The 113,728-nt window shown below is 39.0% G+C and overlaps 6 protein-coding genes across 11 annotated transcripts; 2 read left to right on the top strand and 4 right to left on the bottom strand.

Annotated features, from left to right (window-relative positions):
• The first annotated feature begins 11,456 nt into the window (after window positions 1-11,456).
• Window positions 11,457-19,038, top strand: LOC108680729 (probable ubiquitin-conjugating enzyme E2 C). 2 transcript variants are annotated; one of them, XM_018169616.2, is made up of 4 exons: window positions 11,457-11,723; window positions 12,311-12,425; window positions 17,792-17,996; window positions 18,320-19,033. In XM_018169616.2, the coding sequence occupies exons 1-4, from the start codon at window positions 11,632-11,634 to the stop codon at window positions 18,445-18,447; spliced, it is 540 nt and encodes a 179-aa protein (XP_018025105.1). In that variant the 5' UTR covers window positions 11,457-11,631; the 3' UTR covers window positions 18,448-19,033. The 2 variants fall into 2 exon arrangements, with proteins under 2 accessions (XP_018025105.1, XP_018025106.1); XM_018169617.2 differs by lacking the exon at window positions 11,457-11,723 and adding an exon at window positions 11,750-11,904 and having other exon boundaries at window positions 18,320-19,038.
• A 3,585-nt stretch (window positions 19,039-22,623) lies between these two features.
• Window positions 22,624-40,373, bottom strand: LOC108680734 (large proline-rich protein BAG6). Of its 2 annotated transcripts, none has more exons than XM_047881326.1 (26): window positions 40,279-40,373; window positions 40,006-40,123; window positions 39,150-39,338; window positions 38,625-38,759; window positions 37,694-37,988; window positions 37,036-37,400; window positions 36,781-36,876; window positions 36,343-36,529; window positions 35,976-36,075; window positions 35,437-35,649; window positions 34,992-35,204; window positions 33,793-33,964; window positions 33,164-33,359; window positions 32,671-32,866; window positions 31,778-31,876; window positions 31,227-31,538; window positions 30,339-30,488; window positions 29,850-30,026; window positions 29,616-29,715; window positions 28,583-28,713; window positions 27,687-27,802; window positions 26,227-26,332; window positions 25,386-25,457; window positions 24,785-24,856; window positions 24,187-24,352; window positions 22,624-23,789 (listed from the first exon to the last, which is right to left on the bottom strand). In XM_047881326.1, the coding sequence occupies exons 1-26, from the start codon at window positions 40,339-40,341 to the stop codon at window positions 23,596-23,598; spliced, it is 4,233 nt and encodes a 1,410-aa protein (XP_047737282.1). In that variant the 5' UTR covers window positions 40,342-40,373; the 3' UTR covers window positions 22,624-23,595. The 2 variants fall into 2 exon arrangements, with proteins under 2 accessions (XP_047737282.1, XP_018025114.1); XM_018169625.2 differs by having other exon boundaries at window positions 36,343-36,535.
• A 5,731-nt stretch (window positions 40,374-46,104) lies between these two features.
• LOC108680728 lies at window positions 46,105-57,524 on the bottom strand. The gene is made up of 13 exons (XM_018169615.2): window positions 57,150-57,524; window positions 56,713-56,811; window positions 55,423-55,533; window positions 54,402-54,590; window positions 53,915-54,229; window positions 53,132-53,234; window positions 51,526-51,611; window positions 50,214-50,302; window positions 48,966-49,066; window positions 47,821-48,351; window positions 47,534-47,717; window positions 46,985-47,102; window positions 46,105-46,206 (listed from the first exon to the last, which is right to left on the bottom strand). Exons 1-13 carry the CDS (start codon window positions 57,315-57,317, stop codon window positions 46,201-46,203), a joined length of 2,100 nt encoding a protein of 699 aa, XP_018025104.1. The 5' UTR covers window positions 57,318-57,524; the 3' UTR covers window positions 46,105-46,200.
• Window positions 57,525-64,189: 6,665 nt separating this feature from the next.
• LOC108680731 (enhancer of mRNA-decapping protein 4) lies at window positions 64,190-87,477 on the top strand. 3 transcript variants are annotated; one of them, XM_018169620.2, is made up of 26 exons: window positions 64,190-64,266; window positions 68,309-68,465; window positions 68,764-68,972; window positions 69,207-69,420; window positions 69,615-69,801; window positions 70,070-70,267; window positions 70,667-70,824; window positions 71,821-71,917; window positions 72,573-72,785; window positions 73,178-73,244; window positions 73,524-73,727; window positions 73,990-74,265; window positions 74,520-74,635; window positions 75,034-75,159; window positions 75,643-75,783; window positions 77,263-77,352; window positions 77,719-78,127; window positions 78,669-79,368; window positions 79,735-79,965; window positions 81,305-81,382; window positions 83,214-83,285; window positions 83,739-83,851; window positions 84,264-84,382; window positions 84,595-85,125; window positions 85,600-85,763; window positions 86,159-87,477. In XM_018169620.2, exons 2-26 carry the CDS (start codon window positions 68,389-68,391, stop codon window positions 86,346-86,348), a joined length of 4,980 nt encoding a protein of 1,659 aa, XP_018025109.1. In that variant the 5' UTR covers window positions 64,190-64,266; window positions 68,309-68,388; the 3' UTR covers window positions 86,349-87,477. The 3 variants fall into 3 exon arrangements, with proteins under 3 accessions (XP_018025109.1, XP_018025110.1, XP_018025111.1); XM_018169621.2 differs by lacking the exon at window positions 64,190-64,266 and adding an exon at window positions 64,367-64,387; XM_018169622.2 differs by lacking the exons at window positions 64,190-64,266; window positions 81,305-81,382 and having other exon boundaries at window positions 68,297-68,465.
• A 100-nt stretch (window positions 87,478-87,577) lies between these two features.
• On the bottom strand, window positions 87,578-101,174 carry LOC108680732 (GTPase HRas). Of its 2 annotated transcripts, none has more exons than XM_018169624.2 (6): window positions 100,988-101,174; window positions 94,925-94,973; window positions 94,351-94,464; window positions 92,140-92,282; window positions 91,613-91,773; window positions 87,578-90,728 (listed from the first exon to the last, which is right to left on the bottom strand). In XM_018169624.2, exons 1-6 carry the CDS (start codon window positions 101,016-101,018, stop codon window positions 90,654-90,656), a joined length of 573 nt encoding a protein of 190 aa, XP_018025113.1. In that variant the 5' UTR covers window positions 101,019-101,174; the 3' UTR covers window positions 87,578-90,653. The 2 variants fall into 2 exon arrangements, with proteins under 2 accessions (XP_018025113.1, XP_018025112.1); XM_018169623.2 differs by having other exon boundaries at window positions 91,598-91,773.
• A 3,263-nt stretch (window positions 101,175-104,437) lies between these two features.
• On the bottom strand, window positions 104,438-112,666 carry LOC108680735. The gene is made up of 4 exons (XM_018169626.2): window positions 111,876-112,666; window positions 107,898-108,058; window positions 106,438-107,606; window positions 104,438-106,241 (listed from the first exon to the last, which is right to left on the bottom strand). The coding sequence occupies exons 1-4, from the start codon at window positions 112,212-112,214 to the stop codon at window positions 104,704-104,706; spliced, it is 3,207 nt and encodes a 1,068-aa protein (XP_018025115.1). The 5' UTR covers window positions 112,215-112,666; the 3' UTR covers window positions 104,438-104,703.
• Between the last annotated feature and the right edge of the window lie 1,062 nt (window positions 112,667-113,728).

A 113,728-nucleotide genomic window follows, 5' to 3' on the forward strand; every position in this document is an offset into this window, starting at 1 on the left:
AAAAACCTGTAAGTGGTAACTGGTAACAACTTAACAAGTAACAACTAACATGTTGACACTAGTAACAGGCTGAGGTTGACAACATTACACCGAAATCTTTCGTACAGTTTTATTCAGTAATTTATATTATGTATGTATCATGCTGGTTTTTAAATTATATTTAATACTATTAAGGGGACCGGCTACCCTAAAAATCGGAAATTTTGGCTTTACCGTTTTCTTGACTCATTTTGTAGCTGCTGAAAAGGCGCGTCTAACGCAGTTTACCGCATGTCTGTGCGTGCTACCGTATAATTTTTGCGTAAGACAATTTTAAAAATATATAAATGAACATTTTTTAACAATATGTACAAAGATTTATTTGAATTAAATCTGTATATATAGATCATTACTCTCGTTAATTCGTTAATTACTAAGTGTTTGCACTCGTTTGAAAGCTACAAACGAGACGCGTTCAACAAAGCTACTACCATTGTGCTGGAATAAATCCCAGCATTAACTTAACTATTAGTTTTAGTTTTAATATTTTTTTAGTATCCGCGTACACGGACAGGCTCGTTCCGGGGTAGTTAGAAATTTTGGCGGTTAGAGAAGCGTCGATTCCTGTTCCTGGGATAAACAACGGTGTGACGCGTAGACGAAGCAACATTTGTGAGTTATTTTATCGTGAATAATTTGTTCATGTTGTAGAAGTGTACTCTTAGCTACTGTCTGCAATGCGACTCTATGAAATCTTTTCTACCAAACATATATTTTCCCTGGCCAGTAGCTCAACTTGTCCTATGCAGCTTTACTTAGCTTATGCGACCTGTATTTTGTAAGAATTCTGGTGTTCAAGACTCTCGTTTACATGAATATGAGTTATGATACTTTCTGATGAGTTCTGTCACTTTCTGACAACTGTGCATCATTTTCATGTGTACCTAATTTTGCCTGATTTATCAGTGATATGAGCAAGGATGTTTAAGCATAGTTTACTGTTTCATGATGTTCTATCTCATGATGCACAACCTGAAAACTATGTTCTGTTTCATTGAATCCGGTTAAACTCATAAATGATCTTGATACTGTCAATTATTAGCAGTTTTGCCCCATTTATAACGTGTGTTTATTTTTTTTTTTGAGACTGATTTTCTAGCTTACTGCAATGTCAAAGTGATTGTGCGAATTAATCCAATTGTCCATGATTATTGAATCAATTACTAATTAAAATTCACTTGTGTAACGTAACCAGGCAGTTTGTACTGTATAACCCTGAGCGGATTTTTCCTTGACAAAATTTTCCTGTTGCCGCCTAGATGGGAATTCTGAACATTCCTAAGTATCTTGAATTGCTCAATCGTTACCGATTAACGTTTCTAGGAGTTACTATTAAGACTAATTTTAAGTTCTGCCTTCTTATGGTACTCTGTTTTGCAGAGCACGTCATGTGAAGATGGACTGACAAGAAGTACAGTAAGATTCCAAAAAATCTGTATTTCATTCCCTGCAAACCATCTGTGTCCTCTGGCATGAGGACACGACAACCATAGATGTACATGCAATACTTTTTTGTGTAATGCAGTCTTGAACTTTTATAAAATGATCATTTTATATCATTATTTACAAATAAATGGTATTTATATGTCATTATTTAGGTTAATTGCAAAGTGTTTGCACCCATTTGAAAGCTACAAACAAGACGCGTTTAACAAAGCTACTACCATGGATGTTCATGCAATAGTTTTTGCGTATTGCAGTTGTAAAGTTATGTAGAATGAATAATTTATATGTATATATTTATATATAAAAAGTCCCATTTATGGCCTATTATTCAAGTTAAATTGAACATAAATAGGTCTAAAGACGCGTGCTGGTACCTTGAATGCAAATAATTGGCAATAGGAAAGCTTGGGCTACAATAGCAAGCCTTTTTGGGCATATTCTTCTGTTTTCAATGAATTTTAATTTATTTGGCTCCCCTGAACAATTTAAAAATCCAAAAAACGCCATCTTAAAAAATTATAACTCCAAAAGTTTTCAAGCTACGGCAATGAGAGACATACCATTCGATTTGTAAAAACAATACCTAGCGACTCTAGAAGCACGGGACTCTACAGTCGCTAGATATTGTTGTTACAAATCGAATGATATGTGTCTCGACATTGTAGCATGTGATTTGCAAAAGTTATAAACTTTTTTAGAGTACCCCTTATATGCCGTTTTCTATTAATTCCACGTTTTCTTTCATTTTTTTTACTTTACATGAACAAAAAGGTCTTAGATTTCTGTTTTACATATGTGTACCAAGTTTCAAAACGATCCGTCTGTAAACAAAAAAGTTTTGTTGGATGGTAGCCGGTCCCATTAAGTAGAATCTAAAGGCTTTATCTATAAATGTAGCGGTAGCGCTGTAGCGGCAAAACCTCGTATCGCTACTTAAATATGTAGCGGGCGCTACCGCTACCGCTACATTGCCTTAAATGTAGAGCCGCTACCGCTACCGCTACTGAAAATGTAGCGGCCGCTACATGTAGCGCGCTACTGCCCACCTCTGTCTGTACTGTTATGTATAGTCCTCCAGGTCAAGCTCCAGCTCATTCCGATGAAATTCGCCTTTGGTGAATAATCACCAAAAAAATTAACCAAGTGTAATATCTAATAAAGTTCAAGTCAATTTTTAAGCCTATTCCATAGGAACATTTATTGGATTCTTTATTTGTATCAAATTTTGAAAGAGAATGCGATAAATAGAAAGAAATTAGAAGAGACAGAAAAATGTGACACTTCTCTTTTGTTATAATTGTACACGGTTGATTTATCTGTAATCATAATGGGTATTTCGCATATATCGTGCACACTCTCGAGAGTTGAGTCGACAATATGAATCTGTTAACCTTAAGTGATCACTTATTCTAAAATAATTTTCACGGGAGGAATTAATTGTAAATTTTTACATCTACTTGAAATGAAACGCTTAAGAATCGCTCTCGGCAGGCGTCTTTTTGGCCACTCCGTCCTTGAATGCACTCCTTTTTTTAAATATTCCATTCCATTCAAGTCAGAATTAGAGAACTTGGTGTTGTTAACAAATACGAATTGGCTTTCACCACAAAATAAATGTGATAAAGAAACTGAAATTTTATGTTAGAAATTTATATATTTGAGATTAATTTCCATAGAAAAAAAATAAATTGTATATCAACAGCATAATGTTCGCTTGAATGGTTCATAATTGATTCCGGATAATAATTAATTATTGATTTCAATTTATCCAATTTATTTGAACATAACTGCAGCTCAAGCGAAAAAATCAGTTTCATGTTTTAACCACGGAGAGATAAAAATTACCTCGTGCATGATCCAGCTGAAAGTAGTGAAAATTTTTTAATTTGTTTTCTCCTTCTACACATGTGTTTCTCTGCATGCTCTTTTTTGCGGGCACGTTGTATGTTCATCTTTATATTTCATGTACTGTTGTGTGATCGTTGTGAACCAGGAAATTTTTTTAAATAACCTGATGAGACCTCAAAAGAAATGATATCTCACCTTTGTCCATTCACGTCTGGTAAGGCAGAAAGATTTATTTTTTGGTCAGAGCTCTGATTAATTCATCCATGCATGGATTCGAGTATAGAAGGAGGTTAATGGGAGTCTCATGGAAAGATAACCTCCAAGAAACACATCCACACTTAACGTCGGTAAATATTTTTCATTTACATACCTTCATCATAGATCGCTGGTCGATTAATTTTCTGTAATAAAATACCACAACTTGCAGGGAGCGCGAGGATGATGAGAATCCTAATCAAATTAATGTTTATGTCATACGGAGCAACATATTGCGTTTGTGAAAGATAACTGAAAAAAAGATACACTTATGACCAGAGCGAAGCAAAGCTGAGTTCTACTTCTTTATTGGCAGGCATGCAATTTATACCTGAACGAGCGACACTAGACGAGCAAAAAGTTGATTTTCTGCTTTCGTGGTGCTTGCAAACAAACCCGGAAGACGGCCTTATGACTGAAGAATTCTGATAAACATTATTGTGTTACTGTGTATAATAGAGACTGATTTAGCCATAGCAGTAATTCATTCTGTATTGAATTTGCCGATTAAGCCTGCAAGAAACTTGATATTACATTCAGAACATTCAATAGTGTTTGTGCTCTCTTTCAAGTATCTTGCGTTCGAAATATGAACTGAAATGACTATCAATAGCTTTAGGTGACGTTTTCACTTTCAACAACTCACGAATCTTATCGAAGCATGCATGAGGTAGTGATTCTGATAATAAACAGTGAATCACATCGATAATGACACAAAACGTTCATCTTCGCAGAGTTTTCTCAAACATAATGTTCAGTTAAATTTGATAGATCAAATTTTAAGGCTTGGCAGTAGAATAATCCTACAGGGACAATCATACATAACAGCTATTACAAAATGTCAACGTGTTATAACAGAAAGAGGTAGAAGACTGAGATATAAAGTTTCATCGTCAACAACAAATACTTCGTCTTAGTATCATAAGTACACTGCTAAATTTAATGTAAGAGAGGAATGCATATCTAAAGTTGAAAATAGTCAACTATCATCAAAGTTGAAATTTGAGTTGAAATTTTCTAAGCATATTGAAGGTCAAGTTAATAAAGCCAATCAACGAACTGGACTAATTAGACGCTCTTTCGAGTTCTGTAGTGACTCGAATTCACATCTCGCACTAGCATTTCTCTCGAATGCCACAATTAATTTTATTAAACCTTTAAACTCGTGATTATCGACCTCTGTAACAATATCTTACTTAATGATCATGATTTCGATTACGTATTTCGGATTTCATCAATAACAACATTTCTTCTCGCTTCGAGTCACCGACATGTGGAACAGCCTCCCTGATAGCATCGTTGAAGCTCCGAGTATGAACATCTTCAAAAACAGACTAGACGAAGCTATGCAGGAGCATATGTTCAGTCTTAAAATGCCTAACAAATTACGGATCAGGCAATAAGTCCAGCAGCTATCTCAATCAATCGTTAGTTATGGAGAGATCGGGTTCCAAAGGCCGGATCCCTTGGGAATAAAGTCACGAAAAGTTCAAGAATCGGCAACAGGCCATGGGCCTATTTCTTCAACGCCGACACTTCTATTCTATTCTATTCTATAGACGCCACTCAGCAGAAACTGCACTTTCCTCGCCACTCAACAGAAAAAACGTATAATACTGGACAGAACTACGATCGCGTTAGATCACTACATAGTAACTAAAAACAGTTTCTATCGTGCTAGATATATATGGCACAGAATTGTTTATGGATGGCCTTCAACGTCTCTGTTGAAGGCCGGCAACTCTAGTGCTGCTGGCAGTTATCAGGAAAACTTCGCACAGTTGGGTAAACCGCGCAGCTTCAAAACTAGAAATGTTTTTAGTTGGGCGAAATGCCGCTGCTAGCTATGAAATTTAACGGTGTGCTGCTGCGAGCTATGGAATTTGAAGTGTTTGAATCGCCAAAATTGAGTCGGACAAAATTAAGCTGCACCTATCAAAATACAAACTTGCTAACATAACTAACATGGACAAGACATTGAGTGAACATCGCGGCTATGTAACACACGCGGTAGTAACGATTGTATATCGACCTCTGTTAAGGCCTGTCCACACGCTCAGTTTTACACAACGATTTGTCTGCGCAGTTCTAATCGTTGCAGTTAAAACGTTGCGTGTGGACGGGAAAACTGTGCAGTTTTGAAGCCGCCGGGAAAACTGCGCAGTTCCATCGAAATCTGAGCTACAAAGCATAGATTTCTATGAAGTGCGCAGATAAGTCGGAACGTGTGGACGGTAGCACAGTTTTCCGACTCAATTTGTGCTCAGTTTCAATGATTCTGGCGACAATGGTGGACCTTCGGTAATGTTCTCGGGTATTTATTGCTCTTCTATACGAAAGTTTTTCTTGCATTTGGCGAGTAAAATTCAAAGACTATAGTAACAGGGACAAAAAAGGTGGAAACATACAAGGGCTTAGTAGAAAAATTCAAAGAAATCGATGAAAGCGCAAACAGAGAAACAGCTGTAAAACAAGTTAAGGAGCATTTACCGTAAATAATTGGGAATAAATAAATAAATCGATTCCATCTGGACCTGGAGAAGAAGACATCTACAAGCCATCTCTCTTGTATTTTGATTCCTCGCATTCCCTAAATGATCCAATCTCTTTTTTAACAAGGCACAATGCCAAAATTTATCAAAATACCTACTGCCTTCTCCATGGCACGTCTCGAACAAATTTACGGCCGGACTCGCGGCCGGTCTCCCCAAATTCGATGAGCAGGGAATATTTCCCAAAGTAATGAACGTAGCTGGATAAAACTTGGTACACGTATTCATTAGGAATTAACGGTGATGTTTAGCTCGTGAACATTTTTAGAATTTCACCTTCATTCGTGAGTTATATGACGGTACCTTCTGAACTACTACTGTGCAGATTTGAACGAAACTTTGGATATATAAACCTAACCTCTAAACGGCGATGTTTAGCACGTGACATTTTTTTTCGATTTTGCCTTGTATGCGAGTTATACGGCTTTATCTATTCTAAAAAATTGTCACGAGCTAAACATCGCCGTTTAGAGGTTAGGTTTATATATTCAAAGTTTCGTTCAAATCTGTACAGTAGTTAAGAAATGTCTTGCTCACTGCAAATTTCGGCAGGTATCCTCATATAACTCACGAATGAAGGTGAAATTCTAAAAATGTTCACGAGCTAAACATGACCGCTAAGTCCTAATGAATACGTGTACCAATTTTTATCCAGCTACGTTCATTACTTAGGGAGATATTCCATGCTCACAGAATTCGGGGAGACCGGCCGCAAGTCCGGCCGTAAATTTGTCCGAGACGTCTCCATGGCGAGATCGCGCAAAACTGAGCAAACTACTCAGATAAGTCGGCACCGTGTGGACGCTCTAAAAATTGCAATGATTTCATTCCGACGTAAAACTGCGCAGACAAATCGTTGTGAAAACTGAGCATGTGGACCGGCCTTTATGTTATCATCTTTCTCAGTTGTGTTGTCAATACGGACAACACCTTAAGTTAAGTTATCATCATCTTCATGTGTGTTGTCATCACCTTCAATTGTGTTGTCATCGCGATATTATCACCTTTGCTCGAGAGCAGCATCGCAGGTGCAGATTGCGTTCAGCGTTCCTCCAGACAAGCATTGTATACTCTCTTATCAAGTATACTCTATTAATTACTACCCAGCAGCGGCAGCTCGTCCATTACCGAAAATTTGATATCGAAAGATCGACATCGCGGCGAATAAAATTTTAGGATCATAAATATCTATGAACTTAAACAAATCGTGTATCAAGCGAAAGGTTTTAAAATCTATTATGCTCGTTTTATCATCATATTTCCCCTATAGGATGCAATATTGAATTACGATACGTGAAAGACTGCTTCACGCCTAGACCACCGCCAGCTCAGAGACAGGCCTGATGAAACGAGCTTTATCTGAATCTGAGAAGCACCAGGTTCCGATGAAATGAGCAGGCTGCTATCCCTGATATAATTAGAGTTGAGGATCAGCAGGCCTTCGGATGTTAAGATACTAACCTTGGTGAAGGAAGCAGGTAGGTAAAGATTTTAATAAATGTTTATGACTATTTGAAGAACCACAAAATTTACCCAAATGCATATACGTATTTGCTTTGCATACCGAGGTCTGCACCTTTGGCCAAATGAACCTGTGTTTCCAGATATTGAGGAAAAGCATTAAAAGACTATAAAGTGTAAACCACGACGTAAAAGGCTCAAAAGATTGAAACCTTAGTGTAGAATCTGGGTCTTCTGACACTTATCCTGACAATACAGGAATCTGAAATTATTATACTGGTAGTAAAAGAAGTCAAATGACTTACATATTGACTGTTGCCTTTAGAACTTGTTTTCTCACGCAACAAGCCAATGTTTTTTTCTATTATTCTCCTCGTTCCAGGCTGTTAGCTCATCACTTGGTTGCATGTATGGTTGATGGCACAGCCAAGATGATAAAAAGGCTATAAATTCGTTAGCTATGTGGCATTCGGGATCGAAGCGGCCCGTCCCGCCCGCCTAGAATTTGTCAAGTCTGTTTTTGAAGGCATTTAAGGAGGGAGGCAGCTACGATTATCTGGAAGACAATTCAATGTATACGCAGCCCTCTGTAAAAACAAGCTTGCTCTCACGTTTCTTCTGCTGCGTTCTCGGCAAGCTAGAAGATGCCACTTAGCTTGTTCCTGCTGCTGTGAAAGCGAATTTGACGCCAATCCACATCTTGCGCCCCGTGAAAATACTTGAAGACATCCATCATATTTCCTATCAGACTGTGGTGTTCCAAGCTTGGCAGACCCAAGACTTCCAGACGCTCTGTGTAAGGCTTGGTTTGATGTTTTTTTTTTGCTTTTCTCTGGACATCTTCAAGGTCGGTGCAGAAGGTGTTGTGTCGCGGCTGCAACACCGCGTGCCCACACTAAAAAACTGGCCGAACAAGGGAATTGAATAGCAGGACGAACGTCGCATGAGTAAGGAAGTCGGATGAGCGTATGATGTTCAACACGATCCTGTTTGCCTTTCCAGCTGCTTGAGCTACAGGACACTTGAAATTTAGGTTTTTATCAACTATAGTACTCGCAAGGTTCTCTGATTCGCTCTAGTACAGCGGCGTGACATACTCATTGCCCAGAGCGCCCCAACCTACTGGGTGCTTCTTTTTAAATTTACTTCGGCATTTTGTATTTCATATGTGTTCTAGACTGTAGTAGGTTACATTTTTTATATTGAGCATTTGAACTACTTAGGATGTTATCATGATATTAATACTACAAATGTTATGAGAAGAGAACAATAGCCTATGACTACAACTCATATATAATTGTAGTCATATTTGTGTTGCCCTTTGTACTCATAGTTGTGCAATCAGCAACAATATCATTTTAGAACAACTTCAATTAAATATGTATCACGTTGTAGCTATCTAGTCGTTTTGAATGATTGCCACTGAATCCGTGAACATTCTTTCCAGTCATCATGCTCCAAATCCTAGAATTAGACTATAAAATCAATAGAATAGAATAGATTGGAATGGAATTGGATAGAATAGATTGGAATGGAATAGAATAGATTGGAATGGAATAGAATAGAATGGAATAGATTAGAATGGAATGGAATACAATGAAATGGAATAGAATGGAGTAGAATAGAATGAAATGGAATAGAATAGAATGAAATGGGATAGAATAGATTGGAATGGAATAGAATAGATTGGAATGGAATATATTAAAATGGAATGGAATAGAATAGATTGGGATAGAGTGAAGGGAATAAAATACAATGGAATAAAATGAAATAGAATGGAATAGAATACATTGGAATGGAATAACATAATATAACATAGTGATCTCGGCGCTGAAGCATAGGCCTGATGTGGTCTGTCGCCGATTCTTTTCCTTTTCGTGCCTTGTTCACAGAAGATCTAAAATCGTGTCATTTGACCGGATTTTTTCATGACTGACGATAGTTTGAAGTAGCTACTAGATTGGTGTGAAATAGAATAGATTGGAATGGAATAGAGTAGATTGGAATGGAATAGAATAGACTGGAATATAATAGAATAGATTGGAGTGAAATAGAATAGATTGGAATGGAATAGAATAGATTGGAATGGAAAAGAATAGACTGGAATGGAATAGATTGGAATAGAATAGATTGGAATGTAATAGAACAGATTGGAATGGATTAGAATAGATTGAAATGGATTAGAATAGATTGGAATGGAATAAAATAGTTTGGAATGGAATAGAATAGATTGTAATGGAATAGAATAGATCGGAATGGAGTAGAGTAGAATAGAGTGGAATAGAATAGAATAGATAGAATAGAAAAGAATAGTGGAGTGGAGTGGAGTGGAGTGGAGTGGAGTGGAGTGGAGTGGAGTGGAGTGGAGTGGAGTGGAGTGGAGTGGAGTGGAGTGGAGTGGAGTGGAGTGGAGCGGAGTGGAGTGGAGTGGAGTGGAGTGGAGTGGAGTGGAGTGGAGACCCAGACCCAGAGCCAGAGCAGAGGAGAAGAGAACAAAATGGAATATAATGGAATAGAATGGAAGTGTGGGCACTGAAAAAATAGGCCCGTGGCCTGTTGGCTGTTGCCGATTCTTGTACTTTTCGTGACTTGATTCCACAAGGGAAACGGCCTTTGAACCCGATCTCTCCATAACTGACGATTGTTTGAGATAGCTGCTGGGCTTATTGCTGGTCCGTAAGGTGCTAGGAATTCTAAGACTGAACATATGTCAGCTGCATAGCTTTGCCTAGTCGGTTCCCGAAGGCGTTCATACTCGGAGCGTCAACGATGCCATCGGGGATGTTTTCCACATGTCGGTGACACGAAGCAAGAAGAAATGCAGTCGCATGTATGTGTTACAACGCAGTTTTTCGAGTTTATAGCCGTGGCTTCTGATGTTGGTTCGTGTTTCAAATTCTAGCACTCCTTCGGAAATCTTGTACAAACCGTGGGTACACTTGTATACTTTGATGAGGTCACCACTCAGACGTCAATAACAGGGGCTTGGAAGCTTCGTAATATTTAATCGTTATTCATAAGGCTTGCCTTTTAATCCCGTAAAATCCTTTGTTGTACGTATTTGAACACTCGACTAAATTTGTGTCCTTCTCTATTTTTGCTGACAACACGGCGTTTTCAAACTCCAGATTTGGACGCACGACAGCGACAAACAACAATTTCATGAGTTTCATCGCATCTGCATCTAGGTATCTATGTATGAGCGTCAAATCAGTCTAAGTATTTTACTGGCTTTATTACCTTGAGCTTCAATATGCTTAGAAAATTTCAATACATTGTCGACAAAACTCATGAATTTTTAGCGCATTTTCTCATTTATGGAAAAAATGCACTAATGTGCTCGCCATGTCCGTCCGTCCGTCTGTCGGTCCGTCTGTCCGTCCGTCTGTCCGTGACCTCAAGTTTTCGTCGACGAGAAAATGCGCTCTCTGTCACTGAATCGACACTTTCGCGGACCCGCCTGCGGACTCAGCTCAACCGAAGGACTCATAACTCCTACAATACTGAGTCACTCACTGCAGTGAGTACTGAGTTATATTTTTTCCATTGTCGACTTCCATATCATAGCTCTCTCGTTGCACCAATGTCTTCTCATATTGCATGCTGTTCAGCCATGGTTCAGTGTTTATGCCAAGTTGATTACTTTAAACTTGTTTTTCGTTACGGAAAATTTTTGTTTTTTGTTATGGAACACATGACGCAAAATTTGTAATAGACTTGTTTTTTTTACATATTTTAAAAATAACTTGCAACATGTTTTTCCGGTAAGTCTTATCACTAATTGTAAAAATGAAAACTTTGTTATTCTGATACGTACGTCATAACTACTCTGGGGCTCTGGCCCGTGATTGGTTGATTCTTCTTCCATCTCTTATTCAAACCGATTCTGCCGTGCTACGGGTGTTCCTGCAAGTCTGAAACCTTACGGCTTACAACGCATCACATTTGACCAGGATTTCCGACGAGCTCAAAACACTGCAGGATTTTATTTTAATTCAAATATTCTGTGATAATTAAAGAAAAAATAATAATGTCTCAGAATGTGGCTCCACAAAGTACTGTCTCTAAAAATTCAACAAATCAGGGTCCTCCATTTGTTGACAGTAACACTGTCTCAAAAAGGTACTGATTCTTGAAGTTCTTGGACACTGATTCAGGCTATATAATTCAAATCATTGTTTTATAATAGTTCATAAATTGAGGCTTTTGGATTTGGTTTTAATTATTTAAAAATAATTTGATTTCATTTCTGCATGCTCTGCAATCTGCATCCATCTGGATCTGATTTTCTGACAAGTGTGAAGTGAGTGCAAACTGCAAGTGACAAATGCCAAGGCTATTAATATTATAAATCATATTTAGTCCTGCATGGAAAAGCAGAAGCAGAAACTTTTTCAGACACTTCCTTGATTTTTTTTTGGGGGGGGGGCAGGGTTCCTATAAGTAGCTAGATAGTTAAAGTATCATGAATACTGGTGTCACTGCATCTGCATCATTATACCTACCTACAATATTATCAATATTATTGTATAATCATAAATTCATAATGTATAATAAATATACATGGAATAGAATAATATACATGTCAAATGTTGTTGGTTGAATGATTGTACCTACATTTGTACTGATGCCATTTACCATTCCATTTTATTTTCAACTTTATAATTCCTATTTCCTATTTACTATTAAAATATTGGTCTTACTTTCAGATTACAAGGAGAGCTTATGCGCCTCATGATGAATCCAAACAAGGAAGTTTCAGCTTTCCCTGAAGGAGATAATCTTTTTAAATGGATAGCTACCATCCAAGGTCCTAAAGAGACAGTGAGTCAAGTACCTACTTACTAGTCCACAATTATTGTATTTTTTCAAGAAATTCTATTCATTTAGCCTATATTTTTTAATTTCTTCTTATTAAACCTGGTTTTTTAACCTAATAGTGTTTTATTATGTATTTATATATGTAGATTCTATATTCTTAGCTTACAGTTGACAAAATTATCTGTACACCTTTTATTTTTAATGTTTTCTTGAATAACTCAAAAATTAATAATAATTTGTCCCTAAGATTTGACTGAACTAAACAGTATGTAATAGGGATTATAGCTACATTTTTAGAAAAAGATGAAATTTCATGACATTTTAACAAGTGAAAATTCACCAACACCTTCATACTCAATTATTTGTACAGTTGGAAAAACTAACCTTTGTTATTTTGTACAGTTGGAAGTTGGAACAAATAACATTTACATAGTTGCAATTAATAATCAACAATTGCATGTCCTTTCATCTTGATTACCTCAGACAGTCTCTTTGTATAGTTTTTGATGAGATTTGCTGTGGTATCTGGATTGATATTATTCCATTCTTCAATTGCAAGTTGTTTCAATTTCTGGACATTCTTGGATGCCTGATTAATTATTGATTCTAAATTTTAATTCTTGCCAAAAATTAACAAGTGGGTTTAAATCAGGGCTATTTGATAGCCATGGATGATGGAAGAACGTTTGCCTTTATTTCATTAGGCCATGTGGTTGTGTAACTTTGAACATATGCTTCAAATCATTTTCTTGCTGAAATGTACAATTGTACATTGTAGCCTTAGGACCATAGTCTGAGCAGATTTTTGCAGGTTTTCATTAAAAATCAATATATAATCACCTTAGTTCATTATTCCATCAATTAGAACTATTTTCCTGGTATCACTCTAGAAAAACCAAAAATATCATTGACCCAACCCCCATGGACATGGTTGACTGCTGGTATTCTGCTCATTGTAAGGAAAGCCTTGCAAATGTTACGCCAAATATTGTTTGGATATAAGTAATAAAATTACTAGATTGCTTTTAAATTCCAAATATTGTTTGTATTATTAAGTCAAAATAGCTCAATTTGTTTATCCATTCCATATTGGTTCCAAAAGCCTTCTTCTTTGTCCACATAAGAGCTTATAAATGTTGAAAAAGCAGCAACATGATGTCGTTTATGAGTGGGACTCATTGAGGCCCGCATCCATGCTGGCCATTCCTGTTGAGACAACGCTGTATTGTAAGCTGACTCACACTTGTTCCCTAACTGGCTAATCTATTGGCAGTGTCCTTCAATACCACACCTAGATTCTTATTTACCTAACAACACAGTTTTCAAACATCATTCCAAAAAGTTTTAGCTTCTGTCCTCATCCAGGCAGCGTTTATGCAGTACCTACTAAACTCTACAAAGGTCTATCACTGACTGAAGGGTGGATCTTGGAATATCCAGGTGTTTTGAGACACACCCATAGCCATTGCCAGATTTGTCTAGGTCAGTAATTTGCTTCTCAAATCCACACTCAATTCCTTTATCTTGCCCATCTTGAAGTTTGCAGTCAAATCGCAACCTCATGAATGATGTCACCAATCATGTTCAACAGGATAATATCAAAATTGATACCACTTTGAATCTTGTCAAAAACTGCAAAAAGAGACAGCTGTGGTTATCAATATGAAAGGACATTCAATGGATTATTATTATTGCAACTAGTATGTTAGTATTTTCCAACTATACAAATAATTGTTTCTGAAGGTGTCAAGGGAATTTCTGCACGTTGAAATGTTTTGAAATTACATTTTGTTTTGAAAACGTAATGCTATTTTCTCTAGCTTGGACATTCTTTGAAGAATACATTGAAAATAAAAGGGTGACCGAATAAATGTTTTGCTAACCATACTACAAAATTTCAATTGCATGCACTTTTCTTGAACTAGTTCACATGCTTTCAAGTTCAGAGTTTATCAAGTTGAAAGGTTTTTTGGTTCCAATCTAAGGTCTAAGGGTATGAGTTTTATTCTTTCCCAATTTTTCCATTTCCTGCAAGAAAATGAAATGATTGTTAAATCTATGTATATAATTTATTTGTCTCTATATAAACTTTGTCTACTTGAGGCTCCTCAGCCACCATTGTACAGCACATGTAGGTATATAAGATACATTAAATAATCAAAATTTCTGTTTGCTAAACAGGAATGAACCATGCTGTGATCTTCATTAATTTATGTGCTTCCAAAATTTAATGTTAAGAATGACAGCACCAGGGTTGGCAATGATCAAATCAAAATAATTAAATCATGTGATTAAATCATTTGACTTTTTTATAAAAAATCATGATTTTCTATTTTTTTGATTTTTTGGATTCTTTTATATATTCAAATATATTGAATGGCAGTGTTTAATTTATTTGGAGGTATTGTTATTCATGGTTTAGTATAAATGTACTATGAACATTTGACAAATTGGTATATAAACTTGTTGCCTTTAGTGTGTATTAGGTTTCAATAAATTGAATGTTTTTTGGTACAGAGGCATCAACTGTTCAAATACATTGTACACAGCTAGCAGCTTAGCTAATTCTTATAAGGCTTTAAGTAGTCTTTAACTATTTGACTATTTGTTATATAGGTATTGATTACAATATACAATTTAAATGTGTTAGCTAGCTTATACAGGGTGGGGCAGAACTGATTGAGCAGTTTTGAGGTAAAATAAATGAGTAATGGAGGTACATAAAGAAGAAACCGGTCAATGTTACCCCGTCACGGCTGCCATTAGGTGGTCAAAGTTACCCCATTGGGGGGCGGCACCCCCCATTTGCAAACTATGACACCTTCCTAAAATTTGTCTTTTGCATATGTAACTAGAAGAGTTCTACTACAATGTATCAAAACCTGGAGTTATTTTACCAAAAAATAAAAAAATTGGAGGGGGTACTCCAACAGGCTTTAAATAATAGCTCTTTTTTGTGGGTCACGTTATTAATTTTTTAACCTATTAGATATGCAAACTTTTTAAATCTTTCTCTTGTGTTATGTAGCCTCAGTATTAGGCCTTTGATGGCCATTGACAAAAATTTTCTATGTCAAATCGTTTTTGAGTTTTGGGGGTTTTTGTTAAAAAAACGAAAAGTGGTCAAAGTTACCCCGCCGGTCAAAGTAACCCCAGTTTACGGTATTCTAATTAAAATATTTAATTTCAGTCTTTAAATATAGGTAGGAATTTATAATTAGAAACAAAACAATTACTATTATAAAACTATGTATAAAATAATTAAATGCAGTGAATGGAAATAAAATGTTTGAATTGTGCACATGTTTATTTCAAACAGTGTCAGCTTTTCTCATAACATTACTCTCATTTCAAGTTGTTTGAGGTTTGTTTGGTTATCGTTCAGTTTATGTTTAGTATTGGTTTATTGGTCTGAATTAAATGGGAACAGTGCATTCAGTCACTCAGTCACTACTAGTCAGTGTGTATAGAAGGTAGAGTCAGGTAGATTTATAGGACATAAAACTAGTAGATCTATTGATGGTGTTGTGCACTGTGCACAGCACTATCAATAGCTATACACATATCAGCTACCTATCTGTTGTGTGACTCTTCAATGTTTAGAAGATCTGCATTCCTGAAGTGTTTTTGTATATTGTAGCCAGTTAGATGGTCAATATTTAGCTTGTTACCTTGCTCCATACAAACTTTACAAAGCTAATGAAATAGACTTATCAATAATTGTTTACCCAAAAATCCCAAAGTGGTAAGCACCACCTTGGCCTGTTGACCATTATTGAAGGCAATAAGTGCCCTTTTTAGCCATCCATTATGATCCGTATACTGTTATTGTTAGTAGGCTAATTGCAACATAAAAAATAACCTTTCAAAAATACAAAAAAACTTGAAAAAATAAAAAAATCAAGTAAATAAAAAAAAATATTGTGAATAAATATAAAAATTATTTATTTTTTATTTGAAAAAATAAAATTGAAAAAATTGCCAACCCTGGAGAGCACTCAAATGAAAATGATCTAGGTAGGTACATATATAAAAATTATTTAGAAAATGATCAGGGTTTGTACCAGTCATGGAAAACCTGGAATGTCATGGAATTTGATTTTTCATTTTCCAGGCCTTGAAAGTAATTGAATTTCATTTCAGGTTATGGAAAGTCATGGAATTTGCAGATAAAAAAGAAAAAATAAGTTTTTTCTATGCCGCATGTGTTAAACTGTTTGTGCAGTTTCTTGTTTCCTGCGTTCTGATTGGTTTTCCAATCATGTGAGCTTGGTCACTGAGCCCAGATGCATTGGACAACTTTTTGATCTGCAGTGGCAGTGTTCCATCAGTGTTCCATCTTTAGCATGCAATTTCTACATCACTATGTCTGGAAAGTGTAAATTTCATGACTTGTGGTTAAGAATAGAAGCTTATTGTGACTGGCTTGCTCGCCATCCAAAGTATGAAGGTATGGCAATATCATGTACATTGTGCTCGAAAGACTTTGATGTGTCAAATATAGGGGAAGCAGCTTTGAAGGGCCATGCCACCTTTGAAGAGCCACGTTTGCTATTTATCAACTGTAGGAGAAGATAGAATATGCACGATTAGTCTTTCAGTTATGCTAAACCTGTCGTATACAAGTCTTGGAAAATGATATTGATGGTCATGGATAGTCATGGAAAAGTCATGGAATTTTTTTTTTCTAAATACCAGTACAAACCCTGATGGTGCATTGTACATTTAACTGAATGGATGAAAATATATAGAGAAACCCTTGTATGCTTAATTAATTTCTCCCAAAATAATATAATAATGTAGTGTGGTTTCAAAAATCTTTGAAATTTGCACCTACACACCATATATTGAACAAAGTCTTTTTATTGAAGCATAAAGTGTTGCTTGGAAAGTAGGACAGTTGATGTTGCAATATGTGTATGACAATTGCTAAATATAATGATAAAATCTGTTGGTATTTTTTTCAGGCCTTTTACTCAAAATTTTTATACGTGTATTTGTTTTCCTCCATTATTTAAAGTAGTATTGAATTGAAAAGTTGTACCGTAGTACCCACTTGATATGTTTCTTTATTTTATTTTCAATGATGTAGTTTTAACCAATGTAAATTTGTTGCTTTATTTGCAAAAGCCTCTGAAATTATTGCATAATGCTCCTCCGGACAGTCAATTCTCTGAAAACCTGCTGGAAGACAAACAGCAAGAGTCTAAATGCTTTTTGAATCAATAATGACATTGTTCCTGGAACATATCATAACTTCTCTTTATTTATTTTTTTGTAAAATGCATGACTGAATTGTGTGCTCCCACTCTTATAAGAATTGTACACATATGTCTTGGATCCAGAGTTTAATATATATTTGTTTGCAGGTCTATGAATCTTTGACATACAAATTGTCATTGACGTTTCCCAGTGGTTACCCATACTCTCCTCCAACGGTGAAGTTCATCACTGAATGTTTCCATCCCAACGTGGATTTGAGAGGCAACATCTGCCTTGACATCCTTGCTGGCCGCTGGTCCCCCTTGATGGACGTACACGCTCTCCTCATCTCACTGCAGTCACTCCTTGCTGGTGAGTTGCTTCTATAGTTCAGTACTTGCCCTAAACTGGAGGTCTCTTACCTTCTTTTAGGTGATTTTTTAATTTTTCTGTATTATCTGAGGTGAGATTATCTGTACTATAAGTGGTATCTAGTATTCTAAGGATCAATGATGAGAATATATGTGAAAGGAACATGACCAATTGCTTGCAATCTGACAGGATGTTTTCCTTGGTTGTGGTAAGGAGATCACACACGTATTTTAATTCAATTATTATTGAATGCTTGCTTTAATTATTAGATAGGTACATATTCTTTCAAATCCGTGCATCTAATTTTCCTAAACTTTTCTCAGAGCCCAATGTTTCATCACCTCTGAATTCTGAGGCTGCGCAGCTTTGGCCCAACCAAGTTGCATACAAGAAGCAACTTCTTGCGTTGTACGACAAAGCAAACCGCGAAGACAAGCCCGACACGAAATAACGTCAGCTCATATTTTAGAAGATACTGGCGCGTGGAGGCTGCTCGGGTTCGAGTTGCAGCCCTGTGTTTCTCCTGTGCATGGCCGGGCATTCCATTCCTCCTCACTCACACTGAAATTTCACCTTTGTGTCCATAATTTATTCATCTTCCAGCTTACATTCAATAATATTCTTTTAACCAGCCATCTTAGCGTTTTCCGGTGTGAAATTTCTCTCTGATCTTGCTCCTCCGATTCTTGAAATAATTTGTAGACTGAATCGTTCTTGGTTGCGTTCCGTTTCTAATTCGACGTCCCTCCTTTTTTCAATGATTTTAAACTGCTAGCAATCTTACTTATAGTTTTTTTACTTTTAGTTGTAGGCTGTAATTTTAATCTCCGTGTTCATTATTTATTGCTGTTCGTATTACAGACTACACAGTAAACATTATTTTACGTGACTTTTAACTACTTGCCTTCTGTGGAGGTGGAAGTTTGTTACATGCGGATGACTTGCTATTATTTTCAAATTTCTAAATTTCAATTGTTTGTAAAAGAAACGTATTCTCATATTAGCGTTGTAGCCACAAGTGTGGGGAAGTTCGTGTTGCTGTTACAGCCGTTTGCATGCAGAAGTCATTGTGAATGTGAATAAAACTATGAGTCTCCCCATTACTTGATTCAACTCTGAACTATTCATATCTGAAATATGCGCTGCCCGTTTTAAGTACAATTTACTTTACTGACATACTAAGCACCATCATAAAATACTCGTAATTTTCTACCGTCGATTTACATTGGAAAATTCGGCCTTGGACACTTTTTTACATTGATCAGGGATTACGCTTGATGGGGATTGGGGACCAGCATGGCCAAACCCACGGTTAATTTATACAGATATCTGTGAGTTAAGAAGTTGAGGAAGACTACGCGCATGGGGGTTATTGATGGGAAAAATATATATGACTAGAAAATTACGATTAGATCTAAGGGAAAAATATAGGCAAGTCTGTTTGAGAACCAGTCTGGCACACACTCTCACGCACAGCTCTACACTTCGGTAGAAGCCGAAGCTGACGTGTGTGGCTGGAGGTGGCGGGCGAGCAGACCGAATAGCTCAGGAGTTCACTCCCGGATGACTCCAGTGCACAGAGGAAACGTTAATAACGGAAGTGCCACGGAGGATAATAAAAGTGGCCTGATGCACCGAGTTGTCTACTGGAGGTGAACTGGAAGCTCCCTCTAGAAGAATTTTAAAGACTCCTGAGGAACCTCGAAAACCCTTCATTTTTCGCGAAACCCTCAACTTCTCATTGGTCCTTATTGGTATATGAAACCCTCATTAGTTCGGCCATTACATGCTGGGACGAATTATATTGTAACCGAGACGATTAGAATCGTATTTTGACTAGGATCTCGTTCAGGTTAACAGTGCGAATGATGTTCCAGACATAGGCTAGTGATTTAATCGAGATTGCGGCACGGTGTGATGATTCATCCGCGACTCCAGCTAGTATGTCCTATTTGTAGATCCCGTGATCTTATTGAATTTCTGTCAAGTCGGGATGTCCGACAGTCTGCAGAGAAGTCAAGGAAAATTCAATCAGCTACATTTAAGAAGTACATGTAATGGACTAATGCATTCAATTGTTGAGTAAATGCCGTCGCAACAGTATCGTGTAAAGATAACGCTATGAGAGAGGTCCATTTTGGTGCCCAAGCCTCCAATCCTCGAGCTATCAGGCTCACGCAGTACCGACGAGTTCGCTCGTACGCAAATACATATACGTTTTTTTTCCGGGCAGCATATTGAGCGTTTGAATAACTTAAACAAAAAAAAAATTTAATAGAAAAAAATTCAAAAATAATTTTGTCTGCTACAAATATCATAATCCACATTTGACACACTTCTACCTGTCCAATCAATCTGAAATTTTGCACACTTGCATAAAGTCAGAGACAAGGCATGAATCATTCAACAGTCTAGGCACTGCGAGGGCTGGGTGGCTCAGTGGTTACGGTTCAGAGTAAAAAGATTGAACCAGAGAGGTGCGGGTTCGATTCCAGCTCTGTACGAGTTTCTGGGCAGAATCGGCGAGGGGCCGGGCGGTTAAGCAAAGCAAAATTGGAGCAGTGAGTTGCGTGTTCGAGGCCGCAACAAGCTGTGAACGTTACACGATGTTACTAGTTAAGAATCGTCGACAATTCTGAAATTCTGCTGGCTTAATAAATTATTTTTACTCCATCGGCGCGGTATTTAGAGTCCTCCACTGATCCAGGCGTCATCCGGCTTAAACAATTTCAATTTTTGCCTATTAAAACGGTTGGATCGAAACTTGGTCCCTGCTTGAGTATGGCAGCCAAAAGAAATGTATGCACAAGAGTCTACTAGTCAACGGAAGCGCAGTTTTGTCACTTATTATCTAAACACCTTGACGTAATTTATCAGAGACCAACCTGGCAAGGGTCACAATTCGTGTTTTGCAGGGCAAGTGTCCGCTTGAATAAATTGAAAGCCATTTTCCGTCTGTAACAGACTGATCTACTCAAGCATTTTCCCTCGACTTGTCGACCAAACTCTTAGGCTCGCCTACGAAAAGGGTTAACGATACAGAAAAGCGATGCAAGATAAACGCTAATTAAATTAAGGTGATTGAAATAGACTTGTTATATTAACACGTGCGAAATTAAACAGGTCTTATGTGCCAAGGTTTTATTGATTGTGCTAGGCACCAAACGTAATTTTGTAGCAATTTATTAAAGGCTTTATATGATGAACCCTATTGAATATGGTTTGATCAAAATATGCATCTAAACAATCAATCGGAAGATTTACAATGTACCTAACAAGGAAAATGCTGTTCCTGGTGGTTTTCCACTCCAGGTGAAGACTGAACGTTCGTTGTTGTTGTTATTGACCTTCCCCGTCTCGCTTCATAGCGCGAGGAGGGGCTTAGGCCCAGTTAAAAAACATAGGCTTAGGGTCCCCCTTTCGGAGGACGGGGATAAGTTGGCTGTCGATTTGGACCCATGTCCGGGTCGCGCTCCAACCTCAGGCAGGCCAACAGCATTTGGAGACAGACAAGAAGGGAAATGTAAGGAATCCTACCTACATAATAACTTAACCCAACTGAGGCACGCAGTCAGACACCGCGAGCTCAGCGGTGGGACGCTCAGGAACAATCCCCTTGGGAACGTGAAATCCCATAGGACTTCTGACGAGCACAGACACACGTCAGATGTCCCCTGTGAGGGGACTGAACGTTCGTGAGGTCGATCATTAACGTACACAAACGACAAGTTATACAAGTTTTCAATTGATCCTAAAGCACTGAATTCAGAAACCATTAATTCATATTGTGAGCGCTAACCATAATTTCCCGGTAAGCATAGAATTCTAGATAACATTTCAAATTTTTGAGCCACGTTCAGTCGCATAACTGCAGTTTTCTCGACAGTCGAGAGATATTGTTCAATTGCTCCAGGATGTTGATCTCAGAAAATAACACTGCAAGCATCCACACAGCATTCCTTTAGAAATTTTAAAGTTGTTAATCCTGAAATCGAACCAACGAAAATAAATTTAACGTGGCCAATCGGCCCAAGGAATTCGTCATTTTACATGGCAAACAATTTCCCTCTCAAAAGATGTCACTTTGAGAGAAGCCTGCTGGTACACTAAACCATTCTAATATCCATTGAATATTTAGGCAAAATTGATTCCTATTCTATGTGATCTCAAACAAACTGTTTAAAAATCAATACACGTAAAGATTGTGGCTTGTAAAGGCTAAATTTGTCATCGCGCATGCACATGGTTATCTGAAATCAAACGAATGGTGCTCAAACATGATATTGTTTCAATACATAATTTCCTTTACAATGCAGACGTGTTCCACAGACATTTCTATTTTCTAAATCTTACTAGTACAGTTGAGTAATACATGTTCGAGAAGCAGAAAGAGCATACTCATTTATTAAATAATTTTGCTACTACCTTGTGGATCGTTAGAGCGCTCAAGCCTGGAAATACGATGCGCGAATTTTGTTGTCGCACACAGTCAAGTTGACGCTCCCGGGTCCAGGAGTTATTTATTCGTTACGAACAAAGCAGTTATATAGATAGACAATAGACAACACTTTTAAGTAACTCCGAGCTCTAATTAGATTGTTTTCGTTCCTCAAACGAAAATAAGTAACTTTCAAGCTGCTATTAAAGTTCTAAGAGGTCCATTGATGCAGAGGTAATTAGGTAAGGACCTGGGATTAGGTTGATTTCTTCCCTACCAAGACCTGCCGTGCACCATGCGAGTCAATTATTTCCTTACGATTATAATAATGTACAATATTAAAATCCGAAAAAGATCCATAATATTGACGTCGAGAGAAATCACAAAACTAATATGATTTGGGAGAAGTACTCCGAATTTTATAAACAATTTCACTGAGTTTTCAAACACAGAAATCAGACATTAGGAAGAAAAGATCAAATATTTAGCAATAGTTCATGGTAATATTTCTAATAGCTTCCACTGTTAATGAAATTAAAACCGTAAAAAACACAATTTCCAAACCGCTGCATGAAACTTTCCAACAGTACAGATAAATGATAGCCTCTAGCTTATGACTGTGTCTATTCTGAGCAAAATAACGCGGTGCAATCAGGTTAACACGATGGCCAGATTGCTTCCTAGCCGCATTCTTCTGTATTAACTTAAGACTCACAATAATGCAATACCTTATCTACGACAAGCTTTTCACTCTTCTATGTGTCAAACAACCTCACTATTCGGGATGAACTATTTGAAGTGAATACTAACAACGTAAGAATTCTAAAATTTATTATAAATGAAATTAGAGCACAGAGGTCATTAGCAGACTAACCAGCAACATTGACCGTACCTCGACAGCATCATCACCTGGCACAGTAATGATGGCAAAACAAACCGTGTATCGTAACCAAAAAATCCACGGTATTATCGAGAGGATAAACATTAAAGAGCGATAATGCTTTAGATCATTGCATAATCTAAAAAAATCAACATATATCCAATCAAATCCGCAAAATCGGGAATATTAGAAGTGGAAAATAATGCGAGAGGAATAATCCGATCACTACAGATACTGCCAAACAATGCAGGCGTTTTGCAAGCGCCGTTAGCACCGCGGCGCTAAAGCTTCTCCTTGAGGTCGGCGAAGTTGTCGGTGTGCGCGTCAGGGTTGGCGAGGGAGGCCGTGCGCAGGGCGTCACGGATGTGAGAGGCGAATGCGCGCGTCACAATCGGCGCTTGCGACGCCTCGGCGCTCACGGCGTCCACAAGAGGCGCGCTCACTCCGGCGCTGCGCATACTGGATCTCAACGTGTCTGTAACATCAGACATTTAGTTCAGAGCGACACTAGAGTGAATACAAACTCCAATACAAACATAAATGTGCAAAGTGAACTAGGCATATTGATCGTTAAGTAATATTATAGCTTAGCTGAAAATCCCAGAAGTGTTAACATTATGACGAGTGACGCAAGTAGATATTAAGAAATTGCTTAATTTTAAGCACATTAGCTCTGACCTTAACCTTTAAGAGTTGATAAAATCACACACTAATCATCTTCAAAACTCAGCGTTCCAATGCCGTGATAAATAACTTACTATTTTAGTTTTCCAAAAATTCCTAGTAGCTTTTTAGCACGAGACAATGATCTGCGGGTAATATTCATGTTCAGAGACCTTTCTACATTGGTTGGTAAGGCAAGACTGGCGCACCTCTCAAGACCGCGGCGACAGGTCCTCTGGGCTTGTGTTGGGTGGCCAGACGGCGCCGCTTGTACGGCACCCCGCACATGTACGCGTCGCTCAGAGGCCGCACCGACGAGCTGTTGTTGCTCTCCGCCTGCCGCGCGATGTCATCGCTCACGATCGGGATCCAGTCCTATGGAACACAAGGATGAACACGGTTACCAGGCAACAGCGCTAACGATCTGGATCCAGTCCTATGGAACACAAGGATTAACACGGCAACAAGAAAACAACGACGGTAGTATAACACAAATTGGCAATGAATTCACAGCGAGATAAGCGCGAACTTTGCAATAAATTCAAGCGAGGAGAGAAGCGGCACAGTTTTATCACAACACTCATTCATCTCAAAACTTTTGATTTTATACAAATATTTTGGTATTTATTTAAAGGGGAAATTACATTTTTCCTTCTCCATAAAAATTCAACTCAAAACCTTTCCTTCACTAAAATCAAGCTCATCTGCGAGCTTCACTATGTGAAAAACTAAAGACAAATTGGCAATTAATTTGAGAGTTCCATGAGAGCACTAAGTGGACACTCAAGTATTGATGGACGAACATACCTGAGGTACGGCGGCATGCCAAGCAGGCGGGCTCGGAGGAGCGGCTGGTGCCTCATCGGTGATCTCCATCGCCTGCACCACACGCAACATCGCGGGGGAAAACATTAAAGGGAAAACATTAATAGTGGACAATAAAATGAGCAGCATACCATGTTTGATTAGAGTCAAAAATGAAGGGCGATCAGAAGGTCTGGTTAAACAAAGAACGGGAATAAGTTATTGATGTGAACTCAGTCTGAACGTCCGCCAGTTGTATATCAAAATCAAAGCTTGGCAATATACCCCTTTTAAATTATTTGTATGGATGAAAATGTCAGTGAACACCTTCTCAAACTTACATCAACTTGATGCCTGATGAAGAAAAAGTAAATAAGAAGTAATTAATAGCCGCTGCATTCGAAACTAGGGATAGTTGAATTCTCAGTTGAATGAGTACATAGTATCAGCTTCTGACCATTTACAAATAGCGGAAATATTTAGATCAAGTAGAGCCGAGTCTCTTCACGAGTTATCAGAATTCCCCATAATATCAGAAGACTATCCTTCAGCTAGTTATGCGTTGTAGTTTTGTACAACTTTAACAACAAGTAAGGAAGCTCACCTCGGCCTGAGGGTTGGCAGGAGACAGCGTGACGACAGAAGGCAGCGACTCATGCTCGGCCATCTCTACGCTCTGCTGAGAAAATAGGAACTGAAAAACACTACTAGAATAGCTTTCCAAATTGGTTATCTTCCCTATTACTTACTGTTTCAGACTCATGAACTTGCAGTTCAACAGAATTCCTTTTTCTCACATCGCAAAACGCATAATAAAAGGTGCTATCATGATGATATCGTACAGGAACAATTGATGTGCTTAGTCTCCTTATGTCGAGTTCACACTTTGACTCAATCTAATTCGTGCAAACAGATGATAAGTTAGAGGCCAAAACATAGCTGGTAACAGAAACAATCTTTTTAAACATGGATCACTCGGAGTCTGGTTATCACGAGATGATTTCAGAACAAAAATATCCGACTGTCAGTTGCTCTATTAGTGGTTAAAATAAGACCTTTCGGAGCTGCTTCCTACCATGGGGCTTGGGGCTCCATTCAGAAGACACTTATACACAGAACAAAAATTAAACTTCCTGAGCGAGGAACACACAATTCACACAGTTGTACGTTATCAAGTTTTTGAAGATTGAGTACAGGAATAAGTGTGTCATGTATCAGGAAAAATTACGCAGCTCTTCTGAACAGACCGTTAAAAAGTGTCTCTGGAATGGATTTTTGTGGATAATTTGCATTCAATTCAACGATTCAACACACTTTTGCAAAGATCCATGGTCGTTAAGAGCTAAACGCTACGTGGTTCTTGTTTCGCGGTTTGCCAAACCTGCACGAGGCTATTAGACTCGGAGGCAATAACTAGTGTTCACTAAATGGTGAAGAAGCCGTACCTCCTCGGCCTGTGTGACGTGGGGAGGAGTGGTGAGCCTCATGTTCTCATAGCCCCGGTAGAGCTCTTCCTCCATGCGTGTAGCTCGATCCTCAGTCACCAGGTATCTATGCGGCACAAAAACAAACAAAATAATTAATAGTCAAATGCGTACAACAAATCTGCAAAATGACGTCATGAAGCTCCAACCGCTTTATAAAAACAAACACACTTAACTTTTACATCCTTTTTCGAACGAGCATGGAGTCTGTTAAATCGATATTCGACATTGAAATTTGAAATAATTTTACTTTAGAATCTGATCGCAACTCTTGTCAAAGTTCCATTTGGAAGACCCATTCTAACCTGCTCATTCGGCCGCGCACGCATTTCTTACGTCAATAGGAAACAATCACAGTTGACGTTTACTTTCTAACAGCAATAGAAACGTCAACTTTTTTAACAGTAAACAGCAATAGGGTTAGCAGTGATCAAAGAAAAACTATAAGAAGAAGTATTCAACTCAAAAATAAATAAGTGCACAATACGATAAAGGCACACGCGTCTCCAAATCCTTAATCTCCTATTATGTACATGGATAGTAACTAAGTTAACAACCCTGAATTTTCCAGGAACAAAGCTGCCGCCAAAGATGTGTGAAAATAGTTTATATTGATAAGTAAGCAGCGGCCACAGATACCACAACGGGAGAGCGGCACTTTTCATGCATCACGAAAAAGTTTTAGCAACCGATGGTATCAATGATGGATTTGTTAATGAGGAAGCGATACATATATAAGGTCTAGGAGCTTATGAATAAATAATTCTATCTCTTCTTCCGTCATTCGTTCGGCTATGAACCAGACTTCCGGCGCGGATTATGGTCAAGAAACGAGAGAGTTGCTAATTATGGTACTAAGATGTCTAAATATTTCATGTTGACATGTCAGCAATTGCGAGACCAAATACAGACCCACGTGAAGAATTGATAAGTAAAAGAAACACAAACAATGGCATTGCAGAGTCACCAAGACAACAGTTGAGTTGCCATAGTTTCTAATCAGATTAATTAATTTAATGAGGTAATTTAGAAGGTAAAATATTAGCGTCTTAGCCATAGTCTCGATGAGGGAGCAGGAGGCGGATGATAAGTAAAGATGTGACAACCTGTTGGATGCCTGCAAGAGATACGAGATAACGAACAACTAGAGGAGCGGAAAATAGGAGAAGTTAACGTAAGCACCTCAGGGGCATGGAAAAAACGAGAGACACCATGACGTTGGATAATTAGAGCTATTGCAACGGATCAAAACAAGCCATAGATACAGATTAATTCCACATGATTATATAACATACCGTACTTTACCAATGAAATTGAGCAAAAACATCTACCTACGAAGTAACAAGATACGTTCCATAACGGAACGTGCAAATTGTAAATACTATAAAAAGCCAAAGTAAGCACACAGGAAGCACACAGACCTGGAGATGTGCTGCTCAGCGGGCTGCTGTCGTGCAAGCATCTGAGTCAGCAGCCGCCCTCCAGCCTGCACGCGAGCGTCTGCCGTCCCGCCCGTGATCGCGCCCATCACGTGCGACTGCAGTTCAAAAACATCATTAATCATTTGTTCTGAGTCCGACCGTTATTATGGTAGATTCAAAAGAAGTATATAAACATTTTTATTCGTGAATGTTTTTATATGAAATATGCAGATCAAGTAATGCAACAGTGTTCTCAACTTCCAGTCCGCATAACAAGCACCTACAGAGGGTCGACATAGATCAACGTAAGCTAAAGTGAAAAAATTGATACAGATCAAATATTGTGTTCATCGACCATAAGATTAGGACCGTCATGAGCATCTTGATATCAATGCATTTGAATTGCTTGCTTAAATAACTTAAATAAGACGACAGAGATGAGTTACCAAAGTGTGGGTGACAGCCTGGTCGAGCGCCTGTATGCGTTACCAGAGCTAAGCGTTACCAGGTACCGGTATTAGTTACCAGAGTGTGGGAGACGGCCTGGTCGAGCGCCTGTATGCGTTACCAGAGCTAAGCGTTACCAGGTATTAGTTACCAGAGTGTGGGTGACGGCCTGGTCGTGCATCTGTATGCGTTACCAGAACTAAACGTTACCAGGTATTAGTTACCAGCGTGTGGGAGACGGCCTGGTCTAGCGCCTTTATGCGTTACCAGAACTAAACGTTACCAGGTATTAGTTACCAGAGTGTGGGAGACGGCCTGGTCGAGCGCCTGTATGCGTTACCAGAACTAAACGTTACCAGGTATTAGTTACCAGAGTGTGGGAGACGGCCTGGTCGAGGTCGAACGCCTGTATGCGTTACCAGAACTAAACGTTACCAGGTACTAGTTACCAGAGTGTGGGAGACGGCCTGGTCGAGCGCCTGTTGCCCACCAGGCAGGAAATGTCGGCACAGCGACGTGAATTCCATCACCGAGGCCACCACCGTCGGGATCAGCACTTGCAACACCTCATTCGAGTTCTCTGCACATATCCACAGAAAATATCAAATTCAAGTGTTGCAAAACTCTTCCCCTACTTGATAATGAATGAAGTTACATTCGAAACGTCAATTTTAATAAAATGTCTCTTGGGAAAACTAATATTCGAGTTTTCAATTTATCACAAGCTTAATTCGCCGAATACAGAAAAACAATAAGAAAATAATTAATAAGAAATACTCTCTGATCTGCAATGAAACCTGCATTAGAGAACAACTTCAGCCGAACTACACCAATATGCAGTGATGCAGACTCAAGGATGTCTCAGCATTTTCACCGCCTGAATATATAAACAACCACGAAATGTCAATAATCAACTTCCATGTTAAGGAGAAACGTAGACAATTATGCAGAATTGAGATGCGTGCAATGTTCGGGTTTTGCAATAAATCGCATTCATAATTTCACAGGAGTCCATCGTAACTAAGAATTTTAAAATAAGCAAGCAACAAAAAGTTATAGATGGGCTCTTTGATAATGAAGTGATTTATAGGTGTACTCTTCGTGGCTAAGGACAATTGAGGACCTGATAGAACAAATATAAAACTTAAATTCAAACTATTTTCTTACACAACATTTCTATTTTGTACCTGTGCATAAAATTAAGGGCAAGAGAAAATAATCTTCGACTGAAGACTTGATTTCAATGCTTAAACTTTACACCGTTCTAATTTAGTATATTGTGAGAATCAATACCTAACAGCCTTCCTTCTCTTTGGACAACCATTTAGCTACGACGTCACGGTGCTTGCTACACAAGATTAACTTTCAAACAATAACAACTAAAGTATACATTAAGAATAATTCATATATTAATAATGAATGAATTCGATTAAAAGAAATATTTAGAGCAGAAGAGATAAGCTCACTGGTAGCCATATATACCTGAGCTGAAAATGGCGGTGAGGACGTCGCTGAGACGGCGCCTGAGGAAGCTGTTGATGGTGTGCACGCAGTCGAGCGCTTGTCGAGACAAGGCTTGGCTCTGCACGCAAAGTTTCAGTGAGTGTAAATAACTTGCTTCTAGTGCAGGTATTTTAAAATCAAGGCAAATAACTGCATCTATTTACATACAGTGAATGGAAGTGCACAAACAAAGCAATGTTCTAATGGACTCACCACAACATCGCGTATGGGGCCCTGCATGGTTCTAATAGCTTGCTCGACTGTGGCAGTGACGTTGTCAGGTGTCGCTTCTCGGCCCTGCAACACCTCATCCAGAATGTACTGTCGCAGAAGCCTCATTACCCCAGGTAAGAACGAGCTCACCACAGGAGTAGATATCAAAGCTGCTACCTGCAAACATAAGAAACGCGCTCATCACAGGCAGAGCAAATATTTGAGCCAATTTAATCAAATTAAAACATAGCTTATGTTTCAAAAGAGAATAATTAAAATTCATAACATCTGCTGTGTAGGTATAGAGAGCTCCTTAGACGGAGCTTGCAACAGCGAGCACAAATCATCCTCAACCGTCACCTAGTTCAAGATAATTCGATAAAAGAGTTAAACACAAAGTGTAGCTAAAATTCACGATAATTTAAGCAAAAAGTTATTGAGACAGCAACTGGCACCCAGTTAAGATAACTCAAGGCAAGAGCTACTGACCACATTCTGGATCTGTTGAGGGGAGGCAGCTCCGAGCTCGTCCAGAGACTCGAGGAAGGCGGCACTGAGCTGCGGCTGGCCCCCCGTCGCGAGCCCCATCAACAGGTCCCAGAGGCCAGGCAGGGCGCCCTGCGTCGCTTCACTTAGTTCCTGACACACATCACATATTATATTTACATGTCTACCTCTGGCCGCAGCAGGCATGATCACGAATAACGATTGGTGAGCTCCATGTTGTACTTCATAGAAAATAAAATAAACGAACTGTCAGCATAGGTATATTTTATCATATCATTTTGTAAAATTAAAAACTTAACGCGCATGAAAAAGATAAAGCGTCCAGACGCGTGGACGTGCTGCTAATACGTCGCTGAAGACTAACATTATGAAGTCACTTTCATGCGATGAAAATCTTTATGATTAAGCGAGTATATGTATATCACAGACACAGTAATTTCATGATTTGTTGAAAGTCTCCCAGCCCTGAGTTCGAAATTGGCCTCTAAACATCAAAATTAGTCAGAGCAGCATGTACTTGTGTAACAAACAAGCTCAATTTCTTCGTTTTGCGAGTAGATAGTGTGCTCCAGGATACCTAAAGCTTCTATAAAAAATATATATATATATAGCCTTAATGTAGCAATTCCCTAGTCACCGGAAACAGGGTGTAATCATATAAAAAATTGTATGATAAACAGCCACAATTGATAGATCGTAGAGCCAAATTTTTCGACTACGGTATCTTTTACATCAAAAAGATTCAGTGCAATGAACTTGCTGTTTAAATGCAAGTAAAGGAGCTATTGCCTATGACTTCATCAGTCTTTGGTTCAACATTTGAATATGATCATGTTCAACTACAAGCTGAGTGCATAACTTCGGCCTCACCTCAGGCTGAGCATAGCGCGGGTCGCGCTCAGAGCCGTCGTGCGGTCTCTGTTCTGCCGCGGGTGCCGGAGCAGATGTCGGTGCAGGTGCCGGCACAGATGTTGGTGCTGACGCAGAAACAGGTATCGGTGTAGATGTCGGAGCAGGTGTCGTTGCAGATGCCGCAACAGATGTGGGAGCGGATGTCGCAACATTTGTTGTAGTAGACGTCGCAGCTGAAGATTGGCTAGTCGATGTAGGAACAGCCCCAGGGGGAGTGGCGTGATGCAACACGGTGTTGAAAATCTCCGTGAACAACTGAATCTCAGGAGCCTGCAAAGGAAGTTTAATGTGTGAAAAAATTGATAAATGTTCAGTTCAACACAAGTTCAAGCGTTTACTGCAATCAAACTAATCTTCTATGGTTTGAGAACAGCTCATCCGAGTTAGAGGTACCAAGGAAATTAAAAACAAATATTAATACTCAATGATGCGGAAAGCACAATGGGAAAACTTGTACATACAAAATGCGAGTAATTTGCAAGCTAATAAATGTAAGGACGACTCGTTACCTGTGCGGCGGAGGCGTTAAATGTGGCGGCGCGAGGTGCGCCAGGAGCAGCAGGAGCTGCGTTGCGGTGGATGATGTTGATAGTCTGCTGACGGCCACTCTACAGGGGGCAGCATGCAACACTCCACATAAACGCACGTACTTAATTTCTTCAAACACATCACATGAACGAAGCTTCTCAATACAAACAAACTCGGCTTGCTGTGAAATGAACTTGAATGCTATGAAAGTACACTTCACAGAGGTCAGTAAGGAGCAAGAATATAGGATTCAGTTCCATCTTTGCTATTAAATAAGTGAACTAAGAATAAATGAGTAGCTGGAACTAACAACAACATTATTTATTAGTTAATATAACGCGAAATGACATATCTTGCTCCTAACGGAAATTACCAGTCGCGGGATCATATCCAAACGGGATCGGTGGGAAGATTAACTTAAACATAGAATAGCAGGGAGCAATACGGGAGGTAACAATTTTAGTAATGTAATTAACGAACAATCGGCAGCGTCAAACCTGTGTTCATTTTGAACTTTCACAACTCACGAAACAATTACTTAGTATAAATCAGTATTGGACTGCAATATTAGAAAAAATGCCGTCGCCATTTAATGACATTGCGCCTCGGAATATTATTTACAAGATTGACTAGCCTTCCTCGAAGTTGACCGGGAAGCAATTTTTGATCCTTGCAAGTGTGTCGTGGAAATTAGAGAGCTTCTTCCCCTGAACCAGCAGTGAGCGCGAGGCTTTCAGGCACAACAAATACATGACTCACTCATTCATATTTCCATCAACAGAAACGTATTAAAGCTTAGCCTCAATCCCACTCTAAGGTTTGAATCACATACCAAGACGACCCACGCTCTGCAAGTCTCTAGCACGAAACATACCGGCCTAAAGTTCGGTTGCCGGCGCCGAAGTGGTGATGCTGTATTGACGCTAGGGCCGCTGCGGTGATGCGAGTTACAAGGCAAGAAAGGATCAAACTGATTCAAGCTCAGTCCTGGCACGTTGATGGGCGTCACGTGCACGTGTGGTCGAGGTGTTACGCGCGTCTGTGTTGCGTTGGTGGTGTTTGTGCCGCCACTGCAACAACACAATCAACTCCTTAGAGTGAGCAACTCCAACTCATTTTCAGGGGTAAAATAACATTTGTTGCTGTAAATATAAGCATGAAATCAATCCAGGGTGATGGACGGAATGTAAAATTGCAACGCTTTATTAAGGTGTTTTGAGCATTACAGCTGATAGACGAAAATAAATACCTACTCAATAAAATTTAATGCCGGAAAAGGAATAAAACTGTTAAACTAAATTCCAAATGAATCATGAAATTCTGCAGGGAAATATCAGCACGGAACTTCACAGAGCGACGACACGCACCTGTTGCGGCCCGCCTGGCTGTTGTGGGTCGCGGGGCCAGCTGCTGCCGTCGCGGCAGAGCTCCCACCAGAGGAAGACGCAGCTGATGACGAGGCAGATGAGGACGTAGCAGCTGAGGAGGTGACAGGCGTGGCCCCAAATTGTCCAGCCAGATGATTCGTGAGTCCAGTCATGATCTGGAATATCTGCGCCGCCTCTGCAGGGACCAATGTTTATGTTACTTATAATCCGAGTTTACCCCAATAACTAAATCAAGCTGATGGAATTATATTAGACAATAGGTATAGAGCACTGTAATGGAATTCTATAATAACAATATGGACGACCTCAGCTTCATAAATTTGAGTGATGCAACTACGAGAGCAATATCTTGTAACCTTCTCGAGATAAGAAACAACTGATCAACGACACAACTCAATCTAAAAAATTCCCAGTTTATCTGAAGTAATTGTGTCGACAAGTCCAATTCCTGCTTTCAGAGAACAAGTATTATGAAATTCTTGAATGAATATAACCATAGTGTACAAATACACAACAGCCCTTCCAAGAAGAAAACTTTGAAATTGGTATTGCATTTACTAAATACGAAATTAAAATCAACAAAGTGTCACGAGAAGTAAATGAAGTACCTGGAGAACCAGCAGAGTGAGCAGAAGAGGAATCGATGGTGACGCCAGAGGGGCCAACCTGCATGAGTACCACACCGTCCGCCTCGCCCAGACTGTGCGCCAGACCTGCTGGCCCTCCCGCCGCCGCCACTCCTAAGCCGCCCAACAGCTGCTGCAGCTGCTCCTCTCCCACCTGTGGCATACCACGCCATGAGAACACGTCAATACCGCTACTTTATGTACCGTAATATTGCCAAGAGCTGCTGCCTGAACCGACGCGTGGGTTGACTTCCAGCAACACCCACGCGGAATCTTAGCGTGATGAGAACCGAGTTACAACAACAGTCATGCACATAAAATAATTTTCTTAGTAGTATTAGTAGGGGGGAGATTTCTAGCGCTTCAGATCATTTTCGTCTATTTCGCGCCGAAGGTGCAGTATTCAGTTTTGCAGGGTCAGGTTTCATCGTTGGTTTTAGGCTCGCAGCCTGATCCATCTGGTCTTGGGTGTATGCTTCTCTATTTCAAAGGCGGAGGTTCAATCCGTCTTCTATCGCTTCATCTCAACCAGTAATGTGATGACACGAATGTGGTGTTTTGTCGGACGTGTGGGTCTTTTCTGACCTATGTCATGGTGCCGTGCTAGATATCCGGCAGCAGGTTACACTCGATTAGGTATTGTCTAAGGTTGTCAGTTCTAAAGATGCTTCGGGGAACTTCCCTCAGCATCCTAGACAGCATTTCATTTGGGCTGAGAGCAGCAGTGTTGGGGTAGTAGTGTTGCCGAGTGTCACTGTGGCTTATGCATTCTACCACAATATGCAAGACCGTCAGTGATACCAAACAATCACTGCAATACGGTATTGGACGATAATTTTTTTTAATGGAGTACGTTCATGCCAGCTGCTTTTATGCTTCCGACCACTCAGGGACGCGTCATGACTAACAAGAAGCTGGCTGGGGTTGGGGGAGAAGAGAGGATGCGCTACCCTCTCTATGAAACACAAAGGCAGATTGTCTTCTGAGCAGCGAGGCAGAAAGATTGATATGCAATTTAGTCACTATATTTAATATCAACACCAACGTAGATCTTATTTCTAAAATTTTACCACGGTAAAATTCTATGCAAATCTCACTTCCGCGATTAAAAAATCAAGAATGATTTAGTAGAAAAACTGTCAACAGGGAATCGGCAAAATTCATTTTAAAATCAGTTTCACCTCAAGTTGTCGTTCCAAGGAAAGGTAATCTTCCTCCAGGGCAGCTAAAGCTGCAGCTGCAGGCGAGGTGGCAGCGTCAGGAGCTGGATTGTTAGGTGTTGAAACAGGCGCGCTGGGAGGGGAGCTGACGCTGGCCGGGGTAGCCGGGGCAGCGGCTGCTTCATTAGCAGGGCTAGCGGTGCCATTCATCTCAGAATGCACGTTGAATTCAGCCTGATAATTCAAGAAAAACACATTACACATCAATAATCAGGTATTAAGAATAGTAATATATACTTTAAATGCTAAATAAATATCAAGTTCACTAAAGGACCAATTGAATGATGAATGTTAGGCAAATTAATATAAAATATATATTTTCCAACAAAGAGACAATCTGTAATCTAATGAGTCAGATCACAAGCATGCCGAGTAATAAGCTATGGAGTTTATGATGAGTTTAGACCTGAAGCAGCGCTGGCTGGTGGATGATGATGGGTCGAGCCCTCATGTGGCGCGGAGGAGGCTGCCTCAGGTCCACGAGGATGTCGCTGATGCCGTGCATCGCGTGCGACATAAGGTGCATCACTTCACTCACGCGCCAAATGAACCACTGGTCCTCCATGCTGCTTGCCGGGGCACGGCCGCTGGCTGAACCAGACGTGCCAGATGTGGTAGCCTGAGCAACATGGATACGGTCAGCGCCCAGCTGTGGCATTGTAGGAGCAACATGGATACGGTCAGCGCCCAGCTAAGGAGCAACATGGATACGGTCATTGTCCAACTACGACATTGTAGGAGCAACATGGATACGGTCATTGTCCAACTACGACATTGTAGGAGCAACATGGATACGGTCAGCGCCAAGCTGTGGCATTGTAGGAGCAGCATTGAATTTTGGTGCTGTAGTACCGGTATTTGGGGTGATGTTATTCTCAATATTATACTCTATATATCTACTGTATAGACGGCATTGTGCTGTTAAGATGACGACAGGAGCCTTACCTCGTCTGCGCTGCCAGGCGCCCGAGTCGTGCCGCTGTCAGCAGGCGCAGTGCTGGCAGCGTCTGGGTAGGCCGCGTCCGCCTCCATTATGGCGATGTATCTGCATGACAGGTAAATTTATTGCAAGTTGGTGGTGGTGAAACATCACTGCCTTAATGATTTCACTAACATATATAAACAGAATCTAGGTCCCATCAAAGAAATAGTTAAAAACCTTTATAATTAGACTAAACCGTCAGAATTATCTCACAAATAGTACCTAACACAAATAAATTCAGAGCAAAAAAAAAAAAAAAAAAGTGTACAAAGGTGCAATTTCTAAAAAATGGCCTCTTTAGCAATTATGATAGGCAGGATGAAATGCTACCTGTTCAAGTAGGGCTCAAACGTTCTCTGCGTGTTACGATACAACGTGAGCAGATTTGCCATCTCAGCGCAGCTCGGGTGGTCGCTGGAGACGTTAGCAGCAGCATCAGCCTCATTGCTGTTGCTGCTGCCGCGGTTTCGGCTATCAGCGCTGCGACTGCGGGTGCTTCCCGACACAGAGGCAGCTGCTGCACCTCACAAATAAATCTACACTTGAGACCAAATCTTACAAATAGTGATGTACCTATACATTACCTATATACGATCTGCATTCCTGAACAAAAGCAGGAAATTTAGTCATTTCTCCTTACCTAAATGCTTTCGCAACATTGAGGCCACATTAATAGCAACCACTAACAATAGAAAAACAATAATATTAATTAAGTGGAAAATTCTGATTTTTTCCACAGCCAGAGTTAAGAAACAAAACAAGACTCACGAGAGGTCGTGGCTGGTCTTGAAGAGCGGGCATCAGCTGATCGGTCTCGAGGGTTCACACGTACAGTGGGCTGAAAAGCAGGACCTCCGCTGCTGTCTGCATGAAGCAAAACAGTTTACTTGAAGCTTGTGCACTTGGAAACTGAGTGTAGATGCCTCGAAATCTTTATATTCTTTCAATGACATACTCATCATTCAAGAAAATGAAGTGAAATTTGCCATATTTATGCAGATGTAGAGAGACTACGCTACTCACTTCTGTTTATGCGCATGGTGAAGCCCACGGGTCCAGACTGCCCCACCATCACCGGCATCCTGGGCCGGTCCACGTTGATAGTGCTGAACTGAACCTGAGGCCTGCGTGCAGCAGTAACTGCAGAAGCTGGAGATGTTAAATTGGGCGACTGTCCGGCGGTGCCGGTCGACGACGACGATGACGTAGCAGAAGTAAATGACGCGGTCGTGGGAGCCGCAGATGAAGCAGTTGAGGCGGCAGGCTGCGGACGCATGGCAGAGGCCATTGCAGAAGCTATAGCAGCACTGGCAGCCTGAGCAAGCCCGCCTGCTGTGTTGTTAACGAAGCTCGCCCCAGGAGCCCCCACCATCATCATGGGCTGTATGCTGTAAACCAGACAGCACGTTAAATCAACCAACTCAAATTTGCATGTCACATATGATCAATCTAAAAAGCCCCCTCAAAACTCAAAAGCAAAATTTCCTTTTCAAGCAAACGAAAGCGAAATAATCAATAATTGGTTAAGCAGACAAAGGTAACATAAATATTAGCCTATAATTCATACAATTTTTGTGGAAATACCCAAAACTGTCGCATAAATCGAGCTTTTGAAAGCAGACAGTCTTTTATATTTGACATTCCTTGAGTGGCTCAAATCAAATATTTGAGTTTTTCTTACTTGTTGAGGGAATCCATCTCTCGGTAGAAGCCTTCGAGGTCCCGGACCAGGTCTGGAGCCGCGGTGGATGAGGTGGCACTTGTGGCTGAAGTGGATGAGGTGGCAGTTGTGGTTGAAGTGGATGAGGTGGCAGTTGTGGTTGAAGTGGATGAGGTGGTAGTGGTGGTGGAAGTAAAGGTGGTGTCAGTGGGAGGCGTAGAAGCGTTGGTGGAAGTCTCACCAGCGCCTCCCACTTGCATGGCCTCATCAGCTTCATCACGACTTCGTTTACGCCTCACTCCTTCTCCTTCCGAGCCTATAAATGAGTTAATTTGTAGCTCTTTGATTCAACGCTATACACTCTGTTCAACTCTCAGGAGCTTATCAGCATGAAATTAAATTCTACCAAAGCAGAAAAAATTTGAAAGGATGGCAAGTCAACGATTCTTTGTTCCAGCAGATACGATTTGTGGCTCAAAGTACTAGGTAATTAAGGTTCAGGAATGCCATGAGGACTGACCTGAGTTATTTATTACAATAAAAGAAAAAATAAATAAAAATACAGCAACAACCACCGACATCAAACCTCCTTAGATTGATGATAGTCATGGTTTCCCAGTATGAAGGTTAAGATGGGACAGGCCACACAAAATAAGAAACAGAGTCAGATTTCTTTACTGGTTGATCCGAATATTCCTCAGAGTTGCATTTGACAGGTTCCTCATATACTATTAAACAGGTTCCTGATATACTACCTATACTGAACAGGTTATTCATATATTATTGAGCAGGTTCCTCATAAACTATTAAAAAAATTCCTGATATACTACTGAACAGGTTATTCATATACTATTGAGCATGTTCCTCATATACTATCTCAACACTGAGAGTTAACTACAACTTGGCCGAAGTGCAAAACAAGAGCCAGGGTTTGGCCGTGCACGTAACGCACGTGTAGCAGAGTCGACGTGGCGACCCAGCTGCGCGATGAGGCCGACGGCGCGCATGATGAGCGACCTGGCGTGTCGCATGCGCGCCGCAGACGCGCTCGGGGGTATCGCGCCGCTGTTGTTGCTTCCGCCCAACTCTGTAACGACGTATTTGACAGTTGAGTTATATTTTTATATAGTTATATTTAGTGATATTTTTATATTATACAAACAGTTGAGTGACATTTTCATTTGGTTACCTGATAATAATTTGCACTCAATCTTAGCAAATACTACGTTGATTGTCATCGTATCAATCTAACTAAGAAAGAATATCTTCAATTCTCAACAAAGGAAGTTTTAATATCATCAGCAAACTTACCTCTCATGACTTATAATGCTGAACTGAAAAAAACAGCATAATTAAATTCACATAAGAGAGTAGAAAATTGCAAATATATGTATATATAGTACGGTAACACAGAGAAAAAATATCACAAGACATACCTAACAAATTCTTTCAAGTTATATGAAACTATTAATCTTACCAAAAACAATTCCATCATCAGCAATGGGCCTGAAGAGAAAGTGAGAACCAGGTGCTTGGTGATGGATGTGGTGGTGGTGGTGATGGTGGCGGTGAGGGGAGCCTTGTCCAGAGCCTGCAGAGGGCGCTGCTGAGGTGGCAGGAGGAGGAGGTGACCGAGCCACGAGGTGTACCACACGCTCATGTACACCTGCATAACATCATCTGCATTATACATCACTTATTATGAACATCATCTGCATTATACATCACTTATTATGAACATCATCTGCATTATACATCACTTATTATGAACATCATCTGCATTATACATCACTTATAATGAACATCATCTGCATTATACATCACTTATAATGAACATCATCTGCATTATTGCTTATAACAAACAGTAAGAGAATTGCAACTGATACACGCTAAATTCATATAATCTTGATTCTCATTTAGTATAAATGTGCAGCATATTACGAGAATTTTGAATGATTACAATGGATGAACTAAAATCAGGTTTTAACATCAATATCTTTTTTTTTATAAATGTAGCAATAACCCACATGAAAAATCTGATATACAGTATACCCCAAACTAAGTTGATAAACGAACAGGCAAGCATGGCACACAACAACAAGAAGTGGTTATCTAAAGCAATGTGTTCTCTTCCATCCTCACCATTACCAAGTTTGGTGCAGAGCTGGAATTCTCAAGACACACAGCAACTTATTTACAGTTAGCATCAAAGGGAAGCTCTGAAGCTGTGATATAAACAAGTTTAGGAGGCTGCCTGATACTTAACATAAATAATGTGCAACTCTCACCATACTCGGCTGGTCTCTCCTCATGAGATGATATGCAGCACTCACCATACTCGGCTAGCCTCTTCTCATCTTGCAATACCCGACCACAAAAAATGAGCCTTTGTTTGTCTGCAGTGATGTTCACAGATGAGCTGATCCGAGTCTTGAACTGCTGAACTGTGATCTGTAAACAAGACGTAACACAGAATTAATAATTATGCTTGTGAGAAGAGAAAATTAATGTATGAAGCAAATGCAATGTACATACTATCCAATTGAACATAATTGGGCATTTTGTCATGAAAATTTTGTCACTGTTCAAAGTAATTGTATACTTACATCATCAGGAACTGAGAATCTATGATTCTGGGAGTCGAGAGTTTTTACTGTGACATCAATCATTGTAATAATCAATCTATGACAAAGAAAGATTCTGAAACAGATCCAGAATAAAACATTTTTAGGCATAATATTATTATTTGTTAAAGGCCTTCTCTATTTTTAACAATGCTCATCTCTAAACTTGATAATTAGTCATATAGTTCACCAACATCAATTTTTAAAAATATAAAGATCTACGGTATATGATCATTTAAAACTCAGATTCTACATCATAATATGTACAGTAAACTGGTAATAGTTAGCCCATGAAAAGTCAATAAAGCTACAACAAATGAAATTTGTTATTTGTACACTAATGTTTTATCAACATCTGGGGAGATTAGGAAAAATTACCAACACACCTATTTTCATCAATAGAGCACATAAAACATTATACTCATAAAACCCTAAGCGCATTTTGGAGCTGGACAAAAAAATCATGCCTTTTTCAGCAAATTTTTAAGGCAGTAGAGGCAACTATCAATGCGATACTCAGCACAGCAGTTTTCTTCATATATAGGTAACAAATACTTTACAAATTGATGGGCAAAAAGTGTATTCATAATATTACAAAATGTAAAAAATATTCTTCATTTCACAAAAAAGTATCCTTGAAAAAAAAAATCACATCCAATTGCTTTCCATCTCTTGCGTGGGCAGTCATGAAAAAATATACAGTGGGGGGAAATAAATATTTGTACACTTGAAAAATTGTATTTTAATGTATGTAAGTACACAAACTGAACAGGAGAAGTGATTTATATTATGTATAGAGGCACATTGTATTCAAAAATAGCATCAATAGAAATTAAATCTCAATGCAACAAAAATTAATGCAACACGTTAACTTCTTCGGGTCAAAAAAGTATTCGTACAAAACAACTTTTGACTAATATTTCACACCAGAACATTCCAGAATGTACTAGAAACATGTAGCAACTGTTAAGTTTGTGTACATACATACATTAAAATACGATTTTTCAAGTGTACGAATATTTATTTCCCCCCACTGTACGTTTTTACAAATTTCAATGATGTACAGCTAAGTCTAAACTACACCTACACTGAAACATCATTTGAACTTTATATATTTAATGCACAAATCACTGTAATTGATAAATGTATTGTATTCAAGTAAAAATGAAAGTAACTAGTCAAAATACCTGGAATTGATTAAAAATTACCTATTAGCATTCAGATCATTAATATTGATTTAACAACCTATTAACACATAAGTAGTCTAAACAGAATTTGGTAAGGTCCTCTTTTCATACAAAATGTTAAATCTGCGCGTCAGGTGCAGAAATCTTTTATTTTGCTTTCAAGACTTGACTAGACCAGTTTTGGTATGCAACAGCTTATTCCAATGCCATCCATGGACCTTTGAACTGCATTCATGTTGACTTTAGGTGGGTATGTAGCTTACCAACTGTAGCCTTCCCCTTTGTCCTACATTTGCTAATATTCATAAATGTTTTCACAAGGTTCATGGTTGGTGTTGGTCAATTGTCCTACCAATTTCAAGAGATCCCTGAATAAAAATATGAAAATCTTGCAGAAGCCACCAGTAAATTGGTCAAAACCTCATATGCTTCCATTAAATTTTACCCATTCTGGAAAACTGGGCAAAAGCCATTCATGAGTGAAACAATAATAACTATGCTTGTGGTCAATTTTACCATTTTCAAGGCCCTTGCAAAAGTTTGTTTTAAATAAGAAATAAATACATTTCTGTCTGTGATTTTCAAAAATCACTTGTAACACAATCATTTTTCCTTGCTATTTTTTAAAGAAAATTATACCCAATATTCAAGATTGGGTTCCTCTTGCCAAAAATTCATCTAGTATAAATAACCAAAAGGTATTTGTACCCTAGTGTAGAAAGTCCTACTTTTTACTGAAATATTGCAGCTCTCATAACTCATAAGTAATATCATATATTGCAGAGGCAAATGAGATAGGCAAATTTTGTCAATTACGTTTTCAAGCCAATACCTGGGTGCAACTTTTATGTAAGTAAAATGTAAGTAAAATTTTTTAATACGGCGAATATTTTTTTTGCTCCAGAGTGGCGGCCCATAGTGGCAAAGTAGAGTGTTTTTTACACTCTCCCTCAAGTTCATTTATGAGTCCTATAAGTAGACCAGTAAAGTATCCTGGATACCAGCAGTATCATACATAAGGAATTGATTTAAATCTGGGGTAAATAAGGACATAAAAAATGAACTGATTCTAAAAAAGCTGTGGTTTGCCAGTAATTGCCACAATGCTCCAGACCTTAGCAGAGGTACTTTTCCAAAATCACACTTTTCACACTTTTTCAACAATTTTTTACAGATAGGGTAAACGGGGTATATTCCGACACATTAAGGATGCATTGAGAAATGAAAAACTATAAAAAATAACTGTATGCGTTACTTGAGTTCTGTTTGCTTAACATGACTCTCAAAACACCGCACTACGCGCCAGCAACAATGAAACATCACAAAGTGTTGCCATATTTATTTAAAAGCCTTTAGAATGAAAACCTACCAAATCCCTATATTCCGACGCTATGTGTGACTAAATTTGGCACGTTATGAGACAAATTCCAGCCGCGCTTCATATTCTATTAATACGTAATTCCAATATCCTTGTGTTCGAATTCTGATTGCTGTGTGAGCTGTATTGGAATACGACACAGCATGAATTAGAACACTATTGAATATTGAACACTACTTAATTAGGCTTTTAATTAACAGCTATTAAGCTTTTAATTAAGAAAATTTTAATTTTTGCACACAGCTTGGAACGAGCTGTGTGTGTCCAATTCAAGTTGTGTCGGAATTAGTTTTTATGTGTCTAAATCCATTTCTTAACTTAATCATCTATTAATTTATTTACGACTTGAAATCAGCAAATACAAGTATACTTAAAGGATTCCTAATATATTCACAGACGTATTTAAAAGTCTCAAACGAGTCAAACCATAATATTCTTCCTATAAAAACAGTTATTCACTATTTGGTAGAGCCATGTCCACTGTGCAGAGAGTGAACGAAGATTTAAAGACCTACGGCGACGCATTATCGGCAAAATTTTTGCCTTCAGAAGATCTTGCCGACACATTTAGATTGAAATTCTTGCATTTAATATATTTCTCAGTCTTCAAGCCAACTATTTAGAAAAAAGTAAGATTTCCGGTACGTTGGATGGATTACGATGCAGCGAAGCTTGTCCGGAAATCAGTTGCGATGAGTTCCCGCAAAAAATGTAAACAACATTTTTTCGATTGCGTAGTTTCGGTCGCATTAGAGCGGTCAGACTGCTTTATTACTTGTTCAGTTGACACTTGCTGTACAACCGGACTGTTTTTAGGGTAAAATTAGTTATTTGGGGTAACACATGCATGCAACCTTGTAATAAGTTCGTGGCTTGTAAATAGTTCGTCATTACTCAGCGTAAATGGCTTTTCATTAAAAATTACCCGGCGACGCATCTTTAAAATGGCCGGCGACGCTTTGGGCTTAAAAATCCATATATTGCCGACGCTGCATCCTGCATCCACCCTCTGCATAGTGGAGCCATGTCAACTGTCAAATTTGACACATTTTTCGATGATCTCACCACGTGGCATGCATTGTCTCTCTTTGGCATAGTGGCAAACCAGAGTTTTTTTAGAATCACTTCATTTTTAATTTCCTCATTTACTCAAGATTTTAACCAATTTCTTAAGTATGATAATGCTGGCATCCAGGATACTTTACTGGTCTACTTATAGGACTCAAAAATGAACTTGAGGGAGAGTCTAAATTCTTTGGATCTTAATATTTTCCCACTAGATGGCCACAACCTAGTGTTTTTGCAGTATTTTGACACGCAAATGTATGACGTCACCATTTCAACCATCAATGAACGCATAGTGGCAAAGCAGCAATTTTTTTAGACTTTTCATCAAGTTCATTTCTGAGTCCTATAAGTAGACCAGGAAAGTATCTTGGATACCAGCATTTTCATACATAAGAAATTGATTAAAATATTGAGTAGATGAGAAAATTAAAAATGAACTGATTCTAAAAAATCTCTGGTTTGCCACTATGAATGAACGCATGGAACTAAAACAAAGCTTAATATAAAGGAAAAGCTGGAGAGGTGACACCGTGACAGAATTACCTACAATGTCGGAACGGAATATACCGCGTTTACCCTAGTAACAAATTTGGTAAAATTTGTTACAAAGATAAGAAACAACAATTATCATTCATACCATTACCATTCATACGCCAACGCCACTACTAGCCAGTCACATGAAACCTCATACGCCACTACTAGCCAGTCACATGAAACTATTAAGTGAAAAGGCATTTAACTGCTAGTGCTAGGCTGCTAGCTAAATCTTTTAAAGTCTTTTCCCTACAACTTTCAGCAGAAATTCAGCTTGCTCATCATAATCTGACAGAAACTAAATAAGCTACGTCCTAGGTTTAGTAGGCTAGAACCTATTAGACGGTTTGTGGGTTAGACTTGGAAACGTGATGGCGAGTTTTCATAAACCAAACACAACTTGAACTGTGAACATAGTTTAGTTAGGATGATGAAATGAATGAGACGTCACTCACGTCAGTGCTCAGTGACTCAGTCTTAGTGATCCCAAAGCACAAAAATACGGATCCGTAATTATTTCTAATCAGTACTCAGTATACATTTTATTTCAAAACATCATGATTGAACTAGTAATTTGTAGTAATTCAACCATGCATAATATCATCTAGTAAATACATCAAGTTATTATAAAACCATACTATTAACTAATAAATATCATTAGTCAAAAAACACTTATTCGTGCATGAACCAAAAAATGACTATGGGAATAATTATAATTGTATTGAATTTTGTTTTAGAAACCTATCCACTGGTCGATTATTTGTATAACATTAAAACCATACCATAAATTTGTCCGCCGACATTAGGTCATTTAATTCATATTAATGTCTAATTATATTACCAATATACTCGTCTTATGTTTTACGAAATATTGCCAAGGCTAACGGCTCAAGTAATCTAAAATCAATTATTCTACTATTAAATTCTTGCTAAATAGACCAACTCGCTATGTTCTTCAATGCCTGCAATATTACGTTCATCTATAATTCTATATGAAATTCAAATGGTCTTACGCAAGCCAAATTTTTAATCTGAACATAGACGAGCGAACGACTGTCCTCATTTTAGTATATTCATTAATAACTTAACAGATGCAGTCACTATATTATTTGAAATAGATTAGATGTCATCATGCCTCGCAGCCTCATAATATCTTTACGTTCACGACGAACTGGATTTCCATCATTCCAACAAAATAACATCAAATGCTATTGTTGAACAGGAGAGCTCTAACTTCGGGATAAGATTTTTGTTATCATGCGCCTTTGGTAAAATAGCCGATTTGTTAGTTCACTGATTCGTATTTCCAGAATAAAATTGAAGTTGAAGGTATTCGTTTAAGCAGGATGGAAAGTTGAGTCCTATAATGAAAGAAATCTCCCATCAACATGAATTTATGGCGCATAAACCCGACAGTGGCTCTACCGCAGAGACGTCAGAGAAAAAATTTAAGAAAATCCAGCTGGAGTGTGGCAGCTTTTGACTGTTGTTGTAACTGTAGTTTCGCCAACTGTAAAAATGGTATTCCTTTGCAGCCTTGATCTTCCCACATTGTCTCTATTTCTCAATAATTACAGCTAACTAACACGATCCAGGTAAAGCTTTCCCAGCAAATTTGGAAGAATTAATGAAACAAGAAAAAAACACGACGGCCGCTCATCCATATTTAATGCTGCGCAAATCGGAGGTGACGTCCATCCGTCGTCAATGGCCACTAGATGTCATCTCCTTGATAATTCATACCTGGAATTGAAATGATCAATTAGCGATATAATTCTTTTCAAGGCAGTTCTTCACCATCTGCCAATCTTCGACTTTCCCATCGGTGACAGATGGTGAGACGTACATATGAGGACGTTACCTACAAATGTTACTCATGCAAGAGATTACGTTGCAGCGTGGGTCGATCGTAATCATCTATCGTAGTATCATGGAATTCAATATAGCAAACTCTAATGCTAATGATTTATTTCATTCCAAGCCTGCCATAAAAATACCTATTTTATTTTAAAATTGGAACGACGTGACATTTAGCTTATATTAAAGCATGATTTATTTTAGGGAAAGTAAGTCACGAGCATTTTTTTACTACCTTCAATGAATGATCTGTAATTCGAAATAAAAACGGTATTAATCTTTCAGCGAGTTTCCAATGTTTGCAACTCTTCGCCGACGGATACATTAACCGTGATGAGTCCTATACATATCAAAAAGATCTAGAATTACCATCTGTATTAATAAAACAATTTTCGATACTGCGAAAATGTCAATGAAAACTGCACGAGATCATTGACGTTCGATAAAATCTTTCAAGGGTAAAGAAATTATGATTTAGGTGTTTAAGCAGCAGCATTAAAAAACAAACACAAACACCCATAGGGAGACAAAGCGAAGCGTTTGGATGGCCGAGACATCTACTTGGTATTGACGTTACAAGAATAACCTTGATCCACAATCACACATGTACATAACATATATTGGAGATCTGCGAAAAGATACTGACGGAAGCAGAGGTACTTACTAAAGCTAAGGACTGTGAGCAGCGCTCCAGCGCCGCGATAACGTCAGCACTGAGTCCCGACGAGCTCATCTCAGCCTCACGCAGTACTGAATAGACCCAGTGAACGCTCGGCCTGACGCTATCACGGGGAGAGGCTTTAGCTTTTCAATATAGATATACAGTACGATACCCACTTGATTACAAAAAAATGAGTTGAATATCAGATAAAAAAAACCCGCTCTATATAAATGTACGATTAATATAATTTGGTGAGTGAATTTAAATTGAACCATAACACCAACGATCCATGAGAAAGCAAGTCAGGATAAATTTCATGGAAATGCACTCGCCTTTTTTAAACGAATATAGCAAAACGTGTTTCGACAGCAGAAGAAATTATCAAGATAAGCAAGGCAACTATTTTCTGAAGAAAAGTGGCAAACTAGCGACAGCGACACAGCAACAGTCAAAACAGATCAAGAAATTCTAGAAAAATGAAATGAAACATAATTGGTCGAGTTATGAAAAGAAAGTCACCCACTGAGGACAGAGAAAGCTCGTAGAACTCACAGTTCATTCGGCGATAAGGAGACCAGCCAAGCGAACGTTGACGAGAAGAAGCGCGTGCAGGCGCACGCAGACACGAGGGCCTTGGAGCGCCCCAGCGCCTCCAGCAGATCTCGCGCGAGCTCCTGTCGTCTCGCCTGCCAGTCCTCGACGTCCTGCGCTTGCCTCTGCTTCGTCTCACCAAGTCCTTTATATTTGAATTCGATTAAAATTGCATTATAATCACAAAAACTTACAGGCATTTCTTCCCAACATATCATCAATAGCGTGTTCTTGAAGGTTTCATTCACCTGTCATGACGTTGCTGAGGACGGGCTCGATGAGCGCCAGCTTGTCGGTACACAGGAACCTCTGCACGTCGTGCCGCAGGAGCTTTTCTAGCAGCTGAGCCTCCGTTAGAGTCTTATTCTTATTATTCCAGGGGGAGTTGCTCTTGCGTAGGAGCGGCTCCTCCATTGCGTCAGCTAACAACTTGTCTGCTCGAGCAGCGGCTCCTCGGGGCAGAGCCTCCCACTGCCGGGTTCCAAGGAGAGATGTAGACGATCCTGGCAAATGTGCTGCTGAGGTGTGGCTTACCGGGAGAACTGATGAACCGGATTTTCCATCACATGTGCCAGCTGTTTGTGTTGTTTCAGAGTGTGGATGTATTATTGTGTGATTGTGGAGCTGCTCGCACCATCTACACTCGTGGTCAAGCAAGTGACACGAGCGTTGAAACTCGTCGTCTCGCAGCCACGTGTACGCGCTGGCAAAAAGCTCGAAGTAAAGAGAGACCAATTCCTGAGAGGCATTCGGTAAGTCTTCTAGCCGAGGTAACTCATCTGTTGAACATAACAGGTATTGAGGGACAGTACAGAAATGTATTGCTTCCCAACCAATTCTCAAACTGTTACAGAAAAAAAAACAGATGGCAGAGTGGTAACTTGATGGAATAAAAGCTAAATCAACCATCAAATACTTTCTTTACTAAAGGATTAGGATTTATTAAACTTTTGATGATACCCTTGAAGAATTTAAACAAAAATTGGGACATCTCACAATACAACGAAATAAATGACTGGGATGTTGAGCATTAACGCATGAATAGGAAATGCCAAGGAGGCCAAACAAACATAGAAAGAAAATTTATCTAGTAGGCTAGGAAAGAGAATTTAAATTAATACAAATGTATTAAGCAAAGCAATATATGGCTGAAATGAGAATTCAAGTCAAGTTGCCGGATGAAATAAATATTGAGACTAAATCAATAAGAAAGTCGCTGGGATGAAAGAAATGCAAGAAAAGATTCTAGAGGACAGTGAGGAATCTTCATTTCTTACATAAAAGTGATAAAGTTATCGACAAAAATGAAGTTTAGTTTAAAACTAAAGAGAGTAAAAAGTGCGAGGCGAAACTATTAATGCATTTAAAGCTTTTTTGTTTGGGTTTTGCTGACCTGCAAGGGCGCGTGTCAGGAGGTGCAGCGACCTGGAGTCGTAGAAACCATAATGAACGCACACCGCCAGCAGCGTCAGACGCAGCTCCTCTGCCTCTAGCCTACCAAAGAGAGGGACATTAGTATGGTAGCGTCAGTAGCAGCTCCTCTGCCTGTAGCCTGCCAAAGAGAGGGACATTAGTATGGTAGCTTCAGTAGCAGCTCCTCTGCCTCTAGCCTACCAAAGGGAGGGACATTAGTATGGTAGCGTCAGTAGCAGCTCTTCTGCCTCTAGCCTACCAAAGAGAGGGACATTAGTATGGTAGCTTCAGTAGCAGCTCCTCTGCCTGTAGCCTATCAAAGAGAGGGACATTAGTATGGTAGCGTCAGTAGCAGCTCCTCTGCCTACAGAGAGAAGGGGGCGCCAGCACTGAACACCAAACGCGCTCTAGACTCGAGTTCAATTTCCGTTCGTATTTCAATTTTTAACTGATGCTCATAACAGTGATCGAAAGTTTCTTCATAAAATCAGATTTGAGGTTGACAGAATATCTTGTATTGATTTCACTCACACCTTTAATGCATAATTATTTAAGTAAATAACTTCAAAGTGTGCTAATTAAATTGTTGGTATATGAAGGGAAAAATTAGGTTTTCAAATGTTATTATTTTCAGGAGAGAGAGAGGCCTATGAACAACTATATACCTACACTTATAAGTTTTCGGATAACTTCAACACTCAGCACTCATTAATACCAGCAGTTTAAAAACTATGTAGTCAGAAAAACACATTGAGCTCAAAACGAACGATTCATTTTTGGCGCGTGGAACAGCATCCCCGATGACATCGTTGGCGCTCCAAGTATGAACGCGTTCAAGAACAGACTAGATAAAGCTATGGAAAAATATATGTTCAGATTTGAAATGCCTAGCACCTTATCGAACCCGGTGGAAGTCTAGTAGCTACTTCAAACTATCGTCAGTCATGAAAAGATCCGGTCAAATGAAACGATATTAGATTTTCTGTGAACAAGTCACGAAAAGGAAAAGAATCGGCGACAGGCCACATCAGGCCTACACTTCAGCGCCGAGATCAATATGTTATGTTATAGCTAGGAGAAAATGAGAGACAGACAGTTTGGAGACAGGTAGAGACGAAAAATAGATAAAACAGTATTACAAATTTAATTTTATTACCATATCCTCACGCAAGTATTTTAGCCATACATAGAGTGCAATAAAATGTCTCCGCTGCAGGAGTAAACTCACCCTGAGAACGGAGCAGCGCCGTCGGGCGGCAGCAGCGCGCCGTGCATCCGCCTCAGCCGCGGTGCAATCGTCTGCTGCAGCCACGCCTTCTGCAGCAATTAGAGAAACTTTCAGCCGCTCGTCAGGAAACTTGTGCTCCAAAGAGTATAGCATTTGATAATGATACGAATTGACAATGGTTGTTATATCAGTAGAATAGCGGTTAAATCAGCGAAAAATAACATGATGTTTACTAAGAGAAGGTTTCATAGAATGAGACGCATATGAAAAGCGTCAGGAAACTGTGGCTTTGAAATGAGCATGAAATTGCATAACAAGACTTAGGAGCCATTCGAGTGAGATTTGTTTGGCGAGTGTAACAATTAAATCACAATTTAAATGATCCATAAACAATGCAACATTTCAATGCCACAAATGTAAACAATAAGCGAGGGATCTGTACTTTATGGCACTATTTTCCACCAGCAGACATCCTGCCGTAGCGTTCGGCTCCTACACAGAGTATCCTGCACCTATGCCAGCAGCTACGACCACACACATGGCACTGCTCCTACACAGAGTATCCTGCAGCTACGACCACACACAGCACTGCTCCTACACAGAGTATCCTGCAGCTATGACCACACATGGCACTGCTCCTACACAGAGTATCCTGCAGCTACGACTACACACAGCACTGCTCCTACACAGAGTATCCTGCAGCTACGACTACACACAGCACTGCTGCTACACAGAGTATCCTGCAGCTACGACCACACACAGCACTGCTCCTACACAGAGTCAGCAGCTACGACCACACATGGCACTGCTCCTACACAGAGTATCCAGCAGCTATGACCACACATGGCACTGCTCCTACACAGAGTATCCATACGACCACACATGGCACTGCTCCTACACAGAGTATCCTGCAGCTACGACCACACATGGCACTGCTGCTACACAGAGTATCCTGCAGCTACGACCACTCACAGCACTGCTGCTACACAGAGTATCCTGCAGCTACGGTACGACCACACATGGCACTGCTGCTACTGAGTGATAAGATAAACAGCTTTTGCACGGACGCAATACGCGTAAAACTCGTCGATGTGAATGACTGAGTCAGGAGCCACCTCTTGAATCACACGCGAAATAAATGTAGTGTCATGGCTATTGCAATCTCAGCAAACCTAACTTCATGATGTAATTTGGTCGGAACACGTAATTGCTAAACTGATTTAAATGCCAGTAACATATAATGCATTTTTCAGCATTTATTAGTAAATAAACTCAAGAACAAACTTTGTTATAACTTCAAGTTTAAGCTCACCTGAGCAGAGTGTGTGCAAAGGGTAATACGCAGCAGCTCCAGCAGCCGCAGCTCACATAAAAGCCTTTTTAGGTTTGGCTTGACCCCTGCACACGTACAACAGATTTCACATCAATTCAAGGGATCATCTCGATTGAACAATCGACTGCACCGTTTGCACGATATTCTCATGCCTGAACGGATGTGGCACATTGCTCTCATGCTAACAACTTTGAACAGAGGGGAGGTGACTGACTTCATATTCGAAATAAGAATGAGCAAGATACAAGAAGGACTTTCAGATAAATCATTACCGTTAAATGGGGTAACTTAGACCACTTTTTTTTTTATAAATGATGCCATTTTTTTACTAGCTAAATTAAACTTGAATTGAAACATGCAAAATACAGGTCTATACTCTAGCTTCACTCACCATAAATTGCTGGCTCCTGCCTCTCTTAGTCTTTATGTAATTTCAAAAAAAATAATGGTCTTTGTTACCCCAGCTCTTGGGGTAACTTAGACCGGGTAGTAAAATCAATTATATTTTTTGGTAAAATAACTCCAAATAACTCCAGGTTTTGGTGCATTGTAAGTTATGTAGCCTCAGTATTAGGCCTTTAATGCCCATTGACAAAATTTTTCTATGTCAAATAGTTTTTGAGTTGTGGGAGTTTTTGTTAAAAAAACCAAAAGTGGTCTAAGTTACCCCGCCGGTCTAAGTTACCCCGCCGGTCTAAGTTACCCCATTTTACGGTACACAGCAAATCATTAGTAAGTAGGCATACTCTGAATGTTCTATCACACCATGACGCGTGACGAACAACGTTCAAACTGCGAAATTTAGCTCTACTACATTCTATTTGTTGCTTTAATTGAATCCGAATGAACAGCCAGTAATTCCAAAGCACCTCCAATTATCTACAAAAGTCACCACTAGCCGCACTCTGAGGCAGATCAATACTCAAGATCTATTGCCTCTTTGTTTGCGAGACAGAACATAGGGAGGGCAATTCTCAGATCTTCAAGTGGCAGTCGTGGAACGTTACTGAGCCGACACTAAGTTCAAACCTTGCCTGATGCGTTGAATTCAGAACGAATAATATACATTTAAAAATTACTTTTTAAAGACAACACTTCTAAAAAATCCAGTGTCTCCAATGTAAACATTTACAATGAATTTCTAATTTTAATTTTGAATACCTACTATTAAAAAATTAATTGTTTTATTGTAATACATAAAAGAAATTAAATTTTCAAAATTATTTATTCTGTCAATTGATTCATGCATTGTCTCCAATTTTACGCAAGCGTACAAAATTCCAGATTAGATTGGACAAGTAGAAGTGTGTTAAATATCGATTATAAGATTCGTAGCAAAAAAAAATTATTTTTTCAATTTTTTTCAAATTGAATTTTTTTATATTTATTCTGGCAATTGGTTCATGCATTGTCTCCAACTTTACGTAAGTGTGCAAAATTTCAGATCGATTGGAGAGGTAGAAGTGTGTAAAAATCAATTATAAGATTTGTAGCTGACAGACAGACAGACAGACAAACAAGAAGTGAAGTTAAAGAGAAGTGTTGTAAAAATGCTGAAAGAAATTGAACGGGTTCAGCAACGTACGGTCCAAGCGCGATCTGGAGACCAGCGAAGGCTGAGGAACATCAGAGGACAAAATAACAGCAGTGACACGAGCCCACGCAGCTGTGCTGTCATCATCCTCGCTCTGGCAACAAAAAAAATATAACTCAGTATTCACTGCAGTGAGTGACGGAGAGCGCATTTTCTCGTCGACAAAAACTTGAGGTCATGGACGGACAGACAGACAGACAGACAGACGGACATGGCAAGCACAATAGTACATTTTTTCCATAAATGAGAAAATGCGCTAAAAAAAGACAGAACTTTCCACAACAATCATTACCACTTCTTGTGAAGCTCTTGCCAAAATCACCTAAAATTGTACCCACAAAATCAAGTGGAAAAATCTCCTTCAGGCAAAAGATGAAGATCGCGATGAAGCCTTATGCTGCAGAAGCCTACAAGTACTGTTTTCATTCTACCAAGTTACATTGTAGTAATGCTAATTACTTATCTGATGCTAATGAATGAGTTATAGCAGTTTCTGTAATTGTAAAGCAGTTTTAATATGGTCCATTCTGTTAACACGTGATGTTAGCAAAATGTACTCATGCTATTACAAAATAATCCATGAACTAATTGATCATGGCTTATGTATTTGGATTGGATGGAGACTTGAGAACGTTAAATAAAACAACCACGGAGATTAGGCAAGCAAAAGTGGCGTAAGAAGGCTGATCATAAAAAGTGGCATCAGAAGGAAGCTAGGAATTGATTTATGGAAAGATATATTCAGCTCTGCAGAGGAGCAGCAGAGCCACTCACCTCTGAGGCTGTTTTAGCCAACACTCGCAACTGCAGCAGCTCAGCAATGACGGTCATGAGCAGAGAAAGATTTACAGCCTCCGAGCCTTCAGATGCACTTATGCTATTGTTACTTCTACTGTCAGAACTATTGTCATTCGTAGTGTGTTGTTCATTTCTTTTTTTCTTAGAGCTGTGCTTCAAGTTTTTAACGTTTTCAGTATTACGACGTTCGAGGTCCTCAAGCCAGGTTCTCCAGCGGCCAGCTGCGACGGTATCGCTCATCTCGTCAAAAACACATCCAAGGCTCTTCCACAGTGTGTTTCGACTATGACACTGAAAAAGCAAACAAGATTGCATAAATGTGAGGTATTTTTACAACATTTAATTCAATTATCAAAATTTTTCAACATAAATTAACACAATAATCTTGTTTCTGAAATGTTTTCAGATGTTGAATGCAGATCAAACAACTGTTAGATAAACATAAGAAGTTGTAAATAATGACCCGCAGAGCCAGAAGGGATAAGAGCGGAGGTGCCAGCATGTGTGAGCAGGCGCGCAGCAGCTGAGGAGCAGCACACAGTAGCTGCTGCAGCAGACGCACGGTGTCAGGGGCAGATGTAGGGTTGGCAAGAGCTGAGCTCAGATGATCACACAGTTGCAGGGTTGGCAGGAGCAATACTTCTCGGCGAACCTAGAGATGAATAATTCCTATCACTAAACCGTTATATAAAGTAAATAACCTAATTATAAACATATAGAAAATTGTGAAGTATTATATTGTTGAAAGAAAAAATAGAATTTTTACACCTAACGCCATGAATAGTAAAATTCAGGAATAATTTATTAAAAATTAAAGAATGATTGCATATCAATCAAAATTCTACCACTGAATAACCCTTATTAGTGTTGACCTCCCAGCATGATCTAATGCAAATACCGGTGTAGGTTGTTGACCGAGAAGAGTGCAGTGATTTTTTGTAAAATATACAGAAGTACAAAAACTTGACCTTGTTAAAGAATGAGTGAACATAATACATTATTCAAAACAATAAAATTGTATGTGACTCAGAAACTTAAATTTGAATGCATCCAATAATGAAAAAAAATTGGGTGGCCTTACTAGAAAAGTTGGATTATTATAATTTCAAAGAACAAGAACTATTAGATAACTGCAATACAGTAGAAAAAAAAGATCATTTCTCAGTACCTATCACAATCTGTCATGAAATAAAATTATTTGCTACAAAGAACATAACTTTGTACTAAACAAAGCAACAGCTACTCTGCAAGATTTCCTTACAATTGCAAAGCATTTAAATTCGATTTTTTTTATACAATTACATTAGTGCGCTCAATCATAAGAACTAATTTGGCCTTAACCATGCAAATAAACTTCAACACATGATGGAATGAGATTAACATGATAACATTAACATTGATTAACATTCTGTGAACAAAATCACAGACAGCAACGCATTTATAGTGACATTAAATAAATATTGGTAGCAATAATGAAAGAATACCTTGGAAGCAATAATGAATAAGATGACTGCAGCAGCCTGACGCAGGGCTGCAGCAGGAGACACCAGCAGAGGACACACAGCAGGCATCAACACTGGCAGGGCCAATACAATCTGAACAACATTCAAATTATACACAATAATGCAACTTTAGCTCTCATATAGACACTTGAATTTATGCAGCAAATTAAAGGCCCCAAAAATATTTTCATAGAAATTATCAATAAAAGCTTTTACTTTATTGTAGCATAGAAAAGTTGTTCATTGTTTAACCATGTGCAGATTCTGATTCTGCTGATGACAATCAATTTTAAACAAATTAACAAACAACAAGAAAAAAATCCTGGAATTACATACTTTACACATACAAATCTTCAATATAAAAATTTAAGACCTGTTCACACATGCCTGAATTGGTTTTAGATGACAGAAAAGCTTGTTTAAACATGGGTGGTTAATGGCCAGGGAATTCATTGATTCAAACTTTCCTTGTCAAACAATATTTTTATGTGACGTTGGTTGATCAAAATGAAGGTTTAAGAAAGTAATTGTAATCTGTTAATGACGTTTCAAATGTAACATTCACTTTCAATTTACCTTATAGGAAGCATTGAATACATAAATTTTTGTGGAAATAAGTACATGATACACATGAAAATGACATAACAAAAAAATTTGGAACAGTGAAAATAATTCCAAAATGATCTTAAAGTTAAAAAAATCTGGCAGTTTTGAGATAGATAGCTGGAATCCAAGCAAAGGAGATAGCATTGCAATTGTGCAACTTCATCTCAAAATCTGCAGTGAGTTCAATGGGCTCCATGACACTCTTAACAATGTCAAACTCCACAATGAGTATAAAAAAACTATATACCCTTGTCATTAACTTTTTCTTAAAATATTTATTGAAATCTGTACTTTGGTATTAACTACGGGTATCAAGTATATATATATATATATGGCAAGTTCTAAACAAACCATCAGCTGCAAGCAGGTTTCCTAACTGTACCAACATTCATCAATCATCAATGTAGTCATTTTACACTTTTTATAGTTTGTTTTGCTCCTCTTGTTTCTGATCAATAATAATTGCAATTTCAGTACAGTCTATGTGCAATTCAACATCTTCCCTTGGCATCCTTATTTCACTGAAAAGTTCCTACATTTTCTGCATTGTTCTAAGTAGGTAGAGATCAAAACAAACATTAGCATTATTTTGATATAAAATACAACATCTATATAATGATATTCAAGATATTCAGGTATAATTGCAATATTACCATGTAAACTTACCTTGCATTCAAGGCTAGGAGTAAGGAGAGTGCGGATGCTGGAACAAATTGGCAGTGCATCTTCAGTCACACGAGCTTCTTGAAGAAGCTGACATAATTCCTGCTCAGATATGGCAGTGACATAGTTAAACGTATCACCCTTATTAATACAAATGCATCTTAGTGCATTACTTATGTTCACGCTTGAAATGCACATACACAGAGGTGTCAGCATGTAAATAGCCTGCTTACAATTAGTTATAGCTAATTTTCACCTCGTGACCTCAGCAAGTACTAATGAAAACATAAAACTTCAACATAAAATTATATTGATTCAGCAGATGGCAATGATTACAACATCATGCAATAAGTACAAAGGAAAGCAAGAATGGTCCAGCTCCTCAAGATATCTATGATGGTAAATGGTAATAACAAACATGCAAAAAATATACTTCTCACCTCAAGTAAATTTGATATTTTTGTAGAAGACCCAGAAGCATAGTTAGCTCTTTTTGCACTTTCCAGCTGGAATTCATCAGTAAAATCATCTATTAATTTAATTTTAGGCCCAAGAATATGGGCTTTCTTCTGACGGCCTAGCACGGTCCTAGTTCTGACCTTTCCCATATCCTAAGAAGCTTGTGTCTGACTCTGAATAGATGGCATACATGAGAGTAGTAAATAAATAAAATTTATAAACCTTCTAAACCTCAACTAAGAAAATAATTTTGGGTTAAATGGTCTTGCAGCCATGATTTTGGGTGTCCCCAGAGTAGACCAATGTTCATGTGCATCATATAGCTTGAGAAACAAACATTATTATTATTCTGCAAAGCAATTATCATGTCGCCTGGTTCAAACAAACTTTGAGGGCACATTAAACAGTGATAGAAATAGTAGGTTGGCTTTGATTCATTGTAGAGCACTGACAAATGCTACATGTATATTCCATTAGTGTCATTGTCTGAAAATTTATCAAATTGGTAATATAACCAATGGATAATAACTTAAAGAGTCGGACGTCATGTGTTTTCTTGCTAACTGCATATGTGGTGCACTTCTTCAAACATAGCCCATGCCCTCTCACAAAATTGTGATAATTATTTTTTATGTTTCACACAATGATTTTCCCCCAATCACTCTTGCACATTGTTCTGCAGCTCACTAATGGGAAGAGACATCCCTATTTTCTCCATCCCCATGATGCAATTCACAATAGTATGCTAAATTTATCTACCGTCAACCGGGGCTACTCGGGACAGGCGGGGCTACTCGGGACAGGCCTATGACACGGCGTAAAACTGTTGTAGTAGCAAAACTAATTGGAATATCGCAAAACTAAAAATAATGGCATAAACGTAACTATTTTTCCTATCTATCTAGTATAAAGAAAGTCGAAAAATACTACATTTACTTGCTTTGAAAAATTCCTGAAAAAAATGGTGAAAAACTATGTTTTGTAAAGTTACAACTGCTAAGGTATGTAGCAAAAAAAAATATTCGCCGTATTAAAAAGTTTTACTTACATAAAAGTTGCACCCAGGTATTGGCTTGAAAACGTAATTGACAGAATTTGCCTATCTAATTCCAAAAAGAAATGGCAGCCATTTCCGCACGGCGGGGCTACTCGGGACACCCCCCCGGGGCTATTCGGGACACCCCCAAAAACGCATTAAGGGTAGAACCTCAGTTAGCAAAGGCTTCAATTAAGAAAAAAATTGATTAAAAACAAAGAATATTGATCACATTTTCCTTGCTCAGCGAAAAAAATTTCACTTATCAAAAAATTAGTGCATCATCAGTCATCTTAAAATTGTGCATAGCATGTCATGTATAGAATTGTGCACCAGACATTATAGAATGAGAAGTAATTGACTTAAACTATGATTTATTTATCCAAAAGATAGGCTGGTTGTCACTAAAACATTCCTTTCAGGAAGTTAATGATCACGCAAAGTTAATGATCACGTGAAGTTAATGATCAGGGGAAGTTAATGATCATGCAAAGTTAATGATCATGGGAAGTTAATGATCATGGGAAGTTAATGATCACGTGAAGGTAATGATCACGCTAAGTTAATGGTCACGTGAAGTTAATGATCACGCGAAATTAATGATCACGATTCACTTCAGTCAGCTCATTGCATAGCGAGCTCAGTTTGTCACTCAGCGAGCGCACCATCTCACTCAAGGGGTTTACTACATCATTCAACAATTTCGACTCATTGCCGTGCTCTTCCACCAACTCCTCTCTTTTTTGAGCACCAAGAGTTGGTTTTTCGCAATCACGGCAAAACCAATGAAGCAATTTAGATTTCTGGAGAAATGAGTACTCCTTAGAGCTCAACTTTGAACAGCTGATACAAATAAGATCTTCACATCATTCACAGGTGACTGTCTGGACTTCGCTCAGTCTCAGAGAGCTCTCTTTGCAGTACTTGCCCGCAAACACTACGTGCGTCCTCGATCACTGCCAGAACTCAACAACAAAACGATGAAACAAATAACAAAACTCCAGACCAGAGCCGAGCAACGCGTCCAGCCGCAGAAACGACAGACGTTCTACAAAATGCAAAACACATAGTGGGGAACGCAGCCGTGCACCACAAATTTTGTACACCAATAAGCCCTGAATCGAACACCTTGGATCTTTCCGGACATCCACCAATCAGCCGTGAATGGAATCTGCTATCCGTAACAGATCATTGACATCCTTCTGCTTTGAATATTTTGAGCTCCACACCCCCCAGACACGAGGTCGAATAGCCTAGGGTCGAATGGCCGTCCACCACTGAACGTTGCGTCGAAGCATCACTTGATTCACTTCATACCCTGGCCACTGCTCGAATTGCAACTTGCGCGCAACAGCCTGCGACCACTTGGATTTGCCCACCTCCGGCCTCGCATAAAACCTGCCGTGCACCACCAGGCCGTCGGTCGAAAGAGCCGTGCGACTGGCTGAGTCAGGTTAGGTTAAGTTAGGTTGGGTTAGCACTCGGCTGAAGCGTTCGACCCGCGGGCGTTCGACCAAGGGCTGGTTCGACGCACTGCCTAGATACGGACGGCTTGGTGGCGGATATCACATTCGCTGCAAGGGTCCGGACTCCGGCGCGCTACGTCCGAGTGGTGTACAATTTTTTCGCGGTACGGTGGACGACGCTAGGCCATTCTATCGCCGGCTGTTTCTCCTGAGGGCTGATTGTTCTGATTCAATTGATTCGTTCTGTCTGGTGGCTTTCGGCTGCCTATATGATTTTCCAGAAGTGTTGAAGGCTACGTTCCGGAGGGCAGGAGTCATGATAGTCCATTACATCCAGGGCAGTGGTGGTCTTCAGCAGGCTTCCCCACGTAGTGGACATAAGATCCATCGAGTGCGACGGACAGTAGTATGATTTCGTATTTTTTTAGAATCTGAAGGAGCAATAGAATGTCTCTATATAATATAGCATATATCACTGGCGAAATATGAAACACAACCAGTAATATTACATCTCTAAGTACCTAAGTGTGCTTGAATAACAAACGATTGCCATTGCATTAGGTGTAACATGTTGATTGCAGCATGGTGATTTGAATTAATAATATAGCGGTTTCAGCGTTTATTATGCCGGAAGCCTGTCGCCGATTCTTAACGTTGCAGAGCACCCATGGTTTTATTATATATAGCACCCACAGCATGTTGCGGGATTGAACTCGCAACTCACTGCTTCAAATTTTCTTTGCTCAACCGCCAGGCCTCCTTTCCGCATGGTTGAACTAATACAAGGTTGGCCCACGCGCAGAGTCGGCTTATATGTTGCTAGCTAGCTGCGTACTGAGCGCAGAGATTTGCAAAGCGCATATGGAGAGCAATATGGAGAGTTGAGTACTGTCAGCTTCAGGCATATAAGGAGGTTCGCGCGTAATACAGCAGCTCGAGACGCTGGATGTGTAGCCAGAAGTCTGTGATATTGGAGGTGTAAATATGCCATGAACATATACTACGTTAAAGAGTTTGACAGCGTTTCACATAGGCGCTTGGTGGCAAAGATTGATGGCCATGTAATCAAGGGGATAGTGCTGAGATAGGTTCAGCTTCAGGGTTTCCTGGCAGGCTGGCAAACCCAAATAAACGTGTGTTGGTTAAGGGGCTAGAGTCAAATTCATCTGATGTGGTGAGCGTTCTGCCCCAGGATAGCGTTCTTGATCCTGTATGCTTCGTTCTGAATCAACGCCCCAACGCACTAACCATGTATGTGGAGCTATTTGCGTACGATATTGACGGGCTCAAGATCGAGGCCCTTTAAGGTGACCTGCAGGGCAGGCTATACGAGTGGTTGACGAATTTCTTACTCCGCAAACTCGCTCAGCAGTTCAAGGCATTTAGTACTGCCAGTTCTGTAGTAGAGGCACTCGGTAAGGCAGCCGCGACACTAGACCCTAGGCTTCGACCTGAAGGACGTCGCAAGAAGAGCGACAAAACTGCTTTCTCTGATGACTGCAGAATACCTTCGATATCAGACTTGGCCGATTCGGAGTGTACCGCCCAGCAGGCCTCTAAGTGCTATCACTAGCCAACTTTAACTTATTAAGTCATCCTAGTTCAATCATGAGTCATGACGTCATCTACCTTGGATGCAAGTTCGTGCAACTAAAAGTTAACATGATAGGTGACCTCCTGGACATAAACGCGCTGGCTGGACAATAGTCGACATCACCTTTAGGTGGTCAGGAATCTATATACCAAGTTTCATTGAAATCGGTCTAGTACAGTGGTTCCCAAAGTGGGCGATATCGCCCCCCTAGGGGCGGTGGAAAGATTTTTGGGGGCGATAAGGAAGAAGAGTGGTGGTGGCCCAGTGATTACAGTTCAGAGTACACAGATTGGCGCAGAGAGGCGCGGGTTCGATCCCAGCTCTGCGCGCCAGTTTCTGGTCAGAATCGGCAAGGAGTCCGGGTGGTTAAGCAATAAGCACAGCAGAATTGTAGCAGTGAGTTGCGAGATCGAGACCGCAAAATGCTGTGAATGTTCTGCTATGTTAAGAATCGGCGACAGGCCTATACGGCCTTATAAACGCTGAAACCGCTATAAGAGGACGGTAGGGTGGCGATAGGGGGGGCGGTAGTCCGAAGTCAATGTCAGAAGTTTCAACGTTTATTAGACGATTTGTACACAACGCGTGCAGGACATGACTCCCAGCGATGGTTTTTTTCTGTTTTTTTTTTTAACCTAGCTCTCCTGGGTTTACGACTCGGACAAATTAACGGCCGGACTCGAGGCCGGTCTCACGGCCAATTTTCAAATTCAATTATCGAGGAACAAATGAACTTAACTCGATGAAACTTAGTATACGTATTCATTAGGACCTAACGGTAATGTTTTGCTCGTGAAAATTGTTTGGATTTAATTTTGCCATCGTTTGTTTTTGCCACAGTTTTATGGCAATACGGGCCGAAATTCACAGTGATCCAGTAATTTCTTCCAAACTACTGAACAGATTCGAACGAAATTTTGAATTTACAGTCCTAACTAAAAATTTTTTCGATTATGCCTTCGTTCGCGAGTTTTTTTTATTTCACCTTCATTCGTGATTTAAATAACAATTCGTGCTTAAATTCGCAGTAATCAAGAAATTTTTTCCAAACTACTGAAAAGATTTGAACGAAACTTAATATTTAAATACCTAACCTCAGCAACGGTGATGCTTACATTTTTAGCGCATTTTCTCATTTATGGAAAAAATGCACTATTGTGCTCGCCATGTCCGTCTGTCTGTCCGTCCGTCTGTCCGTCCGTTTGTGACCTCAAGTTTTCGTTGACGAGGAAATGCGCTCTCTGTCACTCACTTCAGTGAGTACTGAGTTATATTTTTTCTTTTTGCCTTCGTTTGCGAGTTATACGGCTATACGTATACTGATTCTGATTTATAGAAGCCATCGATCGACCGGTTGAAAAGCCGGTCGTTCCTACTTTATCTGTATAACTCGCAAACGAAAGCAAAACGAAAAATTGTCACGAGCTAAACATCACCGTTGAGAGGTTATGTATCTTTATACAAAGTTTCGTTGAAATCTGTTCTGTAGTTTAAAAGAAATTTCTTGATCGCCGCGAAAATTACCCGGTGTTATGGGCCGTATATAAGGAAGTGTGAAATCAAGAATGACGGGGAAATGAAAAAACTCGCAAACGGAGGTAAAATCGAAAAAAATGTATGAGCTATAAAATCACCGCTTGGTAGTTAGGAATGTATATTCTAAATTTCGTTCAGGTCTGTTCAATAGTTTGGAAGAAATTGTTTGATCAATGCGAATTTCGCCTGTTTCGCAATACACGCGCAACTCACGAATGAAGGTGAAATTAAAAAAAATTGCGAGCTAAACATCACCGTTAGGTTCTGATGGATACGTGTTCTTAGTTTCATTGAGCTGCGTTCATTTGTTTGGGAGATATTTTCTTGATAATTGAATTTGGAGATTGGTCGTGAGACCGGCCACGAGTCCGGCCGCAAATTCGCCCGCGACGTCCTTGGTTTCTAGTGCTGAAACAGTTGAACCAGCTAAAAAATATATTTGTTCACTAAATGGGGTTCTATATGTAAAATACACATATGTGTTTAGCCTTTATCTTTTAAAATTGCAGCGTCCTAAATTTCAAGAAAGTGGCGTATGTCTGTGGGGGTGCTAGAAATTCACTAGGGAGCGAAGGGGGTGCCAGCCTGAAAATTTTTGGGAACCACTGGTCTAGGTAGTAGTTTGGAAGATATTCAATGTACGATGAATTTCTTGTGCTACGGTCGTGAGACAGGCCGCGTTTTTGTCCAGGAGGTATATAGGTGAAGATCCAGAGTGTCTATTCCACCAAAATCATCAGTATCAGGATATAAAGACCATTAAATACCTATAAATCAATGAATATTGCGCAGAAAATTAAGAAAATTGAATATTGAAGAATACATGAAATATATATGTTAAGTAATGGAAAATTCCTGATATCAAATGTTTATGTGCTGACAATGTGTGAAAATTTTACGGAAATTAACGCTCAATTGATATAAATAGTCATATCGTTAACGAGAAATAACGTTTGTAAATAGAAATGAGAATTGATCCAATAAAAAATTATAACTATGAAAGTAAAGTAGGCTTTTTCATTTAAATTTCACCACATGAACTATATCACTCATAGTGCGTTTGTGTCGGGTACTCCAACTTCTTACGCATTACGCCGCATTTCATTCTCTGTCAGACTGCAAACTGATCAGGGTCTATAATCTTGCAGGCTGGTGTGTTTGGCATACCTAAGCAAATAAAACTGTTTAAAAAATGACGCTTTCTGGTTTTATCTTCGACTTCAAAATTTGTTTTGTACCTGACTAGCTACCTGACCGTCCGATGGAACTTGGAAAGTTGGAAGAGTCATTCAGTCGTAATCTAATTTCTATCATCTGATATAAATTTTCTATAATTAGGATATTTAGGATTTTTTTAGGCATACCTAATAAGAAGCAAAATATAATTCGAGTCAAATATGTAACTCACGTTTATAAAAAAGCTTGTTATTTATACTCAAATTTTACATAGGCCCTACATGACTTAGGTAAGTTAAGCAAACAATTTTTCTATAAATCTCTTTTCTAAATTCTAATCATTTTGTTAGCTATTTATTATTTTTTGTTACCTTCTGGCTTCTTCTCTTGTCTCATGAGAATGCAACTTAGGTAAGTCATTTTATTCATAACTCATTTATACATATTATATTAGTAATCTAAATCTATGAGTTCAGGAGTCACAACTCACAAATGTGTTAGCCTATTTTGAAAATTGATCTTAGCTATCATCTCTGGAGACTGGTTCTCTGCCTAGGTAGTAGACTAGTAGCTACTAGCCTACTACTGCTGGCTTGACAACCAGGATTGGAATGTTCCTACTTGATGCCAGTGACGCCTGTGACGGTAAAGTGTAAACCCTATGCGTACCAGCGTACGCTCTTGAAATTTCATTAGGATTTAGGACTAGGGCTAGTTGGAATAAACAATCAAATACAAATGAAAATTGGACATCAAGTTTGTTCCTGAAAAGTTTAAACAGACATTGTTCACTCTTTACTGCTTATGCTTAAAAATCAATTTTAAAAGAACTGAACTTGAACTCGAACTTGTCAGATGGAGATGGTTGAGGCCCAATGGCCCATAGTGGCAAAGCTGAGAGTTTTTTGGATTCATCCTCAAGAGGCTCAAGTTCATTTTTGAGTCCTATAAGTAGACCTGTAAAGTATCTTGGATACCAGAATTATCATACATAAGAAATCTGTTGAAATCATGAGTAAATGAGGAAATCAAAAATGAACTGATTCTAAAAAATCACTGGTTTGCCACTATGTTGAGGCCTCTATCTGCATAGTGTTATGATAGTGACAAACCAGAGATTTTTTAGAATTGGTTCATTTTCAATTTCCTCATTTACCCAAGATTTAAACCAATTTCTTATGTATGATAATGCTGGATTGCTGGTATCCTGGATACTTTACTGGTCTACTCATAAGACTCAAAAATGAATTTGATGGAGAGTCTAAAAAACTCTCTGCTTTGCCACTATGTCTATCTGTCTATCAAGGCCTGTTCATCTCTCCAAAGTTGAAGCCAACCCAATTCAATGCAGGCAGCAGAACCCTAATTCTGGCATTCTGGCTTATATAGTGATGGTGGGTCCAGGTCCCTCTGGGCCTCCAGTGATGGTCAAGTAAGTTTTTAAGAGTTCACAGATGCAGCTGTGAGCTGAGACCACACTATCAGGCAGGTCATTCCACGAGTCAACAATCCTGCGGAAATGAAGTTTCCTCTCACGTTAAGTTGGTATTTGCTCTTACACAGCTTCATGGAGTGACCTTATGCACTACAACGTTATGACCTTATGCGAAAATATGCGTTGTAGTGGCCTTAATGAACGTTGGGTGCTGAACTCTGTAGTACCCGACACCTGTGCAGGTATTTGTAATCCTTGATCATGTTTGATATTGTTGAGGATTACAAATACATGCAAATACCTTTAACCCCTTAGCGGGCAAGCATTGAAATATCCAGAAATTAAAATTTCAGAAACCATTTCAAGAAAGTAAGAAGTATTATACAATATATTTATTTCTATGAATTTTTGCAAATTTTGCCTATTGAAGGTTTAAATTGCACTTGAAGAATTCAATAAATGCGATCAGTACACAAAATTTTTCTTTATAATTTAAATTCAGTTTATGCAAATGAAAAATTAGAAACATAAAAATTGAATTTAATTAAATTTAATCAAGTTGCCAGAATAAATAAATATATATATTGATACTTCCACCTTTTGAAGAAAATGCGGAAAGAGCGTCAGTTCCATTGTCCAAGTCAAAACCTTCATTTAAATGCTCATATTTAAATTTGTAGACTTTGCAGTTGGTGATGCTATAGATAGAATGATAGTCAGATCATTAGTGATTGACTGAGGCATTATAAGGATGCCTCAAAAACAAACAGGAAGCCGTGGTGAGGCTTTTTGTTATGCAATTTCAAGTGATCATATATGGTCACCTACCCATGAAAGGGTTAATGTTTTCACATTTTAGATGAAATTCCACCCTGGCCAAAAAATTGGTTATTCATTTTCTTGACAGCTCAGAAAATTCACTAAAATCAAACAGACAGACTAATGATTGATTTTTCAATACCTGTGTAAATAACAATAGTTTATCATGCATTCTAAAATTGGCAAACAAATCAATCTTGTGAAACAACCCTTATCCACCAGTATTTGTCTGTTCTACAGCACTTTGAATCTTTGATGATTGATTCAGTTCACTTAATTTTAATTCATTCATATCAACTGGTCACTCTCAATCATAGTGGCAGACCAGAGATTTTTTAAATTGGTTCAGTTACAATTTCCTTAACTACTCAAGATTTTAATCAATTTATTATATATGATAATGCTGGTATCTAACCTATGATACTTACTTGTTGGTCTAGTACTAATAGGACTCATGAATTCAAGGAAAGACAAGAAAAAATGATCTTCATTGTCACTATGCTCTCAGTCATTCTGATAATTAGGAATTTATTGATAAAAGCTACTGGTCAGTGTAGCTTCATGAACACAACTGAATGATTGGGCTGATTTGCACTTGATCAATTGGAATATCTCAGGCAGATATATTAACACATTCCTTGTGTATTGGGCCATATGTGTACCAACTATGATATCCCACTTCTCTGTATTGGGACACCAGTGTATGTACCAAACTCAATATTTTATGCAGTTTCCATAAATCATGTGTAACTTGAAATTTTGTTAAGAAACTTTCTCTTTTTGGAATATTCATTTTGACTGCCAGCTCTTACAACCTGAAAAAACACCATTAGTCAACAGAAAGTAAATTATAGTTTATAAACTCTGTTTGTTGATCTGAAAGTGAATTTGAAATAATTTATTATTTAGTTGCATCCAATCAAGTAAAATTTCTAGATGTGCAGATTGCTGGCTCACAGTGAATGTCCCAGTTTAGGTTGTTTGTTTAGCTGAGATGAGTATACTAAGTTGTACTATGAGTGAAACATTCATTTGTTTGGGAGTAAAATAAGATTACAGTTGTTATTATGAGTGAATTATTATTTTTAGAGCTTGAGTGGTGTTAAACTAGGTTTGTGCAAGAATAAAGGTGATGTTATCAGACTAAATATTACAGTATTAGTGTTTGAAACAGTTCTTTGAGGAAATGTAGTGTGATGTGCATGATGTGTGTTGTTTTCTGGGCAAGATTTGGAGGTTCTTGATGGCAAATGTTTGGTTCATAATTACATGTGAAATGTTATGTTGGAAGGTTATTAAGCATGAATTGAGTCATTTTTTTAGTTAAAGCAATTGTATTGGGTTAGTTTGTAATTGTAGTTAAAGCAATTGGAGAAACCTAACAGCTGAAATGAAAAAATTGTGCAAAAGGGTGAGAGATTCTGAAAACAATTAAAAAAAGCAAGTCCCTTCTCCAGTTGTAATTTTTTTGTTGTTGTTTGCAGAGAGTGGATGTAGATGTGAAGAACTATGGCAGATTGGTAAGATCTAGAGGTATCTCCAATCCTAGAATTCCACCATAAATAGAGTAAATATGAAGGGTATAAATATGCCTGGTGGTTGCTTTTTCCTTTTGAACCATTGTGACATGTGTTGAATGACTATTGAGCAAGTTTTAAGACCTAGTAAGAATTTACAACAAAATCTGTCCTAATTGTAAGCCTGTTACAATTAGAATCTAATAAACTATGTAAATACATCTACTTTCCTAATTTTTCTTTTTAAATTGTCAAAATATATTTATCTTTTTGTTTCTTTTAATATAGGTATTAAATATACAAGCAGTGACTCCATTTTTCACTCCATATTGGAATCTAATAATTAAAAGATTTGACACTGCAAGATTTCATTAACCTAGGAAAATTTCAATCCTGATATAAAATGTCTTAGATAATTAAAGAACCTAAAGTTACCTATTTTCTTTACTGCTGGCAAATGGTATCTATCTACTTTAGAATTTATTATAGGAGGCTATAATTTTTATTGTATTTAGTTGATTATGACAGATTAAATTGTTGATTTGATAAAAATATTTCCAGAGAAATTATAGTACAAGAAAGTCATTAAAGAGATAAGAAATTCTGCCAAGCAATTTATTCATCTGATTCAAATTCATACAATGAATCCTGAAATGACTTGCATCGAAAAATCCTTCTCTAACATGACAATGGAGAGCAAGACTGAAGTTCAAAAAATGTAAGTGCCTTTTAAATTGCTTTCTAATAAGCTTATGGCCAATTATAATTAATGTCTATGTGCACATTTTCTGAAAATGAATTATTTTTTGTGTGAAGAAATATTTATTTCTGGATTTGCTAACTCTGGAAAGCATTTACTTTACCATCAGTCACCAAAATTTTGTAAGGATACCTAGTAAAAGCTAGATGAAATAACCAATACTGATCCCTTTTCATAATTTTATCCTGAAATTAATACCAACATCACAATTCTTTACTATTCTTTAAACATTGTATCATTTTATATTTTTTGACAGAGAATGGAAAGAAAATGGTGATTTTCTGACAAATGCCATCAACAAGTCCGTGGTAGAACTAAAGGTTGGCAGCCCTGACCACAGCGCTCTTGGTTCATCTGCTGTTGTCACCAAAAGCATCACTGACTACCCGTTCATGATGCCCAGCCATAGCTGCTCTGGAGTAGCCATCCACTGCTCTCGGCAGTACATTGCTTATGCCATCAACAGTGAGTTTTTTTGGTTTTACTTTTGAATTTGCACCATAACTGTTTTGTATTATTGTTAATGATGATGAATTGACCATGTTTTCTGTAAAATAAGTACAGTATATATAATAGAGAAATCATTCTATTTAGTTCTTTCACCTCAAGAATTTAGATATGGTATTTTACATTCAAAATATTATTTTGTAAAGAAATTGAGTTTCATGTTAGGTCTAATATGTTCTATCTATTTCATAGAAGCCAACTCCAGTGAAGAAATAGGAGGTGTTGGCATGGTGCGGGTTATGCATTCTGCCAATGGTAAGCGTGGACTCATTCGAGAGATAAAAGGTCTTGTGATGGACATGTCATTTGCTTGGATGCAAGGCTTGATGCTGTTAGCCTTCACTGACACCAGTGGGTCTTTCAGTGTGTATCAGATCACATCTTCTGATCAGGATCAACAGTTGAGGTTTGTGAAAGTTCTTTTGTAGAATCTCTATCCAAATAACTCTGGGTGTGCTCAGCTCAGTTATCTATAAGCCTTGAATTCCTCTACATGCACGAAGAAATTATTTTATATAATTTTCCTGTTTATTTTTCCAAGTTTCTTATTGTAGTCTATTCAGTTTATTGAATTTTTAATTGCTTCAATCTCCTGTCCAGCTTGAGGAAGGTCTTAGAAGTGTCGGATCCCCCAGCAAAGAGCCAGTTCATTTACAACTTGTCTAGTGGAAATGAAGAAGCTCTGAACCAAGTGTCCTGGTGTCGCTACATCCCTGAGAATCCTGCTGAGCGACTGTCTACCAATAACATCCCATCTCATTTACTTGCAGTGGCTACAGGAAGAGTGGTAAGGAATGAATTTATAATCTTCTTTATCCGGTCTTCAGCAATTTTATTAATTGTATCTAACTCTTGTTTCAAGGAAGAGTAGGTAGGTATTAATGCAGTTGGCCTTTATTTGGGCTATTTGACTTGAGTGAGGCTGAAGAAGCGCATCATACAATGATTTATGCATTCTTTAACTGATTAAAATTGAACATTTATTATTACATTTGATATTTTTCCAGGGTTACATTATTAGTGTGTTTTAAATCAGTTCTGTTACCACTTACCAGGTTGAACTATGGCTTCTGCACCACTTGTGTGGAGGCCCTGGAATAAGCGTCCGGCGTAGTATAGCATCAGAAATTGCTGCTACCAAGGCTCTCAAGTTGCGGATTGTGTGCAATGCTAACGTGACGGCCGTGTCTCTGAGCCCTGACAGTACCTGTGTGGCTGTCGCTACTTGCCAAGGCAATATATTATTCTTTCAAGTATGTAACTTGCTTTTTCTCATGTTTCATGATTATTAATTGTACCATAAAACATGGAGAGCTATGATTGAAATTTGAAATACTTGGCTTGTTTTTAGTCATTGATGAAAGAAAATTATAAAAGCCTTAGACGTGCCTTTGAATAATATTATGTTCATGTTATATCCTAAATGATTTTTTAGTGAATGATTTGTGCAGCAATAAAAAAAGAGCGTTCATGTATTTTGCAGTTTGAAAGTTTCAGATCGTGCATCAGGGTCCCCAGTGAAGCCTTATTTTTTACTTCCTGCTGATTGTTTTCCATTCCTACAATTTTTTCACTCGTACAGATCTTTCAATATTACTGAGAATGTTTCAACTTCTTATAATTGTTTGTTGCATATAAAAATTTTTCCCCAGGCTGATGTTTTATTAGACATTGATGGAGCTGAGGAGAGTTCTTCACTGACGGTGCCAGAGCAGAGCGAAGGCGACTGTGTGCATGACTGGCAGCCTCATGACGGAGCTGCCGTGTCCTGCCTCCTCTTCCTGGATGATCACACTCCTGCTGTTCATGAGTTCGTTAAACTCATACTTGAATTTATATCCTCAAGCTTGATACTCTAACTGTTGCTCAGGAATTTAAAAGCAAAGAAAACAGCCAAAATATTAACCATTTCTCAAGAATGAAAAACTTGCGCATCCTCCTCATTCAGCTGTGTGTGTCCATGCCGAGCAGTGCAATGTTCCGGTGTCCGATAGTGATTTTAGAGTTCTAGCTTACATGACCGGTGTTACTGACCTACAGATTTTAGAATCCCTGTATATTTTTAAACAGAAACCTCTGTTAAATGCAGCCTTCAGCTCCTATCACCTTGAAATTGTAAATAGATAGGCCTGTCTCCTTATGTGTATTTGCTTCTATTTGTCAATTTATGTTTTTATCTTCGATGTGAATTTAGTTTTCTAATTGATTCTGATTTTCTTATAGGTTTTGAACTTTTGAACTGACGATGGAGTTGGACTTTTCATTCTTAAGAAATGTTTAATATTCTGGCTGTTTTCTTTGCTTTTGAATTCCTAATAAACTTGCGATTTAAGCAATCTAGTAATTTTAATACTTATATCTACTGATGCTGTATGATCTTTAGCTAGTATGGCACTTGTATTACATAAAATTTGTTCATTGACAATCGAATCTTTTTGTCATAGACTGATATGCTTCACATTAATCCACATATGTAACACAGATTTCACATAGCCTGCTACATCTGCCCTCTGAAGTTGACTTTGTGAAGTTTGCTACCCAAACATCTGAACCCTAAACTTAGTCTCTACTCCATTAAAAGCAGCACCAAGGAGAAGAAATTTGATTGGCACAGTGGTATTTTCTGCACATAAATTTTGAGACCCTAATAAGCAGATCACTCTCGTCTAGAATATTTGAAAAATATTAAAGAAATGTAGTATAATCATTTATTTCTTCTTTCATTTAGTTTTGTCCTAACAATGCTAACATTGTTTATTGAAATCGGTTTTATTTATCATCTAATTTGCTCTTACATCTGTCGCAGTGATCCTGCTGGCTCCTTCTGGGCGTTTGCCCTCACCGGCGCCCACAACAACACGGAACTTAAGATTTGGAGCTGCAAAACGTGGGATTGTTTACAGGTTCAGAGACATGCTCTTTCAAATTATGATTTGCTTCTAATTATTTTGCTTATTTGTGCTAATTCGCATTTATTCATGGATTATGGTACCAAGCTTTCATTTAGTAATACACAAAATATACAATCTTTCATTGTCATATATACCTGTGATATACATCTAGTGAAATGAAATGTCATTGGTTTCCCCACATGTTTTCATTGCTCAACAGTTCAGTTGGTATTGTGTCGCCATAATGTCTCTCTTCCATTCAATGTTTATCAATTTGCTTCTCATCTGTACAGTATTGAGTCGACAACTAATTCAATGCTTGTTTTATTCTGGGCCCCCATCAATTTGAGTCTTGCCTCCAATTCGAGTGTCGGGGAAACTCAAAGTTTGTAGATCTCTTCATTGACGAAGTTACAGGTTAACAAATGCACAGAAAGGCACAATTTTAACTGACAATGTGGATTGAGCCTGCCATGGACAGGTTACCACTCTTTTGGATCACGTTTTTCCATGAAAGAAATTGTGTTCATAAAGTGTTGCAAAATTTTAGAAATGAATTTATACATTAAACGAGTAGTGCAGGAAGAATCAAGTATTTGGTTTGCATGATTTCAAACTATATTCATTTCGGGAACAGAATGCTCTTTTGATGCAAGATGAATTTCAGGTGTTACGGCTGCTGGTTCCTTCACCGGCGTGTGATAAGATGCTTCACTCTGCTTCGGCACCCCCCTTCCCCCGCCCTCCTTCAGTAACTAGTCGCAGTGCCTCGCTATCTCCCTCCCTCACCACGCCCTCCGCTGCCTTCAGGAGCCCTCACCTGCTGCTCGCTGCTGACGACTCCACCAACTGCATCATGCTTGCTGACCAGAACAGAAAGGCATGCCATCTAACATTATTTATCTCATTTATATAGCAATTATAAAGCATATTTTTTGAATGACAGAGTTAATAAATTTAGCTCGTCTGTGCCACTAGTGATTTTAGTGATGCAACCGCAACTGGGCTCTAATTATTAAAATGTTTATCAAATTAGTTTGCTGTAATTTGGACCCAAAATGTAAAAATCATTACATTTATAGGTTTGAGTTTCCAGCAAAAGCAATGGCTGTCAAGCATTTCCAACTCAACTCTTACTTTGCCGAATCGTTTTTGCCTCTCAGTAGGTATATTGTGTGAGTAGTATATGTGTCAATAATGGAAAACATAAAACTCTCAATAGTGAGCAAAAGTGTGCATAATCTTGATCAGTTAATTTTTTATTTGTTTCAGGTGTTGTATGCCCTGCTGCTGGACCACACCAAAGCCTTGACCAGCGACGCTCCCTGCAACCTGAACGGTGATGTGGCGGGGCGCTTGCTTGGAGCGCAATTCTTACTCTTTTGTGCATCAAATCTTATTGTGTTGTTTCTGATCTAGGAACTTGTATTCATTTCGTACCTTTATTCCCCATTCTACTGCTCCTCCAGTGCATCAAATGAACCCTTTACAGTCCATTACATTTGTGTATAGTGGTAAATTTTGGCCTCTCCATCGAACATGAGATAGTAGTCATAGTGAAATATAATCTATAACTGGGCATTGGAATGAAATATTGAAGAATTGTGTTCAATTTCAGGTGAAACCTCACGCGATTCCAGAAGTGGTTGCAATGAAAGAGAAACTGGAAATTCTACATCAGGCGACCAGGTCATAAAACGCATTGTTTCCATATCTGAAATCCCTGTGCAATTCGTGCCATTTTGCATGACAGTGATTTCGGCCAAGATGAAGACCTACCAGCGCTGGAAGCATCACTCGCAGCTGGATGCAGCTAACAATGGTGAGACATTGCACTCTTTGTTGCCATCAATCACAGCTGGATGCAGCTAACAATGGTGAGACATTGCACTCTTTGTTGCCATCAATCACAGCTGGATGCAGCTAACAATGGTGAGACATGCACTCTTTGTTGCCATCACTCACAGCAGGATGGAGGTAACAATGGTGAGACATGCACTCTTTGTTGCCATCGCTCGCAGCAGGATGGAGGTAACAAAGATAGGCCCATGTAATGATTTTCTATTGTTTATCGACGCCGTCAGATGGTGATGTGGGCACTAACGGTGACGAAGCCATGGTGCGTGGGCTGGTGGTGCACTCCAACGTTCTTACCAACAAAAGTCTAATGCAGTGCTCCATACGCCTTCAACCCGCCCTTCCTCCCTCTCATCACTTCGCTGATGCGGCCGTCTTCAAGAAATACGCTCCTATCTTCTCGGAGTCTGAACTGTGCTGTCCGCCTCTCCCGTCCAGTCGTGACGTTTCCATGGATTGCTCTGACACGTCCTCGTTCAATGCTTCGTCTGTCTGTTTAAAAGGTTGGTTTGTTGTCATTGCTTCTCACTCAGCCGTAGTGCGTACAGCTCTTTTTATTCTGTAAATTGCTGTGTCTACAAAATTACCTGGTGCTCTTGTACAAATGTGTCGTGTGTCTCATGATGATTGACAATCAGCAATTGTGAATCGTTTAGTTGTTTTATTATAACTATTACCAGATTTAAATGTTAAATTGAGCGTTATTTGAGTGGCAGAGCAGCCAGACCATATCATAGAAATATAATTTTTTCCCCAGACGGCCTGTCAGATTTGAACATATTGCTCCCTGGTGCTGCATCGAGTGATGCAGAAGCTTCTGCCAACGGTGTTAGTGACGCAGCCGTCAGCCACCCATCCGTGGTCAAACATGAGGTAACTTCACCCCTGATGGATATCCATTTCTGAAAAAGCGATAAGTAGATTTAGCCTTTTTTCAATCAACCATAGGATTATGTCTTGGCGCAGAAGTTGATATTTGTGAGTAAAACTGTTATTCTGTTCATTCACCATACGAGTATTCAGTCTTTATATAAAAATTAACCATTGAATTATGGTGAGCTGATGAAGTTTTATGCTTGTGATTCCACTTCTGTCAAAGCAGAATCTGCAATGAACTTTTGAAATATCGGTAAAAATGCCTCATCTGAGGGTATTAGTGGAGTTGCATTCTTTACGTTTTCATAGTATCCTTAGTTCACCTTATAATCGCAAAAATAAATATGATGTCTGAGCCATAATATTATGATAACAAGTCCACGTATCCCTCATAGATCCCTCTAGGTGCGCTGCTGCCACCTCACCACTTCATGACACCTTCTGCAGCGCCTGCTGCGAGTGCTGCCGACCCTCAAACTCTGCTCGCCTCCGCCACAGCCAAACTGCCTGCTCCTCTCGCTGTGGGTGCACCTCTTTGTGCAGCTGTTGTCGCTTTATGCTGTTCCTTAGCTCTTGATAAACGAAGTAATCATTCTCAGCACAGGATCGATCACAGTGAAAACATTACTATTGGCTTCTTTGGTGATCTATGCTTACTGGAAAGCTTCTATGAAAATAGTTTTTCTACTACTATTACGCTCAATTTCCACTAGCACAGCCAGTAATCGCTTGCAATGTACATTTTATCATTTTATGACGTGAAACAGGAGAGTATCATAAAATTTCAATTTATACACATCTCAACGAATGATACTAGCGTGTGAACATCGTGTGATAACTCGATCATGAAGTATTTCCAGTGGGAGACAGGAAAAACTAAATTAGATGTTAATTTACTCTGCTGATGCTATGCAAGTTACTAGTTTCGTAGTTGCTGTTGCCAAGAGTGTTGAGTATTTAGGGCAATGCTGACGTGTGACTACGAAGATGCTATAAATTTTCAGGTGTCACCGCCGCTCGACGAATCCATGGACAACAAACCGAACGCAGCGCTGGCGGCTCTGCTCATGTGCCCAGATACGCGACAAGTGAGCGCCCTCATCACGGGCGCCTTACCTTCAGCCGTCACGCCCCCCAGACACATCGTGCGTTTAAACTTTGAAGTTGATATTGCCTTTTTTTATTTACTTAGAGGTGAATACGTAACCCTAATGTACATCTCTCTCCCATTATCAATAATTACGCGAGATACTTCGCTTTCAATACCAATTTATTAGAATTTAACTCTGATCATTTTCTGTGGCAGATTTAATATACTATGCATATAGATTTTTGTCGCCTTAGACCCGAGTTGTAATTTTGTTAACAATTCCATGTTTCGCACGGTCATTATTTCTTGACCCAACGGCCGGGGCCGTCACCTATGTCCGTAGATCTAGCTAAAGACCATACTTGCGTGACGGTTACAACGGAATAACATCCCTTTGGCGTGAATTTTAGTGTCCTTGTTTAGGCAGTCGCTCCGCGCACTTCAGCCTTCTTAAAAGACGCCGCGCTCTTAACGGCAGTTTCAAGTTCCCCTTGGTTAGCCTCTGCGATGCCCACAGCCGATATATAACTTGTATTTTCTAGTTCACACGTTATGTTACACCAATTCTTGTGGTTAAATCATATGCTGCATTTATTTGCTCAATGACTTTTTGACCACTCAACTTCTTTGCATAATACACATTCATTATTTTAATATTAAGTCAAGTCGAGATTAACTATACGCTTTATTCAGAGAGATCGATATTCGGGCAGCCAGTCATTTTCACATTAGTGGGAGAGCATATATATAATATTTGAGAATTTTTGATGAATGCTAGAATTGTATTTATGAATCAAAAAACAAATTAATTCCGTGAACCGTCAAGGCTTGAATAGCTTGGTGAGTTCGAAATGATCTAAATTATGAAATGAATATTTGTAGCTAGGAGAGCAAGCGTTAAGAGCCTAATGTTGTTGATAGAAAAACTGGCCAGTGGGAATATATGACGGTTTAGATGACTATCATTTAACAAGATAATTTATAGAGAAGGAGCGAGCATAGTGGATGATTTATGTGTTTAAAGTGTTAATATCTGATTGGTCTGCGCTGGTGTTGCCGAATGGTTGTGACGTCACGCTTGTTTGGTCGTGAGATGGCTTTGTACGTGCTGCGCTCTGATTGGTTCGGGGAACGCCGGTAGCCTACGTGGCGTGGGCTGGCTGTAACGTGATGCAAGTTGGCGGCACTGCAGTTGGGGAAAGCAGTCTAGCGTTAACCATGATATGGTGAGCATCTTGCGAGCGTGTGCTATTAACATAAAGGTTCTATAAAATGCATCGCACAAAACAGAGGGACTTTCCAATGTTGGGCTGAAAAATTGTGTGCCAAAATCCAGAGTCAACTTTTTTCTGATAATTCAAAATTAGTGTTGATGTTTGTAGACATGATTCTTGAAGTGGACATGTTTCACCGCCAGCTACCGGACGAGTCGTAATATGTCAATGCTCAGCGTCAAACTACTTTATTTCCATCACTTTAGTATTTCTCTACCAAACTCAGCTTGAAATTTAGTTGGAATTTTTTTCCCCTTCAGATTGATCCGCCCAGTGAACTATCGCCCTCGTCTATAATGGCTTCGCTCCTCGGAATTGAACAATCACCTCGAGACGCCAGCACTCCTAAGGCAATGACTGCCAGCAGTTTATTTATTTGAAACATTTTTAGGAATATACTCGTCTTGATTTTAAGAAAATTGATAGTTCCAAAAAAATAGTTGTGGAGTTAAATTATGCCAATTAAAAAATTCATTACTGAAAGCATCAAACTAATTTTGAAAGTTGAATAATTTGATCAGGAGTTAATTTGCATTTGGTTTTTTAGATCACATTTCTTGTATTTGTTTCCGAAGGAAATATTTTTTATTTCCCCAGCGTTCCTTCAGTCAAAGAGGAAGGAACGCTGGGGAACTTTTTTTCCTTTTTTCCTTGCAACTTTCATGTCTTGGCCGTAAAGTATCTAACTTTTTGAAAATGCACTCGTATTTTTGCAGGTTCCTCCTGGTATTATCAACCCGACGAAGTTGACCGCCTCTGACCCCGCCGTGGGTTCCATGGGCCCTGTTGCTAGTAATGGACTTCCTCTCGCCTCAGCTTTAGGTGCGTCAGGACTCCAGAGTCAAGCCGTTGCTAATGCCGGTGCCAATGCCCGGCTCACTGATGCAGTGGTCAGTAGTGCCTATCCAGCTACTCAGTTCATCGATCCTGCAGTGAGTGCTGCGAGTTTACTGGCTGGACTTTCCATTTCGAATCCTGCAGTTCGCCTTGCCATAAGCGAAGCTTCCTTCATTCCTGGCTCGTCAGTGCGCAGTTCATCGGTGCCGTTGAACTATGCTGCTGCTGGCTGCAGCTCAACGTCATCTCCTTCACTTGAGATACAACAAATACTCCAACAAAACGATGGTGACTATTTATTTATCTTAACAGTTCTATATTGCTAGATTTAGCGATGTAGGTATTTTAATACGCATTTACAAGTACCTACATATTCTAAGTACATGTAACGCTTGTAGCTATCTATGTAATTTGTTGATGATCAAAAGAATCAATTCAAATGTATATTAGTATCGATTAATTTATTGATTGGAATACTAAAGGCTCGGTAATAATTGAATACTTACTTTGATGACAATGGTGCCTATCTTTTGGATTCCATATTGTAGGCATTTGTATCATTTAGTAAATATTGCCTGTCCAATAATGTTGCCATTTGGCTATTTCATGAATGACATTATTCTGACAAATAATCGTTAACAGACTGGATCTTTTTGACTTTCTCGTTAACTCCAATATCCATATTTTATGTTTTTTTTTTTTTTTGCACTGAGATGAGAGCCGTGTACGCGACCGTTAAAATGCTAAATAACTTGAAAGGACCTATTTTTATATTAGTTTAAAGAATGCCTGATTGTTTTCTTCCTATATTGCACCTGATACGTTTCAGGGAAGAGCTCGTGCTCGAGCAGTGAGAGCAATAGCCGCGGCCCGACGCAGCTGGAGGTGGCAGAGGAAGACTCGCACCTGCCGAGCGCCTGTGAAGAAGATCAGCCCGAGGCTCTGCGTGAGGTTGCATCCACCAGCACTGGATGCGTTGTTCCATCTTCTGTTGCTGAAGTAATCTCTGCTACCTTCCTCGCTGCTACTGGTGGCTCTCCTGTCATTACATCTAATGCTGACTGCACAGAACAGCAAACAACTGCTCCAGCCTCTATTGCGCCTGTCTCCCTCTCCAGCTACGTGAACATTAATGCCTCTGCCGACAGTGCAAGTTGTGAATCAGCTGCCGTTCCTGCTGGCTTAACATCACCGAATAGATCTAGGGCTGGCGAACAAATAATCAAAATTTCACGAAGTTTACCTGCCATGTGCCCATCCGAAGAAGAACTACAGCGTCAGGCCGTTCGTAGCGTTCACCATAAGCTTCTGGAAGAAGAGTACAAAAAGGAACGACAGCTCGAATCCAATAAAAGCGCAGAACAACATCAATATCCTATCGTGCATGACAGGAATCTTTGTAAGGATGATACTTTGCCACCTTCTTCTAGTGATCCTTATAGCGCGGTTTTGCGAGCATTTGTTGGTGGAAACTACGACAGCAGCGACCAGCTTGCTAATGTTGGGTCTCCCGCAGCTCTCCGTGACATGTGAGATGTCTTGTTCTTAGTGGCAGACTAAACGCTGTTCTTGTGAAGCTGTGTAGGCTAAAACAGGGTGTGGAGAAGTGCACTTTTTCTAGTTGGTTGCAGAAACTTTTATATTCGGTCTAGTCATTGTGCTGGAATTCCCTTGCTTTGTATGTCGTCTTGACACTCATTTTCCATCATTTAGCGGTCTTGCGACTATGTTTCCTTCTAGTGCGCTTTCAGTTCACTCTATGTGGATATCTGAGCATAATTAGTATTACAAATTTAATTTGAAGCATTTTCCATGATTTCTATAAATTTATACTTTATATTCCGAATTGAGCCAATACAAGTAATTGCTTTATTGAGTTAATTATGTTGGCGCAGGCCGGTGGGTGTAGAGCGCGGCGTGCACCTCACGTGCGAGCAGATCGAGGCGCGCATCAAAGGGAGCCCCGAGCCCTGCATGAACGGCGCGCCGCCCCCAGCACCAGAGCCCCCCTCAGATCACTCCAGGACCACGCCTTCAGCTGAGCACACGTTACCTCAGGCCCTCAATTGCGACCTTCATATCGGCAAACGCGACGCGTCTGACAGGAATAAGTCTTCAGATACCAGGTAAAGTTGGCAAATTTCTTTTAGCCCCGAATTTTTTTAGTTGTTAGATAGACCTGTTGGTGGCAAGATCTTCTATATAGAGGATGTATTTTTCCCCGTTGCTCTTGTGATAAGAACAGTTGTAACGTGGTTACAAATAAGCTGTTCAATACAATCTGCTTCTGATGCCCCAAATACATTTTCACTAAATATTATAAAGCTTTATTTTAAAACGCTTGAGGATTATACTATTCGTATTCAAAGGTAAAGAAAGGCTTCGAATTTTACGAGCCAAAGTTTGGTAATAAACCATAAAAATTACTTTGCTTTAAACTAGATAAAGTTCTTCATTTAATTTAGTGATTAAATCTTGCTGATGTAAGAGGCTTGATCGTGTGTACTTGGTACCTACTAACTATACTGTTGGTTTTACGCTCGGTTGTTACCAGAGTGGTCATGAGGAGATATACATAGCGTCACTCAATGAACATGTACCTTCTTAATTAAATATACGTAGCTAAGAGTGATCACTAACTAAAGCTGGGCATGATCACTTACTAAAGCCGGGCATGAAACCTAACAAAATCTGAGTATTTTATGCACGTGAAGGAAGCGAGTGCTTCTCTCAACCCCTCATGTTTCTGCAGTTTCCACCGGGATAAAAATTACGCGTCCTTTACCGCGGTTTAATGCGCGTGGTAGCTCTACAATTGATTTGTACTGGGTACACTATCTGTATATTAATGTGCCGGTAATCAATCGAAATTTCTGAATTAATCATATTTAGTAATGCAAGGGGTCAGCAGGTAATTTCGAACGGACATTTCTATGGTTTTCTTTCTTTGTCAAATTTGACTTGTTATAATACTATGCTTTGTTTGACAGTGTGTCAATATTTGGAGTGATAGTTTGATTTTCAGGTTCTTACAGCTAATAACACTTTATTTTTCTTAAATCTTTCTTTTATCTTAAAATCACTATCTTTTATTCACAAATAGAACGATTTGTTGAATTTTCCATCAAAACAGTTCGTGTCACACAGTAATCATTAGACTAGAAATATATAATGTAGCCAATTCTAGATTAATAGAAGCCTGATGGCCTTTATAAATCATTAACGTTACAAATTCATTAAACTGTTTGAACCTAAAGTTCTGTTTCACTGATGTAGCAATAAAATGTACGACTGTATTGAGCATTAAAAGAGCATACGGTACCGTAAAATAGGGGATGTAACCTAGCGCAAGATGCGATACCTCAGCGTAAGATGATAGTAACTAACAGCACTAGGTTGCCACTACCCCAGCTTATGATAGTAACAGCACTAGGTTGCCACTAACCACTTCGTAACTAACACCAGCACGCTGAGTGTGGGGGTACAGGCTGTGCCGCTGCTCTCCCCTCCTCCCACGGTCGTCTGTAAACATCCCGCCAACAGGTGTGCTATGGCCCGCCTAGTGCTCACTAGACCTGTTCTGCAATTTCTTCCTGACTTTCCTTTCATTACCTTCTCAATTTTCATGTATTAAAATAACCTAGATAATTATTTTGTGTTTTTTACTCATTTTGTGCTTGCTGATTACAGAAATTATATTCATTATAACGTAGATTTATTATTCGTCTGTTTTGTGTGAGCAAAATAGATCGAAACTAAATGTTTATGAATAAAATTAGTGTTAAACAGCAATAGTGTAGGTTTAAGTATCTGTCCTAGACTTGTATTTAATTGGAATAAAGTGCATGAAGTGATCACCCTTCTGAGGAGGGCGGCTAACCTTGTTCTAGGCATCGAAAATTGCAACTACATACAAGAACTTAGTGGTCTTTGGATGATGTCAGTTCTCTAATCACTTGATTAGTATCATTGACTACATCGCGTTATAATTTGAAGTCTGTTCACATCTAAGAATCAAATAATAGAGACAAGATGGCTGGCTTCGTTAAGTCAGAAGGTGGAGAATAATAACGCTTCATTAAAATTTTCCCACTCGAACTGCTCCTGGAGTGTTGCAACGTGTTCTTGTGACAACTCTCTTGCGAAATATTTCTTCGTTTAAATTAACTAATATTTTTCTTTTCAAATCGTCTCATTCTTGGGTATAACGGCTGAAAAATTGTGAAAAGTCAACCCTTGTCATTATAAATGCTTTGAGCACGAAGTCATCTGTCCATCAAAAACATTAATTCTGATGCTGAAAGCAATGAATTCCGGAACCATGTTGCGCGCTTTATTCATGCCACTGCCTTAACCAAAACCAATTCTTATGATACGTCCACTGATGTTTTTGGTCTCATTTCCCTACATTAATGACTTTTCAGCATTTTCTTTCAGCACTTTTTATGTCTTTCAATTTCCTTTGTTGTTACTTTCGTTTATTTCGGGGTAATAAATTTGTAAAAGTAATATTGTTATTTTTGCATGCATATCCTCCTACTTCTATGTTTGTGTCGTTCTTCTATACTGGAGCCACGGGGGGTTTCCTCCAGCTCTGTATGTGTGTTTGAACTCCAGGCATGAAGTAAAACCTCAGTGTATTAAACATCAAGTTTATTGTAGGAAAAATCTTATTAATATTGAATATTAATAATGTTCAATTCTCAATAACGAACTACCGCAGCTTAACTCGAAGAGTTAATCGTATGTGCAGTTTATGATAATGTTGCTAGATGTAGTATGTCGACCGTTATAACTGTCACTAAATTCAATTCAAAATGTTGATCTGGCAACAAATTCTTCCTGGAGACTTGATATGTATGTGATTTTATTATCTTGTTAGGCTTACTAAAGCAAATTGTTGTAATGTGAATAAACCACCATTTCAGATTTATTCCTGCAAGAAAGTAAAAACTATGTAACATTTTCACACACTACGTAGTCAACCAAAGTGATTTGTTCAATCATTCATAACTAATCTCTAGCATATTCATGGCTTATGCTGATGATATTTCAACATAACTGAGCTGGTTATCCACTGTATAATAATTGGATCTGTGTTGGTCAACTTATGAAGACGCTACTCTCTTTAGTGTCTACTAATACCGTAACCCTCGTAGGAATGTGAATCACTATTTTTGTTGCCAAATACTATAACAAGATTTTTAGGTAAGTGAATTTACCAGCTTTTTCAATTTTTCAAGATTTTACCAATTTTAGGCAAGTGAATTTACCAATTTTACCTATTTTTGTTGCCTAGGGCTTTGACAAGATTTTTAGGTAAGTGCATTTACCAATGTTTTTATCATAATGCCCATCCATCATGTGTTGGCAGTGCGACGGAGCTGCGCGAGTTGCGGTCTCTGCTTCACTCGATGCAGCAACAGATCAACAAACTCAACAAAAAGTGCGTTGAACTTGAGCTCAATTTTTCTGCGAGTTGCTCTCGTGAATATGGCGTTAAAGTTAACAATCTAGTGGAAAAGAGGGCATTACAATTTTCTACACGCTGTCACCACAGCTTTTCTTGTGATAATATGATTAGGTATTAGGTAATTACGTTTATACAAAGTAATTGCACATTTGCTATTTTTCATTTTGCAAACCTTGGTTTAGATTATATGAAAGTATTGGTCTAGCGAGTTTATAGTTCTTTCCTCTTTTAATACCTTCACAATAGATTAGTGTTAGTGAACAAGCTTGTAACGCAATATCTTCGCAATAGATTAGTGTTAGTGAACAAGCTTGTAACGCGTTCATCTTGTAACGCAATATTTTCACAATATATAAGTGTTAGTGAACGAGCTTGTAACGCGTTTTCACTGCCTAAAAGTGTGAAAGTTGATGTTGACGATGGCAGGGTTGACGAGCTGAGCAGCAACAAGAGCCTCAGCCCCCAGGCGGTGAGCGGCGCCCTCAGGCCTGCCATCGAGACCGCCCTGCGCTCTGAGATCAAACAGACTGTGCCTGCGTGTGAGTCCTGAATAAGTGTCGGCTGTAAGAACAGGACGTTGCTGTAATCAAATTGCCTATGAATATTACTTGTAAATATTTACCTATCTTACTAAGGCTATTCAAGGTAAGTCGAAAGTTTGCATTGGTTGAAATGAATTATTGACCAGCTAGACACGCGATTAACGAACTAGATGCATCAGCCCTGTACAGGCGGCTTAACCAATGCTGAGAAAGCTAGCAATGTCTTCTGGGAGCGTAGCTAATTTTTCTTTTCAATACAGTAGTCTTGGCTTTTCTCACTATTTCTCTATTGATTTCTGATTTTCACTGCGCGAAACATTAGGAATTTTTTCGAGTTGTATTAAACTTTTCTGTCATTCCGAAGTAAATAATCTTACGCCGCTATTACCATAACAAATGACGTGCGCAGGCGTGTCGAAGGCCGTAGAGAACGCAGTCAACCAGAAGTTGTCCCAGGAGCTGCAGCGCTTGGTGGGTGCCACCGAAGTGCGTCTTTCCGACAACATCTCTAAGATGGTCCATTCCAGGGTGAGGCAAAAACTGCACCTGGTCAAGTGATTCGACTAAATAAGTAAAACTAGTTTAAATTCCCTTTGTGTATTTCTCTTTGGGACTCTGATTTGAACTATGTACACTTGCTTCATCATGAAAAGAATGTAATGCTGAAAAAAGATGTTCTTACTTCAATTTTGTTTTGCTTCTTGATCACCTGGCAATGTGATGCACTTTCTCACCCACAGAACTTTAGCCAAGCAATCGGTGAGAGCGTGGCTGGCGCTGTGTCATCCTGCGTCACGGCGTCGTGTAAAGATGCTTACGCGAAGCTCGTCTTGCCGGGCCTCAACTCAGTCACGGCCAGAACCCTGCAACAGTTCAATGACCTCTTCCACAAGGGCACCTCCGAGTATCTAGTGCAGGTCAAGAACGAAGTGTCAGGCGTGATGGCTTGCATGGAGAGCAGCAAGACCAGTTCAGTGCGAGAGATGGAGGCTGCCAAGAACAACATGACAACCATCATGAAGTTGTTGCAGGAACAAATGCAGCAACAGCAAGCAGCCCTTCAGCTCATCACAAAGCAAGTTCTCACAGAGGCGGTGGTGCGACGCATCGTTTCCGAGGAGGTGACCCGGGCCCTTTTAAATCTCCCTCCTTCAGTCGCGTCCTCGCCCAGCCCCTTCTATGGCCCCGACAAAGCTCAAAGTCCTAAACAGACGCAGCTGCAGCTCGAACAACTCATCGCTGCTAAACAATTCAACTCCGCTTTCAAACAGGTATGAAGAGAGCAGTCTTGGAAGTTAATTTTATGCTTCTCTTATTCTAACAATAAAACGACAATGAACTGTTACCTGGGAAATTATAAGTCTTTTACTTTATTTTTAAAATCCCTGAAATGATAATGAGTAACGACGAGTTTGGTAGCTACGGAATTGGGTCCTGACATTAGATTGCTCCAATGCATAATTTTTGCGAGAAAATACCTTACACGACTTGCTAAAGTTCGAGCTTAGCTAATGATCCCAGCGTCTATTCTGTCTGTCATTTAATATTACACCATTTGTATTCACTCAAGTCCTTTGTTGTATTCAGTTCCCTTCTTACCAACGTGATAACGCAGATTTCAAGCAATCCCAGCAAACGAACCGAGACGGGTTTTGTATTCGTCATGCAATGCCGTCATTTATTCCCTCTATTTGCGCTCTTCTGGCTAAGGACAGAACCTTCAAGGTGTTGATTATGTGTCGCAGGCGCTGTCAGCGAACGACCTGAGTCAGGTGTTGTTTGTGTGCGAGCGCGTCAACAGAGAAAGCTTGATGGCGGCGGGCAACAGCAAGCTCTCGCAGGAGGTGCTCATGTCACTAATCAACCAACTCTCGCACGACCTCGGCCAGAAAACCGATCTTAAAATGAAGTAAGTTGTAGGTAGTTCATCTATCGAAAAATGAACCTTGTTGACATTATTTCAGCACTCACACTCGTTCATTGTATTATCTCTAATATTGTTCCACTCTTAATCGCTGAATTTGTTTAACCTTCAATTTATTTCTACCTGTACCAATTTTATTTTACTTTGATGTCATCGTATATAAATCTCCGTTTTTCCTGATTCTTGACAGTTAAATGCGGGTTATTCTGAAACATGAGGTACAACTCATTTGAAGACTACTTAAATCTATGGTGTCATGAATATAGGAGTTGCTAGCATGACCAAATCAATGCAAAATTTGTCATATTGAAACAGCTGGACTCTTTAAAATTACATTATACTATCGAAATCTTCCAACAATAAGTAATATTTGCGTGCAGATTTTTAGAAGACGCAATGCTGTGCATCGACACCTCTCATCCTGTGACTCGTGACCACATCTGCTCGGTGGCGTCGTGTCTGCAGCGCAACCTCCAGATGTACCTGGACACGAACCCGCCCCTGCAGACGCAGAACCGCTTCCGTATGTTGCTTCTGGCGGCCACACACCACGCTACCACCTCAGTCTGATCCCACCACCATAGTTTACTCTCAGCAACGTACCTTATTCTATTATAAGTTTTGATTCCCCTTAAACTTGGTTGTGAGCCTGACCTGGTTTGAAACTTTAAATCAATGGAGACATTTGCTGCTTCATGTCTCATTCGGACCGACTCTTGACCCCTATACGAGCTCTCGGGGACATAGTCTCGGATTCAAATTTGTAAATTAATGCGAATGCTTTTCTATTTTCCAGTTCCGTTCGTTGATTTTCATTGTGGTCTTTTATCGAGCGAGGTATAAAGATTTAAGTAGTAATTATTTTTACGACAAGTCATACATGGCAGCTTCAATTACTGATTAACTTCATTTTCACACTTTTGGAGATTATGAAATTTGTTCTCAACAAATCATGCTCTGTCAGTCAGCTTCCACACGTGTGATGGAAATAGTCTTTTTCATGCCGAATATAAGATCTTGAAATATTTATTGCTGACGAGCAATATGAAATAAAGACTTCAGCTGTTGCGACACTTATGTGTTGTAAATATAATCAACTCCGTTGGTTTTCTGTATTCTAAAGGTGCGACCCATCAAAAGGGCGTTAACATTTTGTTGACATTCAATCCTCATTTTTTATGAAGGTACTGAATATTTTGAATTTATCATTTACAATATTTTCGTTCGATAATCTTGGACTGTGCTGGAGACGATTGTTTGAAATGCCGCTTTCCTCCAAGTTTTTTCCACGATTTACTGTTGGTATAACCATGGACCTGCTCATGGTTGTTATAAGCTTAATTGTACGTTATAAACGCAAATTAACAAGCGATTATTTTGTTCTGGCCATTACCATTTACTCTTGCCTAGTGAAAAGTTGGATGGTGTTGCTTGGTTGTACACTCGCGCAAATGAGCTGTGGTGAAATCTTCCTTGGTTTTCAGGAAAGGGAGTTGAGTGTTATGAACCTTTAGTTGAACGACGTTCAACCAATCGACGGCCTCCACTACGCTAGTACTCTTAAAATTTTTTGAAATGCACGCTTTTTTGCATCTCACGGATCCATGCTCGCTACACGCGAAAGTGTTTCACCAACCCTAGTAAGATGGTGTATCGATTTGTATATTTTAGAAATGGGAAGAAAAAGTGACGATTAAAATTTTGTTTTAGAACCTATATTATTCATAGATGTCTAGGCGCAGAAAAGTGGCATTGTTATTAGCAGACAAGAAAAATTTTCATGATAAGAACACTTCCAAGGACACATAAGCTTTAATGTTATTACTTACAAAGTATCCCTATGAACAGAAACGTAAAGATACAGTCCTCACCAGAAAATAAAACGGGTCACGTCATTGGATTCAGAGTTTAGCACACAAAATGAGCATTTAAGTAGCTGAGAACGTACGTCACCTATCACAGTATGACTCACAGCTGCGACACACTACCCATGCACCTCTACCCCATTTCGATATGATTAGGCAGCTTCACGTCGGTTCATGCACAGTTTTCGTTCCAGCCCAACTCGGCATAAATACCTCAATTAAAGTTCTTAAAAACAGAACACCGGACACAAGTAAGCACAACGATAAGCTTGAACACAACGAGCTTCACCTATTTTATAATCAAAATTCAAACGTTTGAGCGAAAAATACTCTTTTTGCGACTGCAGGTGAATGTTACTGAGCAGGTAAAACTACCATGTGTAAATAGGATAACCATGCGTTTGCCAGTTAAAAATTTCTCTTGTAGACTTTGTGGTAATTTTCATTTGGAAAGATGCAGTTCTGGAATATCAACTTACAAGTGCATCAAAAAATACCTTTTTTACTGTATAGTGAAACAGAAAATTTTACACGAACATTACCATTTCGAGCTGGAACGCCGCTACAGGCGCATGTTACCCAACAGTTTACATCTCTCAGATCACGATTGTCATCTTACCGATACTTTCCAAAAACAAAATTATCGAGGAAATTGTGCGCCTAATTAACAATTGTGCACGAGATGAACCCCACGTTTTATTTTGCAGGAGTTTCTGCTCAGCACAAGCAGGTCGCTGTCACAACGTTTAAATTCAGTTGTGGAAACTGTCAAGTTAAGGAGTTAAGGAGTAATTTTCCTCACCAAGTGTGGCCACAAGAGTAGTGAAACGATCTATCAGCAAAAGACACATTTTAAAAGTTGAAAAAACTCACTAAAAAAAGTGATGCATCAATAAGATATTGAAAACGATTTGAGAATCAATTTCCTTAAACTAATAAGAACAAATTCAATAATATTGCCAATAAAAGTTGTAAAATAGCAAGCCTTGCTGCCCGCTCGACACCACGCTGAACACAAATCATTCACATCATAACCGGTCATTAAATCAGTAAGGCAGTATTTTTTGTGTACCTTGGGAACTTTCAACACGTCTCATCCCTTGTGCAAGGCGCACGGCATCGGGAAACGATTAATTTGAAATATATTTGCTAAAAATTCAATCCAGCTGCGAGTACATCTGCTACAAAAGACTCGATATTTTGACATTCTACAGTGAAACCTTGAGAATTCCTAAGATATTTACAAACAAATAAATGAAAGTGAGCAAAAATCGTCGAACTGTGCCATTTAGATTTTTAAAGTCAGGCATTGTAAGAGAACATTCCTAGCCTAACTTGAAGCCGATTTATTCAATGCATTGCTCCATAGAATAATCCTCCAACTCTAAAACTAGTTAACCAGCTACCAGCCAAATTTCACTGCACACTTTGATCCCTATTACACTGAAACGGCCACTTCATTTTCTGTGTCGTCATTCTATCAATCAACAATCCTTGGACCTACGGAGGCCAGATAATAGTCACGCTGTGTGCACTCTGGTCTTTTATAATACACTTCCAAATAATACGATCACACAAATCAAGGCAACTGTAATGTTACTTTGTCATGTACAACGGACTGCTGTCATAACGAACCGGAAACACACGCGGTTTCAATGTTATTTGAAAGAAAGATATAATCGTACCCATTTTCTGTAGCGTCATCGTAACACAATAACGAGAAGAGCTCAAAGGCCCTTCAGCACCTCCACAACGTTGAACATAATTTCGAATGATCACAAGCACCACAGATACCTTCAAGAACGGCTTTCTTTATCATCTTTCCACAGCGTTACGCAAATCGCTGCGTCTCCGAGAGCATAAAATGTTAAGATAGATGCGCGTGGTGTCTTGGAGTGATTCCTGCGCATGAAACTAAATATTTCCAAAAAGATTGCACACCATCGGTGCATTATATAAAAAACTATCGCTAAAATTTTGACAAAACTTTGCGGAGCTGATATCTCCGAGAGCCAATTTAATGGCAATAAAAAATGCACAACGCAATCGATTCACTTAGACAAGACAATGAATACAAAATTAATTCTAAAAGTATGCACGATTAGTTATTGAATTTTTTCCCAATAGATTTCTCCATTTCCACCAGAGCACAGAATTCTGGTGAATAGCTCGTTATTGAATGAAAAAGTCTTGCGTATAACTGAGAAAAACACAAATTAGCTTAGAACTAATTTTCAATTGGTAAAAAATTACACTGAGAAATAAGGCTAAATGCTACACAGTATGTAACGAGGTTAGAATAACCTGGCGGCTGAAGATGCGCACGACCAGAGAGCGATGAACTGCATGCATGACGGCATTGCACTGATGTAGCACTGTAGCACAGTGCACTTGATTGATCACCACATTGTAGTAGTTATGGTACCAACACTGCAGCAGCACTAGTGGTGGTGGCGGTGGTGATGAGTGCTGCGGTAGTTATGGTATCGACACAGGAGCAACAATATCGATGGAACTACAACATTGGCATTACAGTTGAGGTGGCAGAGTTGATGGAACTGCAACACTGCCAGTGCAGTTGTGGCAGCATCAGTGCTGTGCGATGCCTCATTTGATATGAGCGCTGCGGCTCAGTTGTGTGGGTTATGGAATTTGCAGGAGTAAAACGAAGAGAAAAGAAGGAGTATGAATGGAATTATGATGGTAAACTTCGTCAACCAAATGAGGGTAATGATCACTAAAGAGTTGATAAGAAGAAATATGCTGACTAATCCATTAGACGACCAATAAATAGAACTGATAATTTGATGGAATGAAAGGAGATGAGCAGACGAGATGTGTGCGAAGAGGTGCTTGACATTTGCTGGGTACATAGAGAAAAGGTATAAAAGTGTTTGAGGGTAGAAAAGTGTTCAGAAAGGACAGCATACGAAGACGTGGTATTGAATGAACGATAAACAAAGGACTCTGGACAATATAATAGAAGAGATGAAGAGCAAGGCCAGTTACATTAGAATAGAACACAGTTATTCAATATACGCCGACGTCCTTTTTGACCGTGCTTCTCCCGGCCTTTGCGGTCGCGCTGCACAAAACAAAAAAAATATAACTCAGTACTCACTGCAGTGAGTGACAGAGAGCGCATTTTCTCATCGACGAAAACTCGAGGTCACGGACGGACGGAGTCGGACAGACGGACAGACATGGCGAGCACAATAGTGCATTTTTTCCATAAATGAGAAAATGCACTAAAAATGTCATTACACGTACCCTCCCGACTTCAAGTGTTCAGTATTTATGGGTAATTTACTCGGGTAACTCTTCTGATGATAGGTAACACTTGAAAGGAGTCAGAATTTTCATCTTTACATATTAACTTCATTTGATGAAAATGTTGTTCCTCTCAGTAAGCGTCGTCAGCACATTACACGGACGTTCATCAATAAACATGAACTCTTATAAGAACTGAAAATTTGTTCAATTTCACGTACAGTGATTTGAAGGCAAATATAAATCCGTGATCAAAACTTGATCAAGACTTCCATGTTAGCACGAGCCGTATGATCATTTAAAAATTGTCAAATTAGGCGCGAAGTCTGAGGACGTAAACATAAGGTAGAGATTGTGCTGACAAAATACCCAAAAGCCCGCTAACTTCAAGTATATAAAAGAACTTGTAAAAATAATAAATTTGATGCCTTACTAGAAAATCTACATTTAAACAGTGGAAAAAAGCAAAGTGATGGCGTCTAAAACGAACTGTGGATAGCACAGAGATGTAAATTAACGAGTCAAAATGTGCACGCGCCAAATGTCATTATAAACTCAGAAAAATGTCAAAGTTTCAAAAGAAAATAACAAAGTCATACATAAGAATATGCACTTAAAAAATCCCCAAAACAAAAAAAAAAAATAATTATTATTAAAAGAAAACAAAAAAGGAAAGTGCTTTACCTTTTTGGCACTCACATCTTTTCGGATTTCTCTGATTAATGTGTAGAAGGCGTCGTCAACACCCATCCTAGTTTTGGCGGAGGTTTCTATGAAGGGAATGTCGTAGCTTTTAGCCACTTCTCGAGCCTGCTGCATGTCCACAGCCCTGGTCGGCAGGTCGCACTTGTTGCCCACCACTGCAACACATCAGCACATGAGGAGCACATTACACGGAACAGAGCACATTTATTGCCCACCACTGCAACACATCAGCGCATGAGTAGCACATTACATGGAACAGAGCACATTTATTGCCCACCACTGCAACACATCAGCACATGAGTAGCACATTTCATGGAACAGAGCACATTTATTGCCCACCACTGCAACACATCAGCACATGAGGAGCACATTACATGGAACAGAGCACATTTACTGCCCACCACTGCAACACATCAGCACATGAGTAGCACATTACACGGAACAGAGCACATTTACTGCCCATCACTGCAACGAATTTTCTAGCCCAAATGATAGTCAGACACACTCAACAGGATACTCACAAACCATGGGTACGACGTCTGCATCTTTAACCCTCTTTATCTGTTCCCTGTAGGTGCTAATGTCTTCAAAGGATTTTTCATTGTTGACGGCAAATACCAAAAGGAAGCCTTCACCCGTTCGCATGTACTGATCTCGCATGGCACTGAAAAAACACTTTATTATTCACAGGAAGCAAATACAAACTAATTTATTAGAGTGTAACATTTTTGGGATATGAAAACTTTTTTGCCTTACACTCTTACATATGAAGAGGCTGTTACTGAACATGTCAAATAGCAATCAGTGCAACCTGCAAAATGAAGTGCACTCTCACTAAGGTTCTCTGAGTGCCACCAGTCTAGTGGTGATCATTTACATTTACTATTTTTCTAAGACCTTTCCAGTTACAGAACCTTCTTCCCTTTAGAATCTGGTCAACTCACTCGAAATTTACGTGCTTGAGTGAGGCATACAATGATCTAACAGGCCTTGAAGCAGACAATTTATGAAAAAATAATAAGAATTTCCTGATAGTCACCTGCCTTATTAGTCCATTTTAATATGAACTCTGTTGCAACTTTGTACTAGGCAATTTAATAGTCAAATGGTTCAATTATAAGCTAAGCAAATAATTATACATTTGTGGGAGTTACGTAGTTACGTATTTCCAAACAGAGACATAACCTGTTTGGAAATGATTTTTGGTGGACTCATGAAGTCCTGTGAAAATCGGAGGAGCTAGGGTTGAAAGAAAATTGAGATTTCTTTTTAGTAGATTAAACTTCAAAATCACTCTTTGCAACGTGACAAAAATGGAAAGGTAATCATACATATAAGATCTCGTAATTAATTACAATGGTATTTGGGAAAAGAGTTTTTAGGATAATGGGATTTTGAACAGTAAGATTTTCAAAAATATCTCAAGCAACACCTGCTCAAGTACTACAGTTTTCAAAGCTTTTTAATTTCAAACAATTTGCAATTCGTCTGTTCAATCAAAAGTGGCATTTCATTGACAAGTCATGATTTGACTATAAAACTAGTGACTTAATGGGTATCGGTTATGCAAATTTTGACAAACAAACCTGGCTTGCATCATGTCCAAGAGGTGTAATAAGAGATCTGTAACAGAATCTAGAAGTTGTTAAGCCATGAGTACTACTGGGAGCTCCAGGGACTGCATTTTAGTTGTTAGCACTGCCCAATACGTATCACTTTTATATTATTCCTATGCGCTAACAGGTATTGGGGCAGTGTAGCCAGTGAAGTGCTAAAAGCAACAGCACCACAGCCAGTACTCTTGTTCACCTGAACAAAAATAATTTCAGTGGTTGTAGCAAGAAGTAGAGTGGAGTAAGATTGTAGGTAAAAGAGGGCATTGACTGCAGCAAGGTGGGTAAGTTTGTGGGCAAGGTCGTGCTGGGGTTGTGCAACCGTGGAGATGATGAGACTGACTTGAGAAGTGGCTATAAACTTATGATACAAAGGCTTGAAGCTGTTCCAAATTTGCGTGGATTGCATCATTTCTATTGTGGTTGTGACTTTGTAGCTCATTGGTTAAATTTATCTGTGCAATTTTAGGCTGAGCTTCAGTAAAATTGTCACCAAGAGTGTGCACTTAAATAATGTAAAATATGAAATTTAGACATTTCCCATTTATAAAAGCTTTATCTGATGCCACTTTTGTACTTTGGATAATTCTAAAAAGAATACAAGTTGTTTCTGCTACAAGTTTCTTTCTATGAGTGGTTTCAGATTGAGAAATTAGACAAAAATGCTATATCAAACAATTGTATAACCTAAATATTAAATCTGAACAAAAAATTTCAGTTCTTTGCAGAAACAAAGAAAAAACAAAAGAAAATCACAACATTAATGCCTGCCAGACTTGATAATGAGACAATAAGCAGATAAGACATTTTCTGACCAGTGAGACATTTCTAACTGATTCTATGAGTTATTTCTAAAAGATTATTCTAAATACAAATATCAGAAATAGAGGTAAATTGATTAAACTTCATTATTGCATGTGGAAAAAATGTTCTGGGGGGGGGGAGAAGGGGTTAAGGGGTTTCTTCTTCCAATAGTTGGACAAATAATCCAACTGTAAGTAACTCGAGACATTTAACTTAACTAAAACTAGTTCTGATGATCACTGAAAAGACTTCCAGATAAAAATTTGTTTGAATTATCATGCTAACCATCTGGCACAATAATAAATGTACACCCACCTGTACTCTTCTTGGCCTGCAGTGTCAAGAATATCTAGTAAGCAGGTCTCTCCATCTATGACTACTTGTTTGCGGTAAGAGTCCTCAATGGTAGGGTCATACTCGTCAACAAAACTGCACAATAAAAAACCAAGTAAGTAGCTTCAATTCTTCCAAAACATACAGCAACAATTCACCTTTAAGACAATTACCTAAGTTGTGTTCAGGAATGAAAATTTCTCCCGACATAGAACTTCATAAATAAAAAAGTTACAACAAAAAAGTATTTCCCATTCTATTACGCAACAAAAAAAATTTAATTTAATCAAGTGAAATGTTCCTTGAAAACAGTTTACTGCCTTAGTTGTCCAGATATCCAACTGATCAATGGTTCATTTATGAATATTTACTAGAGAATATAACAAGGATGAAAGCAAAAAATTTTGAAGCAGTTCAAAATTCGATTTGGTAAATATTTTGACTAGCAGCAACAAAGGTTAGTGATTTTTCTTAAACCAAGTCAAGCAATATTCAAATGACATGAAGAATGAATAGAGATAAACAATACAATTTTTGAGACTCATCATGAACTTACTGATTCTGTATGAGTTGTATGGTGAGAGCACTCTTGCCAACGCCTCCAGCTGTAAAATAAGAGATTTATAAACCACATATTTATGTCAAAACAAATAAGCAATTACTTCAGGATAGATGACCCACCTTCAGCCCCATTTGAAAAATGTGATCTGTCAAGTCTTACATTTACTCACCAAGCACCAAATATACTTCTAGTCATTCAAGGGTTATTGCATATTTTAAAGAAACTTCATCAACAGTCAGGTTCCACCACCTCCAAACATCCACATTGCCTCCTACACAGACAATGTCACAATAACATCCACTCACCCATCCGCAGACATGTACTCAACAAGCGCAAACATATCTCAACACTTTATCACAATGGCTCACACTGAACAGACTCAAGGTTGCTCCTAGTAAATCCACAAACACCTTATTGACCAACCACACAAAGAAGCACCAATACAGACCAAACATCACATTAAACAACACCCTGATCCTGCACACACATGAAACAAAAATACTAGGGGTCACTTACAACACCTCCATGACATTCGGCCCTCACATCAACAACATAGTGAACAACGCAAACATCAGACTCGACTCACTTCGGGCCCTAGGCGGTACCAAATTCGGCAAAAACAAAGATACACTAGCACCAACATACAAACAGTTCATCAGAACAGTGCTGGCTTATGCCAGCCCTGCCTGGGCGCCCGCACTATCCAACACAAACATACAGAAACTCCTAACACTACAAAACAAAGCACTCAGGATAGTCACAGGCTGCACACAAAGCACCCCCATAGAACACCTTCATGCAGAAACAAAAATACTTCCCATAAAAGCACACCTCGACATGAGAGGAACACAATTCATAGCTGCAGCCATAAACAACACACAACACCCATGCCACTACCTACGCAACCACCCACCTACACACAGACAAATAGTGCAAACCCCACACAGATACTACACCAACAAACTAGATACAGTACCCCCACCCCCAAGGCAACACCAGCACGAAAAACACTTAAACACAATTATGACACTTAGGACACTCACCACCTGACATAAGCAGCACAGAAACACAGCTCTCTAGACTGGAGAGAGTACACCTAGCCAGGCTGCGCTGCGGCCACCACCCCTCACTACAAACATACACAAACAGAATAGGCCAAGCAGACACAGACACCTGCCCATCCTGCCAGAGAGCTCTCCACACAATCACTCACATTCTCCTGGAATGTCCGCTCTGGCAGGACCTCAGACAACACCACCACATAACCTCGACCCTACAGCTCTGGAGTGACCCATTGTCGGTGGTGTCGTACTTGCGCGAGGGGGGTCTCTTGTAAAATTGAGACCGGGGAACCACACCAACAACAACAGTCAGGTTCTATATAAACCTACTAATTACCACTTGAGTAACATGTTAACAAGCAGTATTAATACAATTTTCACAAAAAAGCCTGCAAGGTAATTTTATATTGCAGTACTACAATAAAACTACCTGCATCTTATTAAAATAGTATCAGTCAAATAGTGCACTATACCTCAAAGAACCTTGACTGAGGCACAATCCTTCCCAATCTTCAATAATTTTGCCAGTGATACTGAATGATTAAAGAACTTCCTCACCAGGATTTTTTGAAAACAACCCATGTTTTCACCCAAAGTAAGTACACAGTACACCTTTCAGGCCAACTCAAGATTGGTATATACACCACCAATTCTAGTTTTTGTGCAACTTCAAGGCAAGCAATAAGCAGGGAGATGTGCTGACAGCTGGGTGCTTTGGAAATTTATCTGTTCATTTTCTGGATCTATTTGGCTATACAACACGCAGTGTGCCAAAATCTTATATGCTGAACACCAAAAATAGAGCAGAACAAATTTGTGGCTGCCTGGATGCACAAAAATGTATCAACCCAGCTATGCATGTACTGGTTTTAGTTACTGTACATATATTTTATAGCATTATTAGGCCTGTTGGCAATATTAACACTGCATGCTGACTGTCATATGTTTAAAATCATTGACACTGCCCTCAGGTATGCCAACTTTGCTAATTTATAGCTAGATCTAGTGTATTCCTAACTCAGCTAGTTGGGAATACAATAGGAAGCTAAGTATATGAGGAAAGTGAAGGAAGTGCTTTACACAAAGTGAAAGAAGCAAATTCATGTACTTTGATTCAATTAAAAATTGAGTGGTTCACAAACATATAATTCAACAAAATGCTAAGTTTTGCAGATTAGTTTCACTCTTCTGTCAAACTTCAGTACACAAAACTTTTTAAAATCTCATAATTGCAGTCATACTTCAGGCCTCCCAAGAGTCCCACCCAAATCATTGCACAACAGATTTTCATTAATGTTCTTGTATAAGTACTTGCTTTTATGACATGTCAGACAAATTGCTAGCAGCAATATGACACTTCTTAGATGAATGCCTAATAATGTGTTAAATTGTCTTGTATCAGTTAAATGTGAATCAATTTGTTATAGTAGCTATTTTTGGAGTAAAATTAGATTTATGATATTAAACCCATTAGGTTTGGATTAAACTTCCTGGGTTAACAAAAATGTTGCTGGCTTCAAAAATGAATTCATGGTGGTAAATTTGATAGATTCATGGCTCCAAAAATTTAGTAACTTGGAGAATAGATCCTTTTCACACTAGACAGTAGACTGGGCCACTTACTTTCTTTTTCCACATTCTGAAAAATCAAGCAGCAGCCATTCATGAATAATACAAAAACACCTGCGCTTACAATCAATCCATCTGTTTCATGGTTCTAGCCTCTGGCCTACTCTATTCAATAGAATATACAAACAGCACATTATTGCTCAAAAATTAGGAAAATTTCCATTAAAATGATAGTCTTTGACTGTAATTTCCAGAAAATTCTGTCTGACATTCCATATTAATACTTTTATCTGCATGGGTAAATTTTCAAGTAAAACTACCTTAAAATGGGGTTACTTTGACTCCCAGGGTAACTTTGACCACTTTTTGTTTTTTAACAACAACCCCCAAAACTCAAAAACTATTTGACATAGAAAAATTGTGTCAATGGCCATTAAAGGCCTAATACTGAGGCTAAGTAACACAATAGAAAGATTTAAAAAGTTTGCATATCTAATAGGTTAAAAAATTAAAAATGTGACCCACGAAAAAGAGCTATTATCTAAAGCCTGTTTGAGTACCCCCTTCAATTTTTTTTATTTTTTGGTAAAATAACTTCAGGTTTTGATACATTGTAGTAGAACTCTTCTAGTTACATATGCAAATGACAAATTTTAGGAAAGTGTCATAGGTTGCAAATGTGGGGCGCCACCCCCAATGGGGGAACTCTGACCACCTAAAGGCAGCCATGACGGAGTAACATTGACCGGGTTGGAAATCAAGTTAAAATTACCATAGGTACCTATACAACATATTTTATATTTGATACACCTATTAATGTTTTATCTTTATGTATTCAGACTCTACAGAGTCTTATATATGGTAATTTTAACTTAATTTCCAAGCCCGTCAATGTTACCCCGTCATGGCTGCCATTAGGTGGTCAGAGTTCCCCCATTGGGGGCGGCGCCCCACATTTGCAACCTTCGACACTTTCCTAAAATTTGTCATTTGCATATGTAACTAGAAGAGTTCTACAACAATGCAGCAAAACCTGGAGTTATTTGGAGTTAGTTTACCAAAAAATAAAATTGATTTTACCACCGTCAAAGAAACCCCAAGAGCTGGGGTAACTAAGACCATCACTTTTTTTGAAATTACATCAAAACTATGAGAGGCAGGAGCCAGCAATTTATGATGATCGAAGCTAGAGTATAGACCTGTATTTTGCACATTTCAATTTAAGTTTAATTTATCTAGTAAAAAATGACATTTTGAAAAAAAAGTGGTCAAAGTTACCCCATTTTACAGTACCGGTATATCTTCTTGAGTGTGAAGGGCATGTGCACATCATCTAAGCACATGGGCCATGATCAAACTGGTCTGGATTATTGGACAGAATTTTGAAAATCACGGATAAATAAGATCATTTTAGGTGTAACAATCATAAACAGAAAAATATCTAGGGTAAACGCGGTATATTCTGACATCGTGGGTAATTCCGACAGACCGACACTTCTCAAATTTTCTCCTTTATTTTAAGCTTTGTCTTAGTTCCATGCATTTGTTGATGGTTGAAATAGTGATGTCATACTATTGCGCGCTATACTATTGCCAAAACACTAGGTCCGGGCCATCTGGTGGGAAAATGTTAAGATTCAAAGAGAGACAGTGCACATCATGGTGGCAGGGAATTATTGTGAATACTTATGCGTTTGCAAGAGCATCGCCCGGTCCAGCTCAGCGGGGGGGGAAAGGTGTTTTACGATCGGTCTGTAAAGAAGCGTTGATCGGTTCAAAATGACATAAGAACAGGTTCTTTTGAATAACCTATGGATTGCCACCATGGTGCACATCACCCAATGAGAACATTGAAAATCGTGTCAATGTTGATAGTTGACCTTGCTCTACCAAATAGTTATAAACAGTTTGTGTAGAAAGAATATTATGGTTTGAGACTTATAAATAAGTCTGTGAATATATTAGGAATCCTTTAAGTATACTTGTATTTGCTGATTTCAAGTGGTAAATAAATTAATAGATGATTAAGTTAAGCAACGGTTTTAGACACAGAAAAACTAATTCCGACACAGCTTGGAATTACACATACAGCTCGTTCCAAGCTGTGTCAAAAAAATAAAATTTTCCTAATTAAAAGCTTCATAGCTCTTAATTAAAAGTTTAATTACAAAAATTAAAATTTTTATTTAAGCTTGTTCCGACCTGTGTCGTATTCCGATACAGCTCACACAGGGTGTCGGAATTCTAACACTGGGCGCCAGAATTACAGATTAATAGAGTTTGAAGCGCTGCCGGAATTAGTCTCTCACTCTCACAATATGCCCAATTTAGTCACACACAGCGTTGGAATTCAGGTATTTTGTAGGTTTGAATTCTAAAGGGTTTTAAATAAATATGGCAACAGTTTGACACTTCATCATTGCTGGCGTATAGTGTGGTGTTTTGAGAGTGACGTAAAGCAATCAGAACTCAAGTTGCGCATACGGCGTCACATAGTGGCAAACCAGTGATTCTTTAGAATCAGTTCATTTTTAATTTCCTCATTTACTCAAGATTTTAACAGATTTCTTATGTATGATAATTCTGGTATCCAAGATACTTTACTGGTCTACTTATAGGACTCAAAAATGAACTTGAGGAAGAGTCTAAAAAACTCTCTGCTTTGCCACTATGTACGGCAATATTTTTATAGCCATTAATTTCTTGAAAGCCCACGTCCTTAATGTGTCAGAATATACCGCATTTACCCTAATTTTCCTTTTTTTAATAAAAGAAAGTCATCAAAAATCATTGAAAAGGATGAAGTCAACATCAACTGCAAGCCAAACTGGAAATTTGGGCAGAAGCCATACATGAATCAGACAAAAATGCCTGTGAATTTGGATAATTTAACTTGTTCCTATGGCCTTTTCCTAATTTTGAGTTTTTGACCATCAAAAATTTAAAAAATGGCCTATTTTTAATAGTCATTTTTTACAAACCCATGAAACACTTGTTTACACCAGCAATTTCTTGGCAACATGAGGCCAAGATTTTTGTTTAATGAACTGCCTCTTACCTGTTACTACTAAATATCCTGCCACAAAATTTTAAATGTTCAAAATTTGTCAATTGGATTGGGGGAGCCTGGGTTATGGGATGATCCCATATTTTGTTTTTGGCTGTGCATTGCCTGTTACCTAGTAGCCGTAGGTCTTATTCTTTGTACAGAGGTAGGTACCTACTCAAATAAAATATTATTCTTGAAGTAGGTAGGGTTGTAGGTACATGTGGTCACTTATCACAAAATTATTATATTAATAGACTAAAATTTTTCTGAAACTCGAGGTGACTTCAGAAATGTCTAAATTAAAGAAGTCAAATTAACTTTAAATTTAATAGATGTAAACAAATAAAAGAAACACTTGTCCAGAAAATCATATCTCACCTCCAACGACGACTAATTTATATTCTGTCATCGTTATATTTCTGACTAATATCTAACTATACCTAATACTATCAAATCAGTTGGCTAAATCGATATTAATAACGTGGTTTTAAAGTTACAACTCATAATATGAAACATGAATCAGTTTTTCAATCGACTCCACACCCTGTTTCTATGCATCTATCGATCATGGTTCCTATAATTTTTAGGTGTCTCTGTTTATTCGAGGTTCTCATAATATTTACGGATTTCTAACTATGATATTTGTACTACATTATAATTTTGAAAAATTTTGATGAATAATTAGGCATTATAATGAATTTATGAGCGTGAAGGTAATGTAAAAATACGTGAATAGTTTTTAAGACAATGAAAATATTTATGAGTTAAGGACATTGAAAGCGGCTGACAGGTGTTCTTTTACTGAATTAATTGTTCATGCTTGCCGGTGAAACTTAATTTCAAATAATTAAGACAAGTTTTATATTTATTCAATGAATAATAGATAATAACAGGTAATGCAAAAAATAAAATAATTCACTTGCATCGCTGACAGTTGTCCGCTTATGTTGAAGGTTTCCCACAACATGTTGAAATTTGTCATGCAAGATTAGTAAAAATTGCGCTTCCAACGAATCACTTAGAAAGGTGATAAAAATTTTATGTTCTCAATAATTTTCTGAGCAGAAGGAATGTTGTGTTCTCATTTTTAGTGGGGTGGCCCAGTGGTTAAAGTTCAGAGTACCAAGATTGGAGCAGAGAGGCGCGGGTTCGATCCCAGCTCTGTGCGCCGATTTCTGGTCAGAATCGGCATTTCGGCAAGGAGGCCGGGCGGTTAAGCATAGCAGAATTGTAGCAGTGAGTTGCGAGTTCGAGACCGCAAAATGCTGTAAATGTTCTGCAATGTTAAGAATCGGCGACAGGTCTACGGCCTAATAAGTGCTGAAACCGCTATTATTATTATTATTATTATTATTATTATTATTATTATTATTATTATTATTATTATTATCAACACTCAGGCACACATTCCTTTCAAAATTTCGCATGAATCTATGTAAACATCTATCTATCTATTCCTAACTACTTCATATGAACATATGAATTATGCACATATTCGTGATTTAATTGAATAAACATGAATGAAAAAAATTCAATATCATATCACGAAACAAATTTATCTCACGGACGCGCTTCTACGGTCGGACTAGGGACCGCTCTCCCAGTTTCAGTGAGCCTAAAATATCTCCTAAAATGATGAACGCAGGTCGATGAAACTTCAATAAAATTTTATGTGTTCAATGAAACCTGTGATATTTAGGTTGTGATCACTTTTCAGTTTCGTTTTCGGGTTCCAAGGTCCAAAATTCCAAGTAAACCTAATATATCTTGTAATTTTTACTATACATTCCTTACTACGAATACTACCTAACAGTGATATTTAGGTCGTTAAAATGTCTCAAATTTCACATTTGTTCGCTAGGTACAGTAGTTATCCGGCTATACGGAGCCGCGACCTGCATTTCTGTGGCTGAATAATTAATCAATCAATTAATCAAAACAGCTCGTTGATTAACAGCACATGCGTTCAAAACAGCACATGCGTTCAGTAGGATCTTACGGTGATGTTTATGTCTTGATCATTTTTAGCGCATTTTCTCATCTATGGAAAAAATGCACTATTGTGCTCGCCATGTCCGTCCGTCCGTCTGTCTGTCTGTCCGTCTGTCCGTCCGTCTGTCCGTGACCTCAAGTTTTCGTCGACGAGAAAATGCGCTCTCTGTCACTCACTGCAGTGAGTACTGAGTTATATTTTTTTCCATTTCGTCTTCGTTTCCAAGTTATGCGTAAAAATCTGTGCAGTAGGATAGAAATTAATTAGGCTCACCGCGAACTTAAGAGTCCATGACCGCATAACTCGCGAAATCGAAAAAAAGAACAATTACCGCTTAAATATCACTGCTATGATCTAATAAATGCCGGTGCAAAGTTTCATCAAGCTGGGTTGATTAATTTGGTAGATACTATTTCAGGCTCAGCAAATGTTACCCTCGGTCACAGAAATACAAGTCGTTTCTCCGTATAGTTGTATAACTCGTAAATGAAGGCGAAATTGGAAAAATGTTCACGACCTGAACATCACCGTTAGGTACAAATACTATTGAATGCATGTACAAAGTTTCCTCAAGCTCACAAGCTGCGTTCATTAGTTCGAGAGCTATTTTAGTCTCCCTGGAACTTGGAGACCGGCGTCGAGTCAGCCGTAAAGCTTCCGAGTGAATCGAAATGCCCGGTAGTGAATCAGGGGAAAAATGGAGAAATAAGTAGGAGCTCTCTTTTATTGTCATTTTGGCGGGCGCCAATACCTCAGTCGGTGACGCGCCTCCTCTCAAAATCGAAGAAATCACGTATTTTGAGTTTTTTTCCCCTCATTTCGTAGTCAGCACTATTACAAATCGATTGACACAAGGCTCTAGCTGTGATGGTTTTTTCGTGAGGCCGTTTTGAACTTTAATAAAATGAACATTTTACAACCATTTTTTATGAAGATTTATTTAATTAAATTTAACGCAGTAATTTTCTAAAACTTTTCATGCATATGTAAATTACAGAAAGAAGAAAAATTTTGCTCGTATTATTTTTTTGAAATAATCGAAAGAAAACGTGAAATTCACAGAAAACGGCTAAAAAGAGGGGTCTTTCAAAAAATCTATAATTTTCTAGTCGAATTTACGTGCTACAACATCGAGAGACATTACATTACCATTCGATTTATAAAGAGCATATCTATCGATTCTAAAAGCCTTTTTTCGATATTTTAGTTTTTTAGGACTATTTCCATTTTATGTAAAATTTTCCCCTTCCCCCAGTTTTTTTTCAATACATAATCCAAACCATGTGCAAATCAGAAAAAAACTTCTAGGGTTGCTGGAAATGGTTTTTACGAATGGGATTATAAATCTCTCAACACTGCATGTTAAAAACCGTTGGAGGGATAGATTTTCAAGATGGCGTATTTTGGAAATTTTATTGTTCAGGGGAGGCAAGTAAGTAAAATTTATTTTAAAAAGAAAAAATGCTAAATAAATTGCTTGATATTGTAGCCCCAGCCTTCTTTTGAGCGTACCATTACTCGTCTTTAGACCTATTCTTGTCCAGTTTCACACGAAATATAAGCTAATAATGTGATTCTTCTGATATATTTATTTATATAAATGGTCATTAAATAAAAGTTCAAAACGGCTTTACGCAAAAAGTATTGCACGCACATCCGTGGTATCAGCCTTGTTGGACGCATCCCGTTTGCAGGTTTAAAATGAGTCCAAGCACATTGAAATTAACACTGATAATGATCTATTAATACCATTTGCTGAATAAATATTTTTAAATATGTTATAAAATGGTCATTTTTAAAGTTCGAAAGGACCTAATGCAAAACTAAAGACCCCACATAAATAAAATTGTCACATTTATTTAGATGCTCGTAATTTCGAAAGAAGAATATCTTTAATCCTGGTCAGCCTGAACCAAGTAAGTATTGTCATTCTGGCGGGCCTTGAAGTAGAGTGACGTTTCAGATCTGCCATCGTTGTTTGCGCGTAGTAAAGATGGCTACAAAGTTAAAAAATAAGTATAAAACAGAATCAACAATAATGTTATGACCACTACGACACTGATATAAAAATACATAAATAACACCTAACAATGTACAAAAACTAATAGTATGATGCCGTGCTTGAATTGAGCGAGTATGGATCGAACTTCTTGCGCAGGGTTCCCCAAAAATCTGTGTGCCCAGAGGCCCTGTGGCCCAGTCCCAGGCGAGACCTGTTACTGTAGAGCGCTGGGGAAGAGCTACCAGACTCGTCACTTGCAATGGAGACGGGAAATGGGACTCGCAGTCTTCTTCTCCCGACGTGATTTCTATACATAACAAATACAAAAATTGTAATAAACACGGCCAATGCAACGCCTCCTAGAACGCCAGCTGCCATTATTGCACTTCTAGTCGCGATATTGAGAGAATTAGGATCTCTATCGTAGCGTGGGTGATCGAACGCGCCCCCTAATGGAGTACCTTCAGTTAATCCAATAACTGTGGATTCTCCTTTAGATAGAAAAATATTATTTTCTTTGTTATCAGAGGAAGTTTTACTATCTTCTAAACTAATGCGAGTCGAGTTGCTCATGTTGCTATTTTCGTAGCTTTGTCTATCGATGAGGTCGCGCAGGTCTGTTTCACCGCCGTAGTAAGCGTAAGGAGGACGAACTGTCGGTCGTCTAGTCGTGGTTCCCAGCCTACTGCTCAAGCCGCGATTATTTTTCATTCTGTCACGCCAGTTTCCCTCTTCCCGTCGGTAGGGCCGATACGTGATTTCTTCCGATTCTTTACTGATGACTTCTGCACTCGATAGATATTTTTCTTCTTTGTCCGCACTTTCAGGAGCTACTGAAGAAGTTGCATCCTTCTCAGTGACATCTACGGACGTAATGTTTGCGGAAATTACAAACTGACCTTGCGAGGTAATATCTGCAGAGGGTTTGAAGCCGAACCGCTTAGGAAATTTTGAAGTAGGTAAACTTGTAGTAGAAGCAAGCGGAGATGATTCAGAAGAAGTTGATAGACTTTCAACTGGTGATGTCCGTTCTGTTGTCGTATGAGGCGAAGTTATTTCGGTATTATGAACTTTTTCAGTGGTTATTTCTTTTCTTGGCTCAAACGATGTTTTCTTATAAGTAGGTCGAGGCGTCGTAATTATCTCATATGCAGAAACTACAGTGGTTGGCGAGAAACTTGGTAATTCATCTAATATTTCTAGCAATGTTCCTAAGTTACCTTTAGCTCTTTTAAGTTCTGCTTGCGTCAGTGAGCGTTTTTCAAGCTTGTTTGTGAACTGTTTTAAATCCATTTTGTGTATTTTTAATTGGACCAAAAACTGAGGCAATGATAGACCAATATTTTGCAGTACTTCAGATAAACTTATTGCGGTTGTCGTAGGGGACGACAGGTAAGGATGCGGTGTCTTGTCTATAGTCTGCTGAGTGGTTGCGTAGGTGCTTGTTGTGTCCGAAGTCGAAACTTCAAGCAGCGAGCCATTTGATGCGATACCCTTCCTAGAGGCTGTAGGAGTGTCAGTAGGACTGGCTGTGGATTCGTCATTTGTAATTTGACTTTCTTTAAATTTCTCACCACTTGAAGAAAGATGAGGAAAAGGCGATGGAGGCGAAGATTTTTCTAGCGAAGGAAGATTATCTGAAATTCAACAAACAAATTTATTTCTGAATGGTTAAAAGAATAAAGATATTCTTATTTGACGACGCACTATCTCAAAAAGTCTTTTCTCAAAAACAACTTTCGCTATGAAACTTGGAAAAACTTATAATTAAATTGTCGCATACATTGATAGCTTACGAAGCGGAGAACTTTATATAAAAAAAAAAACACCCACCTTTGTTAAGAGGTGCCGACGGTTTGAGGTTGTCACCTGTGTGATCATCCTTGTAGTTAAACCCATCAGGAAGATGAATTGTGGATTTTGAGGTTGTGTATATGTCACTGGGTGGATCCCTACGCGTGGGAAAATCTTTACGTGTCACTGAATCCACGTTTGCATTTTCGGGCGTGACCAATTTCCTGCTCAGAGGGGCCTTAAGTGAGGATTCTTCGCTGGCAGAGGGAGTGCGATTATATTTCGCCTGCTCGAGAGATGGATGGTCAGAATAATCTGGATAAGCAGACTGCATGAATTCTTCGTACAAACTGTCGTAGTAATCTAAAGTCGGACCGTCGTAGGTGTTGTCACCGCTGGCCTTTACTTTTTGATTTATGGTTTTAGTAATGCCGATTACAGTTGGTTTTGTTCCCTCCGGTTCGACATGAGCCACTTCTGACGAATTCTCTTTTTCTCCGTCACTGAGAACATGACGTGGAGCTGCCAATTTGGGATACGGCTGGTTATTGAAAAATAGGTTTTCATTGCCTGCAAGCGCACCACTTCGGTATTGACCACGGTTTATTTGCCGTACATCATCTGTATCATGCATTGCTGGTTGAATTGACCTGTCTGGGTGAGGTGGGTTATCTTCTTGGTGGAAAGAAAGAGATGTTCTCTCAGGAGTTGATTCACCGTGGGACACAAATGCTGAAGGAAGTCTATGGGTAGTGTCTGCTCGAGCGTCACCATCGTGGTGAAAGTAATCACTAGAGTGATACTCGCTGCTAGCCTCGCTGCCAGCCTCGTAGACTCCGACATCAGCAGCCCCTCCGTGGTCTCGAGATGAACTCGATTTATAGTCATCTTGAGGAAAATCTTGAATACCTCGAAATCGGCTTCCTAACTGGGCTATTCTTGCATCGGTTTGGTCTGTTTGGTCAGTGTGTGTTTCAAATGTTTTGAATTCACTGTTACCATCGTCGAAACCGTGCGGCGAAGAATTTTGTCGGTAGTCCAATTCGCGGATGAAGTCGTTCAGATCACGAGGGGGAAATTCTCCCCATCTGTCGTCGTGGGACAACGAAGAAGTCGAAGGATGACGACTGTGGCTGTAGTCAAAAGACGGTGGTTCGTCTCGAGCCGCGATAGGTAGCCCGTCATCCACAGGTCCGGACACGATGAGTCTGTCCAATGGAGTTCGGTTAAGCATTAAAGGAAGTACGAAGAGAACAACAATCAACATGAAAACGACTCTATAAATCACTGAAGTTTAGTGACATATTCTTTTGATCGGATTATTCAGACCAATTTTGAATGGATAATGGATATTTTCAGACAATTGGGTCTCATCCAGTAGAGAAAATAAATCACCAGTATGAAGTATATTCACTGCATTGAAAAAGCAAAAAAAAAATTAAAATTTTCGTCACGAGAAAGCAAACTTTTTGGCATTGAAAACATATCCTTGTTCTAACCTAAGCCCGGACTTCCAGTATGAATTGGGGTCGTGGGAAGAGTGAGGAGGCCTAGCCGGGTCCGTAGCCGAGAACGGAGCTCCAGCTTGACCTGGCGCCCCGCGTGAGTGGTACACGGGAGGCTGGTACTGCGCAGATCTCGGCCCCAGCTGACCGTCGTCCTGGAAATAAAAAAAGCCCATTGGTATCTCTGAAAAAAAAAAAAACAGTTGGTATCCCTGGTCTTGATAATTGCAAGCGGGTGATGAGACGAAGGAAATAATGAAAGAGCATAACTAGTATGTATTCAACAATATGTTTTATTCGTGAAGTGTAAAAAGGTCATTCTTAGATCGGAGAATTTGATTGTACAATTAATTTTTGCGTTTCATGGAGATCTAATAAATTATCGGATAGCCATAGGCTAAGAATTTGCACAATTTACGACAATTGTTCTCAGATAAATGGCAATATCAATGTGGAGCTTTTCCTCGAGCCATCGGGGTAACCACTTTTCTTCTATAAATAAATATAAATATTATGGCAGGTCTTTTTCTTACGCTCGGATTTCTTCAACAAGTTCAAAGCTTTAGATACTACATGCATAAACAAAGTGAATAAAGGATTGGTGACAATTAATGTGATCAGTCATAATCGCTTCTACATGAATAACTAATTTCCTGAAACAACTGAGAACCAAGGTTGTTTGTTTAAGCGAACAACGTTTTACTTGAAATTGATCGTTAAAATATAAATTCTTACAATTTATTTGGAAAGTTTTAGATTCCAGCGACAACGAGCTGCTGGAAAGAAAAATATGTTTTAATGTTATCCATGAGATGAAGCATATAGTTTGAAGATCAGATTCTACACTGCTGAAAACAATGCCGGTATATTTAATATAGTCTGCAAGACTATCGCTCGAGTATGTCGGAGTTACTAGGCAATAAGTCCAGCAGCTATCTCAATCAATCGTCAGTTATGGAAAGATCGGGTTCCAAAGGCCTGATCCCTTGTGAATCAAGTCACGAAAAGTTCAAGAATCAGCAACAGGCCATGGGCCTATTTCTTCAGTGCCGACACTTCGATTCTATTCTACTAGGACTGGTGAGCTGGGCTCGAGCAGCTATCGCAGGATAAGCACTGGTGTCACTAAATAAAACTGATGTTTTTTGTAACTTTGGCGAAGTTCTTGCGGGAGTAAGAAAATGAATTTTCATTTCATATAAACGTGAAGGCAAGCCGGCTGTGTTAATTCGAATGAATTGAAAAGAAACAGACAGCATCTGTAATATCATTCAGATTCTCATTAATCCTACATTGTTCAGTTTGTTCCAGATCAGAAGAAATAGAATCCGAATTATGCGTCGCCAATAAACTTGCTTTCTATATGATTTACACGACGGCTATATAATAATCGGCCCCAAAGCCAGTTTCTGGTCATAGCCTCGTCACAAAATCTCTCGGAGGCACATAGATTGAAAGTGGCGTTTCCCTCCTAGCAACGCTCAGAGACAGAGTTGCTCCTGGACGATGAACGGCGGCGCTGGATCACCGCCGCAGCGACGCCGCCGACAGCGCAGTCCGTACGCATGAGTATTACGGACACCTGGCCTTGCGTTGCTTGCAAGACGCACTCGAGCTGCCTTACTCCATACTGCTCCATGCTGCACCGCGTCGTGCTGCAGATTGCTGTACGTCTTGCCTTGCAACATGCGTTCATCTGCTGTGCTTGTGTTGTTGCTTACTGTGCGTCATTTCTTACGAAGCGCGTGCAGTGGCAGTGCTTTAAGATGAAGGACGATTAACACCTCGTCTGCCGACAAGCAATGATCTGTGCTGTACTACGTTCTGTAGCTCGTTGTGCACTTTATATCAAGACACACCTATACTAAGATTATCTTGAGCAGTAGCTGTCTATAGCAGTGGTTGTATATAATTTCCGTCTTGTCAATGGTTTGTATGAGCGTATCGCTAATATACAGGCAAAGCGAAAGCAGCGGTGTAGTCATTGCATGTGATAGTTCAACGCAACTTGCTCGGTTTCAATATTTTAAATTACTTGAGCTCGTGGTTAGCGATAAAATAATACATGTAATAAAAGCATACTTGGATGAAGCAAGTGCGATGAGATCTCTGAGAATGGGACATTGCATGAAGTAGGGTTATAGGTTTCAACGAAAGAAGTGAAACAAGCTCTGAGGAAATACAAACAATACAACAAATAAGTTATTATGTTATACAGTCAGGTCAACAAACACCGCACAATTAAACAATAGCGGTGCTAAGCTGGATTGCGACACATAATTTGCGGTTCATTCAAGCACGACGCACTGCGCGCTGTTCCGCACGATACCTCCCAGGTCTGAAGCTCCGATCGCAAGTCTTCCAATTACATGCATTTCTAGAAGGCGTCTATGGCTAACTATTACAGTATATAAGTAAAAACTGTATACATATACATTAAATTGTGTTTTTCAGAATGTATGTCAGCCACATGTTACTCTGCGCTATCATTCGTCTTCAATTAAACATAGCTCTAAGGACTTGCAAGCCATCTCGATCTACCTGCCTACAAGATACGCATCAATTAAGTTCTTCTGATGATTGCTTGTAGACCTCACAACATGTCATGCATGGTGATAAAATAGAAGCTCATCATGAATTCAATTTTATTGATGTGCCAAACTTCTGAGTAAAATTAGCTTATTTAATTCAGAATAGGCTTCTGAAGCACACAATCGAAGAGCTGCTCACGGAATTGGCTGCAACTCTTTTTTGTTGGGACTCTCGCCGGAACAATTGGGAAGCTGCTGAACCACAAGGCCTTTGTGCATTGTCAGCACATGAAGACGTCGAAGTAATTAAGGAGGTTTAGATTGTCGGACGTTACGTCACAATTAAAGGTTCACAGACACAAAGAGATCGTCAAATCCTGCATTTGAATCTAGTGCAGTTAATTTATTTAAAATTCAAATAATATAATAAAAGATAATAATATAACAATATAATAAAATAATATGTATTAAATTAGTTAATTTATTTAAAATTCGGAAATAACTATCCATTCTGGCCTTCTGTGCGACAAAGGTAATGTAATGTTCGGCAACTTGTGCATTCCTCATTAAAAAACTGTTAGATATTCGTAGTGCACGGTGCAGTCAGTACTCCACATCACGGTGAGCGCGAAGCGTTCGCATTGCATCTCATATCGGAAGGTCAGCGATGACGTAACGTCAGTCGTATTCGTTACGCGACAAGCGTCAACGATCGCTAGACATTCCAAGTTTGGGTCGCGTTGCTCGCTGCTAACCAATGTTTTCGAATTAAATTGTGTGCAGTAGAAGAATGTGAGAAGCGAGCACCATTGACAGGCTTTCTATGCTCATCAGAACCTTTGACGATGACCGAAGTAAAGCTCATTGTGTAAGAATATGGCTTTCATGGGATTTAGAGTTGCACAGATTGAAAGGTAGATGGGTTTCAATTAGTTTAAAGGGAAATTAAAACTGAAATATTTTATTTGCATGTACGATAATTGTATCGAAATTTCAGGGAAGTCTTTAAAGATGTTTTTAGCGTCGAGCTATCTCAATCAATAGTCAGTTATGGAAAGATCGGGTTCCAAAGGCCAGATCCCTTGTGAATCAAGTCACGAAAAGTACAAGAATCGGCAACAGGCCATGGGCCTATTTTTTCAGTGCCGACACTTCTATTCTATTCTATTATATTCGTGAAATAACTTCTCAAGGCGGGTAAGAGAAATGGAATAACCCGGCGCATTTTTTAGAGGAAAAATGCATTGAAAAGATTAATTTATTAGTCACATTCTTGCTCTCCTAGTGCTTATTCATAAATAAAATCGGTACAGGAGTGTCTGAGACAAAAAAAGCGGCGTAAAAATACAGATACATGACATAAAAATACAATAGAAGCTACTACTTTAGAGGAAAGAATCATAAAATTAATTACTATTAAAAATGTAGTATTGTGACTTACCGGATAGATGCCAGGTATGGATATTGCGTAGATTCTCCTGGACTCGTCTGCCTCCACAACAGCGGACGGACCGAACATCTCCTCCACCAGCGCCGCCGTCCGGCTCAAAGGATCAGTTTTTCCACCAGGGGCGTCGGACTTCCCATTAGCAGCGGAGTGAGGCGTCGAGTCATCCGACATTCTAGGATTCAAATCAGCATTTGCATCCGCGCGCGCCGCAACCACCATCACCAGCAGGGTTGATATCAAGCAGCCAACAAGGTTCCTCGGGCGGTATTGTTGTAAGTCTTTGGGTTTTTCATCACTGCTGGTGTGTGTGCGCTTTAGTTGAAGATACATATTCAGGGACGATGCCTTCAGAAAAGCCTTCTCAATAAACTGTCTATAATATAATTGTATTTCTTCACTCGTGATTCATAGGTAGATCAGTTTAATATGAAAATCAATATAATTCTAAGACATTACGAGTCTATTTGGGTCCATGACGTACTGACAGGAGTTTAACTTTCATCATCACTAACTCATCACGACTGAGTCCGGAAAGAATATCTTAGACAGGATCAATTCCGGGACAAATTTTTTGCCGTTCATTAATATAGAATGATAAAAGAAAACTCAAACGAAGAATTTGATAAACAAGTACTTTGTTAATAAAAATCTTCAAGTGGGAAAAATGACTAATTGGGAGTGATCTTTACTATATAAGGCCTATACAGTGCATATTTATCATTCGAAAGTCTTGAGTGATTTCAATTAATTTAATTTCAATATCATCTGAAAGGAAGGAGAATCTGAAACAAAAATATGTTTCGTGAGACACAGTACCTAGTTTTTGAGAGACAATTGGAATCTAAACGATTTCGTTAAAATGTAGTCTCGTATCCAACGGACCAACGTTGAATACTGAAGTGGTCATAACATTTAAACACTGGCTTAGAATTTTGTGCGTCTGTAGTTTGGTTGATTTGAAAATATTGAGTATCTCATCAGAAGTGGTGCTGACAGCCAGTCGAGTGGCGGCGTGAGTACACATATGGTACGGTGAGAGCCAGACTGGCATGCGGGTTCGACTTCCAGATGACGGGAAAGCAGACGAGAAATTTCATTATGGAATATCAAGGTCAATTGAGGAGTGAATCAGGGCACCTCGATCACAGAAGCCAACACGAGACATAAGCCATCGAACTTCTAATGGGAACGAAGCTCATAAAAAGCAATGATTTGTTACTAATGGCAAGCTTATAGCATGAAATCTAACTTTGTACTTTAGTTGTCATCAGAGGCTGAAACCAGTAACATTACTAATCATCGATGTAATGCAATTTGAAATAAGCAAACATCTTAGCTTATAATCTTCCAGATTAGATTTTTGATTTAGATAACCTTAGTTGAAGCAGGCACTATAGCAGGTGCATAGCAATCATTAAATCAATCTATTTGTCGGAATCAAGGGACAGTTGAGTTACAGGAATAAAATACGACTAGCAGTCGAAAAATTAATGAGCTTTCCATAATGCTATTGCTACGTAAAGTGTAGAGTATTGGGGCCTAAATAAATGCAGCGGGCTGAGGACAGCCCGATGAGACGTCACGCTCAGGCGCCCCTTGAGATGACGGCCGTCACGCCTCGTCCTGTGGACCCTGGCCGGACGGCGGCTGCTGGGGGAGGGTGGGGAGAGAGAAGGATGCGTGGTGGAGGATGGGGAGAGAGGAGGATGCGTGGTGGAGGATGGGGAGAGAGAAGGATGCGTGGTGGAGGATGGGGAGAGAGAAGGATGCGTGGTGGAGGATGGGGAGAGAGAAGGATGGGTGGTGGAGGATGGGGAGAGAGGAGGATGCGTGGTGGAGGATGG

Source organism: Hyalella azteca, unplaced genomic scaffold (assembly GCF_000764305.2).
Source record: "Hyalella azteca isolate HAZT.00-mixed unplaced genomic scaffold, Hazt_2.0.2 contig7632, whole genome shotgun sequence".
In the NCBI taxonomy this organism is placed as follows: domain Eukaryota; kingdom Metazoa; phylum Arthropoda; class Malacostraca; order Amphipoda; family Hyalellidae; genus Hyalella; species Hyalella azteca.

Coding starts and splice junctions, on each gene's coding strand:
- LOC108680729 (XM_018169616.2), top strand. CDS start 11,632: ATGTCTCAGAATGTGGCTCCACAAAGTACTGTCTCTAAAAATTCAACA. Junction 11,724..12,310: donor AGTAACACTGTCTCAAAAAG/GTACTGATTCTT, acceptor TCTTACTTTCAG/ATTACAAGGAGAGCTTATGC. Junction 17,997..18,319: donor ACTGCAGTCACTCCTTGCTG/GTGAGTTGCTTC, acceptor AACTTTTCTCAG/AGCCCAATGTTTCATCACCT.
- LOC108680734 (XM_018169625.2), bottom strand. CDS start 40,341: ATGATTGATGTCACAGTAAAAACTCTCGACTCCCAGAATCATAGATTC. Junction 39,339..40,005: donor GAAGAGGCTAGCCGAGTATG/GTGAGTGCTGCA, acceptor GATGTTATGCAG/GTGTACATGAGCGTGTGGTA. Junction 30,027..30,338: donor CTCAACAGATCCAGAATGTG/GTCAGTAGCTCT, acceptor TTATGTTTGCAG/GTAGCAGCTTTGATATCTAC.
- LOC108680728 (XM_018169615.2), bottom strand. CDS start 57,317: ATGGGAAAGGTCAGAACTAGGACCGTGCTAGGCCGTCAGAAGAAAGCC. Junction 56,812..57,149: donor AAATATCAAATTTACTTGAG/GTGAGAAGTATA, acceptor ATATCTGAGCAG/GAATTATGTCAGCTTCTTCA. Junction 49,067..50,213: donor GGCGCTGCTCCGTTCTCAGG/GTGAGTTTACTC, acceptor TCTCTTTGGTAG/GCTAGAGGCAGAGGAGCTGC.
- LOC108680731 (XM_018169620.2), top strand. CDS start 68,389: ATGAATCCTGAAATGACTTGCATCGAAAAATCCTTCTCTAACATGACA. Junction 73,245..73,523: donor CGCTCCCTGCAACCTGAACG/GTGATGTGGCGG, acceptor GTTCAATTTCAG/GTGAAACCTCACGCGATTCC. Junction 74,266..74,519: donor TTCGTCTGTCTGTTTAAAAG/GTTGGTTTGTTG, acceptor TTTTTTCCCCAG/ACGGCCTGTCAGATTTGAAC.
- LOC108680732 (XM_018169623.2), bottom strand. CDS start 101,018: ATGACAGAATATAAATTAGTCGTCGTTGGAG. Junction 94,974..100,987: donor TAAATTAGTCGTCGTTGGAG/GTGAGATATGAT, acceptor CTTATTTTACAG/CTGGAGGCGTTGGCAAGAGT. Junction 91,774..92,139: donor AGACGTCGTACCCATGGTTT/GTGAGTATCCTG, acceptor GATGTGTTGCAG/TGGTGGGCAACAAGTGCGAC.
- LOC108680735 (XM_018169626.2), bottom strand. CDS start 112,214: ATGTATCTTCAACTAAAGCGCACACACACCAGCAGTGATGAAAAACCC. Junction 108,059..111,875: donor CCATACCTGGCATCTATCCG/GTAAGTCACAAT, acceptor TTTTATTTCCAG/GACGACGGTCAGCTGGGGCC. Junction 107,607..107,897: donor TACTGGAAGTCCGGGCTTAG/GTTAGAACAAGG, acceptor TCCATTGGACAG/ACTCATCGTGTCCGGACCTG.